The sequence below is a fragment of the Gymnoscopelus microlampas genome (assembly GCF_963454915.1).
Source record: "Gymnoscopelus microlampas genome assembly, chromosome: 19".
Lineage (NCBI taxonomy): Eukaryota > Metazoa > Chordata > Actinopteri > Myctophiformes > Myctophidae > Gymnoscopelus > Gymnoscopelus microlampas.
The window spans coordinates 13,144,952-13,289,130 of record NC_139956.1 but is presented as its reverse complement, the minus strand read 5'-3'; the positions used below and the strand labels follow the sequence as shown (position 1 = coordinate 13,289,130).

At 41.7% G+C, this 144,179-nt stretch overlaps 5 protein-coding genes across 6 annotated transcripts; 4 read left to right on the top strand and 1 right to left on the bottom strand.

The window, feature by feature from the left end:
- Positions 1-4,365: 4,365 nt before the first annotated feature.
- Positions 4,366-44,557, top strand: kcnip4a (potassium voltage-gated channel interacting protein 4a; the record flags this gene model as incomplete). Its single annotated transcript, XM_084043770.1, has 8 exons — positions 4,366-4,477; positions 27,104-27,228; positions 37,079-37,148; positions 40,324-40,394; positions 43,290-43,397; positions 43,562-43,666; positions 44,364-44,426; positions 44,510-44,557. 8 exons carry the CDS (start codon positions 4,366-4,368, stop codon positions 44,555-44,557), a joined length of 702 nt encoding a protein of 233 aa, XP_083899896.1.
- Positions 44,558-49,333: 4,776 nt separating this feature from the next.
- Positions 49,334-84,546, bottom strand: sec24d (SEC24 homolog D, COPII coat complex component). The gene is made up of 23 exons (XM_084042197.1): positions 84,392-84,546; positions 82,688-82,899; positions 81,064-81,169; positions 79,856-79,992; positions 78,936-79,217; positions 78,522-78,643; positions 77,578-77,689; positions 76,728-76,855; positions 73,687-73,825; positions 73,291-73,406; positions 71,297-71,421; positions 68,256-68,447; positions 67,175-67,268; positions 64,863-64,979; positions 63,429-63,599; positions 61,821-61,917; positions 60,834-60,979; positions 59,447-59,585; positions 57,495-57,613; positions 56,960-57,139; positions 55,417-55,608; positions 53,065-53,154; positions 49,334-51,693 (listed from the first exon to the last, which is right to left on the bottom strand). Exons 2-23 carry the CDS (start codon positions 82,839-82,841, stop codon positions 51,553-51,555), a joined length of 3,099 nt encoding a protein of 1,032 aa, XP_083898323.1. The 5' UTR covers positions 82,842-82,899; positions 84,392-84,546; the 3' UTR covers positions 49,334-51,552.
- A 2,890-nt stretch (positions 84,547-87,436) lies between these two features.
- On the top strand, positions 87,437-111,677 carry synpo2a (synaptopodin 2a). The gene is made up of 4 exons (XM_084043673.1): positions 87,437-87,585; positions 101,267-101,418; positions 103,359-104,140; positions 106,158-111,677. The coding sequence occupies exons 1-4, from the start codon at positions 87,475-87,477 to the stop codon at positions 110,279-110,281; spliced, it is 5,169 nt and encodes a 1,722-aa protein (XP_083899799.1). The 5' UTR covers positions 87,437-87,474; the 3' UTR covers positions 110,282-111,677.
- Positions 111,678-115,063: 3,386 nt separating this feature from the next.
- LOC311034378 (uncharacterized protein) lies at positions 115,064-118,464 on the top strand (the record flags this gene model as incomplete). Its single annotated transcript, XM_084042258.1, has 2 exons — positions 115,064-115,123; positions 116,006-118,464. 2 exons carry the CDS (start codon positions 115,064-115,066, stop codon positions 116,627-116,629), a joined length of 684 nt encoding a protein of 227 aa, XP_083898384.1. The 3' UTR covers positions 116,630-118,464.
- Positions 118,465-121,395: 2,931 nt separating this feature from the next.
- myoz2a (myozenin 2a) lies at positions 121,396-132,870 on the top strand. 2 transcript variants are annotated; one of them, XM_084043171.1, is made up of 6 exons: positions 121,396-121,583; positions 122,978-123,067; positions 124,192-124,365; positions 127,545-127,676; positions 130,884-131,061; positions 131,871-132,870. In XM_084043171.1, exons 2-6 carry the CDS (start codon positions 122,986-122,988, stop codon positions 132,094-132,096), a joined length of 792 nt encoding a protein of 263 aa, XP_083899297.1. In that variant the 5' UTR covers positions 121,396-121,583; positions 122,978-122,985; the 3' UTR covers positions 132,097-132,870. The 2 variants fall into 2 exon arrangements, with proteins under 2 accessions (XP_083899297.1, XP_083899296.1); XM_084043170.1 differs by having other exon boundaries at positions 121,397-121,583; positions 124,192-124,361; positions 127,538-127,676.
- Positions 132,871-144,179: the final 11,309 nt, after the last annotated feature.

The window sequence follows — 144,179 nt, the reverse complement described above, 5'->3', positions numbered from 1 at the left end:
GTGGCTTCCGCGTGCGGTTAGGGTTAGGGTTAGGGTTAGGTATAGGGTTCGTCAACGTCGGAAAGGCGACATGTCGGAAATGAGAAATGCACCCGGAGGAAGTGCAGTAGACCAGATATACCAATATCTGCTATTTTGCTACAATGTAGCTACGATCCCTCTCACAGTAACTTGCAGATGTTCTATGGCGTGGTGTAAGGTTATGATTGGCCTGTCATTTTTAGCATGTTTGAATAACTCAACACCTCCCAGGGCCCGCATGTAGAGCCTATCCATCAGGGTAAAAGACTAGAGGGCCACTGCTTCCAGTGTGTTGCTGTGTGATGTGAATGTATGTTCACTGATGTGGTGCCAGTATCCACATGCTGGCACCTCTACTGTGAATTTGATATGGCAGCCCATCAGACGTTCATTGAGCATTTGGGCGTGCACGATAAAGTCTCTGCTGAAGAGGAGAGCCCAGGAGGTCAGTTGACAAGTGGGGTACTTTCTTTCTGTGGACTAAAACCACGCCTCTTCTCATTTATTATTACTCAGCAAACTTTGTGAAAGTTTTTGGTGTGAATGGCCCTGAAGCCTTCAAAATATCCTAACAGCAGTAACCAAAGGTGGCTTTCACGAGTACGCTGAGCAGCTGATCAGATATCTGGCTCGGGAGATAAATTGAATCTTGACTATCAGGTCAAAATTCGAGCCAGATCCCGTGTCTATAGGCGAGACATGACCTTTGACCAGGGGTGTATTGGTGATTGTTCTCCGGCCGAACAGTATTTTAATGACGTCACGCGCACGCACTGCACACGCACACTGCGTGTATTTTATTTTGCCTTAAAGTAGTTAACATGTTTGTATAGGAAATGTTTTTTAGCTTAGTTTTAGTCTTTTTAAACTAATACAAATTCAAGGAATGCCATGAATAATAGAGCTGAAACTAAAAGTTCGCTTTGAACGAGTATCTTTCTTTTACTTCGAGGGTGGCTGAGGCATTGCTGCGTGCAGATAGGATACAGGCAGCAGCGGCTGCTGAAGCCAAGATGCTGCGTTGCTTATAGGACACATTTTCACACGCACTTGTAAACCTGTTATGCAAAGTAGCCATTTGGGCACTTGGCTCGTGAATCTAGTGCAAGTGCGTGCACGCGGGTGCTGTGCTCAGGGTTGCCAGATCTGCTTATCATAATTTCCCCGCAAGATTTTATTTGAAAATAGCCGATCTACAAGCTCACAACGCGTCGCATCGCGGCGCGTTGTGAGCTTGTAGATCTGCTATTTTCAAATGGCTGATGTATACAGTATGTTAAAGTGCTCATGTGGCCCATAGTCGATTCTTTTGGGCTGGTTCTCCTAGACCTGGTTGCTTTTTTCTCTCACAGAATCTGGCAACACTGGCTGTGCTCTGTACCGTGCCGTACCTTGCGCGCGAAAAAATGTACCAGCCACAGGCTGTCCTACTCCGTGTGGCCCCCATGACACCACTGCCTTTGACTCTAATCTAAATGTCTCAATAGAAGAGCAGGGAGATAAAATACACAACCTTATCAGCTCAGGGACAGGTTTATTGGTAGAGCAGACCTTTAGATCAAATAGAATAACCTGCAGTGCACATCTCTTCACTTGCTCAATAGAGAAAACTATTGGGCCATATAACCATATGGTGGGTCATCTTCAGATGCCTTTTATGAAGGCATCTGGAGATGCTTGAGGAAGGTTCATGACTGAAATGCTGCCTTAAACCCATTAAGACCTGAGGCCGATTCTACAAATGCCTTCTAAATCAGTAGTTCTCACACTTTGAAGATCTTTCAAAAATATGATCAATGCAAAAATAGAAAATTATGGGTTAATAAAAGTGTTCTCTATTGAGCAAGTGAAGACAGTGTGCGGGTCTATAATTTCACTTAAGTAAAACATCAGAGTACTTTTCCCTCCACTGCTGATTTCACACAATTACAGCATGAAATATTCACAGTAGTTTTTTTTAAATCTATTTATTTGTTTAGCCTTCTGTTGTATGAGACATCCATACTAATTAGCCCTCACATAGCCAACAGCCATGTAGATTACAATTTACAATTTAGATGAACTGGAATGACTATGGTGTCCTTTTCAAAAACCACATGCTACTAAATTATGCATACAGCAAAGAGGGAAATATTGATGTTGTCCAGATTGGAACAAACACAGACAGATTAAATGTAAATTAATGTTTCTGGGGACAATATTCCTCCTTTTGAACTCGCAACTTTTTCTCCCTTTGATGAAATACAAGCCTCATAGGTATTGAATCATTTATTATTGGAGCATTTGATTAATGGTTCCGTGACCGTCCCATTATAGTAGAGTCAACTGTCCAACTGTTCACATCATGTGCTGGGTATTGCGTTTGCACTCAGTTGGTTATGCCAATTGTTTAGCAATTGATAAATGGATTGATTGGTTTTCCAAAAAATAAACCGCCAGATGCCACACCAAGCTACCCTACATTTCAGATTGTGTTTTTAAATGCCTCTCAACCACCTTTGTTCCAATCTGGGTACCCAGTAGAATCTGTCTAGAGAGAGATTACTTCTGTTTTTGCTTGTTATCTAAAACTATCCCCATACGGCCAGTAGGTGGTGCTATGTTCACTCTTAACTAAGTGTATTTCTTCTTTTCTTTCTTTCACTCACTCATCCACTTATTTACACACAGAACGTTATACAAGAAAGAACCACTATACACCGAGAACACTATAGGTTGGGCTGATGAAGCATATTGAACGCACATGCTCATTAGAGGTCACTGTCATTGATTGGGTTCATGAGACACTTCGTTTAAAGACCACTTAATGTCACTGAAATGTGTTGGATAGAGATTGAGAGGTACAGTACAGTATAGTGGAATTGAGTTAGAGTTGCCTTTAATTTAAGTGTCTGCATAGTGAACCCAATCAGTGGCCTTTAAATTAGCCAGTGTGATCAATATGCTTCATCAGCCAGGTGCTTTTGGTTACACGTGTAAAGAAACATAATTAATGTAATGTTATATCGTTTCTCTCACTCTTCAGTGTCCTATTTTGTATGGCTCTGATTTTGAGGCTCTTTGCTTTAAACAATGTTTTATGAGTGATGTAATGTTTTCCCTTTCTCATTGTTACAGGGGAATTAGTAAACGTTTATTTTGCAAAGTGAGACATGAATACGGTTGGTTATTATCATGAATGAGTTTGTCATTATTTCCTTTTTTACATCTTTGTTGCAACAGTTATTATTGATATGAATAGTAGCAAACCCTTTTTTTTAACGAAAAGGGGGGGAAACAAAATTAGATAACTGGCTGCTCAGTGTACTTGTGAAAGCCACCTTTGATTACGGCTGGTAGGATATTTAGAAGGCTTCAGGGCCATTCACACCAAGTCCACACCACAACTATAATGAAGACAAGGGTGAACAATATAGTTTCAGTTATCGTTATAGTGCTTGATGTGTGAAATGCCCTTCTATTATTTTTTTTATTTTTATTTAACCTTTATTTAACCAGTAAAAACCACACTGAGACTAGAGTCTCTTTTACGAGTGTGAACTGGCCAAGAGGCATACATGTTACACAGCTTTGCCAGTAACAACAAATACCGGACAATAACAATGACAGACATATCTTTGCTGCGTGTTTCTGTAGATTAATTTGTTTGTGCAAACCTATGCATCTTCTTCTAGCGCTTCAACTCTCTCCTCTCCTTGCTGTGTCCCCTCCCTCTCTCACTGCCATGCTCATATCCACTCCCTCTCCTCTGCCCTCCCCTCTCTGTGAGGCAGACTGTGCCTGAAAGAGTGAGTACGAGAGAGAACCAGAGTAGAGTACAGCAGAGTTTGTGCTCGCTGGTTTTTCAAGCTCTCTCGCATGTCATTCGGGGAACAGAGAAAAAAGTGCCAGAAGGGAAGAACGTTGAGGTTTCTGGGACACGGCATTCATTCCACACCGAGCCACCTTCCTTTAAATTCTTGGTGACTTCTGGAGACCAGGCAGATAGAACCTCTATGACTTCAGAATCTTCACAGACCTGAGGCAGGATATCGCTTCTTGACCTACTGGCCTCGCTCCCAGCCCCCCCCCCCCCGTCCCCGTCCCATCCCAACCTTGCCCAGACTGGATTTAGGGAGTGAGGAGCGGGAGGCAGGCGGGTGCCGTGGGGCGCCTGGCCCCTGCGTGTGGGCAGGCGCGGAGGTGGAGTGGACACTGGGGAACTGGAGCGCGGGCGGGGAGGGCGGGGAGGGTGGCACGGCCGGAGTCCGCCCCGAGGGCGAGGAGGCCGGCTCCGGCTCCGGCGGCTCCGGGTACGGGTACGGGTCGGGCAATGGTGGGGCGGACAGGCACGAGAGCGGCAACATGCTGAGCGTCTTATGGGAAACGGAGGGTTTGCAGACGGTGGGAATCGTGTTGTTGGTGTGCGCCTCCATCAAGCTGCTGCACCTGATGGGACTCATCAACTTCTCAGAGGGTAAGGCGAGTAAACGAGGAAGGTGCCTGATGAAGGAGCAGAAAGAGAGAGAGAGAGAGAGACAGGGTGAAATGAAGAGAAGGCGACGTGCCTTGCTGATAGAGGCAGATGCAATGTCTGTCGTGGAAACTGGTGTAATTGAAATGGCATTTCCAGTGTAAATGTAAACTGGGTCACCCTTTTGTGGCCAATGCTCTTTTGAAACAGATATGAGGTTTCTGAAATGGAAATTGCACACGTGAGTAGGTCACGTTACAAGAGAGCGATTGACTTTATTGAATCTTATCTGTACTGTGCTATCTGGACTGGAATGGTCATTGAATTACAAAAACAAACGTGAATGTTTGTTCCAGAGAGTTGGGGAGCTTTGGGGATATAATCGTGTCTTATTCACATTAAAGTCCCCCCTTAGTTTTCCCTTCCAAGGCTTTGACTTTCTAAAACTGGTGTGTATGTGTTTATTAATAAAAGAAAAAGATTAACACTTCAGAATCATAAATAAGGCACCAATGAGATTCTATGAAGAGCTCTCTGTAGCCACAAAGTATTACTAATGATAGCCTGTTAATGATTGCCAAGTCAATTGAGAAACGGAGGGTTGTGTGTGTGTGTGTGTGTGTGTGTGTGTGTGTGTGTGTGTGTGTGTGTGTGTGTGTGTGTGTGTGTGTGTGTGTGTGTGTGTGTGTGTGTGTGTGTGTGCGTGTGCGCGTGCGTGCGTGCAGTACTTACTTACCCATTCGTCTGTGTTGCCATGTAAAATTTTGGTCATAATGAAACTTCAGAAGTACAAATGCAGTCATTGCATAAGTGTTGAAAGTGGAATCCAGTATGTGTTCAAGCATTGTGTCGTGTACAGTATGCATGCTTGTTTGTTTGCACGTAGTATGTCCCTCGACTCTACCCTCTCACTCTGCTCAAAACTCGGTCATACGAGGTGTAAATTACGGGCCGCGAGTAGAGTACTCGGCACACGCATCTCTGTGTGCACTCTAGGGAAAGCGTCCCCCATCATAATATGCTACTAAGTAAGGGCAGAGCCGGGTTCGCCAGGCACAGAACGTGTCAGGCCCTAAATAAACTGTTTAGCTTGGCCCTACCACAGTGGTCTCATTAAATAAAGTAGAGCAGCACAGTAAGCAGTTTGCCATCCGTCACGGCACTGTTTGGTAAACATGTTTTATCTCCTAATTGACATACTACATCAAGCGTCCCTGATGCCGTATTTCTAGTTGCACGACTGCAAGTAAATAGAAAAGTGATATGTGTATTAAGAGAGGGATGCCGTTGGAAAACGCTGACCCGACCTGGCGGGTGGAAGATGTTTCCATAAGGTGCTGAAAGTTTAGCGTCTCCTGGGCTGGTTTTGTCCCCTGTGTGAATCATTAAATGGTGTGCACTTTTAGAAACTGTACAGCATGTCTGGAACTTTGAGAGCACATCGTAAAAAACTGCTGCAGTTTCTGTGCATCTGTAAAAAGCAGCCAGTTGGAAATATAATGCCACCCCTCCCACACTGTCTCCACTTGATGCTTGTCTAACTATCATATTATTGATCTGTCGCCAGGGAGGGGCGATAAAGAGATCAAAGCCAATTCGTTGAGTTGCCATTCATCGGCTGTGAGCCGTATTCCACGCCACACGTCAGTTGAGTGCAGTCAACGTATCTGCTGTCTGTGCATGTGGTTCTCCCGACAGCCACTCAATGAAGGACGCTAGACAATCCCAGTCACATTGATGAAACCATGTAGTCACTATAGCTCACTTCTCTATAACCCTTAGGGCTTAGGGTATACTTGTGTATGTGTGTGTACATGTCCAAATATGAGATATGCATGCTTGTCAATACCTTTCGACGTGTGTGCGCACGATTGATGCTTCGCAACGTTGCCCTGCGCCTCGCAGGTGAGCTCATAGCATTGAATCATCAAAGGAAAGTCGGTATGCTGCTGCAAACTGACTCCATGGAGAGCAAACGCGGAGAGCAAACTCTTGATGTATATTGTATACCTGTTTGACTTTACGCTAGTAAAAACTTGCATCATCCCAGAAGGTGTGCATGTATCCAGTCAGTGAGACCATATAATAATAATGATACAACTCTTTGCTTTAAATAAAACTGAGGAAATAAAATACAACAGGATCAGCAAGAGAATCAATCAAAAACACAATAATAACAGTGGCCATGGCAATTTGCTCAGGAGGTAATGGAGAATTTCTTCCTCTGCCATTGGTGTGTAAATGTGTGTGAATGGGTGAATGTAATGCAAATAGTAAAGCGCTTTGGAGAAGGCTCTATAGAAAAATGGACCATTTACCATTTATGTATGTAATGAGAAGAGAAATAAAATATTAAGAGTATCAAACATCAAACATAATTTCCAAATTTTACATTATGGAAAGGCCTTTCTGTACATAGGGTTAGGGTTAGTAGTTATTAAGAAGGGATTTATCAAGCCTGAGCTCCTCGGGCAGGTCGATCATGAGTTAACAGCAAAGGTACGGTCTTTGCTGTTAGGGTTTGTCTTCAGCCTCGACTCGGCAACAACCGGCAGGTTCCTGCCACAGGACATCAGGCTGCGCATATTCTTGTAAGGAGCTGTTAATTTCGTCGATTAAAACTATGAATTTTTTTTTTCGTCGACTACCTTTTTTCACTGACCAACACTAAATATAAACAAAATAAAAACTAAGCAATGATGACTAAAACTAGAATAAATATATTGACATTTTCGTCAAAATAAAAAAGAGATCCAGAAGAACTAAAAGACAAGTAATTTTATGTTTGGTTGCGCTCGGATGTTGCGCTTTGAAAATAGCAGATCTACAAGCTCACAACGCGTCACGTTGCGCATGCAACCAAGCGTAAAATCAGCCATTGCGACGCCATCAAGGCCTGCCAAAATACATTTTTTGATTTAGTTGACTAAAATCTTATGATATTTAGTCGACTAGACTAAAACTTTTTTTAGATGAATCAAATTTTACTAAAACCGAATGAAATTTTATTCAAAAGACTATGACTAAACTAAATCAAAATTTGCTGTCAAAATTAGAAAATGTATTTAGGGGGCCAGGACATGAAAGTAAACCTTAAAATCAATCCTGAAACAGCCAAGGCGACGAGTATTCCCATTCACAGCAGTACGCCCAATGAGATGAGCACAATGCTGAGGCCTCACAATTCACATAAATATCAATCACTTCTGCTGCACAGAATGAGATTCATCTTCAGAAGTTTATTTTTATTTTTTCCCACCCATTTATGCTTCCACGTTTCAGAAATATTACATGATCATTGCGTCAGACATCGTTTGTCGCCTGCTCTCAGTAGATTAATTATAAATGTATTGGAACCGAATTCTGTATCTACTTTTGCTAACTATCCTATACCGCCTGAGGAAGAGTTTGAAATGTGTACAGTAGCACGCAATATGCATGTGCGTCTTGCTATAGCCTCGAACCTCCTGGCTGTAGCATGTTCTGTAGCAAGCAATCTGCATGCCTCACAACTGCCTTCTCTTGGCTGTAACATGCTCCTGGATCCTGCTTCCTGGTTCCTAGCTTCTGTGCACTTTATAGCTGCAATCCAGAACTTATTTGAACAACTGCTGTAGCACATCTGAAGTGGTTGGAGGTGGTCTGCCTACCTACTCTTCCATTGAGAATTTTAGACCCTGGTGTCGGATAGGACACTACCAGTTGACATGTAATACTGCCTGAAGCTGATAAGTGCCTTGGCCAAGTCGTGATTTCCTCATGAGCAGTAGACATTTGGTCTCTTGTGTGTTAGACCCACAACAACTGGTATGTCCTACCAGGTTTAGTAAGACTGCAGCTTTAATTAGATATTCACAGTTGTTGGATCTAAGGTGCTTCCTGCCTGGTACTATAATTTGTATGTTTTGGGGCCTGCTTGGAAGCCATATACCCAATGTTTTCAGTGACTAACTAGCCAGGCTGTCACAGCCTTAAGATTTGAATAATAGTTAAAGGATATTATGTGTGTGGGTGGCAGAACAGTCTGCTGAATGTTGTTGAATGTTGTTGTTTGGGAGACTCTGTAATAAATTAGATATTTGGCCTTTGTCGAATCTAATTATCCGTGTCAGAGGCAGATTTGGCTGCTCTGCGACATCCTGTAAGCAGCTTGCAAAGACGTATAATGCAAAACAACCAAGTTTGCTCCAAAAGTTAAATGTATCTATAGCCTCCCTCCACAGAAACCCCCCCCCCCCCCCACACACACACACACACACACACACTCACACTTGCGTGATTTCACATGCATTTCTACGTAGACTTGAACACCCCACTGTGTTATTAGTGCACAGTGCTGAGCGAGGTCTCATAGGGGCCACAGACTAATCAGTGTGTCAGAGGATGATAAATATTTCTCTGGTACAATCAGAGAACACGCACACACACACACACACACACACACACACACACACACACACACACACACACACACACACACACACACACACACACACACACACACACACACACACACACACACACACACACACACACAGGGATACAAATGCTGTGTCAATTTAAACTTGCATGTTTGCAAAAAGAACATTTCAGAGTATTGTAGAGCAGATAACGATCCACTGTAACACGGTCTTCTCTGAGGATTTATGGCCATGCTACAGCCTTAACTGCCGCCCCTGACCAAGGTGAGGTTCGGTGGTGTGAAATGTGAGATTAAAAGCCCATTTGTGACGCTTAATGGTCAGTTCTCGCTTATTGGAAAGCGTCGTGGTCTCCATGATAATCCTGCTTGGAACAAGTTGCAGTTGTAGTGCCACTTTTTTACAGAAGAAGAGTGTTGTAGCCAGGGTTTGATTTGCTAAACAAAAACAGGGGGGATTTGTCTTAGCCAAGACTAAATAAACATTTTACAGGCTTAATCACACTGCGAAAAATCCCCTGGAAACATCCCAGTGTGTGTGTGGACTCTAGTTTGATTATCACCGACACCAGAGCAGACGATTCATTGCCTGAAACAGCGGCCAGAGTCATCGCAGGACTTTGAGGATCACTAGAGGGCAAAAGAGCGCCTGACGGATCAAAAACGTATAAGGATGAATGAATAAAACATGATTTCCGATAACAATATTCCTCAACACTCAACACTGGACCTTTGATTTATTTTTTATTACATCATTTTATGAATAATCTTTCAAATGATGATATTCAGCCAGCATATTTTAGACAGATTATTGCATTAGTGATAAAGCAGGCCTGGGAGGTTTTTTTTGTTTGTTTGTTAATAATCTTTCAAATGATGATATTCAGCCATCAGATTTTAGACAGATTATTGCATTAGTGATTAAGCAGGCCTGGGAGTTTTTTGTTTGTTTGTTTGTTAGTTATTTTAGAAAGAATGTTATTATCTCTTCTTCTATATTGTAGAGAGGAAAACAGCTTTTTACGTTTTTCTCCCCTTTACTTCAAATTTTGTCCTTATGCTAAATCCCAATATCCCCCCACACTAGCATGTCACTGCTGACCCGTACAGTTGGTCATGTGGGAGGTTGAAGACTAGCATGTGTCTCCTCTGATAAACAAGATAACTTAAGAAGTCGGCCACTTTTTTCACCTGACAGTGAAGAGTTTCACTGGGAGGATGTACAGTACAGTAATGCGTATGGAGGAATACTCTATATCTTTCTGCTGAGCAGGCAACTTGACCAGCAACTTGACCAACGTCCCCCCGTCCCCGCTTCCCAACAGCCATTTTGGTACAGCAGAAAGGAACAGTAGAAAGAATAATATATACACATATATACATATATACAATATATACATTCATATATCTATCTATCCGTCTGTCTGTCTATCAGTCTATCAGTCTCAGTCTATCAGTCTGTCTGTCATGACTCAATACAAAGTATGCATACTGTATATAATAATTGTCCCTGTAGAGACTTAGGTTGAGAGCCATTGTCGATAGTAAGAGTTATCTTGTTCAGGTTTAGATTAAGCATAAAGGTTATGTTGTATTGCAGCTTAGGCTAGCATGCTTTGCTAGAATAATAAGTAGCCTGTATTTAAGCTGGCATTTGTGTCCTGGGTGTAGTATAAATCACATTGTGACTTTATGGGCTAGTTTTTATGGAGTTAGACGGCTATCAAATTGGAGCCAATGACGTTTATTACCTTTTCATTGTTCATGACACATTTTCAGCCAGGTTGGTCTTTTGAATTGGGGCGATTCATCACCTCTCTTTCTCCCGAAATTGCTTTGGTAATATCCAATGAAACAAGTAATTCACACGATCCTATACCACAAGGCAATTCTAATTTAATAGAAGTAGCTTTGGGTGATGGCTTGTGTCGTACATTTTGTCATGAGAAATGACATGGTCGATGGAAACTCTCTTTGCAATTTTTCTAAGGTTATTAGAGGACAACTTTATCAGCTTCCCCACTTAGGCCTGGGGAGAGCGCCGACATGAGTGACTGCATGGTTTGATGGAGCTTCATAACTTATGGGTCTCTCTGGTGTCTTTGATCGCAATCATAGGAAGGAAGCACATGACGTGAGTTCAATTGAAAGGAGGCAGACTCCCGACTCTCACCATCATCAATTACAACTAAGAAAAGGCAAAGTATCACTTGAGGAATCAATATTGATGAAACCATCACAGATAATCAGTTGCGATGATGGCCGAATGTGAGATAACGATGCGCTTGAATGCAAGAGTGATATTGAGGTTGTTACTGAGACGCGTTCGCGTAGACTATTCTCAGAGATGCGTTTCATTGAATGACCTCTGCTCAACAGCTTTTGAGAAAAGAATGTTTCACATAACAATAATTCATTTCATTATATAATGGGAACATTACTGGGCAAGGTGACCATGAATATGAAAGTACACCTTACCTGTTGAGCTGCTGGGGTTCATTAACTTGAAACCTCAGTGAAGGAAACCATAACGGTATTTTCATTCATAGACGAAGAAAAAATTGCATCATTAAAATGTTATTATAGTGCTTTCAATATGAAAAAAGTTCAATTTTGTGCTCCCATTGAACCTTCTCAATTTTCTGCCTGGACAGCTTTGAAGCTCTGTATGTGCCCTAATGGAACTGATCCGCTATCTATTATTCAATCAAAACATTATACGTGTTGTGCTCATTCAGCACTTTCACCAGTTTAATTAACTATAGCTAAATGAATAGGCATGATGATAGCGCCACAAAATTCCAGCAATATCACTTTACATAATTATGCCACGGTCATAGGTGCTCATGCATAATGCAGGGGATATGGAGACATTATGAAAAAACGAGGGCTTTTAGCAGTTTGTTTGTGTTTGCAAATGTTCAAGGCTGCTAAGAGCCTGTCCATTTACTGAAAAACATTGCCAAAAATCTATTCTTTTTCGAGATCTGGATGAAATGAAAAAAAAGTGTTTATTGCGATAAGAAATGTGGTGATAAATAGCCTGTGTGCTTCCAGCAAACTTTTAAACCAGTGGGGGTTTCTTTGATACAAAGAATATTGCTACCCAGCAATGGAAAGTGCTTACTTGTGCGTACGATGAACCAATTTAATTACCAGTGACTCATATAGCATGATATATAGAAACCATTAGCTATACACTGCTCCATTGTAATTTGCTTTGAGTCTGAAAGGAACTCACCATTGACAAAGGGAAGTTTTATTGAATTGGATATGACAAAGTGCCATGTTTCATCAGCTGCCAAACCAACAATGCCAGGGTGCTCAGTTTGGACTATACTGTAGCCTATATATGACAATAGAAATGCCTACAATTTTGATTCCTGCTATCACACAAATCACTTTACTCCTTTTAGGGAAATTGGCTGGTGCTTTTGAAGTTCACAGCACATCAATCATCATCACAACCGTCAAAAAAATTTACTTGGACCGTTTCATTGGAAAGATGTGAGCAAGCTTTGGCTTCAACCCTCAAGCCAATTGTGTTTGGCTGTAGCTGACTGACTATATTCACCCGGTGGCCATTCTGCTCATACGTCATACTCGGGGGTATATGACAGGCTATGACATACGACTTAAGAACAAAATGGCCACCGTTTGAGTATGGCCAATCGTTGGGTAACTCTCTGCATGTCAATTAGTTTTCACTGTCTCGGATCCCAAACTGTTGAAATTTGGATACTGATGGAAGATTATTATTTTTTTGTTAATCACTTTGTTGTCCAGAGTCCCTCTTATCATCCCATCTTCAAGCCTACACATTATGAGCTTGTAGATCGGCTATATACGCAGAATGTTCGCCCCCCAGCATAGGAACGCTAGGGTTCAAGTGGATAATGACGACAATGTATGTTCCATGACATCTACATGCAAGTTCAATTTGAGCTATGGTCCTGATATGTTCCCTTTGTTTCCTCCATCCTTGTATTGTTTTTATATCATAATCTTTGAATGGATTCTGAGGACAGAGGTCATTAATTTCCACTCAGGGACAGGCTAGGTTTTTTTCTTTTTAGACAGATTAATGTATTGCACTATATATAGGCCTACTTCCAAGTGACAAACTATTGCAATTAAAAGTGTAGATTACTGTTATCATGGCCGGTATGAAAGCAGTCCTCATAAAGAACCTTGGCACAGAGTCCCCTGCTCTCCATCGCAGTCAATCATACTCAGCTCATAACAGCCAAGGACAGCATTTCATTTTGACATCCCACTGAAGAATAGGCAATGGGCATGCATCTGAGACTTAAAGGTGCAGAGGGGGAAGGAGAATAACCAACATCTTCTATAGGTGCTTATTTATTTCGTCTTAATTTGGTCTGTTCTTTACATGTGCTGCAGTCATTTGCACAGATTATATGCCATCATCACAGTGATAGATTAAAATCTGGAGTGTTCATTTATGATATGATAATGGACTGGTACGGACCCACAAGGGTCCATTTCTACATGGACCCTTTTTACATTTTTACAGTTATTAGTAACACTCAAGATGTTGCTGTGTAGATGTCTTTGGCCAAAGCATTATTTGGCCACCAACAGAGCTGGTTTATTTTGACACTATATACTGTACTACTGTAAAGCAGGATTCAGTATAATCATAAGTCATTGTACTGCTCATCCATTCTAATTCTCACTTACTCATAACATGCTTTTTTGGCTGATCCGCAACAGCGGGGCCAGTCCTTTGCGCCAGTGTCTCTGAGTGACTGATGAAGTCACACCATTTGTTAGCCAGCCAGTCCAGGGCCGGCCCCTGGCATACTGTAAACACTCTGTACGCGGTTGTTAGGGCCACAACTGCTAGGGGGGCTAATGTTTTTAACAAGTCCTTCAAAAGGGAAGTGAATTACGCATAAACATTCTATGGCATGAGTCTTCAACAGGGGGTCCGGCAGTCAAGATTACTACAGGGAGGCCATAACATTTTTATGTGATAGAATCGTTTTTTTTTTTTTTACATTTACTTTAACCCAAGCATCCCTATTCCGGGGGGAACATTCGCCGAAAACTTTATATAGGATAAAGTTAAAGTCTGCCGAAGTTTACTTTCTAACAAGCAAAAGTGGACAAAGTAGGGTAGTTTGTACCATCACATTTGCAGTGCTCTACAGTGTGTGTATTTCACTCGTATTTACCCCTAACAAGATCATGTGGCGGGGGGGGATTACACTTACCGATTACACTTATCTTTTACAATCTATATGGAACACATTCATTTCTGACGAAAGAAAGAACATCGTGGTTCAAGAGATGACAGTCATCCTTGTATTCCTGTAGCTTATCAAATCATTTGATGATTTGATAAGTTTGGATGAACTTGCTTAGAGCCCCAGTATGCAGTTTTCGATTCTGCTCTGCTCAGCAGTGAATCAAGTAGAGGCACTGGTGCGACTTGTGCTACCATAGTTCCAGTCCAAGCCTGGTTGGTCTATTAAACTGGCACAACCAAACCTTTACTGGAATAATAAGTAAGCCTGAACATCACTGACTGATGAAGTTATACCATGGAAGTTACACAGGTTAATTATTGCCAATTCCTGTATCCATTATTTCAAATTGAAACCACAGTATTCCATACATGGTCCAGCTATATACTAGGTTCTGACCTACAGTATTTCCTCACTAATAATGACAAGTATCGGCAGTAATTTACCAAAATAATCACCTTTAGTCGAACTCCTCCTCAAGTTTTCAAAGGCAAGGTACTTTCAACGAGGGATGTTGTGTGAAGATTTATGGTCTTGGTGGTGTCAATGATTTTGCCTACATTGATTTGGATCATACTGTAGATGGTCTAGACTCTATGCAGTATGACCCTGTCTTCCTATCCAAGTCAATTTCTTGCATTTTGTTCACGCCAGCCACATGGAATTGGATCCCGCTTTATTGAGTAACACTAACACCGACAGCATTGGTCTCCTAGACTCCAATCTCAGAGCCTATTTGTATTTTCACCCTGCAAAAATAAGGATAAACGACTGATTTTATTTACCGCCTTATCATCTTTTTGAGTTATGTGACACAAACTCAGACTTTTCCATTACAGAGCAGAGTGTTTTGGAATCCCTGTTCTAGATATCGATTTGCATCTCCACAGAACAAAACTCACAAGAGCAGAAAATTAATTGGAGACGTGACTTTCTGTTGACATCATGTAGTGGAACGTCTGCACATTATTTGTCATTGTGAAGGAGCTAAGAGGAATTCATTGCGCAGCAGGAAAGTGAACTCACAACTTTTAGCATGCTCACTGTGCCGTGTTGTGAGCTTGTAGGTCGGCCATCTTCGGTTGACTGGGATTCCCCAGGGGTCTATACTTGGCCTCCCTATTTTTTCCCCTCTACACCAAATTTCTTCGGCGAGAATAGCCACAAGCTTTTTTCCCCAGAATATTCGCCTGTCATGACATGCCCAGAATAGGGAGGCTATGGGGTCCGTATGGTTAAACAATCATATGGCATTATTCCTTACAGCGTGACACTATAACAGGAGTGACATTTTGCTGTCTCCCAGTCGGAATTGTCCAGAAAATTGCTGTGAAGATACAGAAACGTGGCAGGTGTGCAGGAAGTGATTCTGGAACATTTGGCTCGTTTGATAATGACTCCAATTGAGCCAGTAATGGAATGAAGCACATTAGGGATATTTCTCTAGTAATAATAATAGTAATAAGCTAACAAATTCTGTTTGTGTGTCGATGGAGAGACGGGAGCCAGTCGATGGAGAGACGGGAGCCAGGTGTACTCATGAGACAAACAGTTTAAATGCAAAGTAATCATCGCAAAATAAACGCTCCCTGTGTGGAAGTCAGTGGTTCTCAAACGTTTTCATGCCAAGGACCCCCAAATTGATATATATATTCGACGGTGGACCCCCATCTGGGTTTTGTGCCAGGGACACCCCCACAAGAGAAGACTTATGTTAAAAAATATTAAAAAATAAAAATATTTAAAAATGCCAAACATTTTCAATATTTTTCCTACAATTTTAGAAAATAGCAGATGTACAAACTCGCAGCGCAGCACAAAGTGATGCGCTGTGAGCTTGTACATCTGCTATTTTTGAATAACCAACGTATAAATGGATAAAGTGGTTAAAATGATTGTGATGCTATGTTAACTGCTTTTGCTGGGGACGCCCTGGAACCCCCCCAAGGTCCCCTGGGGGTCCCCGGACCCCACTTTGAGAACCAATGGTGTACAGAACTTAAAACTTATTTATGCATGTCTGTTACCTCCGTCTATCTGTGCGTGTCTGACAGCAGGATATCTTGAGCCATTTGGATATTTATACTGAAATTAATCAAATTAATGATGAATCTATTGGTTACTAAACAAAATGAATCAAATTAATCAAGGCCCACTTATTTTGTTCCTTTGAAAATGCCTCTCATCCCCATAGTTAGAAACGTCTGTAAACGTTTACCGTCACATTTTCTTGATAAGCTGTTGTCGTCCTACAGGGTTTTTTAATACATTTCATTTTTGTTATTTAGATTAGATTATTTGATTAGAATGCATTCTCCCAGAGGGAGATTTGTTTTCAGTCCATTCAAACACAGTAGCATACGACACAGCAAGATACAGATAAAGACAATAGAATCTCCTTAAATACATCTGTACCTCCTAAAAAAAAGTATATCTACTATATCTACCTACAGTATATCTCCATCCAAATGGCAGTAAGTGAGTATGTGCCTATATAGGTAGTTGTTGCATTATGATCCAAGGAATCCAGGGGGGAAAAAACACAAAAAATGTGCGGTCTTTCTTGGCATGTTGGCAGTGTGCATGAAAAGTTTGACGTTGAACGGTTCAGTGGTTTAGATCTACAGTACATAGACAAACGCACGCACACACACACACACACACACAACACACCCACACACGGACATGGGCTAAAACATAATTTCCGCCTCCAGCCTTCCGGCCTGCCAGAGATAATTAGCTGTTTTTAGGACTGAAACGTCCACACATAAACACACCTTCTCTCTTTCAAAACCTCAATCTTTATTGCTGACGTTTTACTCAACAGACCTTCATCAGAGCGTGCAATAAACACTTTCCACAACTATTAAATAATCATATCAGGAAGTTTGAGATTATCTGAAATGCCTACTGTTGTCGAACACACCTGACCTTGTAGCATGATCAATTCCAATATTTATAAATGCAACAGCTTGCACAGCGATTTGCACTATACGATGGATCCCCTGTGCATCATGTCTGGCTTAACTCCCAGACCTGAAAACAAGTAGGCCTACATGGCTCAATGTTTGTAATTTAGAAAAGGATAGGCAAAGAACTCCCTTCTAATGTTGTGAAGTGGGTCAAAACAGTTGCATATCCTGTCAATTGCCTGTTTAGAAATCTGCCAGCAGAGCATGCTTGCCAAAAACATTGGTAGAACAGGTCAGTTTAATGTCAGACTAGCCACTTTCTTACAAGAAACATGCCAAATTGGATACAATCCAATACTGGCCTAAATTCACCCATATTACATTGTTCTTTCACTAAATATGTTTTCTTTCACCATTTCATTTTTGTACACATTTTTGTAATTTCAGCTTGTTAAGCCCAGTCAAATGATTGTCCTCGTTGCAATCAGTATTTAGGCCTAAACACACAGGGATTAACACTCCCTTTCCAGCCAAGCCTTGTTATACCACCATGATGATGAATATTGGATTTACATTACAAATTTGTAATTACCGTTTTTACAACCACTGTCCACCACCCTTCTGGTTTGCAATGATTAGGTTTAGATTTATCTTTGCCTGAGGGGGTTTGCTTAACTGCAGTTTATGTATTGATCAAATGCATATTTTTATAACTATGCCATACGTCTATCCCCATGGGTAGATCAATGCTGTGACTTTCAGTAATGAGTTTTGACTTGGAAGTCATAATCGAAAGGTTATTGAGCAGTTGGAACCATCGCCATAGCATGTTCAAAATCATCATTTCCCACTTACATGTCTTGTGGTAAAAACAACATTTTTTCATACTATTTTTCTTTATTCAAAACTCTAACAACGATCAACATCAGGGATAACATCCCTCCTTTAATCATTCCGGTAATTGTTGTTTAATAGGGCATACTGTAGTGTTATAAGGGCTTAGCAAATACAGATCACAGACCAATGATTATTGAATGCCTCTTTCAAACTGACACTCACAGGAAGCTCAGGCTTAAAGCCATGCCTGCAATTACACGTTCCTCTGCCAGCCTCCTCCAGGGTACGTGGAGATGAGAAACCCAGCAGTTATGTACATGTTTCTCCTGGTTAATTTATAATGCAAACAGGTACTAAAATAATAATGTAGTGGGCTGATTAGGATCATTGTGCTGAGAATCATACTCAAATCAAATTGGGAGCCATTTTCATTACAAGAACCATTTCTGCTTATATTCAGCTGACACTCTGGCAATATCAATCTGACGGGCTCGAGGCCCGCAGCACTCTTTCACACTTGCGTTATTGGCTATGTAGCAATATGGTGCTATTATATAGTCTGCCTTAGTGCCTGCAGCCGTACAGGTATTGTGACCTATCCTGTATACTCTGCCCTTAGATGGACGGTCACAGACACAGGGCAGATTTGTGTTGGAACATGATACCATGAAGTTGGTGGTTCTTAGTTCTCTGTTGTCCGGCCAAGGCTCAGAGCACACTGTATTAGGAGTGGAGTGAGACCACGATAAGATCAGTGTTGTCTAAAGTGTGTGTGTGTGTGTGTGTGTGTGTGTGTGTGTGTGTGTGTGTGTGTGTGTGTGTGTGTGTGTGTGTGTGTGTGTGTGTGTGTGTGTGTGTGTGTGTGTGTGTGTGTGTGTGTGTGTTTAGTGTGTTAGTGTGTCAATGAGAGCAAGCTGTGAGAACAGCCTGCACTGTTGGGGATGCTAAATTTAGGGAATTTAATTGAGGTCAGTTTAATTGAGGAAATGTAAGTCTTTCTACAAGAAAAACAACTTTGTAAGCTTCAGTACATGTGATTTCATTTTTGATTCATTGCTGTAATAGGATTATTATCCATGTAGGGAATAATTTGTTATAGTAGTATATTTGTTATAGTTATGTAATAGTTAATCATAATAATAAACTCACTTTTGATTTGACAGTGTAGTGCTACAGTATGTTTCCTATCCACAGTTCAAGGTGCTTGAATGAGTAGCTACAAACTACAGTGAACCAAATACCAAGTCATTACTCAAACACTATATATGTGCATTTAAGCCTGATCTCTTCCGAGGAGGGCAGAGGGTTTAAATGTTTAATGTAGGTAATAATCTCTTATTGAATACATTATCAAAATGTCCCCCCTGGCTCTTTCACAGAGGGGAATGTTCTAATCATGGTCAGCCAGAATATTTGTCACATGCCTCAGTTTGTGTTGTTTGAGGCAATTTCTTTGGGAATAAGGATAAAGCCATCTTACTATATTAACCGATTGATTGTTCTCATGTCACCTCAATCACTGACAACTGAACTAGGTCTTGACTTATCACCTAAATTGTGTTGTTTCAATCATAACCTTTGTAATGGAAACATAAAAATAAAAATACATAAGGGCATGTGGTAGAGGTGTGGCATCCAATGGGTCTTTTTTATTATTTAAAGGGGTTTTCAGATTTCACATCACCTACGGAAACAGGGTTTCCCTTTCCCCAACAAGACAAGGCCACCGGCCTGGCAAGGTAACCCTAAAGCGGTCACAGAGATTTCAGGCAATTAGGCTAAATCTCCCATTAACTGAAAAAATGGCACCGGTGTCCACTCATGGTCAGACATTCCTCACTCCACTGTTTGTAAGCCAGCCGTCAGGCTAACCTGTAACGCTGTCATCATGGGCAGGTGCAAGTTGAATTGTGGCCCATTGGAGTAGACGAGTAGTGGCCTACTTTTGTGCCTTTAATGGCCCACCTCGACGGTGCCATGGTGCTAACATACCATCTAGCTGAAGTTTATTTGCACTCTAGTATGCAGGTGAGATCCTGTCGGGCTCTTAAGAATGAGCCTCTTAGAATGAGGCCCAAGGGGCCCAGTACCCTGATTCTCAATTTCAATTAGTCTTAATGAAAAAGTTGATAAATAAGTATGGGGATGGTGGTTGGGGGCTTTGGGGACAGATGAGAGTGCGATTCAATAAATGCAATATGGAAGAGCTCGGAGCTAGTGTAGTAGATCAATGGGGAATATCAACCGTGTTCCATCTTACCATAACTTGTGAAAGAGAATCGATGACACTTGATCGTGTGTTACATCTACAGTATAGTTGAGTCCTGCCCTTGAATTTAATCACTTCAACAAGGAGTGCCAGTTCATATTAAGTCGGGGGGTGCCTTGTGGCTCAGCCAGTTGGTGCAGCAGAAGTCTCTGAGGGTTTTCTGACAGAAAAGGCTTCAAGGGCTTTCTGACTGAAAGGGGGGCGCTTAATTGTTTTATTGAATACTTTATTAGTCAAAAATGTAAACAGCATGTGGTACATTAAGGCTAAAAGGATAACACAAAAAAGTCCTGGGGATGTTTCCATTGTGGTCCTATGTATTCAATTCATCAACATAGCATAAAAATAACACAATAATAATGTCATCAACAATTTAGTTGCAAAACCACAAGGAAGAAGTTGGACCAATAGACTTTTGCACAAGGAAGAACATGGGCATGGTCAAGTTTTTCTGGCAGAAAGCCTTGAGGGAAAACTTCTTTCTCCCTGTCGTTAGTGCACACATCATTATGGATCTTGTGAGCGCGAGGACCCAGGTTAGAATCCGGCCGTATCCGTCTTGTCCCGGATCTCTCTCTGCCCTTGGTTTCCTGTGTGTCTATACACGGACCTATCTGAAATAAAGCAGGACATGCCACAAATAAATCTAAAAATAAAAAGTTAAGTCTAGAACTATAGAGTGTAGGACAGCTGAGTACTTTGCACTTTACTGAGGCTAAGTCAGCAACTTTGTGAAATCCCCAAGGGCAAAAGCTACCTTGTATGTTGCCTACCACCTCATTTCTGAACAAAGACCCTGCTAGCATATCAGCAAACTCATGTTTCATGATGTTTCATGATGTTTCAGCACAAACTTGGACTTACAGGTGCAGGTTTCATTGATTGTGATCAGCCATGCATGGCTAACGAAATATGGTACTGCACATACAGGTACAGTAGTATAGATTTATCAGAAGAATTATTAATCATTTTGTTTTGCCCCATAGACCATATTGATTGAGAATGAGTAGGGTTGGCTTTTCCTTTGAGAAAGGAAAAGCCAACCCTACTACATTGCTATGATTGATCACTCCAATCAAAATTTCTGATGATATTACAGCATTCATTATCTGTGTCAAGCAGGCGGTCAGAGTGTGTGTGTGTGTGTGTGTGTGTGTGTGTGTGTGTGTGTGTGTGTGTGTGTGTGTGTGTGTGTGTGTGTGTGTGTGTGTGTGTGTGTGTGTGTGTGTGTGTGTGTGTGTGTGTGTGTGTGTGTGTGTGCCAACTGCCAAGTCTACAGACAGAACAGCTGAAACGGCTTGCTTTTCACTGTGAAACAGTTTAATGCGAGCCACGGCGGTATACAAACACTGAGCTTCGTGCAGACATGGGTCATATGCAGTCATAGGTGCATATATAGGTCCCAGGCAGACCTATGCTACGGTCTGCTATTGCATCATTTTAGACCCCAGCAGAGTGTTCTGTATATGGTACACCTGGACTATGAATTGCCCTTTAGGTTATATTATTGTAATTTGTAACTTCATGATTGTCCTAGTGATGACAGCATGCCACACTGCTTGTTGATATTCACTGTTCAAAATATTTGTCTCTGTATAGCTTGTCACTCTGGTTGCACCATAATGATGTAATGAGTCCTTTATTATATCCCTTCCCCACATTGCCCTGTGCCTTTTCATACACGTACACAACCCCAAAACATTGTCATCACTTGCCCCAGACAGACAGAAAGATGGCATGCCCCCCGAAGGAGATTTGGGCTCTAATGAGTGGATATTTCTAGCTAGTGTTTTATTTAATTGCGCCACTGTGTATTTTTGGTGGTTTCGTCAATGCTTTGGTGAAGACGGCACCAGGTAGCAAATGGCTTTTCGCACTTCAAGGCTAGTTGCAGTGCGTCCCCCTTGGTAATTTGTTTTTTGCTGAGGTGTAATTTTTACTCCACACTCTCTTCTAACCCTTGCAGGGCATTCAATCTCAATCCCTTGTAATGCCTATAGGGCAAACTGTGTGAGGCAGTCTCTTTGTTACTGACATGTGAGTGTATTAAATACATCAAAGTGAAATGCCTGTGAATTTTCAATGAGCTAGCCCATACAGTGAGTTACCATCTGCAATTATGCTAGGAATCAATATTCTGATAAACCATCTGTTGCCACCTGCTACAGTACACGTTGTTCTCTCAAAGAAGGCAAAAGTGGGACATGACTTTATATTTGCATGCAATTTCATCAGCCCTTGCTCGATGTTCTCTTCAGGACAACAATAAAGAGGTTAAAACAGGCAACAATGTCATAATGATGCCTTTAAGCTATGACACAAAATTCAACAAATGAATTAACTTTGACCATGGTGAGTATGTGGCACTGGCGTGTCTGCTAACTCACAGGGTTAGCTGCTGTCTTTCATCCTGACATCATATCAATTTAGACAATACAGAAAGAAAGGGCAAACGTTTTTTTTCCTGACACCGCTGGCTGTGTGCCCTTTTCCTCCTCTATTAAGAGCTGTGTCACTCTGGCTCCACGTTACACGTCGCTTTGGAGAACACATTTTATTAGCTTTTTGTTTGTTTAGTTCCTCGCAAACAATGGTAATGGATTCATACCCAGGCTGTACATTATATCCAGACACTGATGTTATTTGCCTGTATTTACCCAAATTGTTATGGCTCTACTATTAACACCGGCATAAATCTGGAGATACTGCAGTCCATAATCTTGAGATTGGTGTACGTAATATAAAAAAAAAGAGCTATTAGAGCCTCTTCTCATCACTATTTGTGACTTGTGCTGAAATTCGAATAGTCGCGTGGGATCCTAACATCCTGCGTTTTTCAGATCCAACAAAATATTGTCTCTTTGTAGAGCACTAAAGATTCCAAGTCATGTCTGCAGCCTGCTTGCCATCACGACCAGTATGCTGCCTAGAGTGATCCATTTCTACAGTTCAGACACCCAGCTCAGTCTTAATGAGGACACCCAGACCCCTCCTTTCCCCTCAGAGAGCTTGTGCGTGTGTGTGTCTATTATCTTTAACACGGAGATATTGTAGGGCATCCAGGTGGCACAGGGCTAAAGTTCCTGCTTACCACTGTGGACGCTGACGTTTGATTCCCCTGCGGTGCCCCAGCATGACCGACCGCTCCAATGAACACAGTTGGCCATGTTTGTGGTTGGTAAGTTGGCAGGAGACTGAGGGAGATATTGTTTTAAAGGACGGTGTGAACTGGCAATGAACAGTGTAATTTCCTGGGGAATCCTTGAAGTCCATAATACTGGCAATGAAGAATGTAATTTCCTGGGGAGTCCTTGAAGTCCATAACCTTTGACTTTGACCGTGATGGGAGATAGGATAACAGTTTATTACAGTACGTTGTTTTGGTGCAGCCATTGGCTTCTGTATCTGTGTTTATTTTGTGGTTGAGATCAAAGTGTATTTTTACTTTGTAACTTCTTCATATGTCAGTGCAGTTTTACTTAAATATGATGCAAGTGTTGCAGCCACATCCTTAAAAGTCCAGGTTTAGTGAAGTACTGTATATGTAGGTCTTACTATCTTTCTAGCTCAGAGCCTCCATTCGTAATAATAATATTATTTTTTGCTAGACAGGGCAGCCTTGGAATTAATTATGCTAAGAGTTTGCCCATGATTGACAAATGGCTTTCACCCAAGAGTTTAATGCTCTCCTACAGTCAAACCCATCACAAAATATTTCACAACAGCCTTGAGCAGGAGAGGGAATTAACTTGTTTTGAACTTAATGACATGCATATCCTTGGTGCGACACTTAAAGTGGCATTAGACAGTTGATATGTGGTGCTTTTAATGCTCAGCATGCAGGTGAGGTGATGGATTCACACCCTGAATGGGACACTTTACTTTGGCAGCTACAGTATATGCATTACCGTGGTGAAAGCGCTAGACTTTAGCTCTTGTCAAATGATACACTTGGCTGTGCGTGAAAAGAGTTGACTGCTGTGCGTGAAAAGAGTTGACAGATGATAAGCTATCGAATTTCATCCTGACCCAACATCTTCCACTCCATATCATATTTAAACTCATTCACTAATTTACACTGGTGACCTACAGCATGCTGTGCTGGGACACATTTATTAGTAATGTGGACCAGTGACTAGTTGGGGCTGAGCTGCTGTAATGGTGTCTTTAAGTACTGTACCTCTGACCTGCTGTTGGTCTGTTGCTGCAAATTAGAACTGTCTATATACTATACTGTATGTATTTGTCCAAGTCAGCAAAACATTTCGAACAAACAAGCCAACCGAAAAAGAGAAAACTCAACCACTGGTGTATGCATTAATTCATAGGCTGCTTGTGGACAGTCAATCTGTCTCTGCTAAAAGATTAGCAATGCAACCCTAGATCTGACTCACACAGATCTAGGGTTGTCCACTGTTAACAGTCAGTCAGTATCATGATAGCCTATAAGTGAGTTAGTATGATTTTCAAGATGACAGATATTAAGGAGAGACTGAAACCAAATACTCAGCATATGCAAATGGCCCGACTTGCGTATGGATTTGCATAGGCCTATTAGCAACAATCAACATTTTCATATTGTCTTCGGTATACCACATTATACAGCACCACATGTTTATGCAAGTGATAATGTATGAGGAGGTGGTCATTATTGAAATTTAAAGCCCGACAAGGTGATTATGCACCAAGGTGCATAATTGTCTATTGTCTATTTCTTATCTATTTCTCACTTCAAATGTTTTCAAAAACATTATTGAGAGCAACGTTTAGTTGTAAATGACATTGTTTGTTTGTTTACATGGCTGTCATGTTGGATTACAGCATAAAACTAAGCAGCGCAGGTTGATATGAGCAGGTGCTCTGAGTCTCTGATTAGACAGCGGTCCGTTATAGAGCTCAAGAAATAATCAAGAAATAATGACCGATGATTGACCAATCAGAATCAAGCATTCAACCAAGCCGTGTAATAAAGAATGGTAAATGTACTTCTGCATGAGTTGTTGTCCTGAAGAACCGTCTGCTGCCCACGACGACCCAAAACTCACATCAACTTGACCACACCCCTTACCACTTTCACTGAGTTCTCCCTGCATGTACTGCACAGTTTATCTTAGGGCTAGTTGGCTTCGTAACTGTAAGACTCAATGCTGTATTTCCTAGGCTATGTCAACCCACAGAACGGACACAAACACGGGGTGAGAGCCCGACTACGAAGCCTTTTTCCATGCTCAACTGCCAAAAAGACATCCTCCAGTATTCAAAGCAAGTGGCTTTCTTCCAAGGCTCTCTCTCTCTCTCTCTCTCTCTCTCTCTCTCTCTCTCTCTCTCTCTCTCTCTCTCTCTGAATGCGTCTTACCATAAAAACAAACACTTGTTGTGTGTCATGGTTGTTCGGCAAAGTATATATTACCCTGAAGATTATGTTGCTTGTCTTGTCTCATATTCTGTTTTGTCCAATATACTGTAGTATACTATACTAAGCCATGATTACATAGATCTGCTTTAGCCTTAGTTTGGACACACAATCACAAGGTACTCATCAAGTCCTCTTAGTCTTCTCAGAATGTCAACTGACCAGATGTTTTTGCTTTGATTAATGCACTGGACAATCCAAACCTGTCTTCTTAGGGATAATTTCATATTTGAGATGATATGAAATGAGGGAGGGCGTTGTTAAGGCCCTGGGGAGTGGGGGTTGTTGGAGAGAAGGGGAAAAAAGTGAATGACTTGAAAGTCTTGAATTGCCACACTAAAGATTATTCAAACTATAAAATGTGCACACACTTTACGGAGAATATTGTGTTATAATCTGTATTATAACTTGTTGCTAAATGAGTGAATTGGACGAGAATTGGGTGAAAAGTGGGGGTGTTAAAGTCAACCTGTAAACAAGGCTGTTATAAAAAATAAATTGATATTATTTTAAAATGCTGATCAAGGGGAACGTATTTGATCAAACAATCATAAAACAATTCTTGTTATGTGTGTTATGCAAAACAAGTGCACTCCTTAATCCACTCTAACACATGCACATAAACACACACTGTTTACCCACTGTACACTAGCTGTGTATTGCAGCCAGTTAATTTAATAGGCAGATAGGAGACATGGCCTATTGGCAGAGGGCTACACAGTGTGACTGTTCTAGCTAATGAGACATTTAGATGTTTTTGCACTTCAGGTACAGTAGGGGGTCTGCGGCAGCGAGACAAGTGAAACACTCCACTCTAAGGACACTGCCGCCAGTTACAGGGCCCAGACGGTGGCTGTCATCGTTACAGGCCCATTAAAAAGTTTCCATAGAGTCCAGTGGCCGCTGTCTTAAAGAGGCTTTCTGCCAGAGGATCTCTGCACTTGGGTATTCGATGGCACTAATTACCTCTGAAGTCAGAACCAGTCGAGGTGGAAATGCTTGTTTGAGTGAAATAACATTTGCCAAAGAACAGAGAGCTGGCACACTGTTTCTTAATGGCATCACTTTTCAATGTTTTTTTTGCTTTGAAGGAGAGAATCTGTGGTAAATGACTCATTTAAAATGGGTCAGGTTAGTCTACACACGATACAGGTGAACAGTATTTGGAACAGCATTTGCTTAATTATTACCTATGTTTGGAAATTCCTTTGGAGAATGAAATGCTGGCTCTCTGCCACCTAAAAATAACAGTTATTTTATTTGAATGTTTTTAGCCCATTAAAACCGGGAAAGCATCTATGTCATTTTAGATGTTAGTGTTGGCTATTTAAAAATACCAGATGTACAAGCTCACAACGCTTGAAAATCTTTGAAAAATCTTGAAAGAACAACTGGTTTAGAAGGCATTTTGTAGAATCTGCTTCAGGTCTTAATGGGCTAAGACAGATAATAATAATAGCATCCGTGTTCATCCGACATTAACCCTCTTTCTTACTCGTCCACAGACAGTGTCGAGGATGAGCTGGAGCTATCTGCAGTCCGCCATCGCCCTGAGTGCCTGGAGCAACTGGAGTCTCAGACACGTTTTTCCCGCAAGGAGCTACAGATTCTGTACCGGGGCTTCAAGAACGTAAGTGACCTGACTGGTGTGGAGCCAGTACCCCTCGCCAAATACATTCAGTACATGTTGCATGAAGTCTTTGATCCCTGATCTTTGGTCTCCTACAGACATCAAAAACAACCCCCTCGGATTGAAATGTTTTATTTATTGATCTTCCCGCTTTTGAAGAGTTGAAGTTTCAATATTGAATCGGTGGAGAAACTCCAGTAGTTCAGTTTCGTTGAGTTTTGTTTTCAAGGTTAACCCATATGGTTGACCGGAGTCCCTCAGGGCTCTATACTAGTGTATTTTCTGTTTTCTGTTATTGTGTGGAAAGCTTTCGCCTAATATAAACGATCTGCGACGCACTGTGAGCTTGTTGATCTGCTATTTTCTGTGAAAGCTTTCTCCACAATACGTATGCTGGGGTTTAAGTGGTTAACTAAACTATTTTCCCATCTTGATGGTGGAATCTAGTGCTGGCAATTTAGTGATATAATTTAGCCGAATCATGTTCATATTGTGGTAAACGTCTGTCATCACCATTTCCTAAGGAAAATTGAAATTGTAGCCTATATTCATTCCGGTGCATTCGCTTTGCATACTGTAATTAGCTCATGCCTCGAAGCACGTTCTGGAAGATCACTGATGATGATGAGCAATCCAGGTCACAAACGGTTCCTAAGCGTGGCCCATATAAAATAAATCTATTGGTACACTGTCACCTTTGCAGTAATGCCGTAATGAGATGACCCAGAATTATCTCAGCCCAAATTGTCTGGTGACAGAAGGGAGAGGGTTGGTGAGTTGGAGCACGTGTCCCGATGACACAGGAATCCCCTAGCAGCTTCAGCTTCCTATTGCACCTAACACAAGGATTCAGACCCTGCACAGCCTGCCCATTAGCCAACTGCCCCTGGAGACCCCGACTAAGAAGAGACAAAGGTTTTTAATTTGTGACCCACAGTCTGCCTGATCTCCACAAGTCCTGCAGGCCCTGTCATGTTATGCTAAGGGTGGATTTTAATTGTTTGAGGTTGAATCGAGCCCCTGTTTTATGGTTATAGTCACTTGTCACTGCTGTGCAATTACTGTAGGCAGATAAGTTGGAGGGGGCTTGGCTTGGCACTGACAGTTACACCTTGTACTGTACTGAGCTGAGTTCATCGTTTGTCTATTGCTCATCTGTGTCTGCCCAGTGGAAGATTAAAGGCAGGGATTTAAGACCTGACAGACAGATATAGGCTGGCACAGGCCCAATTATGAGCAGTTTGGCCCTTCGTCCTTGGTGTCTGGGGTTTGGAAGCAAATCAAACGGCTCCAGGGTTATCAGCTGCGGGCGGCTGGAGGAGGTCATCCGTCTCTACAATGATCTTTATGAGGCATCCATTTATAACCAACATGTGGTCGAGGTCAGGTCAAGGCCTAGGTTCAGAATAAGCAGCAGGGTTTAGAATAAGACCTTTGAACTTCAAGAACGTACGCAGAATGTGACCTTCGGGTATGGCATTAAAACTGTAGCGGTATGACTGCTCACTCAGTCGTACAAATCCCTTCACCCCATCCTAGAAATGATTGTAAAGTATGACCACAATGTCGTCACATCCGAGGACATTGTGGGTCTGGACCTGGACGTCAAGTCCAGTGGGCTTCCGCAGTTCATGCTGTATAGTCCAGAATGTCAGCAGGGGCATTGCATTCTCTGATTAGCGGACACCCGCTGTTTAGACATTCGCACAATAGATTCATTTCCACATACAGCCTGCAAGCTTTCCTCGATTAGTGCTGGGAAGACATTTCACGCCTGGCTGAGTTTTTTGCTTTTCACAAATTGCATCTGTGAGTTCTGTGGTCATGGGTGAGCATTTTCACAAGCATATCAAATGAATGCAAATGCAGTTTGTCACCTCTCACTCTTTGCAATAATACTGGCAATGAATAAAAAACTAATTGGGATGGACATGGACAACTGGAAAGCTTGCGCCCCCATTCGTTATCAACCTACACATTATATTCCAGTTAACCCAAAGTGTCAGAATGCTGATATTGCAGTTCTAGCTCCCCAGACGCATTCACCTCAATAGAGTTCCACAGTGAGGTGCTTGAAGTGAAAATCCCAATTCATTTTCTGCATAGAGGATTTTATTATCTCCTATAATGCTGTAATAATACCATAGACTTACCACAAGCTACTGCACGTGGTTGTAAACAATGCTATATGCTCCTGTAGAGGACATGTCTGTATGCAATCAGTCTAGTTTTAAGAAAAACTTGTTTATTTTGCGATGTCATGGAGAGATACTTCTCCAAGAAGAAGCAAGCTAAACTTTTGGTTTGAAGCATTGGAAAGGCATGCACAATGGTTTATGGCAGGGGTCTTCAACATGTAGTCGGTACCCTTAGGGGGTCCTCAGAGTTGCTACAGGGGGCCGTAAAATCTTTGTGTGATAGGAACTTATTTTTTTCTCAATTGTTTTACATTAACAAGTATTACATAAAATAGCAGAAAATAGCAGATCTACAAGCTCAACGCCTCATGCTGCGAGCCGCTGTCGGCTTGTAGATTGGCTATTTTCAGCAAAGAGGTGTGTAGTGGGGAAAAAGAAAGGACTAAGAAGCCTACAAGATTTCTGAGTATTGACGTTTTAAGTGTAATTTTTTTGTGAAAATACACATAACATGAATACAACACTACACATTGATAGTGCTGTCAAACAAGTCTATGAAGCTATCTATGAAATCTATGAAAAAGTTGAATCTGCAACACAATTTCATACAATATGTAGTGGGGGTCACTGCTTCATCTCAGCTAGGGGGTCCTTGGCCTGAAAAACGTTGAAGACCCCTGGTTTATGGGATGAGTAGTTCCTTCACTCTTAAAATATCCACACAGTCTTGTACCTTAATCTTTTTGTGTTTTACAATTCTTTGTTTTGACCCGTTTTATAGTCAGTATTAATCATGTAGCAGGCTGGCTTGATTCCAGGCTTAAAACTCTTTATAGGATTAAGGATTTTCTAAAATGTCTATGGAGTAAATTAATGGGAAATTCACTTTGGGCACTTACTTATTTATAGATGACCATCACTCAGGGTGACAATGCATTTTAGCGGCATTACATCTCAAATATCAATACATGTTCTACACAAACTCTTGTGAGTGAACAAAAGTGCCACTTTTATTGAGCTGTGTTATAATCATTTGGAACTCAGTTGTACTGACATTGGGCAATGAGATTCTACATAATCACATTGTTACTCTACATGATTCTTAATGGAAAAGCCATTTCCCCCTTTGCATCGCTGTGTCTTTGAAAGGGCATGATACAAAAGATCATTGGGAGGAAAGTGCAATGTTGCTGTGCTCTTTGCTTTAATGATCACTACTAGACTTGTCCATACCCAGGGACTTGGGACTGCAACTACAGATCCCATAGCTTGTAGCAAAAATGCTAATAAACAGCTTACATCCGGGAAGAGAGAAAAATCAGTCAATCTTTGTCAGTCCCTGCATAATTATGCCAATGGTCAATGCAATTTCTGATCGATTGGCCAACCCACTGAGGAGAAAACATGCCATTGCATGTGCCCTTTCAGATGGATTGGTCAGCCCACTATAATGAGAAAAATGCATGTGAATGGGTAAGAATGGACAGAGACTTAATTGAGTGTCAGAGAATCTGCTCCCTCACCCCCTGCACATGCCAATGGTCCATGCCCATGTGCAATTTCAGATGGCTAACCCACTGGGGAGAAAACTGGATGAGGACAGAATGTGTTTTCTCCATTTTAGAGTAGGATATATTTTTGTCCTATCATTAATCAGTGTTTTATTTAGAGTTGACAGCTGTTATTTTCTAAGTATCCTGTTATTTGCTACGTATCCTCTCTCTCCCTCTCTCTCTCTCTCTCTCTCTCACTCACGCACGCACGCACGCACGCACGCACGCACGCACGCACGCACGCACGCACACACACACACACACACACACACACACACACACACACGCACTCACTCACTCACTTGCTCTGATGTATTGTAAACACTCTCTGGCACAAGCATACACAACACGGCTCGAAGCACAAGGCAGGAGGTGAAATTAGATCGTACAGCATTTAAATTGGTTTTACGTTTGCACTTTTATGTGCACAAGTATTTGACACTGCACTTGCTCTGCTCCACATTAAGAATTAGTTGGAGGGCAAGAACACACAACAGCCCCTCTAATTAACTGAGACTGAGAACAAAGCAAGCCAGCCAGCAAAGAAATAGTTATATGTCAAATCTGCATTCAATGCAGAAACCATGGTTTATTTTCTTTTACTTTATTTTTGTAATGGAGAGGATGTTTGATGTCCAAGGTCTGTTCTCCCCCTCTGTCCAATTACTCCACATCCTTTGATATAACTTAAACGTTTTGTCTGCTTTTGGGGATAGAGGTAAACATATATACCCAGCTTCTGTTGTTGTTTAAAAAATCTTTAAAATGTCACCCACATTGTCCCATCTTCATCCCTGCATTCCGCTCCTGACTGATATAGAAGTTGTCATTGTTAACGTCCGGATGATCAATATTATGAAGCTATACAGTGAAAAGTAATAGAGGCTCGGCTTAGGAGGATCTTATAAAGATGCAATGAAATGTAATTCAATTACACTTTAATCTCCTATACTATAGAATCAGATCAAGATCAGAAAAAGTTATACTCCGGTCCCCAGGATAGACTTGAGCTCATTTAGTTTCCTTCATCTTCACTTACCCCAAACTTCAAAGCAAAGTGAGAGACATTCTTGGCCTTGCCTAGCAAGACGTGAAACTGGGTTTTTGAAAAAACTAAAAGACTAGTCTCAAGGGACCTTTGCAACAATTCTGGAGGCATCCTCTTCAAGTGGAAACACAAACAGCCTGTTTGACACAAGACAAAAGAGGCTCTAGCTACTTTCCTCCAGTGGCCTGCCCTCACACAGCCTACAATTTTTCACTGATGGAGTGGTTGGTCAAAATGGAAATGCGGTCACAAATTCCTCACTGGAGGAGTGGTTGGGCAAAATGGAAACTCGGTCACAATAATAAAGAAACCCCACAGGGTCCCATGATACCTCCTAGTGTTCTCACACTGGGATATCCTGCTACCACCCGTGCAGGTCCTCCTCATCAACATCACAGTGAATATCACTGCACACTTCATTACATGTCATTTAGATCATGCAGCACCATTCAACATACATGAAAGGTAATCATATCAACAGCCAGTGACACCCAGGGCCGAACTTAGGGGGGTGGGGGCCCCTGGGCTTGAGTCGTGATTGGTGGGCCCCCCTTACAGTACAAAATAATAACCTATAACTACTACAACCTGAACATATAACCAAGAAACACATTCATCCCAATGGAGTATATTGGCATAATCTGAAGCACATGAAGAACAAAATAAGGCCATTCTGTGAGGACGACAGAAAAGCTAGTTTGCAACACAAGAACAGCAAGTGGTACCGGAGTTATAAAATACCATAGCATGCATTGCATCATGTGCACAAATTCTAAACAGATTCATCTTATTTGATCCCCTGCGTCAATTCTGTTTTCTTCATCAGTCAAAAGTGTTCAAATGTAGATGTTGGGTTTAGCTGCCTGCACTACACTCACTTTGTGAGTCCATTCAAGAGAGAGAGAGAGAGAGAGAAAGAGAGACCGAGAGATGAGAGTCGCTCTCCATGGTGCTTATATTTCACTTAGGGATCCAGGACAGGTCTGGCCGCGATGACACCGCAACAGCAGTGTTTACTGCCATTCATTTGACAGCGGTTCCCAAACTTTAATCAAATAAGAGCTCACAATGAACCATACATAGGCTATCAATCATAACAGCAGTTATTAAAGAAGACCTAACACCAGTATTTTTTCTAATGAAATTGCAACTCTCCTTTCATGACTGATAACTTTAGATATCCCTCTGCCGGACAGCTTCCCTGATTTTAATCAGTTCTGCATATTTCCATGATTGACCTACAGTGTACGTGCTATGCTGACACAAGCTACGTGCCTGGTATTCCTGCTGGCATGCTTTTATATGTGAAAAATCTATTTTGAATGAATGTATTAGTTATTTATTCTTAGTAATTATCACACCAGCACCACCGTTAATGTCACACTATTAATGTCACGCAACCCGGGGGGCTTTGACTCTGAGGAAGATGAAAGTCGAAACGTCAGTCACCCCTGCAAAACAATAAAACACGTGCAGACTACCCAAATAAAATATACTGGAGCACTCGCTCCAGTATATTTTATTTGGGTAGTCTCTCCTGAAGTGCCCAGGTATTATTTTCTCTGATGCAAGTTGTGGAGTACTATACTACTATACTAGCCCATCTACCCTCTACTGGCCGAAGCACGCTGGACTTCTCTTAACCCCTAGGGGGAGCTTGCGCACCCCAGGAGGTGCACACACACCACAGTTTGCTATACTATAGCACATTTCATACTCAAAGGCAGATAAAGTTGCTTTACATTAATGACAACAATAAGGCTTGCAAGGGCAATTAATAAAGAATAAACAAACAATAGAACAGAAATAAAAGGAATAAAGGTCAAAGTTATTTCTGCAATAACCTTTTTAACTGTTAAATTGATCTTAAATCCGTATTGTACTGTATACTAAAAAAAAATACTTAAATTACGGTGGGGTTCCACTCTCTTGTTGGATAAGAGCATATTACAAAATTGTGATTTCGTAATCACTTGACTTCCCATGTATAACGCACTGACTTTTTGTCTTTTTTATTGTGCTCTTTTTTTCTCTAAGCACCTTAACGTCCATAAGTATATCATGCACAGTATACATACATTGCTGCTATGCTCAGGCACCTTAGTTTGTTTCTTATCTCAGGTACTTTTGTAAATATGTAGATAACTTGTTTGGCCTTTCTGCTGTTCTCTTGTTTGATCTCCTTCCCACTTACCCCCCACCCCTCTTCTTCTTCTCCCTCCCCCCTCTTCTTTCTATGGAAATTAACGTTGCGATGGGAATGATGTAAAAAAAAACGAATTGACAATAAACCTGATTCTGATTCTGATTCTGATTCCTGTATGTAGTTATGAAACATTTTAGAATCTCATTCCACCCTTTCAGTTCTTATAAAAAACAAATGTATCTCAAGTCAGTTCTAGTGTGAACAGTGAATTACAATTAATAGTATTCATTTTCTTCGGCATAGATCAAATAATTAAACACACTGAATTGCGCATTACATGAACTGTGTGCCGCCTGAATGAACAACCTTTGTGAACGAGTCACTTTTATAGATGTGAGTAAGCCGTGGATGTATTACCCATGCCATGCTTTAACCTTTATTGGAAAGAGCACCAGGGGGAGGGCTGTCTAGAATTTGTATCTAAATTACCTTGATTATTTTACCAATGGCTTTACCTCATCACTCCTCCCATGCATTACTTTGTAATGCCACAGTTCATATAGTTCAAGAAGATCCTGTCTGTACCTTGAAATTCACTACAAACTGTTCTTTCATTCTGAACGCGACTCCCAAGTCTATTTTGAAAGATAATGGCTCGTGCATTTTCACTTGGGCCTATCTATTTGCTCATTCAGGCTTGATAATGGGACCTAATGGTTCTGAGATGAGCCTCTGCTACACCCACAAATAAGCCCACAAAGAACCTGTCACAATGAGGAATATGGATAATAATAATATAAATAAGATGCCACTTGACAGCCCCTGCCATACCTTCAAAAACACCCTAACAAAACTTAAAGCAATACGATGTAACTTTTTTTTTTAATAAAATGAAATTGTGTCCAATCTGTATGATAGAGTATGTTAATGCAATAACTAATTGGGGTGGTTGCATTTTGTCTTCCTGCTCTTCTATTGAGACATTTAGAGTGTGTCAAAGGTCATGTCTCACCTAGACACAGGATCTGACACAAATTCTGACCTGATGGTCAATATTAGATTTATCCCCTGAGCAAGCAGGTGGGCTGTATTAGCCCAATGGTAAACATTTCAGCACTTGCGCAGGAAACCGGGTTCAAATCCGGGGTAGAAGAGGAAAGTTACATAGTGCAGCTTTAATCAACATTTTACAAGATAAAAAGTATTTTTGTGAGAATGTTTTCTGACACATTACAATAATAAGTCGTGAAGACGAGAAATGTTCCGTCTTGTTCTTGAACCTACATATTCCACAATTGAACGCTCATAATAACTAGTGCTTCACCCTGACAGACAAACCAGCTTCACTATGTGTTCATATTATTGCCCACTGCCATGGCAAAGTTTTCATGAACATTCAATACACCCACTCAGAGATAGTGTAGCTTGTCTGTTCAACCCTGGTTCAGATCATGTCTAATACAGCAAATGGAGGTGTGCGGGTGAGCAGGGACTAGACAGCTTGAGGTTTAACTTGTTGGGGGAATGAATAGGCCAGTCAAATATTGACTGACCCTAGTCGTAGATTACTTTCTTACAGGAAAAAGACCTGGCCACGAAGGAGCATGCTAAACTATAAAGATATATTGGTTGGCTCACATTTTTCATTTTCTTTTAACCCAAAGGTTCTGGGTACTGCCGTTTTAATCCACAAAGAGATTCAATTCCCCCCAAAGGTTATTATCTCTGACCCCCAACGGTCATTTTTATTACAGTGTCAGGGTGCTTCTTTAACACTCCTGTGCACCTAATAAACATTTACGCTCCCAAGTGAGATGACAAAGCGTTTATCAGTGAGGTTATTTCTCTCCTGTCTGATATGATATCATCAGATTTTTGGAGGTCATCTAAACTGCCACATTTTGCTTCGTGTCGCTTTTCACTTCTTGTACCTGTATGAGTAGAGACAAATAAACCTTCTTGATTCTTGAGATAGATACATAGATACAGACAGACAGACAGACAGACAGACAGACATAGATATATACATAGATACAAGATACATTTAAGACTATTGTAGGATGTGTACTGTTAGATCTCTTAGAATGATTAATTACTTTTAAACAACGAATACATTCTTTATCCCCATCCTTACTTTGGAAAACCCTGAAGGTGGTAATAAGAGGCAAAATATATACTATTCTAAGCTTAACAAATCAAAGAAACGACAGCAGGATGAGTTCATTGATTGTAGAGCAAAATTGTGTAATGATTACTCAACATCACCTTCTCCTTGAACTTAATGAATACAGTAGCCTATAGGCTACAAATGCAAATATGATATTTTACAAATGCATTTATAATCTACTTACAACAGAGAAAACTGAGACTGTTACCACGCTCAAGAGTTCTTGAAGTCAGTCTGTCCATTCATGACATATCACAAGCTGCAGGGCTAATAGTGTATTTACATAATTGTGTATTTGTCCTCTAAAAGGAGACAGGACAGCGTGTTTTGTTTTCTAGTGATGCATTACACTTTCTGAAACATTAACAATAAATAAAACATTTCATGTCTGTGCTTGCCACTGTAATTAGCCTAATTTGCAGGGTCAGGCAAATGATGGCATATATTAATTACATTATAGACTGGGTTCCTCATGTCTAATAGGAAAGTTTGCAAGAGTTGTTTTTTTCCTCTCTTCTAGCTTATATTCTACAGCATTGCTTGGCTGAGCATAAATTCTCTCTTCACATACTGTGTGCTATGGTGCAAGACTCAGCAATACTGTTTGTGCACTGTGGCTCTGGGCCTTTCTACTCTGCACTGTGTTGTGTCCATAGAATGTTGGGATGGATGTTTTAACTCACTCAGGATAAGAACATCAGCTATACTTTTTTTTAACATATAAAATGTGATTTAATACAGTGTACGTGATGAGAAGAGTGTGTATATTGATCTGTTGAATTGTATTTCTCTTTCCAGGAGTGCCCCAGTGGTGTGGTCGATGAAGAAACCTTTAAACATATCTACTCGCAGTTCTTTCCTCAAGGAGGTACAGTAAACTTCAGTTGTCTTGTCTATGAGGGGGGGGAAGGGAGAAAAAGAACACAAACAAAGATTTCATTTTCTGTTTTGCTCCACCAAGCAAATAAACAGTACTTTGAAGCTCTAACAAGCCTTGCTTTTTCATGTGGCATTGTGTGTGTGCAGCTTGAAATGAATATTCATGCATTATACTTGGCCTTTTATTGAAAGTAGCGTCCCGGTGTGTTCCCAGCATGCCTCGGGACGGGGTGTACACACAGTTATTGATTTATTGTTGTGCTATTTAGTTGTTATTTGGATTTGGGAATATTTGTCATGTTTATTGAGATTAATGTTATTGTTTAATGCTGGTTATTTAGTTTATTTCTTTGTTTTCATAATATGTTAGTTATGAAACCATAGGCGATGGGGGTGGTCTCCCTTTCTGTTGCATTAGGCTGAGCTTTGATGGATCCAATTTTATTGTGAGAGCTACAATAAAAATAGTTTGCCATATTACCGCTGAAGATACCAACCTCCCGCTGGTCTGAGGGCGAGAGCAGCCGCCACGCTGCCAACCCCAGGGTTCTCCAGCAGCCATCAGCCATCAGGCAGCGAGCTACATGCTCAACTCAACGGCTGGTCAGACGGTGAGATGTGACGTCACTCTGGCATTGGAAGGACAGGTATTAGAGTCAGACCACTGCCAAGCAGAGATTTGGCTAGCTCCAATCGGAACCTCTCCCTCTGCTGTATAGCTCCAAGGTGAGGTTCTACAGCCTCGGGTGCCGGCAGGTGACGACACCGGCGAATATTGGCCACTATGCATGATTCTTACCTTTCCGCACATCATGTACAAAAAGTAAAGATCAGCCCTCCTTCTCTCAGATGTTTTACATTTTAGCAGCCAAGAACATTTTACGGACGGGTTGAAACCGTTTAAATCGCTTTTTTTGTCAGCCTGTGGCCGGTCAACCCCCGTCCGCATGCCTTGTACTGCTCCTGTAAGATTGCATTGGGAAAACATGGCACAGGCTGACTAAATAAGCCATTTGAACGCTTGTTTCAACCCGTCGGTTACATTTTCTTGGCCGCCAAAAGAGAGAAGGTGGGCCGACCTTTAGGTTTTGGATACGATGTGTGGAAAAGGGTAAGAATCATGCATAGTGGCCAATTTTCACCGGTGTCGTCACCTGCCGGCATCCGACGCTGTGGAACCTCATCTCGGAGCTATACAGCGGAGGGAGAGGTTCCAAATGGGGCGAAGATTAAGTGGATGCCAAGAATAAACTGACGTCCAGAACAATGGGAGAAAAGGAGAGCTTTGGAACCAGTCCAATAAGAATTGGCATTGACACCACACTGACTATCTTCGGAAGAACATGCACCTGTCTGGCCCACGGATGCCCTGCGATGCCCTATGAGAAGCAGAACCGGCTGAATTAATTCTACATGCTGCCAGCCGGGCTCGGCATGCCCATGCCCGCGTAAGACAAGCTGGGTGGAAGGTGACATGATTGTCAAGGAGATGCAGTAGGCATCTCCGGTTTTCGACCACCAGTCGCGAGGGAGAGCAATGAGGCATAGGAGGGGCTACCGCCCTCAGTGTGGCTGCTAGCAATTCATAGAACCGGGACACTGCACAACCCCCGGCTGGTTCCCCAGCCATTGCCGCTGTTAAAGTACAGAGGGCTGGCACAGTGAGGCAACTGCCTTCCAATCCTTCAGCCCCTCCCAGTGAGCACAGACTCAGTTGCATAGGCAAACCTGGAGAGCTATATCTTAATAGCGATCTAAATGGCGTTTTGGGGGCTCAGTGACACGGGGGTGACCTGTCCACTATTTTGTTGCAGACTATGAAACGGATTAGAATGGGAATGGGCCCCGATGAGAGGAAAAGGGTCCCTCCGGATACTGTAGCTGTGGCCAGTAAGAAGCTGCACCATGAGCTCTGACATCCAAGACGAGTGCATCATCAGCGTGGACCTGCTCGACCGCTGGGGAGCCATTGTGTATGTACTGTAACCAGGGGCCGGTCTCTATCTGGGCTCAGAAACCATAACGTGGCCGCCGAGTAAGAACTAACCATGGCGGCATTCAGCCTTGGGCGCAGCCTGCACTCTCTTCCGTGCCAGCAGCCAGAAAGGGCACCACGACAGTATATCAGCCCAGCCAGTCCCCCAGGGCGCTACGGCAGCTGATGAGGGGACAACGACGCCAGCCCATCCAGATGTGGGGGTCCATGAAGCCTGGCTCTACTTCACTGACGACCGTCCACGTCCAGCCCCCACTAACACCAGTACCAACACCACCAACCTAGGGCCCATCAGAGCAGTCTCGCAAAGCTGTACAGGAACTCTCCCCCATATAGAGACAACAGCTGCGGGGGCTACTGGGACACTTCCTAGACATCTTTGCTGCCTGTGCTGTGATGAGGACTGCATGCACCCACACTACGCTGGACCTGACTATGATAACTGCCGTTAGCCAAAAGGGCAGTTGCCAAACAAAAGGGAAGCACTGCAAATGGACTGGGCCATGCACTGTGCTGGCAAAACTCTCTGACGTGGCCCCTCGCCAGCACAGAAAAGAACCGGGTGCATATAGACACCTCCCACACCGGTCGAGTCTCATACAGCCTGCTTCCAATATTCTCTAACACCATTTTCTGACTTCAGACAAACCAGATCTCAGAGAGAGATAGATGTATGTAGCCTGGAGTGATGTTCTCTCAGCTCTCAACTATGTAAAGATTGCTTTCTCAATTCAATGAACAAGAAAGGCTGCTTTGATAAGCCAATAATACTGAGAGACAGATGATACAGTAGCAAACTGTTGCTAACGGCATACTATTCTGGAAGCAATACAGCATATCAGAAAGCATAAACAAGTGTTATCTCTTAGCGGTTGTTGTTTTCCTTCAAAGAACAACTTCTGAGAAAGACTTTTAAGTTGAACAAAGAAGCTTAAGTCTCCCCCTTGGCTTTCTGAATGTGCTTCTAGTGGGAACAGTTGGTTTGTTACGCCTAATTTAGCCTTCGTCATGTGGCTGTTTCGCTTGATGAAAATAAACATAATTTATTTTCATTAAGCAACACAGTTTCCGTTGCTAATCAGTTTTTAACCATTTGTTTCCCGTATGCAGCTGTTAAAATATTAGGGATTGTGTCACTATATGTGAATGTATGCGTTTGTCTTTCCAGATGCATCGACGTATGCACATTTCCTCTTTAATGCATTTGATACCGACCACAACGGATCTGTCAGTTTTGAGGTAAGTGGTAGAGATGCCGTTTCACACTGTAGTCTCTGAAACTAATTACAGCTTTACAGCATCATTGCTTATGTCTGCTACATTACTCATGGGGGACACTGATGTCTTCCCCCAGCTCACCCCGTCATATGAACTAGTCTGGGGATTCTATCAGTGTTGCCAAGGTTCACGAGAGAAACAAGCAACCAGGTCTATGAAAACAGGCCCAAAAAAAGGCCAAAGTGAAAGGCTACGGATGCAATATCTATGTGCTTTTGTCAATCATGAGGACATATTGGACATCTTCAAAATCACTCTGGAGTTATTTGGTGCGTGTGTGTGCGCGTGTGTGCGCGTGTGTGTGTGCGTGTGTGTGTGCGTGTGTGTGTGTGTGTGTGTGTGTGTGTGTGTGTGTGTGTATAACAATGTTCTGCCTCATAGGCTCTTTGTAACTGGCTGTTTTCCTATTGTCTGACAGACTGCACTGGCAGTGTCTATGTCCATTGTACAAGGCATTCTTGTACCTCTGTTTATGTGGACATGAATAAATATTTCAAGCGTGTGTTGCTGAGATAAGCCATGGTGATGTAAGGTTAGGTTGTGGATGGATCCTGCGACATGACTATGGAGCACAGGCAAACTTTATTGTCTAGCATTGTTTTAAACCACATTATGAAGCAAGCCCAAATAAGCAACCACACTTTGGAAACGACAACAAGCCCCAAAAACTGTAACCCAATATTTACAAGCTACTTTACAGAGAAACAAGCCCAAAGTCGCTTATGATAAGTGGACTTGGCAACAAATACAATACAAGGTCATATGTGTTCCAATTGGGTGGCCCCAATAACCCTAACCATGCGGTGGCTCAGTGGTTAGCGCTGTTGCCTCACAGAAAGGATGTCCCGCGTTCACCATTCAGGTGGCGCAGCCTGGAATAAAGTATGTGGCGTGCACAGACATTTTGAGGGGCAGGTGCTCAAGTAAATTATACTTTTTTTTTGTTGACTTGGTCTGCTCTTTTTTCCCACTACACCTTTACCTCTTTGCCCACAAGGCCTCGCAGCACAAGGCGTTGTGGGCTTGTAGATCTGCTATTTTTGGCTAAAGTTCTCCTCAGAAAAGGGATACTAGGTTTCGAATTGTTATGGTAAAAAGAAAAATCCTATCACATAAAGATTTGGCGGACCCCCTGTAGTAACTCTGAGGACCCCCTGTTGAAGACCCCTGCTGTAAACTGGAGGGAAAAAAAACTTTTTTTCCCTTTTTTTCAAAAGGGCACTTCTGGTCAAGAGGGCAAAGGGCAGGTGCTCTAGCACCACCTAGAGTCTATCTGTGCACGTCCCTGAATAAAGTCCCTTGCCTACCACCACGGAGACGGCATTTGGCTTAGGGATTAGAACCCTCTGCGGTGCCTCCGGCTTAGCCAGGTGTCCATAAGAGCACAACTGGTCGTGTTTGTACAGCCGGGGCGGGGAGTTAGATGAAACACGCACATCTAATACTAAATAAGGCAGGTACCTAAGCCAAAGAACTGTAGAAATAAATAAAACTGCTTGGCTCCAGTTAAAACAATATTTATTGCACCCTGAGTGCCCGGCGTTTCAAGCTACATGCTCTTCATCAGAAGCCATGCGGGGGGAGGGGGGGGGGGGATCTCTGTCGTTGCACCAGCGACTCCTACAGGTTGGTCAAGGGTGCCTGTCAGTTGAAGTGTGAGAAATACGGTGTTTCTCCGCATGCACTACATCGGGGTGGGCAACTTTGATGATGGAGAGGGCCACTATATTTCCACACTCACTCCGGAGGGCCACATTGCATATACGGTCGGGCCATTCTATGTCACACAAAAGTAGCAAAAATAGCCGATCTACAAGCTCAAAACGGGTCGTTAGTAGCATTAAGCTACTAATATAGATTGAAGTCATTAAAGCGGGTCATGTTTGCAATTGTAACAGCTGAAATCGATAATATATCAGTATTCTGATATTACCGTAACCTGCGGGCCGCCTTAAGTGAAGGTGGGGGCCGCCAGTTGCCCATACATCCTCCTGGTGAGGCTCCTCTGCAGGCGATTCCATGTGTATTGGAGGATGTTACGTGGTTTCATTACCATCCCTATAAAAGGACCAACCAGTCTGAAGACCAACTGGTGGGGCATGTGTGGGGAATTCGGGAATTGGCACAATGACTAAATTTTTTTACATTTTTATTCTAATGCATATTATCTTCTGTTTCCTTTACAGTAGGTGCTAATGTTGCTTATTGGGATGTAATGTTCAATAAAGTAGATACTTTGATTAATGAAGTAATGCTCACACGTTTCTTCATTTGGCCCCATTTAATGGTTGAGAACAATTTGATATGATTCAACTGGGTGATTTTACAAGATTCTTATGCATTTATAAGGCATAATAATTCAGTTGCAATTAATGTGCAGATGGTTCTTCATCCATATTCATGTATGCGCTCTTTTGCAGCCTAGATGTTGTTTCTATCTATATAGTTTTAGCCGGTATATTTCTTTTATGAATACAATGTAATGTTGTATCCAATCTGTATTGAGCAATATTGAGTTAATACAATATAACTTATACAATTTGTGTGGTTGTATTTTGAAACATTTAGATCGCGTCAAAGGTCATGTCTCACCTAGACACAGCATCTGACATGAATTTTGACCTGATGGTCAACATTCAATGTATCCCCTTAGCAAGCAGGCAGGCTCTATTAGCTCAACGGTAGAAAATGTCAGCACTTGCGCAGGAAACCGGGTTCAAATCCGGGGTAGAAGAGGAAAGTTACATAGTGCAGCTTTAATGTGTAAACATCTAATATACGCAAATATGCTTTGTGATTGTGATGAGTGACGCTCGTGCAAACATAAAAGCTCAGTGAATGCTCTTTCGGTTGCAGGATTTTGTCATGGGTCTCTCCATCCTGCTTCGAGGCACTGTGCAGGAGAAGCTCAACTGGGCGTTTAACCTCTATGATATCAACAAGGACGGATATATTACTAAAGAGGTACTTAAGAGTCAAACCGTATCATCAATCATACTGTACCATGTTGTGGATGGATGATTGCTGACTCCATCATGTGTCACTCTCCACACGCTGGATTGCCAAGAGTTATTGGATTCATGTCTGGAGTATGTTTTTAATTAACAGTATAATGCTGCGTCTCCTAGGAAATGCTGGACATCATGAAGGCCATCTATGACATGATGGGGAAATGCACATACCCAGTCCTCAAAGAGGAAACACCTCGCCAGCACGTGGAGATATTCTTCCAGGCAAGTCTGTCTTTTGACAGGCCAGCCCCTACGCTACCTCCATCATGGGTTCCTTCCTACAACAGATTTACAGTGGAGTTTTACTGTAGCATCGGGGCTTGAATAAATCAGGAAAAGAAGATCTGTAGCAAACAGAGGCTAATGACATTAACCAATTAAGTCATATTCATGATCTATTCTGAATGTTTTAAATAGTTTTTTAATCTTATTTACAGCTATAATGATATGCCCAAAATAGGGACACCTGGGTTAAACATTGACATGTTTTGTTAAACAAGATAATCTCCGCAAATAACACTGGTTAAAAAAATCACAGTCACAATATGAAGAGCTACAATTTATGTCACATAACAAATCATGAAACTATCCTAAGCTGTGTGTTAAGCACAGATTTAACCACATGAACTCTCGTGTTCCTATTCTGGGGTGAACGCGTTTCAATGATGATGAGATTTGGTGTAGACTAGAGGGGAAAATGAAGGGCCTAATATACACCCCTAGGGAACTCTAGTTAATGTTGGAAGCATTGGAAATCTGTTGAGGGAATCCATTGCAAACTCACTTCCTGGTTTTAGGACTACAACCTGTCGCACTATTATTTGAACTGCATGTGTGTTCCTGTTGACACCAATGCATTCACCGTACCTGTTCATTGTTTACACTTGTTTTCTTCTAATCTGCCCTTTCTCTCCCACAGAAAATGGATAAGAATAAGGATGGCGTGGTAACCATAGATGAGTTTATAGACTGCTGCCAAAATGTAAGTTCTGCCTGTTTTGGCATCACAGTTCTCCCAATGTTCATATAAGTAGGTTCTAAATAGTTCATTTGTTTTGACCGCAGGATGAAAATATCATGAGATCAATGCACCTCTTTGAAAACGTCATTTAACTCTCAGCTGACTGCGGAAGCTCTGGAAAAGACCATCACCTTTAGCCCGGCCCAATAGCTGACTTGGACTCATACTGTGTATAGTGTGCTATGCAGACTTAAGGACTTTTGAAAATAAGATAATATATTGTCAATTGCAGTTGGCCACAGATGTGAATAGGTATCAGTTATGGTATCAACACTCTGGAATGGCTTGCCACCTCAGAATTAGATTGAATAGATGTAATCAGTTGTAAAAAATTGTGTAACATAAAACAAGCAAGAAACTGTGGAAAAAACAGGGTTTACTCGCAGTAGCTTGGTTTAATAATTCTTCTCTGGAAAAACACACTCTGTTTGAAGACTGAGTTTCTCCATTTGTCTCTGGAGTGTCTTTCTGTTTGAACAACTGTTCTGCAGACTGCCTCAGCCCCTGATATTATCAACAGAGTATAATAATGGTTTTACACAGAAGTCAGTGTTTTCTCAGTAGATTTGGTGTTCCACCGGCTGATGAGCACAGCCTGTTTCTACCGCATACAGTCGACAACACTGGCAGGTTATTTTGAAAGTAAGTGAAATCACTGTGAATTTGTACACACTGCATTAAACAACTTAGTCAAGAATGATTGCAAATATTCGCATTATACCAGTCACTTTTGACATACAAGTAAACTTTTTAGCCACAGCTTGACACTATTCCAGAATGTTCTTATTATAAGCTCAGTTAACCGATGTGGTCTATCCTGTGCTCTCTGAAGGACGTGTTTAGAAGAAGAAAGAAAGAAATATTTACATTGTTCCATTTTTAAAACTGTATATATTATATAGATAATGCTATAGATGAGACCTCTATGAGAAACCTTTCAACTTTGTTCATGTTTACTTGCCAACTATAATGAGTCAATGCAAGGATTGTGTTATGTCTGAACAGACAGAGTTTTATCAACACAAGCACACAGGTAGCTATATTTATCATGGGTACAGTATATGAGATTAGAAGAGGGTATCTTTGACACAAGATAAATGCTGCTTTTGATGTATTTCATTTTATTCCTGTACATGTATATTCTTCCCTGTAAAGATGATGTACTGTGTACTATGTCTATCGATATGTTGCATTTATGTTTTCAAGCACTATTTTGGAGTTTACACGATGAGCAATGTTTGAGTTTATTTATATTGTATTATGGTCATCATTGTACAAAAAGCAGATTGTCAGTTGTACAGTATTACACAAAACCTCATTCTATGGTGAATTTGATTCTGCTTATTTGTTTATATTATGTTTCTTGTTTTTTGGCAAAAGGTTGATGGGTGAAGCTGTCACGTTTTATTCTCATCCCTTTGGTTGTTGGTAATATGTTTAATGCTGTTCTCTCCTTCCTCTTATTTTGGACATCTGCCTACATCTATCACACTTGATTGGCTCCTGCTGTCTGTGATTAAAGCTTTGATTGCTTTGCCCTGAATGTGAGCCAGCACGCAAGGCATGCTAGATGGACCTCTCATTTAACCTGACTTTTACTTGTGGACTGCTGGATGGATCCATTGACATAATGTGTGGACATACTGTATTGTAAGTAATTGCTATTTGTTCTGCTTTCTTCTTCTTTTTACTCATCACAATCAATATGTCCATGGACAAATGTGTTGTGGCAAGACTTGTACTTGTCCATGGCAAATTTTAGATTTTCTGTTCTTTTACATAACATTATAATGTTCTGATTTTGATCACAAGACCTAATTACTGAATATTAGTCTTCAGGTTTTCTTCAAAATATGATTTACTACGATTATGGTACAAAGGAGTCCATTAGTACTAGTGGTTCTCAAATGTTTTATTTGTAAGGACCTCCTTTACTCTGAGAGTGTTAAAATGGAACCATATGGGTCCATTTGGTTCCATTTGAACACTCTCAGAGTTACAGACCTGTTATGGTCATTCAGGGCTAGTGTGTTTCTGGTAATATTTTTGTCCACTCATTTTGTATGTCTGTGGCAAAAATCGAATTTTGACAAAAATGTCCACCACAAGCCAGCATGGTGGTGACCCCTGATCACAATGCCTTGGATATTATATGTTTTCAATTGAACCAGCTCAGCAGTAACACCAACGTCAATAAAGGCTAATTTATACTTTTGCATGCCCTTTTTGGTTTTGATGGGGCGAAGAGTTATAGATTAACCTCAAGACCAGTGTTTGGGAAGTTGTATCCAAAAAGGAAAACATCAAGGTATATTACGAAATTATATTTTAATAATGAGAAACATAAGTGATATTACCAGCTATGTTACCTTGGTGTTAGTCTTGCAAATGTATAAATTACTCTTGCTCATAATGTATATTTAACCATCTTTAGACATTCATTTAACGACACAACCTATGCCATTTGACTTGTTTTTCTTTCCCTCTGAAAGTAATTTGTATGTTTCCAGACAAAAGAAAAGAAAACCAAAGTTTAACCAAAGTCCCACAAGACTACTGTACTGTATCATCTTTCATTCATTTGAAATTATGAGGTGCAACTTAGTCAGCAACCAAAAAAAAAGAATACTCAAGACATATTGTTGCATAAAAGTAGCTGCAATTATACATTCTGAGTAATCTTTTAATTTCTTGACCAAGTTACACATTTCTACATTTCCTGGATTTAGAAATGCTTCTACCTTTTTCCGTGGACAGTTTTTCATTGCTACTCTGGTAGGTTCATCAGCATCATGCAGATCAGACAGAGGTTGTTTCATCAGCCCCATGCTGATCAGTGTTACAAATGTACAAATGTAATCAAATGAACCCATAAGGGGTCCATTTGATTACATTTGTACACTGTTAGTTACAGACCCATTAGGGGTCCATTTATGTTTCAAGGACTTTACTGTGTGTGTACCATAGTATGGTGGTGATCAGCACATTTGTCTTTCAATACAAGATGTCCCCAACAAATTGCATAACATTATGTCTGTACTACACTTGAACCAGTAAATGGACATAAAAGTAATTTAGACTGAGGCTCAGCATTATGGTTCCTCCTTTGATAACTGCCAATGGTCTTTTCTTTCTCCGAGGTCAACAGTGAAGCCATGATATTGTAACATAAGATTAGGGCCAAAACCCTTTATCAGTTGCCTAGGCCTACTCATCTCAATAAGTTATTAATTGTGACATGAAAAAAATGGCAATGACAGCAAAATTGGTACTTCATTTATACATTTTGGAGGCTTTTTTTAATGTCAATGTTACTACTTTAACTTAAACTTAGATTTACAGCTTTGCTTTAGACCACATCTAAGAAGAATACTTGAATACTTAACACTTAAGACATAACATAGCAGCATGAAGTGCATGTGGTAAAATGTTATATTTTCATTGGAGCAAAAATCCTTAACCTATGGGGTTGTTAGACTAATGCTATGTTGAGTCAGCCCATTGCATTCTGTTAATATCCTTTTTGTAATGTTGAGCTTGCAATGATTTAATTTTGTTCAACACCACCACTTGACTCTAGCTAGTTATTTGGCGCCACCTTATGGTACCAAGTTAAATAAACCAAAAATTGGTACAATCCATCAGATCAAGCAGCAGCTTTCTCAAAGTGTGTGTACACTTGAAAGAAGTGGTTGATCTCAAACCCACTATTATCCCATATTTATTTGTTCATTTAACCCATTAAGACCTGAGGCCGATTCTTAGCTAATGTCTTCCAAATCCCAACAGTTTTCTGAAAAACGTATGTTTCTATATCAGTCGTTCTCAAACGTTTTCATGTCAAGGACCCCCAAAATGATTTGTATTTGGCCGCGGACCCCCATCTCAAATTTTGCTGTTCCAGGGACCCCCAGAAGCAAAGATTTGAGTAAAAAATGTTGGCTTTAAAAGAATATAAATATTTTAATTTGCACACATTTTCTCGATTTTTCCAAAATAGCAGATCTACAAGCTCATAGCGCGGCACTCGGTGCCGCGCTATGAGCTTGTATATCTGCTATTTTTGAATAGCCAAAGTGTAAAATAATGCTTTTTAGCTCAAATCAAAAAATGACACTGATGCGTTCCAGGTCTGGTTCCAGGTTTAATGGGTTAAAAATGTCTCAGATTTTTTTTACTCGACACATTTATGAATCAAAGGCCTCTTTCATCACTGACTTGTTGAAATAGAATCAGAATTTCTGGATACTGTGCAGTTGATTATGTGCAAATGAGAGGTCGACCAGCAAGCAGCATGTTAAATGTGTAAATTCTGGATAGTGCTACCTTAGATAAAAGTACTGTACGTTTTGTTTGTGAGGACCTGTGGGAATTCGACAGGACAGAGCCATGCATCTAAAGATAAAACATCTCTGATGTACAGTTCTGTCTGTGTGCAATTTTATCAGGTGCATTTTTTAAGAGAGCTACTGTACAATAAAAGATTCAGAATGTTGTTTGTGTTGAATTGTTTCACATTCAAGTTAATATTTAAATTCAGGTATATCATTTATTTTAAAGATGTACCCCAAACGTTATATTTCGTCTGTCGGGTGGAGACCTCATACAGTATGTCAAACTGTTACTTTTCAGGATTAAAATATCAAAAGTAGCAGATCTACAAGCTCAAAACGAGCTTGGATCTGCTACTGTTGACGCTTTTGTGTGACGCCGCAGTATGATCAAGTGGGGCATTAATTTATGGAAAAAACAAAGTTAGAATATGGAGAGAGTTTTTGGCCGACAGCGATGATTTATACATGATTGAAATCAGATTTCTCTGCAGTGCTGTTGCAAAGGTAATGTTGGTTGAACAAAGACAAAATGGCGCGGATATGATACCATTTAATTAAAAACAACTTTCATAATAATTTCAAAAAATTGGGTTTGGATTATAATGTACATGGCACACCAATCCCCAAACTCTCAACCAGGCCACTCAAAACACCAGCCATTCCATCGCACAAGTCCTTCCAGTTCATCTTCCATCACGTAGATCAACTTGGCCAATAATAGGTACTCAAATTACCTGAGATAATGTTTGCATACAAACGCAATGTATTGAAATTTGGTTCATACAACTCTAGGACAATAACATCTAACCAATATATTATACCGTCTTGAGGGAGATGGTAAAACAATAAGGATACACAGAAGTGTGCCATTTTATGAACAAACAGAGACTGTTTTGTAGCACACACACATGAGGAACAGCAAATATTTATCCTATATATATAATATCAATATCGGTAAATAAAACAAAAGCAATAACTTGTTTAAAAAACATTGAAATCAAAAGCAAGGCATACAGTATAAAGCTTTTACTGTATTCAAATGTAAGATTGAAATGTTGAATCTCTTTGTTACAGATAAAGTGGCCAATTGTCATTGTAGTAAAAAGGCAGTAAAACTGTTTAACCACTTTCACCCTGGCGTGCCCATTTTGGGTATGTTATAGGCAAAAATGTGCCCTTAAAATGAGCCGATCTACAAGTTCACGGCATGCCATGAAGCGATGCATTGTGAGCTTGTAGATCGGTTATTTTGATTATGAAAAGGGGCTTACGTGGTTAGATAGGCTGAATTTGGTACTGTACACGCATTAACACTGCAGGGCACATGGGGTACAAAACCTCGTAGAAAATCAGTGTCCAGATAAAAGCGTGATGAAACGTTTCCCACCCGTGTCGGCTGGGATCTCATTCATAAAACCTGGTACATTTAGGGACAACATTTAGGATGAACGAAATGCTTAGAACAAACATTCCAAGGACTGAAATGTGAATTACTGTATTTCAAAAAAGAAAATGACTAAACGAGCACAAGGCTGTTGATGGTGTTAATGTTAATGCCCTGTGTCCTATGACATCTCTCATGTAGTTTTATTTCAGCATTTATAGTCAACAATTCTGAACATTAATTTACAATTACTTAAAGTTTCTAATATATATATTTTATATATAGTTTGAGTGAACACCATTGACCTATTCACACAGCGGCCATTTTGCGCCTTAACTTGGCTACCGTTAAGTTACATTCTGCTCTTTTGTCACGCAACCAAATGGGCGTGCCATTTGGTAGTGTGGCATAAGAGCAGAATGGCCGCCATCTGACTTATGGTCACAGATAACCCCTTGACGTTTCACCTCTTCTCTTCTCTTCACCCATCTCAGAGGATGGGTGAAGACCGATGGCAAACAGAAATTACAAAAAAGAAAGTGCACAAGGCGTTATTCCAAGATAAGCCACAGTCCATATAACTGTGTAATAAGGGGTTGCTTAAGGATTATTGAAAAGGTCTCCCTCGAAAAAGACATTTTAATCTCAAGGTACTTCCTGGTCAAACAAAAGTTAAATACAATAAAAAATAAAGGCAGCTTCGGATGTTTTGAGTCTCAACAGGCTCCGGCCCCCCATGTTCCTCCTTCCCTTGACAGTGGTTCTCAAAGTGGGGTCCTTGACGTGGTTCCAGGGGGTCCCTAGCTAAATGATTGATAGTTAGGAACCAAAACAACCCTTACTGGTCTGCAACTCTGAGAGTGCACGAATGGAACCAAAAGGACCCTTCCTTAGTGGTCCATTTGGTTCCATTCGTACACTCTCTGAGTTATGGGGGTCCGTGGTCCTAATGCATACCAATCTGGGGGTCCGTGGAAATTAAAAGGTTTGAGAACCACTGCTTTATGTAATCGATAATCTCAAGACAGATTCAGAGCTTCGCAGCTGAATCTGTGGGCAACTCCCATTACAGCGTGTAGAGTTATTATTAGGAATGAAAAGAAAGGAGCACCACCGGAAGAGGAGGGCTGAAGGAGAGTAAACGGGTCGTCATCCGGTCTCTACACGGGGCATTGGGCGGTGCCCCCAGAGGCAAATTCAAAGGATTTTTTCCCCCCTTGTTTTTGCCCATGGGTTCCCAGATTGTGTAATCGAAGATCAAGACAAGGAATTGCCAGGAAGCGAGGGAGACTGACCCTGCGAGCCGTGTGTGTGTGTGTGTGTGTGTTTGGTCAGTCAGGTTGGGGGGGAACACGGTCACCAGTGGGAGTTAAGTGAGGAGCTGCCTGATCTCCCGGTGCACGTAGCAGAGGAAGTCCATGTAGGAGGCTCCACCATGCAGACCCTTGTCCTCCACCAGGTACTGACGGAACAGCATCTCGGGCTTGTCCTTCTGCCTCACTATCTGGAGCTGTGGTAGAAGAAGTAATCACATTGTTTACTTGAGTAAAAGTAGCAATACCACAATGTAGAAAATACTCTGCTACAGGTAAAAGTCCTATATTAAAAATTTGACTTAATAGTATTGGCATTAAAATATACTTCAAGCACCAAAAAGTTAAAGTATCCGTTATGCAGAAGGTCCGATTTCACATGTTTTTTTCAAAGGTTTTCCAAATTTGTTGTGAGCTTGTAGAGTATAAAATGGGGCGAGCAATGTGTTCATATGTTTTGTAATAATCTATAGCTGCAGAGTTTCTTGTAATTATGTTTTCAAATAATTGTAATGTGAAAAAGTACAATATTTGCCTCCGAGATGTAGTGGCGTATTGAAAAGTTAAAACACACACAGTTAAAAGTACCTGAAAATTTTACTCAAGTACAGTACTTAAGGAAATGTACTTAGTTACTTTGCACCTCTGGTGCATCCACCTCAGGGGGTGGATGCAATATGGGAGGAAAGAGTGCCTTAACAGCTTGAGCTCACTTCACCCTTCCTTGCTTTCAATGCTGTTGCCTGGCCTTTATGCTCTGAAGTAATTGAATCGGCAGGGTGCCGACATTTTGTTGTAATGGGAATAATTATGAGTCACAGTCAAACACCTAACAGGCTAATGGAGATGCACCAGAAAGCATGCGGTCAGTCTCTGTTCAAGGACAATGTGTTGCCATGGTTACATGAGCAACAAGCATAACCTGTAAGCTAACGGTACGATTCTATTTCTGCTGAGGGAGTTTAGAGTGGCAGAAATGACACTGCATTATTGAGGCTGTCAGAGCCCTGAACAAGGATAATAACTAGAAACAGAGCAAATGTGGATGGTTTGCACATTTTGTACTTTGCATGATAGGCTAGGGTTGCTGGGCAATTAACAAACTAATAATAGAAGATCAAAATAATTATAATCGAAGCAGTTTTTTAAATGTATATTTTTTTGATATCTTGCATATCAAATCAACTAGTCTGATTAACCACTTAACCCTGTATTATACGTTGTCGTACAATGGTGGCATATGAAAATAGTGAAAATGGCAGATCTGCTTTTTTCCCTATATATTTATAATTGTTTTGAAGTCATATCGCCCAGCCCTAATGTAGGCTATATGCATATCTTTTGTTGCAAATTCTATGTATCCGGCTACTAAATGATTCTCCCCCTCCCTGTTGCTGCTACACGTCTCTCTTAACCTGTACAATTCTCATCTTTTATTTTGATTAAATCCAGCACTAGAAAGAAAACTCCCACACTCTGCTTCCAATGCAATCATTCTTTTAAGGGAATCGCAACGTTTTAGTCCTAAATAACCTGAATAAGGATAATGAACATGGTAGATATCTTACCTTCATGGAGTTCGGCCTCTTTTGAAGCAGACTGCTGATAATGGAGCGGAGCTTCCTAGACTGGGGGTTATCCAGCTCTGGCAGAGCACTCTGGAAAACAAAATACACAATCTATCTATGATATGGGTCTGAGAAAGGCAGCCCCCGAACGATAGTTACAAAATAATATATCTATCATTTTATAAAAAGGCATTTTAATAAACGGTTGCCGGTCTCTTATTAAGGAAATTCCAACTGTTGAATACACTGGAAATGATGTATCGAAACAACTTAATTCATAATGATGTTATTATCAAGGATGGAAAATGCTTAAAATATTGAAAAATGAGGAGATGGTGTAGAATGTTGCAATGCCTTCAAATGATGCATCATCGTGTAGGCAGGAGTTGATTTTACAAAATTTGAGTCACAGTTCCTGCCCGCAGCAGGCCTGACTTCCCTTCCCTTCCTTCTACCATCATATCGATCTCCATATTCTTTAACTTTTTGTGTGTTTTACTTTTCCTGAAAAGTAACAGTTTTGGACGTATGAGGTTTCCACCCGACAGACGATATCCTGTCTGCAGATTACACCAATCACAAGTATCACAATTGATAGATAATTTCTCCACATCTGTTTGTCATTAACTCTTTGACTGAAAAAAGTACTCCCCCATTGCCAGCGATTTGCGTGTTTTTTAATTTTTATATTTTGTAATTTTCCATTCAAATAAATTCTCTCACTGCAAGTTTAAACTAATAGCACAATTCTACCAGTAGAGAGCAGTAGATGACAGCTTGATCACCCCGATGACTCCCCCCCCCCCCCCCCCCCCCTATGACACAAACAGTCATTACGTCATCAACCGGATGTGACGTCTTCGACGATCCGTGATCGCCGTTAAAACGATGTGATACACTAATATGATGACTGATCGTCACCCGGACCAAAGAAAATAGAAGGGGAAGGCTCCGTTAGTCTGTTACACCGCGTGAAAAAACGTGTTTTCCCCTATTCTGGCCGAAAATGACCGAGGAAAAAAAAATTGTCCCGGAAGTGAAATCTCCGTTATGCATCCGGTTCCGGGTGAGTCTCAAGGAATCAGGAAGCCAAAATGATGTGGAAAAATAAACATTATAGCGCGATCAGAGATTAAACAATAAACGCGCGTCCAACACGTCTAACACGTCTAACACGTCGATGGCGTGGGTGGATTAAGCCGCAACTGACCCGTTATCGAGTCAATGGCGTGAAAAGAGTTAACTGCACAAACTGTTAGTGAACCCTGGTATGGAGTGTGTAACCTAAAGGTTTCATCCTAATATACAATTGAGAGTCCCGTGCATGCGCAACGGTCGGTCGTGTACTTTCAGCGTACGGTGTACGGTCTCATACAGGTCCTTTAGCACACGTTGGCCAATCAGGGACCGAGCCGAGTGCAGCCGACTAGAGCCAAGCGAAAACGAACGCTGGCCATTTAAATGGCTCCGTCTCCACCTCAACCGGACATCACTGCCCTTTCGCACGCGCACAAAAAGGTAATCATAGCTGCCTTTTCCTTTCAACGTTGTGTGCGTGTGTATACGTCCTGTGTGTGTGCGCGTGTGTGTTTGTTACTGTGCCTTTGTACTTTCGCGGTTTGTCCGTGTGGTCTTCTACACCGACGTTCGGGATCAGTGTTGCCAGATTGTGCGCGAGAAACAAGCAACCAGGTTTATGAAAACAAGCCCAAAAGAAGCGAGCCCTTCAACCCGCGGTGTCGAACTCTAGAGGTGGTTCATGGAGATATTTAACTACATATAAGCTGGATGAAGGGCAATTGTATCATTTCTCATTAGTCTCCTGTCTTTATTTTTCCTCCTCGAAGGCGGGCCGTCCAGAAGAGTGCTGTCGGTCTGGCTAATCTTGCAAAGCACTGGACCCAACAGTGGCGAAACCAAGGACGAACTGTAACCCAGAATATTTTTCACAAGTTTTAAACTTTTTGAATATTAGACCCCATCTTGTATTGTTTTAGTTTTGTTTGGTTAACAATGACTTGTGCTAGTGTCTATTATTATAACAAAGTTGATGATGCAGAAACAGGGAGGAATTAGGACGATAAAAAAATATTTTAAATGCAGTGAATTGTTCTGACTCTTATCTAGACCCTCCAGAAAAATGCGATTATGGGATCGCATAATTTATGACATAATCAGCCAAACGGTGCAGATAATATTTCACATATTTCGCAACTTCCCACAATTTCACCGCGTAAAATCACAAAATATTTCATAGCAAAAATCAAGGATTTTAGCCCGCATAATCAAGGATGTTTGTTTGCCCGCGTTTGTCTACTTATTATCAGTAGAAGTGCTGTGATGAAGACTGACCATGTGCTCTTGCAGGTGGGCGAGTGAGGGCAGGTTGAAGATGCCCTGGATGAGGTCTGGCGAGCACCCCTGGCCCAGCCAGAGGAACATGGAGTGGCCGTTCTCCAGCAGGAACATGCCCGTTTCAGCCAGCCTCTCCTCCGAGCAGCGCAGGGGAGCAGGCACCGCCTCACTGTCGACGTCCATGGTGTGCTAGAAAGAAGAGTTTGGGGAGAAGGACAGTGTCAGTGTATTAACCCATTAAGACCTGAGGCCGCGTCTAAAAAAATCTAAATCCTAACAATTTTTCGGAAAAAAATATAAAAAAATATTTTTGACGATTTTTCAAAAATAGCAGATCTACAAGCTCGTAGCGCGGCACTCGGTGCCGCGCTATGAGCTTGTATATCTGCTATTTTTGAATAGCCAAAGAAATCTAAAGTGACACAGATGCGTTCCAGGTATTAATGGGTTAACCCGAGGCTCTATGCTTGTGGTCCACTACTTTTTTTCCCCTCTACACCAGCGTTTCTTTTTTGGGTGCTTTTTACCCCTTTTTCTCCCCAATGTAGTTGTTATGCCAATTGATTCCTCCCCACACACATTTTGTGTGTTGTCCCTGCTGTCATGCAGGCAAATCTTTAATAGCAGAAAGCGTTGCTTCATGCCTGAGCTTTAGAAGAAATAGAGTACAGTAAAAATCAAAGCCTTGTCCATGAAAAAAGGAGAGGAAAAATAGCCCATGTGCGCAGGGCTGTAGCCAGGACTTTAGAAACACCCAGGTCATGAGTCTCAGCACTAACCCCAACTCCCACCGCGGGAATATTTTGACTGCAGTATAAATCTATGCATTTTTAATGTATTACAGCAGTGGTCCTCAAACCTTTTTAATTTCAAGGAACCCTATAACTCTGAGACCTGACACGGTTAATTTGGAACCCTGTCAAGGAACGGTGAGGGTCCCTGGACCCCTCTTTGAGAACCGCTGTAATGAGGTAGGTACAAGTACACGGCAGGGACAAGGAGACGACTCCAGCTTGACTCCCAACACAGACAGGACCAGTGACGCGTGCAATCAGTTTTTCTTTTCACGGACAAGGCTTTAATTTTACAGACTGCAGTTTTTTTTTTCCTTTTCCCAAAGCTCAGGCATGAAGCTGTACTTTCCACTGTTAAACATTGTGTGACTGTTTCACTTTTAAACTCAAAGAAACAAAGTATGTACTATACACACACAAATTCATCAGCCTCAGTATTCATTGCTGTCGAGCAGAAACCTTGTATCTCTATATTTTTCGTAAATTAGTGCCCTACTTCGTCCTACAAGAGTCTTGCGCAAAGATAGTGAAAATAGCCAATCAACAAGCTTACAACGTGTTACGAGCTTGTAGATTGGCAATTTTCATTTTTTTTAATACATTGTGAAAGTGGTTAAGTCTACCTGTGAGACTATTTAACCAATTCAACTATTAACAAGAACATGTGACTAAATGACTACGTTTACATTGGTTTCTGACATGCAAGGTTTCTGCCTGACGGTGACTATTTGCGAGCAGTGCCTCACCAGTGGGATGAGGCGAGGATAGAGCAGCAGCTGTGTGTCTTCTACTCCCATGCCCATGACAGCCAGCCTCTGCAGGGCTCTGTCGTCCGTAGACAGCTCTGTGCTGCCCACTAGTGGAGATGTCTTCATCAGACTGTTCATGTAGACCGGGAACACCTTCATTGCATCAGGCAGGATCAACTGCACACACACACACACACACACACACACACACACACACACACACACACACACACACACACACACACACACACACACACACACACACACACAGGGATAGTCAGTATTACTTTTGAATTAATTTATAATAGCATATTTAGTGGATATATCACTCCATCTGTACACACACGACCATGTCACATTACCACATTTTTGTTGTTCGATGCAGTCATGTAATGCCAGTGCAATATGAGTTTAGGGCTGCAATTATTGATTATCTTCTTAGAGATTATTCTACTGACTACTTTTTCGTTTTAATTGTATAATCAAACAATCATTCATGATCTGTTAACACTTTAAAAGACAATTCTGATACCTGGCTGGCAGCGGAGGGGCTGGCACACGTCTTCCTGTAACAGGCCAGCATGTGGGCCGTCTGGTTGACCAGGATCTCTCTCACGTTCTTTATTGGCTGGTTTAGGATGGCGCGGTAGGCTGAATGGACAACAAGAAGAAAAAAAAAATACCTTTGTTGAAAAGCACAAGGAGAGAGGGAACCGAGAAATACAATAAAGGGGCTTAATCAACCCATTAAGACCTGGAAAGCCTATATGTTGTTATACCTTTCAAACCGGGAAAGCATCCGTGTCATTTTAGTTGTTACTATATACAGTATCGTCATTGTCCAGCAGAAACCTTGTATCTCCAAGTTAAACATGTGTTTTTTTTCATAAATTAAAGCCTTTCTTCATCATACAAGCGTGTCACACAAAAGTAGTGAAAATAGCAGATCTACAAGCACACAACGCCTCGCGATGCGAGGCGTTGTGTGCTTGTAGATCGGCTATTTTCACTATTTTAAATCGTTTTTTTAAATAATAAGAGCGCGCTTTCGGACAAGGTTCCCACCCGTTTTTCAGAAAACTTAGGTTAGGATTTTAGAAGGCGTTTCGAACATGGGCCTCAGGTCAGGTGGATAATGATTGGAGTAATAAAAACAACAACAACAAAGAGAGCGATCAGTAAAGAGGGAGCTGTGGAGACTTGGCAGCAGTCAGAGAGTGGTAGTACCATTAGATAGGGAAAAAAATGGAGGACAACAGGAGGTCAGCGAGTGCAGGTCTGTCACGTTCGCATTATAGAACGAGGCTTATAAGGTCTTGTATACTTTATGGGCAACATATGGTTCTCATTTCCAACAATCATTCCTCTTTTACTCATCAGCTGATGACAGTAGATTATTCAGTGATTTACGACGCACACTCAGCAGAGGTCAGAATCATACCACAGTATATCAGCCAGGTGTGTCTAAGCTCCACTTCACACCTCTTGGAATACTAGTCTATCTTAGCTATTATCTTAGGAAAGAAGGGTCTATATTTTAGAACATTTTCGTGTTGTATTTTGGTTCAGTGGTTGAAAGGGTAAAGGTCTTACCGTTAGTCACACTTTTTCTTTATCTGCAAAAGTGTTTCATCGTTTTTTTCTCTCTATGAAGCGGTCTGAAAGATTGCGGTCGATCACCATGTCTTTTTTTCAGACGTGCTGAACGGGTGCTCCCATGTGAGCAGTGGTGTAAAGTAACAAGTACATTTACTCAAGTACTGTACTTAAGTACAATTTTGAGGTATTTTTTACTTTACTGGAATATTTCCAATTTTCTGTACTTTTACTTACTCCACTACAATTATCTGAAAACTTAGTTACTTTGTAGATTTTGATTATTATTACAAAACATACATTACCCACTTCAGCCCTACATGTATATACATTTCGGCCATTTGAAAATAGCCGATCTACAAGCTCACAATGCGTCACAATGCGACGCATTGTGAGCTTGTAGATCGGCTATTTTCATGCTATTTTAGATCTGTCAATTTGAAAACTTGTGAAATGGAACGTTCTGCATAATGAGTACTTTCTACTCTTGGTACTTTAAGTACAGTTTGATACCAATACTTTTGTACTTTTACTCAAGTACATTTTGAATTCCAGACTTTTACTTGTAACAGAGTACTTCTTCATCGCAGTATTGATACTTTTACTTAAGTAAAAAAAATCACGCCCAGTGTGAAGTGAGTGGTGCCTTTGATGAGTTCATTATGCGCATGTGTTGCACTCCTGTTTGTGTTTAATTAGTGCAACTGGTTGCATCTTTGTGTTGCAATCAGCTGCAGCTGTTGAGGCCAGACACAAACATGTTGAGGCCGTCCGCAAACATACGGACGTACAGACAGACACACACACACGGTCAAATGTAGGAGTGGTTGGCACCACTCAAAAATGTGAGTACTTTTCCCACCAGAGTGTGTAAGAGGAGTGACTCACCTGATTTGGCAAAGAAGTTGATGAGGGAGTCCGTCTCACAGCTCTTGTAGAGCTCCATCAGCTGGGAGCTGCAGTTCAGACTGAGGTTGTGGATTCGGAGACGCCTCTGCCCGCCGGTGGAAGTGTACAGCAAGGCACACTGGGGAACGAGGGCAAGAGGTAAAAAGGCATTAGAAACACCCTGTGGGCTAAACTCTTTAACCCGATTTCACTTGGCCTTAACTCACTAAGGCCTGCAGGTTCCGATTCTACAAATGTCTTCTAAATCCTAACAGTTTTCTGAAAAACTTATGTTGCTATATCAGTGGTTCTCAAACGTTTTCATGTCAAGAACCTCCAAAATTATATGTATTTGGCTTCGGACCCCCATCTGAAAATATTTTAGTTCCAGGGACCCCCAGAAGCAAAGATTTGAGTTACAAATGTTTGCTTAAAAAAATATGTATATTCAAAGATTTGCATACATTTTCAGGATTTTTCAAAAATAGCAGATCTGCAAGCTCATAGCGCGGCACTCGGTGCCGCGCTATGAGCTTGTAGATCTGCTATTTTTGAATAGCCAAAGTATAAAATAATGGTTTACGTGCGACACATGCGTTCCCGGTTTTAATGGGTTAAATGCTGGCAATTTAGTGGTTGTAGATCGGCCAATGTCACCCCAATGTTCACCCCACAGAAGAGGGACACTATAGGGTTCCAGGGCTTTTAAACTAATTTCGGGAGAGTGGAAATAACACGTCCAATAGACGGGTTTCATGTTTGTAAACATTGAGAGGATATGACCGCGCAGAGGAGGGGGTAAGCCTATGGGTGCGTTTGGAAATTACGCACCGGAGCACACTCGCCTATTAGTTTGTATTGGCCAGTGCGCTCACTGCCGCTCAGGGCTGTATTTTCGAACGCGCCTTTCCCCCAGGCATGCGCAGATTGCGCATTCTGCTCTGTGATGACGTCGCTCGGAAACCCGTCTATACACAACTACAAGTCCATTTATGGACTGTGTGTGGTGTGTGAAGGTCAGTGGTGGACAGTAACGAAGTACATTCACTTGAGTATAGTACTGCATTTTATTAAAACATTTCGCGCACACATTTTTTTCACTCCACCACATTTCTAATGGAAATATGGTACTTTTGACTCCACTTCATTTCTAGGAGGGGACTCTTTGTGAATTAGCCACAATAGTGAAAATAGCCGATTTACGACCTCTACAAGCGTTGTGAGCTTGTAGATCTGCTATTTTCAGTATCGAAAATGTTAGATTTTTTTTTTTTTACATTTCAAAACGGCAATGGATTGATATCACAAACAAAATGTACTTTGTCATTTGTTGTACTGTTGAGTACTTGAGTATATACTTTGTCCACCCCTGGTGAAGGGTCCTCACCTGTATGATCGCTCCGGCCTCCTCGCTGAGAGTGTCGTCGTGCTTGAACTCCACGGTCAGGGCCTTGTCGCAGTCCACGGCCGCCATCTCCACATCTGTGGTGTTGTTCATATGGATGGCTCCAAAGAAGTCCGTGGCCCTGAAGCCTGAAAGAGGGAACACAGTGAAAATCAGTCAAAATGTATTCACTAATTCATTGGTTCTCAAAGTGGGGTCCGGGGACCCCCAGGGGTACTTGAGGGGGTTCCAGGGGGTCCCCAGCAAAATGATGGATAGGAACCAAATGGACCCTTGTGGGTCTGTAACTCTGAGAGTGTACAAATGGAACGGGTCCATTTGGTTCCATTTGTACACTCTCAGAGTTAAGTTAACATTGATTTTACAATATAAATTGAGGTCCCAGAGATAGAAATGCCATTAAATGGGGGTCCGTAGCCCTAATGCATGTCAAACTGGGGGGTCCTTGATATTAAAATGGTTGAGAATCACTGCTAGAGCCGTAAACCTCTTCTCTTATGGGGGTCCCTGGCTTATATTTTCAAATGGGGGTTAATGGGCTAATAGGTGTCCATTTGGGGGTCCTTGACATGAAAAAGTTTGAGAACCACTGCACTAATTCATTAAACTCATCACCTCTGGCTTTCTATTTTTAACCTGTGTAACGTGGTACTGAATAAACAAAGAGACATGGAACATGGAGGTTCATTGTTGGTTTGTGTATTTATGGAAATATAGATACGTTTAACTTTCAAATTTAAACAAATCATCCCATGATGACGGTGGTGTATGGAGAGGGAATTCTCCATGAAAGACAACTGCTTTCTTTTGATATTTTTTCCTCTTATGGATATGCAAAAGTTAACCTTCGGTGTGCTGAACATGCTGTGCTGAGCTGTACCTGTGTTGTATCTTTGCTGTGTTTTCTTTACCTTGGCTGTGCTTTACCTGTGCTGAGCTATATTGTACTTATGCTGCACTGTGCTATACCTGTGCTGGTGCGAACACGCATGATGGCGTCGAATCCGATGTCCTTCTCCACATCTTTCCTCAGGTCTCTTAGGAAATGCTCCCCATCCGTCTCCATCTGGATCACATCAAGTACAAGTCAGTAGCAGATAGTATGCGTGATTCCTCCACCAGGGGGCAGTGTAGTCACTATTCCACAACTCAGGAACAGTTGATACCATGCCAGGCAGAATGGGATTTTCACCATGTGATGCATTTAATTTGGATATGAGTAATTTAACCAAACAACCTCAATGCCAACAAAGCGGATAGTCTTACATAACAGTATGGGCAAAAATACTGCAATGTTTAGACAGCTGAATTGGGTTTTGTGGAACTGCTAATGTTCAGAACAGAATGAGAAAACACTTATTACCCACAACAGGTTAGATACAAGGAATGTCTGGCTCGTGGTGCAGTGACAAATTCTTTAATTTATCATCAACTGATTTGATTGTAGGCCTATTGCTCATATGATGTATGAGTTTAATATTCTCTGAGGCTGTTTGCAGTACTTTACCACTGCTTGTTGGAACATTCCTTTGGGACAGCGGTTATCAGGGCTCAAAATGATGTCGGGTATGGTAGAAAGAAATCATGAATCAGTGAATTACAGTTGCTCTCTGCCTTAACTAATTAATCCATATGTACTTTGTTGACCGAGGTCCCCCAGGGGTCTATCCGTGGCACCCTCCGTTTTCCCATCCACGAAAATTAATACAAGAACACTCGCCCCAAAACATACTCGCCCCGGGTCAATTCCGGCGACTTCGGAACAACGGTCGCCACGGGTATTCCTAAATGTAACCTCAGTAAAGCTATGCCTAAACCTAACCTTATTCCTAAACTTAACCTCAGTAAACCTATGCCTAAACCTAACCTTATTCCTAAACTTAACCTCAGTAAAACTATGCCTAAACCTAACCTTATTCCTAAACTTAACCTCAGTAAAACTATGCCTAACCCTAAAATTTTACCTAACCTTAACCTCAGTAAAACAAATACAAGAACCACGCGAGCGGTCAGTGAAGAAAATGGGGGCGAGCGTGTTTTGGGGCGAGTGTTCTGGTTACCACAAAAATAGCCGATCTATAAGTCACAGCATGTCATGCTGCCATGCAATGTGAGCTTGTAGCTCTCTCCCCCGAAAGTTCGCCTGCTATGACTAAGAAGAATAGAAACGCAAGGGTTCATGTGGTTACCCCGGTTTCTAATATCACGTCAACTTTTCGGGACAGTCAATGTATAATCACAACGGTTAACGTTTTGGGATAGTGGTAAAAAAAAAGTTATTTTCTAGCCCTGAGTGGTGTGGCAGCATCACTCATAGATAGAATAACTTGATATTGGCTTATAAATGGCCCTGGCCATGTCTATGAAGTTATGGCAGCTCAATGTAATGTGATAACTGCTGTTAACCTAGACTGTGCTTGTAGAGACGGATTGATCTTTTCCCTTACGAATGGTATTTAGTGCGTTTCCATATGACACTGTCACAATTCTGTGCATCCATTGTGATTACTCTGTGTGTGTGTGTGTGTGTGTGTGTGTGTGTGTGTGTGTGTGTGTGTGTGTGTCTCACGGCCGTACCTGGAAGTTATTGTACTGGTAGACAGAGCCTCCAGTGTGTGAGGACACGTCAGCCATGGTGGCCAGGTCTGTGTACTGGCTAGGGAAGATAAAGAGGTCCACACAGCAGCCTTGGGCCACACAGTCCTTGGACAGCTGTTCATACACACCTTTCAGAGGCTGGAACAGAGTCTGAGGAAAACACACACAAACAAAGTCATGTGCAACTTTAAGCTTTGGTGCTGTGAGCCTGGAAAGAAACAGTCATCTGTGCACTCGCATGCAAACAACTACTCGGCTGAACTTCAGAGATTATTTCACTGCCCGATTCAAGAGACTTGAGTAATTTTTGTAATATTAAACAATTCACTCACACAATTTAAAAAATGATAATAATTTTAGCTCACAACACATCTTGAAAATCCAGTTGATTTTATTATGCCTGGAGCTCTGCAGTCACGCTCAATCTACACCAAATCTGAAAGTTAGCTATTGGCTAACACTGCCACAGTTACAGTAATCCATTTGACACAGTACTGTAAAACAATTAAGACCCCAGAAGCTCCACTAGGGGGCCCTAGAGTCCGTGCTGCTCTCAAGACCAAGCTGGAAATGTTGGTGCGAGAGTAAAGGCATGGGGTCAGCAACATCAGATGGGTTCATCCTGCAATCTGAGATGATTCTGGTTAGATTATGAGATAGCGTGTGTGTGGGAAGCTGACATTTTGGGTCTGAGGGTAGCCCTAGCGGATAAGGATTATAGTTGGGGTTCTTCGTCCAGGGAGAATGAATGTGCTCAGCAAATTTGATGACAATCTGCCCATTAGATTGTGATATAACTGGGGCGCAGTTGGAAGTTTTGGCCTAAGGGTCCATTGGTTCACGAAAATCAGTAGGCTTCATCCTCTTGGTATCATGAAGGTGCGCAACAAATTCCACAGCAATGCAGCCAGTAGTACTCAAGATATGTTGTAATGCAGTGGTTCTCAAACTTTTTCATGTCAAGGACCCCCAAATTGACACTTATTAGCCCGCGGACCCCCATTTGAAAAGATATGCCACGGACCCCCCATAAGAGATGATTTTTACAGTTCTAGCAGTCAATTCTCAACCATTTTAATTGAGGGACCCCCAGTTTGACATGCATTAGGGCTACGGGCCCCATTTAATGGCATTAATACCTCTGGGACCCCAATTCACATTGTAAAACCAATGTTAATTTAACTTAAAGAGTTACAGACCGATAAGGGTCCATTTGGTTCCTGTCCATCATTTAGCTGGGGACCCCCTGGAACCCCCTTAAGTACCCCTGGGGGTCCCCGGACCCCACTTTGAGAACCAATGTTGTAATGGAAGGACAGACAGACCGACCGGCATCGATAACCTTAGAGTCCCACCACTAGTGGATCTAAGAATAAACAACATCGGTTCGTTCTGTCGAGCAGAGCCACTCACCTTCTCTTTCTCAGTGTTGACCAGCTTTTTGTCATCCCTGTTCTTCAGCTTCCCAGGAGCCTCGGCCGTAGGGATAGAGGAGTGGAAGACGAAGAGCTTGCCGCTACATTCTGCTGCCTGGAGAACGGAGGAGGAGGAGAAACAAACAACAGTAAGTGGGTTGAAAAGGAAGAGAAAAGTAATGAGGTGTGGAGAATGTTTTTCTTTCTCTCTCTTTGATGCGTCTCTGGTGTCTTTTTTTTTAAGGGGTTCTTCTAAATAATAGGCATAATTGTCTGCTGTCAGTGTTTGAGGAATGGTAGCTCTTCTCAGAGGTGAGACGGTCTGTTAGGGTTAACAGAGTGAAAAAGTAGAAATGTCTGCAGATGAGATGATCCATTTACCCGAGTCAACAACAAAACACTTTGCTCTTGTACAGTATATTTTCACAATACTCCTTCCATTTCAGAGCTGCGTGCAAAAACACTGCAGTTAGTTTGTGCTAAAACGCTGACCTCTCAGTGCTGGGAAAAGTTTCGGTTGGATTTCAAAATAAACACCATCATATCAGCAAGAGAAAAAGGGAAACTGCGCTGAGTCATCAGATTTGACGGGCTGAGCGAGCGTCTGTTTACGAGTAATTGCCAAAGTTGGGACCGACAATATATCTGTGCTGTGTCGACAAATGAAAACAATCCCTTTTTTGGGGGTAAGGCTGTGTGACTGCGACTGGTAGGAGTTAGCGTTGGCCTTTCTGCAAAACAGGCTGTTGTTTGTTTGGGCTGTGCACCGCATCTTGTTGTTATGGCTCATAAAGCATTTGATTCTCCTCTCGGTTATAATTTAATGGGCTATGAAATGACGTTGGATGGTGCATTGAGTGCATTGATCAAATAGCTGCTGGTAAGAAGGGGTAAGCACTTCTCAGAATTAAAGCTGACTGCCATACAGTATATAGTCCATTTTGGTACTAGGACACAACCACCTTAAGAACAGAGTGGGAACTACAGTATTTATTAGTCGATGTGGCAGGTCTTTATTTGACTCTATGGAAACCAATGGCAGTGTTTCCCACAGATTTATTGGGGGGAGGGGGTGCTATAAGAGGTGTTGCTTGGCCAATACAGAGTGTCACTAGTCAATCTAGAATCATTGAGACAAATTCAAGGCAAGCTAAGATATCTTGCCAGCAATCAGGCCAGTAGTTTCATGTTTTCATTTCCTGTTCCTTTTCATGTCCTGTGACTATGTTGTTGCACAGGCCTGTTCTTTTGATGCCTTCTATGTACAGCACTTTCGATTGTTGTAAATGTGCTATATAAATAAAGCTTGGTTTTAGATTTTTTTTATAAGATAAATACTCATTTCATTACGTGCATCAAGATCTACCACATTTCTTAACCAACGGTTTGTCATAGTTTTAAGTGTTTATCTTTCTATTACACCAGACACCAGGTCAGCGGTTGGTTGCCTAAACCAACTAGTTAATTACGACATTACCATCCCTCTGGGTTATGGGGTCTAAAGTCCAAGTGAGGTACAACACGAACGGTAGTGGATTGCAGAGCAGATAGCCTTCTAGGGCCGTGTATCATGGATTATACAGGATTTGATATAGAGCCCACCACTTGTTTATAGATAGACACTGCATTAATTTAAAAGGTTGACTTCTGGCACTTAAAATATATATGATATATGACAATAATTCACAGGGTTAGGGTTAACAAGTTACACTCTTGGATTCTGCTCAAGGTGCTTTGCTGAAGTGACGGTGGTGAAAACCATGCAGTGATCATTGTTATTTTGACAATTGAATTATTAAGGCATGGCACCAAAGGGGTCGGTTTCCCCATGTACTATGTATGTTCCCAAAGGTTGTCTGTATGTCCTCTGTACATACTGTATGTATGTACCACCAAATTGTTGCCCAAAATGTAGTTTTTGCCCAAATATGCAGTTCCACACGCCTCCAGACCGGACTTGTAGTACTGAATGCACAGTGAAGTCATGCCGTTATTATACACTGTCTTGTTTAATTTGTGTTCCTTCTGAAAGTGGCGAGATAAAGTTAATTAATGTTTAGTTAATTCATGGGAAAGATGTAATGGGTAGTACTGCATATTCCAACTAATTGAGAGGAGGAGCAACCACAGAGAAGAATTGTCCTTTGTCAACAGCAATTAAAATATGACCTAATGGTGAGCTTTGTGAATCATTTGCAGTTCACAAAGAGGGGCTATAGCTACAGTACAACATGTCTGTTTCGAGCAGGGCTCGAGTGTGGACAGGCCCCTTGGCTCACTGTATGTCACAGCTGTCACCCGGTGCCTCACCTTAAGCGCCTCCACGCCAGCCTGGATAACGGGGGCAAAGACCGTCTCGCTCTCGTTGGTATCTGCAAACATGTCAGGGATCTGGTCCAGAAGGCTAGAGAGAGGGGAAAACGTGACAGGGTTATTATGGCTAACACACACACGTTCACCGGAACTCGTCAGACTCAAAAGGATGACAAATGAGTTTCCCCCACAGGGTCTAACTATGACAGGATAACCTGCACATTAGAGGGGGATTGCCTTTTCTCGCTCTACTGTGTCTACGGGGACTCATAGTGCGTTCACACGGGCCAGATACAAAGATACAAAGATAATAGAAAATACACAGCATCTTTGTCGCTGTGTCGCTTTGTATCTGTGTTGCTTAACACAGTCGTTGACGTCATCAAACGTGCGGACATCGGAGCTACAGCTGTAGCTTTGTATCCTTGTATCTGGAAGTTGAACCCTGCTCAACTTGAATTTGTAGCTTTGTGTCTTTGTCGCTATAGCTACAGCTACAAACGTCGGTTGTATCTTTGTATCTTCATGTCGCTGTACGAATGAATGATAGCGTGTATCTTTTTATCTGCCCGTGTGAACGCACCGTCACACGTTGTCACATCCTTCTAGATGAACGATAGACAGTGACGGAAGTAAGTACGCACATGTTTTACTTACAGTAAGTAAAAGTATCAATACTGCAATGTAGATATACTCTGTTACAAGTAGAAGTCACATACTCAAAATGTATTTGAGTAAAAGTACAAAAGTATTGGTATCAAAATATAGTTAAAAGTACCAAAAGTAAAAGTACTCATTTTGCAGAATGTCCCATTTCACAAGTTCAAAATGTATATATAAAGGGCTCAAGTGGTTAGTGTGTTTTGTAATAATAATCCAAGATATACAAAGTAACTAGTGACTAAAGTTTTCATATAATTGTAGTGGAGTAAAAGTATAATATTTTCCTCTGAGATGGTAGTGGGGTAGAAGTAAAAGTATTGACAATTGTAAATACCTCAGCATTGTTAAGTGCAGTACTTGAGTAAATGTACTTAACTAAGTTACTTTATACCACTGACGATAGACCAGGTCTTACTTGTAGATGACGGCCTTCGAGTCCTGGTAGTTGACTAGGAAGCCGTCGAGTAGCGGGACAAACATGTCGGCTGTGTCTGAGACCACCAGCATCTGGGGTTGGGCCAGGGTGCTCTTCACGTTGTAGAAGTGCAGGATCTTGTTGTAGGTGACGAAGCCCACCTTGACCGCCGAGCTCTCTGCGCCCTCCTCCCTGTGAGGCAGGAGAGAAATGCTGTCATCTACTGAATGGCATCCAAACAAAGACCTTTTTGATTCTATATGTGCCAGTTGTTGCATTTACAACACTCTGGGTGAACCTCCTCGTTTTCAAAGTGGGTTCTGCAGACACCCACGGTGACTATTATAACGTTTCCATATCATCATCGTACCTAAATCTAGTTCTATTGTACAATTATGACATTTAGATAATTTAACCCATTAAGACCTGAGGCCCGATTCTACAAAATGTCTTCTAAATCCTTAACAGTTTTCTGAAAAACTGTACGTTGCTTTATCAGTGGTGTTCCAACTTTTGCATGTCACCCCCAAAATGATATGTATTTGGCCGCGGACCCCCATCTCAAAATATTTTGTTCCAGGGATGTCAAGGACCCCCCAGAAGCAAAGATTTGAGTTAAAATGTTCGCTTTAAAATAATATATATTCAAAGATTTGCACATGTTTAAAAATAGCAGATCTACAAGCTTGTGCTATTTTTGAATAGCCAAAGTGTAAAATAATGCTTTTTAGCCCAAATTTAAAAATGACACAGATGCGTTCCCGGTCTTAATGGGTTAATTTAAACCCCAAAACAGTTTTCATATGAGGGTCCCTTGGACAGAATTATTTTAAATGGGGGTCCATGGCGGTCATGCAAGTACATTTGGGGGTCTTTCACAAAACCAAGTTTGTGAACCCCTGATGAGTTAAACGTGAAGATCCACATGTCAAAAGGCATTTTTTTGCCCCCTCTCTATTGCTGCATAATTTATGAACAGTGGTATAACGCTTTCATATTGATGCAATAAATGAATAAACACTTTGTTATGACTGCGTGACTAGTGCAATAAATTATCATGTGTACGGGTATCAACATCTGGCCTGGTAGATTTCAGGAAATAATACGTCCCTGACTACCGTCATCCATCAAATTTTATGACTTATTTAGTCATAAGCCCTTGTTAATGCTTTTCATTGGCTCAATATTTATAAAACCAACAGACACACACAACCTCTTTCACTTTCACATTTTTAATAGCAAAATTGCCGATCTACAAGCTCAAACATCCTCACAAGTGAGCTTGTAGATCTGCTATTTTTGCTACTTTTGTGTGACACTGTAATGTGATAAAGTAGGGCATTCATTTATGAAAAAAAAAGAAAATGGAGATACAAGGTTTCTGCCCGACGGCGATGATATTTAGCAGCGCAGTCTGACCTGGCCCGTGACACTTTTAGTCATGTTGAACCAGGTGCCAACATCGAAACCTCTCAACACTATGACAATAATGTGAAACGCAAATTCCTCCCTGACACGGCGCGCTGGAGTTTGTCCATCTCTCTTCTTAAATCATGCAGACACAGTAACGAGCGCAGCTTAATCGGACGGTCTCTGAAAAATAAATCTACCAAAGGTCAATCACATGCCGAGCGGAGGGCTCTTTAGTGAAAAATCACTCACAACAACCGCTATAAATAGTAGATGGGGAATGTAGGAGGTTATGTTGCTCTTTCTCCTGCCAGGCGAAAGTGCTGAAATATATGTATATGCCATTTTCGTGGAGGCAGCCCACACCTGCTTTTTACTCTCTGGGACTCTGCTTTCTCACAGGGGACCTCAACTTGCATTTGATCAATGTTGCAACATTTCTCCAAACGTGAAATAGTGCCGGGTATCCAAGATGTTTTCAATTTAGTTCTCCCAAAAAATGCACGGAACATGGAGGAAAACAACAATTTTAAACTCTAGTAGGGGGATTTCTCTGGAGTCCACCACTACTAACTGTTTGCGGAATGATGTAATGGCTTCAGACAAATATGGACATATTGCTGCAGGCCCTGGAGGAAGTTGGAAAATGCCACAAAAAAAAAAGAGTGAACGTTTCCAAGTTATTTTAGGAGTGGCCAGGTGTTGGATATCATCCTCTCCCTTCATGATAAATGAATAGATCTCTCTTCAGGTTGTGGATCCTCTAAAAACCAGAGCCACCTGTGCACGGAACTCTGGTTTTTTTGGATGTCATTCAGGGACGGGGCTCTGCACCATAATATTTTCCGTTTTCGGTAGCCTCTGCACCCCCTGTGCCTGATATCCACCCCCTGCAAACCTTCAAGCAAGAATTTCCAACCGATGAGGTACTTGAATACTTGGCTTAATGTCCTCCCCTCCCCCCTCTTTGCCTTAAGACTTTGCAGGACTTCCATATTTGGCAAGGCATAGCATATTGCAGCTTTTTAACAGTATCCTGTAACATTCCAAGGAGATTCTGACGCTCTGTGAGGTGGGGGGGGGGGGCATAATCTACCTGGAAAGGTGATGACGCTAAGTTGGAAGGAGAGGAGGACATGTATAGAGCGATATGGAGGTCTGAAACCTATTCTGAGTGGATAGTGTGCAGCGTCAGCTCGACCTAGAATCACCGGTAATAGGAATGCCAGCAAACACTCGAAGTGTCCCTGAGCAAGACACTTAACCCCTAACTGCTCCCCCCTCGAGCGCGCATCATAACCATCTGAGCAGCCATCAGCTGGGTGAAGTTTTTGGGGGTGGGGGGGGATCTGCAGTATTAATGGACTGTAGCTGCTCTTCATTTCACTGTAGCTCATTCTGTGTTGATGGAGAGGATAGTTAAATAGTAGAGACGAGCAAGTAGACTCTAATAGACTTTTGTGTGTGTGTGTGTGTGTGTGTGTGTGTGTGTGTGTGTGTGTGTGTGTGTGTGTGTGTGTGTGTGTGTGTGTGTGTGTGTGTGTGTGTGTGTGTGTGTGTGTGTGTGTGTGTGTGTGTGTGTGTGTGTGTGTGTGTGTGTGTGTGTGTGTGTGTGGGGGGCAAGTGTGCACCTGGGCAGGTTGTCGAGCAGTTCCTTCAGCTCGTCACACAGAAGTCTGACCAGACCACTCTTTATGTTGCTGTAAGACACGTCGATCATGAAGACGTACGCAGGAGGATTGGGAGGCTTGTTGTTCTGTTGGGAAAGGTAGCAGGTACTGTATTAAGACGTTGATTCTCATTAATAGAACTATCTTTATACCTGTCCAAACTAAGTACAGTAACAGTACAGTACAGTATAATATGTTAAATTAAAGTTCTGTTTTGGGGGATTTTGTTATTGTTCCTACTTTCCCAGTCATGGACAGACATGGATGCATTTTTTATCAGTGAGTTCAGCCTAGTTTAACTCAGATCCTCTAAAGCTGAGGGTTTAATACTTGGTGCTTGTAAGGTTTTCGTAATGACATTCAAGATCCTAAAAAATATAGTTTGAAACAGCTATTTCTGAAATAGACATATTCGTATTCATTTCGCTAATGGCAAGATTATCGACCATCGATTCATACTGAAGTGGGGAAGTTTAAAGTTCCCTGTTTTGAGAGGATCTTATTGAAAACTAAAGCCGCTCACCATAAAACAAATTTATATTTCACGGTTGGGTCATGAAGATGCAATTATTTTTACAATGTTTTTACAACTGTAGACCATAGGATAAAGCTTGGAACAGGAGGAATCGGGCAACTTATACTTAAGATCTCTACCTGCTAAATCAGGCCAGCTAACCACAGTCACGCCAACCTCTGTATAAATAAATCCCATTGTCTTTCAATGTGAATAGCATTTTTCACAAGTCTAGTTTTAGTTTTTTCATTTGTGGACTGACGGAACGGCATAAACGTATATGTGTAAATGTATTTGTACTGTATGCCTCAGATATGTGTTAATTATTATTTGAACAATGTACATTACTGTATTATTTGATTAATCAAGTTAAATGCTGTCTAATTATTTCATAACACGTTACACAAAATGCGACCAGATCCAAATCTAAATAAATCTGTAATTCACGTGAAGTATAATAATAATTATTGTGAATCTTCAAAATTGAGTTCTTAGCTCCTAATCTTACTCATGTCATAACTATCCCGGGCCCCGACTTGGGGTCCCACCATGCACCTCTTTCCTGAGGTACATTACTCTGTTCAAATGCCCGTGGTGATCCAGTTCTGACCTGCTGAAAACTTTAAGTGGCAGGGATTGATAGATAATTTTGTTACGCAACAGTTGTATTTCTGGTGCATTGAAGGGCAACGGGATGGAACTGGGGTGAAGGGGAGCGAGGCTATGGAAGTGAAAACATTGTTATGTTTCCACAGTTACAGGCCATGACAAGGAACTCTTGAGGGCTTTTTGTTTTAAGAGCTGGCCAGCGGAGCTGGTTTCCGAATATTAATAAATAGAGCACACAGACACAAGCCAGCCAAGAGGAGTGAATCGTGGCATCGGCACTTCAGCAGCTTGTCTTTCCTTACCCTAGTCAATGTTCCCCTTCAGAAACCTCAGTGGGAATACACGAGACACCGCTGTCCTGACATCTTTGTCAGTACAGCGGTGTCTCGTAAGTCAATCATGAATAACTGTTTATTGTATGTTGTAAATTAAATAGTAGTTTCCATGATTAATATTCATGAAATGTTATGTGGCAATATTGAAATATATTTCATTCAGTTTACCTGCAGTAATTTAGAATGGCAAATATGCCCATAGAAGACTAATAATTATCACTTATAGTGAACAAGATATTTTTGTAACCCCCCCAGTTCAAAAGCTACCAAATGGGAGGTGAACCCTGTGTGTTTCTTCAAGCCTAGCACATTGATGATACTGGTCTTCAGACTCAGATGAGGCAGACAAACTGGAATCTCTCTGGACCAGATTGCTCCATCATGCAGAGGATCTGCTTTGTGTCAGTGAGAGCTAAATGAATGTCAATGTAGTAAAAGCATGTGTATCCATTGACCTCCGTGGAGAGGTTGTTAAACCAGGCAGAGATGTCTTTTACCTTGCAGTAGTCCATGGTAGCTGTAAACTCGTAGGAACCCAGAGAGAGCTCGGGCCTCTCGTACAAGTCCACCCTGCGGCCCATGTGGTCCAGATGTTGTAAATAGGTTGGTGGCACTTTGGTGGGTCAAAGATGCATTTTGGTAAGAAAACAGAAAAGCAAGTTTTAGAAATGCATCACGTTTTGCTAATTATCTAGAATCAGAATATTTTTTAGTACGTTTGCAAATGCAAGGTATTTGTCCAGGTGATGTTGGTGCATTATATATATGGTATTTTGTCAAAAATATTTTCCATATGACTGTCTCTACTACAGGACTATTAGCTGTGTCAAGTATCTCAGTTTATAAGAATGAAATAATTCATCTGTTTGACAGTTTGCTGACTGAATGCATACCTTCGTTGACGCAGTTACAGAAGCCACACTGGTAGCGACGGCCGCCATCGATGAACTGCATGTAGGGGCACATGTAGGCCTTGCAGCGGTTGCAGCGTATGGGGCCTGTTTCACCATGGTTCACCACATATAGAGGAGTCTGCGGACACACACACACACAGAAGGACACATTGGTACGTGTTCACGAGCGGCACCCCTGATCATGTGTTTTCAAAGTTGTGGCATTTCTGTTGTAGCATGGCAACTACTTGTTTAGATCTACTGTACATTCTACTGGATTATTTTCAGCCTGAGTTGATGTGAAAAGAAAGTTAGCCTTGCTCTTGACACCTTGAGTTCAGACAAACATGACTCAAGTAAGTGATGACTTTAGAGTTGTAGAAAGAGACCATTGTCTTGTGATAATATTCATCATTTGCACTTTACAATATTTACTTTCGCACTCACGCAGCTCTGTTCTGTCTTCTGTATCAATAATCTCACAACACGTGTAAATATGGGCATGGCACATACTTATACAGAGCATACATCCATGGTGGAATGTAAACAGTGGGTCTTTGCTTTGTTTAATATCCCAAGTAACTGTTTCTCACTCTTGAGTGGTGAGTTTGTAGGCTCACAGATGGTGGAGATAGATTTTTTTTAAACATTGCTTGTGAACTGGACTTGATTTTTGTAACAATAACATCTCTTTACCCACTTAAGCCCTGTATTTTATACTTTGGCTGTTTTTGTAAACAATTGTACTCTGTTGAAAATCTTGGGAAATTTTCAAAGGCTTTTAAATATTTTGGCCTATAATGACATGCCCAGGGACACCAGGATGAAAGTTGTTAAGGATATGCAGACGCTCCTTATCCTGCTAATTCAGTGCACCTGTTGATAAACATACTTCCCAGCAATACTAAGGGGTTTAATTATTTGCCCTGAGGACGACAGAGGTTGAAACGTTGGCAGTACCCCAAATTCTTATATTTGCCTCAAGTCTGGAATGTGTGACTGTTTAATTTTTCCTCTACAGTTAGTCTTAAACCCAGCTAGAGTAGACTTAACAAAACAAAAACACAGGAACACAACAAAGAACAATAGTTAAGCTATAGGAAATGTAAAGGAAGATCAGGAAACGATGAGGTTGCTAACATGCATAATATTTTGTCTAATGTAAAAATCAAATCTATCATCTAAACTCTGTTTATTCCCTATTGTGGAGACGGACATTCACACCACATAAATAAGCTTTGTTTGGTTCACATGAACTCATTTGCAGGTTTATTATTAGACCGGGTCATTCAAAAGACACCCTCAAGATGAAGATTACGAAACGTTTACAAAATCCAAGTGCAAAGGAGAACTCAATCTGTCAAATAAAACAATACTAACGTCCTAACACAACAACATGCCCCAAAGAGCCACAGCGATGTGCAGGATATTTTGGCATAGACACGAGTTTTACTATTATGGTATCATATTTGTGGGGGAAATCGCACCGTGTTTGCGGGCCCTGGAACGGAGCAAACCTGAGAAGGCAATGCACTTAAGTTTGAGACATTTTGTGTAAACCTCCTTTCATCTTCACGGGTCCCTGTGGATCTGACATTAGTTAATTAGGAGCGGGGTTGTACAGAAAGCTAACATTACCTAAAAAGGCCTATTGGCGCCTGGGACAAAGAGAGAGTGGAGGGGGGGGGGGGGATATCTTAACATGATGTTCTTGGACCACAGAGGATCCACACTGGAGGTCATCCACGGCACAATGGAACTTTTAGTGTAGCTGGACGCACTATCATGTCAAGCAGCGATTCTCAACCTTTTTCATTTCAAGGAGGACCCCCGGTTTGATATGTGTTAGGTCACTGTGACCCCACACTGTAAAATCCTCAGTGCTCATTTAACTCTGATGGTGTACAAATGGAACCAAACTGTTCCATTTGTACGCACTCAGAGTTAGAGACCCATACATGTCCATTTGGTTCCTAACTATCCATAATTTAGCTGGGCCCCCCTGGAACCCGCTCAAATACCCCTGGGAGTCCCTGGACCCCATGTTGAGAACCAGTATTATGATCTAAGACATTGTTTTTGTTCCAATAATAACACATAGTAATTTGCTATTAGGTCCACTCAGTCTATCGGTGGATAACATTGTATGCCTAAGAAATATTGATCAATGCTTGTTTTAAGTGTCGTTCTGACACTAGTCTGGCATTTACTGTGGGTGCGTGAAATATAACACCACGTGTGATGATGAATAGCAGTGAAAGTAAGAAAAAATAATTAAGGTCACTTGTTTGCGAGGGATCCATAGATCACTTACCAAAAAAAAAGGAAGGAGCACACGCAACCAGTATTGCAGAGGTGCCGACCACAGTGAAAAGATCAAAGATTAAAAAGAACAGAGCAGTTGCACAACTCATAGCCATCATGCAAAGTGAGTTTAAATCAACAAATACCAACATTTCTACCACACGTGTTCTTTAGTTCAGGATCTATCATGGATCCATGGATCACTACAACTATGCAGACAAATAACAATCTAAAATTAAACCAAAAAACAAAGCCTTTGACAAAGCAAAGGAGCGTTGTGTACAGCATGTTCTGTTCATAAGTTTGATTCGATGATACTGAGAGACTCACTTATTGGACCTTTAAATGAAGTTGAACATGACGTGCCAGAGATGCTTGCCTCTTAAAAAGAGGCTGAACGGCCAATCAGAATTACATATTCATTCTTAGAGGAATATATTTTATTCATTTTTATTATGCCTGATTTATACTTTCTTCTGCATCGAGTCGTGCATCAACGCTTTGCAGCGCAACATGGTGTGAACTTGTAGATCTGCAACTGTATTTTCGGTGCACAACACCAGCACGCAACTACGTGACATACAGTATGGAGTATTCCTTTCTCTGGGATTCCTTTGTTTTAGCAAGTGCTTGTTATGTTTTGCAGAGTAATTTATTTAGCATTTTCCCTTGCATTATTTTGTTTTGACCTGGCCAGTGCTTAGATGGAAAATGAATGTATAATTAGCCTGCCTTACCTCATTCTTTGGCACAGTGGCAAAAGGTTTGATGATGGCGGCCAAGGGCACTTGGCACTGTTTAGCCAGGTCAGCGGTACAGGGGAAGGAGTAGGTGGTGCAGCGCATAAACCTGGGACTGGCATTACCTGTGATGAGGACCGGGGGAAAAGTATTGTTATAGTACAAACCTTCAACACAAACTTGAGTCAAATCCCATATCAACCACTTAAAGTTTAAACCCTATACACTTTGTTGACTGGGGTCCCCCAGGGGCTAAAATTGGTCCCCTCCTTTTCCCCCCAAATACATGTATATCCGCCAAAAATAGCTGATCTATAAGCTCACTACTGTGCTATTTTTGCCAAATGCTCACCTATTATGACCCAGATATGCCCAGAATAGAGACTCCAAGGTTCATATGGTTAACAACACTGAAATAATTGAACTTATAAATGTTTGAATCTCCTTTTTAACTCATTTTCTGCCAAAAACGTTTATAAACATTTTTGAGAATTTAGCAAAGGAATCACGTGACTTTGATCCCCTTCCCCTATTCGCTCATGACGTATGTGTAAGCAGAAGAATATACTATGACTTCGCAGTACTGATGTTTTAGCGTCATGTAATATTAACTTTCTGTGTTGATGTAGTCATGACACAAACACCACCAGTTCAGTAGAAAAAAGAAAAAGAAATGTTCTGGGCGAATTAATCGCAGAAAAAGCACCCCTGTTGCGTAAGGACCTTGAATGGCCTGAGATTAAATAAAATCCATTGTCCATCAAATGACAAATGTACCAGTCTATACATGTGACGTTGCAGTTAGGTTGTGGACAATAAGAGGACATGATAATGTTGTCGGGTTTACCTTGGTCCTGTACTGTGTAGTCGGTGGTGACCAGAGGGGGAACCTGGCCTCTGAGGTTTGTGGTATAAAGCTGTCCGCCTCGCTTAGCTTGGTCGTCCTCAATGACTTGTGTCTGAAACAGGGGTTAGTCATATAACTTACATCAGAGACACGACACAAGTTTTCACATGTGATCCAACAATGCCTGAGACATGGTGGCTACTCACTACACGTCAAATTTATTTGAGGTTCAGGTTCGCGGCCCTCACATCTAGAGTTCCCTTAAGCCAATTTTAATATACTAGAGATCCTGGTTGGATCGGCGGTTCTGGACAACTGGATATCCAAACTACTCGACGAAAGGCACCGCACTCAGTCAAGTCCTCGACCCCATACTGTATATGCACATGGCCATATGGGCATAGCAGTCGGATCTGTGGCTCCGCACAATCGGATCTCTGTATCTGTCAATCCTTGTGTCTTTTATGCCCATATATAGCGATCGCTTAGGTCATCAGTATATGGGCATGCCCCCATTTGTGCCCATATATGGAGCTGACTGATTTGTTTGCGGCTGATGCCATGACGACACATTGAGGTTAGACTGGTTATGGCTGAGTCAGAGTGACGTCAGAGGTCCGCCAGCCCTCCCATTAGCAAATTTGAATATAGGAAGAGGAGTATATCCATCTATATATACATTTCACTTGCTCATGAATTCAAAGCAATGACAAAATTAAACTCTTATTATTTGGGATCCAAGAATACTGTGATTGTTTTGTAAGGAAATATTTCTCTCCCAATGCATTAACATTACATTACTACTTTACCACCAATGATATACACGAAGTGCAACTTGGGTGAATAAAGCTCTGTTGTCATGATGGAGAAGATAGACTGGCATGCGTGGTATGCTGGTTCAGTAAGTGAAGGTATGTGATCCCATGAAAGTATTGTCTACTCACAGTGCTGGGGATAGAGTCGGGGTCCAGTTTCTTTTGAGGAGGGCCAGCCATTTGGGCTCCTGCTCCAGGGAAGGCCCCAGGGAAGCCAGGTTGAGGCCCCGCCATCTGGCCCCCAAACTGACCTGGACAGGGAAGCAAGGAAAATTTGGCTCATTCTTATCTGCAGTGGAAAATGACACAGCATTTTTGCGGTTTATTATTTTGTTTAATAAAACCTACTCTGTAGAATAGAACATTTGGAACTTGTTTATCAGTGGAAATTAGATGAATGATTTGTGTTGTGTAAGAGTTTACCACATTGGTTTATTAGGGCTGGTTGAGAACAGCACAGTAATCCAGATTATTTCACTAGATATTGTGGAGTTGATTTGTTTTATTTCATTATTGTTGTTGTTGTTGTTGTTTTCCAGTTACCTGGTTGTTGAGGGTACCCAGGCGGAGAGGCAGGTCCGGGCTGCTGGAAGCCCCCGGCGCCTGGTGGAGGTGGTCCGGGGAAGGGTCTGTTCATGCCTGCCATTGGGGGGCCCGCCATGCCCATGCCTGGCATCTGTGGTGGGGCCATCTGGGGTGACATCTGCGGCGACTGAGGGCCTGGAGGCATTGGTGGCTGGCCCATGGCTGGACCAGGGGGTGTCTGGAGAGGTGGTTGGCCCATAGAGCCGACAGGAGGAGGAGGGCTTTGCATGGGCCGTGGTGCTACATGTAGAAGAATGTCTTAGTTATCACTCTGTGGTCGGGTAAGTTTTCACTGTCATTCTGGGATCATTCAGGGACCATTTTGGGCCTCGATAATCCATCTGACAAACCAGTGTAACCAATTAATGATTCATAATTATCATCAATGCAGAGCAGCCACTAGTACTTCAGAAAACAGCATACAAGTCTATTAGTTGTGACTCATCTACCAGAATCAGAATCCTTATAATCGCACATCAAGGAAATTTGCCTCTGTGTGGTTGGTGCATTTTAAAAGACAGATAAGATAACAAAGTGTTACAAAACATACACACACTAGCTTATAATTAAAATAAAATGTAAAATGAAAATACATAATTTTATGGAAGGGCTTTGCATGCAAAGACACTGACCAGCATATTCTGTACAATAGAAGGATATGGTAAAATTTGAATATTATTTAAGTGTTATAGAATACATATACGTGTATGTGTGTACACTATATTACTGCACATTAATTTAAATTGCCTAGTATAAGCAGGGTTGGAAGTACATTTCATTACCTGGGCTTTTCTATGTTTACTGTTATGGAAAGTGCACCCTATACTGGGAAGCTCAATTGCATGTTTAGTTCTACAAACAGTGGTTAGCCAATTTACCGTAGCTGCCCAAGTTCATGGCACCCATCTGATTGGTGAGCTGCTGTGCAGGAGGCGGGGCCTGTGAAGCCATATTGTTATATTGGGAAGGAGGAGGTTGTCCATAGGCAGCAGGACCAGCTGGAGGGGCAGGGTACCTGAAAGGGTTAAAGAACAATCAGAAAAATACTCTGAAGTTAAAAGAGATAAAGCGACAGGAAAAACACACAGTATAGAAGCAATGCTTATCGGAAACATCAACTCTCAGTCTGGATTAGAAGTCAAGGAGTACAAGCAAGTTTTCAAACGTGATTTAAACACAGGCAAGGTTTGAGCCGCTCTAACAGCGGAGAATGACCAAATGACCAAAACAAACACCTTGTGGTTTTGTTTTGTTAATTAACCGTCAAATGTGCAACCATTTTCAAATGCTCTTGTATCTTCAACACTGACCCACCCCATTCGTGTCTTAGAATCCAAAGTTCCAAAGTCATTTAGCAATCAGTTGCCAACACGACGAGTCTGCCTGTCAGTGAAGAGGAACAAATGTGCTCTGGCTTCCCACGGTACTAAGCTGTTTCTACTAGAGTTTGACTTTTTTGAAGTGATTAAATAACATAGTTTATTTAAGTTTATATGTTAATTTTTCATCTATGAACAAGTTAGTTAGTTCGTTTTTTATTTCTTTACTTATAAGTTAAATGTTCTCAAATATAAACTTTAAATCTAATCTACGTTTTTCAAATTCATTAGAAGATGGACTCTCCAAAATAGCCACTGGACCCAAAAATATTATAAAAAAATATTATCAGTCGCGCACTATTTTACTGTATACCATATACATTTTTATGCACTAAGACTGACTAGTAGACCTTAGGGGTGTGCCGATATATCGTCCCGCGCTATATTGCGATACGTTTTCGTGACAATATGTATCGTTTTGGCGTATCGTTTTTTTTCAATAATAATAATGCAAAAACAGAAGTATTCTGTAACAGAAGTTTGCATTTGCTTTTTCCCCCCCCCATATATTTTCATAATAAAAAAGTGCCATATATCGTATCATATCGATATCGTGAGCCCAATATCGTGTATCCTATCGTGAAATTAGTCAGCACACCCCTAAAGACCTTAGTACATTTCATGTTTGTGAAATTGCATGACTTAAATCATGTAATTTCACAAACATGATTATATTGCGTTCAAAGGCTGCTGCTATTGAATGTTACCTTTGTGGGTGAGCGCCATTCTGCTGGGCATTTGGGCTGTAAGGACTAGACACGGCTGGTGGAGGCATCATGCCAGGAGCAGAGGACGCAGGGGGTTTCATCATACCTGAGGGAGGTAAGTTAGCAGTCAGAGGACAGCGGGTGAGTGAAAATACAGATGTATACTGTAAGAATGTATTATGTATTTATTATTAGGTTACTATTTTTATGCATTTGATGTATTATGTATTATGTGTATTATGATGTATTATCTTGTGTCCTTGCTTACTGTAAGTCACTCTGGATTAAGAGCGTCTGCTAAATCCCTAAACTGTAAACTGTAAGAATGGGTGTAAATTGGGTGCAGCAGTATGTGACTGTTGCAACACATTGGCTTTGTAGAAGAATGGTTGTGACCACATGAACCCTAGCATCCCTATTCTGGGCATGTCATTACAGGCTAACATTTGGCAAAATTAGGTGAAAATTGCCCTCACTTGCGACACATTGTGAGCTTATATGGGCTACTTTCAGCATAGAGATTTGGTGTAGAGGGGGAAAAGGAGGGCGTATAGACCCCTGGGTGTGTCACGGACCCGCGGTCACTGAAGTACGTATATAGGGTTTAAGTGGTTAAAAACAAAACGCTTTGATCACCATCTATCTATCCATCCATCAATTCATACATTTCTTTCCCCCTGTTCACAGTATACACAGTTCCTTTGGAACAATGCAGCTATGTTACAATTCACATTTCAACTAGTTGTTTAAGTTAAGCCTAGACATTAGACAACAAGATGCTCGGTGAACCGTCAAGTCTTCAAAGCTAACTTAACTTATACATTTGGAAGCAAAGAGACTTTTCAAAACAGTCGCCAGAGACTCAAAGGAGACTCATTGAGTCTCCTACCGGAGAGACCGCCGGTCATCAAATTATTGTCTTAGGAATGCGACAAAAGCTAAGAAATCTCCATGAATTCAATGCTTCATGGGGTGTGTAATTGATAGACAATAAGTCATTTTTTGGGTGAATGCCTTTAAAAAAGTTAAAAGAAAAAGCTAAACAGTGCCTTAATAATAGGGGCCCGGCCTACTGTAACATGTATGTGGTCACTCTGGTGACCCCACATACAATTTGAGAATATGAACAGACCATGACAATAACTAAATAATAAATGACAAAATAAGACTAATATATTCCTGCCATGCTCAGTCTTTGCAGAAACAGAATATTGTATAATTCATACTGCTGTATGTCTAAAATAATGACATGATGATGTCAGAGACACAATTTCAAGACTGGAAGAGCCTGCTAGTAACATTATCCTTTATTGGTGCATCAGGTGAATTTACGCTAATACTAGGTCAACTGCATTTTTCAGTCTATGACGCCATACTTCAGGCATGTTTTCAAATCTATTTGAATGGACCCCCCCAGGAGGTTCAAGATTACTGGTGGTGATGTAACCCGATTCATCCACTACACTAATACTGACAATAGTCTCCACTGGGAAAATGAATGTGATGCAATGTACACCTTCCAGACTAGGTAACAAGACCAAACGTGCCTAGAGGGAACCCTTTTTTAAGAATGTCTCCATGTGTTTGTGGGGAAATTCAAAGCGCAATACTGAACACACTTCACCTGTTGGCGGCGGAACAGAGAATGCCTGCGGTGGTCCCCCGTAGTGGCTGTACATCGGCTGAGCGGGACCCGATCCAAAGTTGGCAGGATAGCCCCCCATCCCAGGCTGGGCCTGGGAGTAAGGGGGTGTCGCAACATAACCCGGTTGACTCATTCTGGTGGGATGAATGTCAGGGTCTTCTCATACCAGGACGAATGGGTTCTGACACAACCTGTGAATTGTCAAAATATTCCGTATTAGATTTGTTTTGTACCCTTCCATCCTGATAGGTTTAATCTTGTATCATTCATGATGACATTTATCTGTAGATGAATTCACTCAGTTACGTTATCGTGTCTCAGTCTTGCTTAGTTTTGGTCTTTCTTACATCATTGTGGCCTTTATACCATTGTTCGATGTTGTATATCAATCCAAGGCACAGCACTAACAGCTGATATATAAACACCAACATCCATGTGTAACATGAACCTTTGACACTGTACTTTGGAGAGATAAGCCAGCCTTATCTTTGATAGCACACTCCTCCAGTGATAATGTTTTCTATAACATAGGCTTAGAGTAACTAATCTAGGCCCTGTGTCTTTTCAGTACTTAATAGTATATTATTTCATGGATGATTACAGATTTGGACAATCTTCCTTTTTTGATGCCTGGAATTATATTTGTGTACAGTATAACTTGCGGTAGATATGATGGTAATTTAAAGGTTTTGGCCTTGGCCTAATAGGGTGTATACAAGCCTTATGGATTCTGCTGTAGGTAAGCTTGCAAACAAAAAGTAATAACGTTAAAATAAATCAACTGCCCTGTCCTGTAGACCAGTGATTCTCAGAGTGGGGCCCGGGGACCCCCAGCGGTCCTTCTAGGGGTTCCCCAGCAGATTTGTTACCGTGGATATTTAAAAATGGCAGATATACAAGCGAACTTGTACATCTGCTATTTTTGAACATTTTTAAGTGTGTGTGTTTGACAAATTTGGAATCATTTTGAACTTTTCAACACAAATCTCTCCTGGGGGTCCCTGGCACAAAACATTTTCATATGGGGGGTCCACAGCCAAATATATATCAATCAATCTGAGGAGGATCCTTGACACGAAAAGGTTTGAGAACCACTGCTGTAGACAAAGGAAGGGTCAATAGACAAGCAAGTAACTTGCACAGCTGTTTCAAGAAACTTATACACACATAGGCCAACACAACAAATCCTTTATCAGCCGCTCCTTTTATCTAAACACAGTGCCCTTCTGTGACTCGTTGCAAAACGTATTATTGAATGAATGTAAAAATAAGATCACGTCATTATTGTGTAATTGATCAACAAAGTTATAGCCCTGCTGCCCAGATCACTACCCCAGAGGATCTGCCACGTCAAAGACCGTTATGACTGACCACTAAAATCTGAGAGCATCCATGCCTTGATCCTTCACTACAACATCAGCCATACGGACACACACACAATGCATAATAAAAACTAATAATGTCAGCTGGCATGTTTCTTATTATTTTACAGTGCAACACTATGATCGCACAGCAGCGGACGTATTTACAAACACACAAGACATCTTATGAACACGGAAATCGCTTCAAAGTTTCCCCTGCTTTGCGGCAGCGGCGTTATCATCTTAAAGGGTGACATTCCACATCATCAAACGCAGGTACGGCATCGCAAAGCTTTTGCACGATCACGTTATTATTACTAACCTGATGATTTGAAGAGGCAGAACGTGTAGAATCCCGTGTGTTCCTATGGGTTGTAGATAGATGGTGATGATGTGTTGCAGTCAGATAGTGAAAGCAGACGGAGCCTATACAGTCAGACCAGAGTGCCACGTCAAACTCCACCACGGCACCGGGTCGCTATGTTACGTTTATTACGCACTGACTGAAGCTCGCGTCGTCACCAGTCTTTCCAGCACTGTACTGTAGGCTACATGTGGAAAACCTGGTGTCTATTTACTGCTCGGTGCTCACATCCGGTCTAGAGTCCGCTGCCCGTCTACTGTATCCGGTCATTTCCCACGCCCACATAGATGGACATTGATGCAATTTCTATTCCAGTGGTCTTCAACAGGGGGTCCGGGACCCCCTAGGGGGTCCTCAGAGTTAGTACAGGGGGTCGGCCAACATCTTTGTGTGATATATTATTTTTTTCCTTAACCACTTGAACCCTAGCATCCCTATTCAGAAGAGAACTTTAGCCAAAAATAGTAGATCGGCTATTTTTGGCAAAGAGGTATAGGTGTAGAGGGGGAAAAGACCAGTGCCAAGTAAACAAAAAAAGTTTCATCTGAAACTCAATTTTATACAATATAGAGGGGGTCCTTGCTTCATCTCTCTCTCAGCTAGGGGGTCCTTGGGCTGAAAACGTTGAAGACCCCTGCTCTATTCAATTCAATTCAAATGGCTTTATTGGCATGAGAAAGACATACGTTAATATTGCCAAAGCAAAAGTGGAATAATAGAATCCAAATAACGTATGTACAATTAAAAGGGAATAGAAACTATGTGTACATAGAGCTGTTACATTGCAAGTTGCAACTGAGGCGATTTTAACTCACAAAACCTTAGGAATTGTGCATTTGCTGTCAAAAGTGTTTAAAGGTAATTGCTCTGTTTGTATGTACAGATTTTCTACAATTTACAATGTTTTTTTAGCGTCTAAATGTACAGTGTATGTACAGTGTTTCTACAAAATGCACACACACTGACTGTTTCCGTATCCGCTCTCTAGACCGAGCAACGCAAACTACTAAATGCAAGCTCACACGGTGCGGCCCGTGCGCATGCGCCAACCTGACCCGTGTGAGAGTGTACTACTACGTCGTCCGTAGGGCGGTGTCGCGCTGGCTAAAATAGCCGATCTACAAGCTCACAGCGCGTGGCGTCCGCTCCGCGCTGTGAGCTTGTGGATCGGCTATTTTGGAGCGATCACACGTCAGCAAATAGGCATGAGGCAATCCGTCGGTGACTCGATTCTCACTGCGTAGCGTAGGTGATAGTAATTTAGCTCTGGTGTAAAGTACATTTACTCAAGTATTGTACTTAAGTACAATTTAGAGGTATTATTACTTTACTGGAGTATTTACAATTTTCAGTTATTTTACTTCTACTCCACTACATCTCAGAGGCAAATATTGTACTTTTACTCTCCACTAATTATTTGACAACTTAGTTATTAGTTACTTTGTAGATTTTGATTATTATTACTGTTACAAAACATAAATTAACCACTTCAGCCCTACAGCCTACTTAACTGGCTATTTGAAAATAGCTGATCTACAAGCTCAAAGCAAGGCATTGTGAGCTTGTAGATCTGCTCATTTTAAACAATTTTTATACATCTGGAAATTTCTGAAATGGGACATTCTGCATAGTACTTTTACTTTCAGTATTTATTTTAATGCGAATACTTTTACTCAAGTACATTTTTAATAGGCTACCAGACTTTTATTTGTAACTGTATTTCTACATTGTGTTTTGGTACCTACTTTTAATTAAGTAGCTACAAAATGTGAGTAGGCTACTTCTTCCACCACTGATGCCCTTCCATAATTAACATGCATCATGCATGATGCATTTATTGGACATTGGAGTTTCATATATCATATTATCAACCTTTATTTCATTCTCGGAAAAGACACTGAGACCCTCTATTCCAGTGGTGCCGAGATTACAAGTTTGGAGAGAAAACACAAGAAAATAACATATTAATATATTAATTAGAATGACTACAAGAAACAGACCGTTTAGGGTTATAGGGTTAGTGTAACCTTTAAAGCCCGAGCTTGTATAGATCGACAGCGATGCATCATATCGCCCACGCCTTGGGGTGATATGACTTTTTTCTAGTTTGGACCTGTTGCGCTCGTCGTGGCCAACGAGCGCAACAGGTCCAAACTAGAGAAAGTGCTCCTCGGAGGCGGAGCACAGGTCTCCGCCAGGTCAGGTAGGTCAGGGGTCTTCAACAGGGGGTCCGTGAGTCCGGGACCCCTAGGGGATCCTCAGAGCTACTATGGGGGTCTGCCAAATCTTTGTGTGATAGGATTTAGTTTTTTTTACATTAACCACTTGAACCCTAGAATTCCTTTTCTGAGGGGAACATTAGCCAAAAATAGCAGATCTACGAGCTCTCAACGCTGTGAGGCGTTGAGAGCTTGTAGATCGGCTATTTTTGGCTAATGTTCCCCTCAGAAAAGGGGAACAAAGAGGGGGCCAAATAGGCTATTGTAGAGGGAAAAAATAGCAGACTAAGTAAAAAAAAAACTTTAATCTGTTATACAATATAGAGGGGGTCCTGCTTCATCTCTCTCTCTCAGCTAGGGGGTCCTTGACCTGAAAACGTTGAAGACCCCTGCTTTAACATATACATCAGCTATTTGAAAATAGCAGACCTACAAGCTCACAAGTCGCGATGCTACGCGTTGTGAGCTTGTAGATTGGCTATTTTCAAATAAAATCTTGCGGGAAATTATAATAAGCAGATCTGGCAACCCTGGTCCCTGACGGACGGACAGGGTACAAAAAATAGTCTCGGCCACGCCTTTCGGCCCGGCGGAGACAACAACCGCACGCAGGCAGGCTGAGGAGGGACCGTTCGCTGTGACGTTTCAGAGCGGGTTGGACAGAGATGATGGGAATGACACAACAACACACTGAACACAGAGACCCTGTGCTGCTGCTGCTGGACTTAGTTTTCTGGAGTTCTGTACTGTTGGTCTGCCTGACAACTTGATGGTGGTAGTCTAGACGCTCAGGACGCGCTTGGCGGAGCTGCGCGCACCATCATGGGTGCCGGGGACTACATCTGTATAACGGTGCAGGGAGGCGCGCCCTGGGGATTCCTCATACACGAGGGAGATGGGGATAGTGTCTACAGACCTTTTCTGATTTCACAGGTATTATTTTTATTTTTTATTTTTTTTACAGTTGATTATTGTTTATCAGCAGAAAAAAAGTATTCAAATGTTTTACTTAAGTAAAAGTATCAATACCGCAATGTAGAAATACTCTGTGAAGTAAAAGTCCGGAATTCAAAATTTAGGCTACTTGAAAAGTACAAAGGTTTTGGTATCAAAATGTACTCAAAGTACCAAAAGTAGAAAGTACTCATTATGCAGAATGTCTGTTTTCAAATGTATAAAAAATCTTTTGAAAATAGCAGATCTACAAGTTCACAAGGCATCGCATGTTGTGAGCTTGTAGATGGGCTATTTTCAAGTAGCCAAAGTGTATACAGGGCTGAAATGGTTAATGTATGTTTTGTTATAATAATCAAAATCGACAAAGTAACTAGTAAGTTGTCAAATAATTGTGGAATAGAAGTAAAAGTACTGATAATTGGAAATACTCGAGTAAAGTAAAAAATCCTCAAATTTGTACTTGAGTGCATGTACTTAGTTACTTTAAACCACTGTTTATCGGATAACATTTCTTTAGATAACATAGTTAGGTTTATATTGTTATCAGTGGGGGCCTTAAAATGATTTGTTCACATCATTATATAGTCTTTTCTCTTTTAAAGCATCACTAAAGATCTGATAGTATAGTAGACATGTCACTGGCAAATTGTAGTTGCTTATTGAACAGGCATCCAATAGCTTATTCTTGGACTGGTAATATTGATAAAGTGTTGCCAATCAACAGTTTTGTTTTTTGTTTTGTTTTCTTCCTCACAACTGTCTCTCATTGGTGAATAATGTCTTTCTAAGTCAGTAGTTCTCAAAAGTAAAATCAGACCGGGGGTCCCTAAGGGGGTTCCAGGGGGTTCCCAGCCAAATGAATTAATATAGCATCAGAATCAGTTTCACCACTTTAACCCTATAAACATCAGCTATTTGAAAATAGGCGATCTACAAGCTCAGAGCTTGTAGATGTGTTATTTTCAAAACACCTTGAAAAGAAATATGAGAAAAGTTGAAATAATTTGGAAACATTTTAGCAACGCAATTCTTGTACGCTGTCCCTGGCCTGGGCACAAAATATTTCCAGAATGGGGTCCGCAGCCAAATACATGTTATTTTGGGGGTCCTTGACATGACAAAGTTTGAGAACCACTGCTTTTAGTAATGTCCTCTGGTACACTTGGCAGTCTTGAATGAAAGCTGCTGGGAGAACATTTATTTGGAACAGCGCGTGTCCCCCCATTCTCCTGCGCGTCGGCTGTGTTTTTGTGCAGAATTCCTAGGGACCCTTATATGGTCACGGCCAGGACCTAGTCAGTGTGTGTGTGAGGCTTTGGGCAGTGCACTCTGTTATCATACACACATGACTCTATACCACACACATGTAGCCGTGTCGATGAGTGAGAGGTAGTCCATATATACTGTAGATCCTGCAGAGATCAGTAACCCAAACAAATAGAAGGTCATGGGAAATTATGTTAACATAAAACCACTAAAACTCACCCTCAACCTTCACAACAAAGTAGCAATCGATCAACACTGTTAAGTAAAAGTAGTAGTACATATTATTTTGAAGTCTGGTTGTTTGAAACATAAGTTATCATTTACATTAAAAATTCATTTCTTTAGAAGGGATTTCTAGCTTAGTCAATAGAAATTTTAAGCCGAAAAACTAAGGATGTTTGTGCAACCAGCCACATCCTTGAACATTGTGTGTTCATGCATGACAGCATTACAGGAATAATCCCTTGGATGGCAGGAGACGTTGCCTATATGCTGATGACAAGTGATCACATACAGCAGTGGTTCTCAACCTGTGGGTCGGGACGCCCAGGGGGTTCCCCACATGATTTTGAGGGGGGTCCCCAGGTGGCAATTTAAGGACGTTTAATACCAAAAAAAAAAGGAAAGAAATGAAATGAAAAAAGACTACTGCATCAAAAGTAATCAACAAACTAAACTATAAAAACTGGTCAAACATTGGCCAAATTGTCAAATAATATAAGAAAGAGGCAAACATTTGGAAAATAGCTGATCTTGCGAGGCGTTGTGAGCTTGTAGATCGGCTATTTTCACAATCTGTGGAATGAGTCAAACTAAATGTTATGCCTCAACTCCTACAATTCCAAGTGCTTGTCAGCGTGGGGGGTCCCCAGTTCAAATACGATCATTTTGGGGGATCACGGCCTGAAAAGGTTGAGAACCACTGACATACAGTACTGAAAAGAGGGCATACAGAAAAGGCAGTTCATGTCCAACAGGTCTTTCACTGTGTATACAGTATTTATTTGCATACATATTTGTATGTTGCCACCATAACTGTTATCGCATTTCTCAGGCCTCTCCATTAAATATAGCAGATTTGCATAGGTTCCTTACCATGCATCTTATGGGACCCAATTTGTTAACGAGTGCTAATTTTAAACCCTACTAATTTGTCTGTCGCCTGCTTGCATTTGTAAACCAACTGAAGAGAACCTAGCTAAACATTTATACATGAGGTTGACAGTGTAGTTTCATGTTTGTGGTCATTTTGTGTGTTATGTTTTTTTGCAGTTGTAAGCAAAGGACACACACGCACGCACGCACGCACACTCCTATGGTATACACGTAGCCTATGCTGTTTTGTTTGTTCAAAAGTAATGTAAGGTCCTGCAGAAGCCATGGTATTGCATACTGTTTGGACACAGTTATGTTGTTGCATTCACTGAGACTGTTCATCTGAAGATCAGTCCTGAAAATTATATAGGTTGGTAGTTATTAACTGAAACTCATACTCTATGGAAAATGTAAATCCAACTATATATAGCATGGCATAAAAATGACATGGGAACATTGTTGCACAGATAATGTTACAGATTAAATTTAAATACTTTGGAAATACAATACCTCATACAAGTCTAATTAAAGTGGAGCTGACGGCTATGTCTTTAAAAAGATACAGCTTACCTTTAAACACAGCAAGGACTGTAAACATCCTCTTATGTCAGATGATCACAAGTTTCCAGGCTGCACTAAATCTCTCATCAACTCGTCATCCACACAGAGAACAAGTAAATGTTTTTTTTTCTTTTGCATTCCACTGACATCAAAGCTCAGCCAGAAGAGTGCTATCAAGACACTTTAATCTTGAACTTCGTACATTTGTCCACTTTGTTTTCCTGTGGTATGAATAGAAGTATTTGTTTTCTCCCCCCCCAACTTTTTTGCACAATGTTGGTGTTTTTGAATATGAATAATTAGTTACACACAACTGCTAAGACAGTGGTTTAAAAAAAGAATGTTGTGCCCATTCACACCAATGGGCAAGCCACAAATCTCAAGGCCAACCTGTATTCATAGTGAAAATAGCAGATCTAGCTCACGTGTGGTATTGTGACAAGCTTGTAAATATGTGAGCTTGTAGATCTGCTATTTTCACTATTTGTGAAGATTTGAGAAAAAATACATCATCTAGTGGTTCCTAACCTTTTCAGGCCGCGACCCCCCCAAAATAATCATATTTGAACTGGGGACCCCCCCACCCTGACAAGCACTTGGAGTTGAGCCATTTAATTTTGTTGTCTCGCATTCCACAGATAAATATTGTGAAAATAGCTGATCTAGATGCTCACAACGCCTCGCAATGTAGATTGGCTTCACAATATATGCCTCTTTCTAAGATAGTATTTGACAATGTTTGAATTTTTTATACATAGTTTGTTGGTTACCTTTGACGCAGTAATGGTCTTAATTGTCATCTTAGAGGTATTAAAAAGGTCTTAAAAGTCCTTAAATTGTCCATTTAGAAATGTGCATCTACCCTGCATACACTTATACTTTATGTTGGTTTGTTTACTGTTAAGTGAGAAAACAATGTTACACATTAAGCAAATCATCTGGGGACCCCAGTAACTAACATTACATCAGAAGCCGTTGTTTAACAACGCTGATTTGCACTGACGCCGGGGATATCCAATGGTGTGTGTTGTTGTTTTTTCGGTGGATGAAATGGTTAGTAGAGGGCTACGCTTGGCTAGGGAATTTTTCTGCAGGTCACACTAGCTCTGGTCTGACATCATCGCGTGGGTGAAATAGGCTCTACCCACTTTCTCTTTCTCCCTCACTCTCTCTGTCGGTCTGTTACTCTCTCGCCGTGGGCATGTGATGTCAAACAACAGAAACGGTGGCCTAACAATGCAGCATGTTTGATGATATTTTGACAAACTGTCATAGACAGTGGTTGGCACATGTTTGAAACTGATACCACCCCTCTGTTGGGTGATTGCAAAATAATTGTTCGCAGTGTTCAACAGTGTTATAAATCATATCCTGTGGGTTTTGTTATGCCACATCCATGTTTGCATTTGTAGCACTCCCTAGAGTTAGATTTGAATGAAACTTTCAGGTATGTTTCAGGTACTTCCTATCCCGCACGTTTTGTGATGACTGGCTCATTGGTTGTTGACTTTTGTGCTGACCTATTCTCTTATGAAATACATTGGTCAATATCTTCGAAATTAAATAAGAAATATCAACAAACTGTGTGCCAATTTAGAAAATCTGGTTTTCTGGTTTCAGATATTGGGTTGAAGTTGAACTCCTTATAATAAACCCGGTGTTAAGAATTTAGAGCTTGGCTCAAGATAACCAACATATCCCCCTCCTGTTTAACCTACACAAGAGTCTTGTAAATGTAATTTAAAGCAAAGCTCTCAAATATTGACCTCTTCACAGAGAAGTACCTACAGCTGACATCTCATACACATGGCTCTGTTTCTGACATCTGAGGGCTTGACCCCTGCGGCATCTCATCTGGAAGGCATCACTCTATGCATGCCTCATCACTTTTCCTCTGAATGAGATGGAAAGAGCAATGACCTAATATATATATAGGACTGTCAGTTGAAGCCTAATTTATACTTTGCTGTACAACGGTACCACTTGCTGGAAAACAACTGTATAAATTAGACTTAATAGTTGTAAAAGCCAACATATCAAGATCACGAGGAATTCCACTTGGCTGCAGTGCTCCCCTCTCTGATCTGATTTTGTCTTTTGAAGCTCCTGAATTTAATGAAAAGAAATTGCTCCAGTTGATTGGAACATGATTGGTCAGTGTACTGACAAGGCATTCGCAAGGTTGTCTCCATATAAGGCAAGCTGTTTTTGTTTTTTTCTACTTCTTATTGAGAGTGCTGGCTTGAGAACAAAGTCTGTGAAGTCATGACTCACTTCATTTTTAAAGGCCCAGAAAATCAATTGCACAAACACTATTTAACCAGATTTAATCCTAATTAGGGTTCCATTTTGCACAAACCCAGGAGACTTGCATGAATATTTAATTTCATAGGTATTCTGAGAAACTTTCCATGGCATGTCCCAATCTTGAAGATTAAGTCTGGGTGGGTGGCAAGGTTGGTGTTAGTTGGATCAAGGCATTTTGTGGTGCTCATTATCTTCTCTTGGTGATGTTTTAAGCTCAGGGTGAACTACATTACAACACAAGTGTAAACTTTGGTACTTGCAAGCTACTGTATACAAGTCTACTGCAGCATATCTTAAAATAAAACAATGTTACAGGGATTAGACTCTGGTTGACTGCCATTTAGGGCTTTGATGGTGACAAAGGAGTTCTTAAAGTGGTTAACCATGCACTGGGGAACTCTAGAAGTGTCTGCTTGAGGGAAGAAACAGGTACTCACTACTAGAGCTAAGAGGACAAACTGCAGGTGTGGTCTGAAATAATCCTCTGGGTCTGTCTGATGATAGTTGTGTGTGATAGATTTGACAGCCTGGAGTGTGGGATGCTGCCTGCACTCCCACCATCGCTCTTTGTGTTATTCGGGTAATCTGGGCGTTCAGCTGTTCACTGAGGTTGCCAAACCAGGCCGAGATGCAGAACACTCTGCAGGAGCAACACTTTAAAGTTGACCCCAAGGACCATTAGCCTATACGAAGGAAGCAGTGGTGGAAAAAGTAATGAGAAATACTCTGTTACAAGTAAAAGTCTGGAATTAAAAATGTACTTTAGTAAAAGTACAAAGGTATTGGTATCAACATGTACTTATGGTACCAAAAGTAGAAAGCAGTCATTATGCAGAATGTCCCATTTCACAAGTTTTCAAATGTATACAAATCTTTTGAAAGGGATCTACAAGCTCACAATGCGTTGTGAGCTTGTAGATTTTGGCTATTTTCAAATGGCCAAAGTTTAAATAGGGCTGAAGTGGTTAATGTATGTTGTAATGTAATCTACAAAGTAACTAGTGACTAAAGTTTTCAAATAATTGTAGTGGAGTAAAAAGTACAATATTTGCCTCTGAGATGTAGTGTAGTAGAAATTGGAAATACTGCAGTAAAAGTACCTCAAACTTGTACTTAAGTACAGTACTTGAGTAAATGTACTTAGTTACTTTCCACACTGACACTGAGGTTGCCAAACCAGGCTGAGATGCAGAATACTCTGCAGGAGCAACACTTTATAGTTGACCCCAAGGACCATCAGTCTACGAAGGAAGTGTAGCCGCTCTTTTGGACCCAAGTGCAGCCATTTCCTACCTGAGAACTCCATGTCAATTTGTTGTCACTGTGCATGTCCAGATATCTGGGTACATGTGGGCATGGATATAGCCTGTGAATGGTCTCCAGCGGATTTGCGGTTGAATACCATCTTCTTTGTCTTCTTGACATATGTGATTTATTCTCTTTTGCTTTGTTATCAGGGTTTTGTGGCAGAAGATTTACTTCTAATAGTGCACCACACAGGCCAGGCTACCAGTAAATGGCATCTTTCTCATTTATTATAACCAGAGGCTTCCTGGAGTGGACAATCTGCTTCATCATTCCAGTACAGCTCTGCAATTCAGTATTTCAGCAAACCCAAACTGGAAAGTGTTTTTCAGTTCATGGTCAATTGAATTTGTATCAAAAATTCAGAGTATTTTTGATCAGTCCAAGAACATGTTCTCACAGCTTTTTTATGTTTTCGTATTATTGAAAAGCTGTCCTCCTTTCTTTGAGTGGATTCGGCTGAAAGCACAAGAGACACACAGTAGTTATCCATCTCTCACATTGTGTGATTTCCTACCTGTGAACCAGCTGGAAAATGTTTGCTTGAGATTTAAAAACATAATTGCTTAAAGCTGTGGAACTGCTTGGGGCTAAATGAGAGCGCCTCACGCAGTATGCGAATTTCCTGTGGTTTTGTGTTGTGTTTAACACTAATAAAAGTCACATATTGAAATAGGTAGCTTTGCATAACAAGAGCAGAAGATATTGTCTCATTGTAGACATTGTCTCATTTTATGTAGTAATACTCTAATAGTGAAAGATTATTGGTGGATATTACACGTATTTAGAAAGACTAACCTGTAAAGTTAATAATTTGTATTTCTACATACAGTAGGACACATCTCTGGTATTTATTTACTCATATTGAAAATGTAGTGCCTTCTGTATATTCTGTACAGGGCTTGTAATGAGCTTGTATTGCATTGTGTGCCTCGCTGCAAACTACATTTTCCATTTGAGACAAAAAGGGGCTGGTTGAGTTTCTCAAAAGTTCCTTTACTTCTACAGCTGCTAGCAGCTATATATATTAAAAACAATACTCTGTTTTTTTGCTTTTTAGAATACTTAAGTAATTAAAAGTAGAAATTACAAAGTATAGTAACAATTTGACATAATCTAAACAAATTCAAAGATTTTCCAAAAATGGCAATAGCAGTGAAAATAGCAGATCTGCAAGCTCAATGAGCATTGTGAGCTTGTAGAACGTCTATTTTCACTATTTTTGACATAGGGCTTAAGTGGTTAAATCATAATAGTAGCCTAACATTTTCCCTTCCTAGAAATACTGTCAAGTCAAAAGTATATAATTTGTCTTTGAAATGTAGTGGAGTGAAAGTATCCAAAAAATACAATACTCAAGTAAAGATACTTGATACTACAGGTGCTCAACAAATTTAAGCCTATTGTTTAGGCCTACTGCAGTACTCTACAGTACTAAATGTACTGTCCACCACTGAACCCCATAAGCAGCGTATGATGACTTGCAGTTGCATGAAACACCAATGCAAGTCTCTCCTGCACATGGCACGACTATAATCTGTGTATCTTTGTGTCCCGAGGATGTGCAAGCCGGTTTGGTTTCCCCTCCTTTTTTGGAGGATGAGCAAGGGGCTGGTGCTCCATCCAGACAAACCGTTCCTCCCAGCACACAGAGGTGTGCGTCCAAATACACAGGCACACAGGTTGCCTTATACGGCCTGTTTGCACAGACTCCTCTCCTAAAAAACCCAGGGATGTAGGCGCAGAACCTTTTATCTGAACATTAGCAGGTCTGAAAAGTCACCCATAAAGTTTTTCTTTTGTATATGGTACACTCCCGTAGTGCCATTTTATTGCACAGCGTGTTGCTAACGTAGTCCACCTCTTACAGCAAAGCCCATAATTAGTCAAAAGGCTTATTCGCTCACTGGGAAGTACTTTTCCCCAGTAATGTAGCACTTGATGTAATGTGTTTATAGAAATACTTTGGTAACACATTGAAAACTGAGTGGAATTTATAACACGTGTACACCGTGTCCAAAAGAGTGTTAAAAATAATTTCTCTCATGATGTCAGTTGAAATGACAGCCAAGCAATATCATTTTCGTTCTTCACTGGCAGTGGTGTAAAGTAAGTACATTTACTAAGTAATGTACTTTTACTCCACTAGGCCTACATCGCAGAGGCAAATAGTATACCTTTACTCCACCACAATTATTTGAAAACTTTAGTTCCTAGTTAATTTGTAAATAATTAATTTGTTGATTATTATTACAAAACATACATTAACCACTTTCAGCCCTATATACATTTCGGCCATTTGAAAATAGCCGATCCACAAGTTCACAATGCGTCGCGTTGTGACGCATTGTGAGTTTGTAGATCTACTATTTTCAAAATATTTTTATACATTTGAAAACTTGAAATGGGAAATTTGGCATAATGAGTACTTTTACTTTTGGTACTTTAAGTACATTTTGATGCCAATACTTTTGTACTTTCAAGTACATTTTAAATTCCGGACTATTACTTGTAACAGAGTATTTTTCTATATTGCAGTATTGATACTTTTACTTAAGTAAAACATGTGAGTATACTTTTTCCACAACTGTTCACTGGTGTCTTCAGTTGCTGTATGCTGCCAGAGTCCTTTTACAATAGATAATAGATATAGAATAGATAAACATTGCCATCTTGTGGAGTAGCTTCTTCACTGCATGTCCTTGGGGATTGTTTGTGAATAGTGATAGAATAGACCGTGGGACATTCTATTTGGACCAGTGACACACATAGTCATTAGTCATAGATAGAATGTAAAGATTTGGACATATTTTGTAGTAGGTGTAGGTGTGTTGTTTTTTCCCCCCAGTGAAATCACACAATCTGCCTTTCTTACATTACAACAGGAATGTTGCAGAATCTTTAGAGCACTTGATCATGCTACCACAAGCCAGTATGCTGTAGTTGTAACACTGACCTAGCCTTAGGATAAAGACTCGTAGATGTATTTTATCCATTTTGAATGTTTTACCCGCGTGCCCCAAATGTTAACTTGGTGTCCGGCGTGTTTATGCAATGTATTAGTCCATATTTTTCAATAAAGAAGTGTTTTATCCCGTCTGTGGCCGATTCTATCCGCAGTTCCCAATGCGTGGTAGCGACGTGGCGCATCTGGTGAAAGCCAGAATTACACTCAATGCAAACAGGAAGTAAAGGAGGGGGGGGGGGGGGGGGGGGGGGGCTCGTTCGGCTACAGACGGGATTAATACACTTCTTTATTGAAAAATATGGACTAATATATTGCACAAACATACCGGATACCGAGTTAACATTTGGAGCACGCGGGTAAGCACCTTGTATTTTGCATTTGTACATGTTTAGAGAAGTACGGGTTTTGGAGCTGACATTTCAGGCCAATCTGGCAGCTAAGACTCTCGTAGAGAAAAAAGTCTAAATGGATAAAATACATCTACGAGAGTCTTTATCTAAGGCTAACACTGACCCACTAGTGAAAAATTAGTTCAGCAAGGCTACTGTATGCGTATACATTGTGGTGTATTAATAATAATCATACCATAATTCCCAATTGTATCCTTTGCTACCTCCCCGTCCCATTAGTATTTACGTGACGGCCTCTTGTCAGAACCATACGGGGGCGAGAAGAACCCATGGGAACGGAACGGGTTCTCTACAGAGACAGCTGTAGATGAATTGAAGGGCCGGGGTGTGTGGGGTTCGAGTGGGAGTGATTGGAAAGATAGATTTACGAGATTTGTGTGGTTTCCACAGCAGGGGGTATTTTGGTTAACAGTAACTCAATAAAATATTGCTAGTCTAGTATCTGGGTAGACCGTTTTTATTTTGGTTTAGATAAATTGACTTTATGGCGTGATCATGCCGCTAGAGGGCGTGATTAGCACGATGGATATCACAGTCTCTCAACTCCAACGTTATGTTGCAAATTAGCATCCGCCACAAAAGTTTATGTTTACTGTTTATGGCATAAACAGTACTGTAACTATGAATCATAGTGTTTATAGCGGATGACAGGCTGAGAACAGCTATCCAGTGAAAGTATCATAGTCTCGATACTCGCATTGGATAGCAGTTTAAATTCTAGCCTATAGGCCTAGGCCACTGATCTCTCCTTATCAGATAACATAACAATTCAACAAATCTTAAGCCTATTTCCATTTTCTCTCTCTTTCTAAATCTCTCAATTTTAAGCATTTACAAGATTAATGAATATATTTAATGTGTATTCTATGTGCAAAACAAACAGAAAACACATTTTCAGGTTGGGATACCAATTTCTAGCCTGGTAAACCCTCCCTCAGATTTCTGGAGGGAGGGTTTACCAGGCTAACCAATTTCATCCAGTCAGGAGACAGAACTCATATTAAGTGATATTGGAAGTATTGTAACAAATAAATGAGCTAACATGTTGGATCTTTTTCGGGTTCTCTCTCTTGATTGGATTAAATTTGTAACCCACTTGAAAATGTATTTTCTGTTTACAAAAGAGGTGGACAAATAGGGAGACCCCTGTTACTGAACAAGCACTCTATAGCAACGGCTACTGTCAGAATATAAAGCTTCAGCATGAAAAATACATTGTGTGAAATGTACAACATGTTTCTTCCTGTTACATCCGGTTATTAATGAACCGTTTTATAGGTCTGTGAAACCAATTACAAGAGAGGGGATGCATCAGCCATTAGTTTAGCTGTGTAAAGACTGCCCTTTACGTCTGTGTTGAGTGAGCCCCAGTGGTATTAAATAACTACTGTAAGTACATTCACTCAAGTAGCCTACTATAGGCTACAAGTGCAAGGTACTTTTACTTTATTGAGTATGTCCATTTTATACAGTCCAATACTTTATACTTCTACTTCACTACATATCAGAGGCAAATATTGTATATTTTTTACTCCACTACTGTTATTGAGTTGCTTTAGTTAAAAAATAGTTATTAACTTATTATCCAGTTATACGTTTTATACGTCTACAAGCAATGCGTTGTGAGCTTGTAGATCTGCTATATTTGAAAGATTTTTAAACTTATGAAATGGGACATTATGCCAAATGAGTACTTTTACTTTTGGTACTTATTTTGAGCCCCATACTTTTGTATTTTTACTCAAGCAAGGCCTTTTACTTGTAACTGAGAATTTATTCTCTATCCCAAATGCGTGTGTGTGTGTGTGTGTGTGTGTGTGTGTGTGTGTGTGTGTGTGTGTGTGTGTGTGTGTGTGTGTGTGTGTGTGTGTGTGTGTGGATATGCGCGCGCATCGTGATGTTGACAACCATCCTAAAATGTGTATCTGGAAGGCATGTGATTAAAAATATGTTTTCTTTATTGATCTGCAAAATCATGATGTTTCGACCCATTTGGCAGTCATCAAGCCCAAAACAACATGATTAAGATTAATAAAGATTGTTTTTCTCACTTATAGGCTTATGTGAAGGCACTAGACTCTGGCTTTTCAACGCAAACCCTGGTGACCTCCGTACTACTTATATTTTGTCTGCCAAGTTGTTGGTGTCGCATTATTATCTCATACAGAGTCACTGTCAGAGCTGAGCTGTGCAAATGCTGAGGGTAATCCCCAAATTTGGGGCACCCCCTGCAGTTCTGATATTCTAATGCTTTTCACGCAGGAATACCATAACATTGCATAACATTCTGTATTATGGGACTTAAGGCACAGTTAAAGGGATAGTTCACCCCCAAAATGACTTTTTTGGGTCATTTTTGGGGTGAACTATCCCTTTAAGGGCTTGATATATTACAGTAAATAGTAGATCTAAAAGTTCACACTGCATTGCGCTGCGACGCGCTGTGAGCTTGTATATCGTCTATTTTCGGTTGCACGACACCGGCACCGGTTACATGAAAACAGCAAACACCTGTTGTGAAAACTGAACTGATGACACTGCGCTGACCTCAGGGGGCAAGAGTTAATGAACAGTAGTGTTGACGGAGGCTGACTATGTGCTGTGGCTGTTAAGCTCCTAGGAGTGCATCAAAACATGAGCATTGTGTGTGATAAATACCACTATCATGCAGTATGGAAATCACCATCTCAAAAGCAACCTCAACTTGTGTGGTCAGAAGGAAGGGAACCCCTATCGAAAAAGGAATGCAGTTTTATTTATTGAAAGTATGAGCTGTCGACACTTCAATTCACAGTATTGACAGGTTTAGAACTGTAGGAAAAGGAATGACAGAAACTTTATCTGTGAGCCTTGTACTTAATCTCAGAGCTAATGCCTCTGGCTTAGCATGGCCATGGCTCTAACAGCATGGGGTCTTGCCAGCAACCACAGGTTGATAGCTACTTGGCTAGTAATATTATATCTTGGAAAAGAAGCTACAAATCAAGCTGCTATTGACAGTGTCGGGTCACTCACGACTGACCTAGTTAGGATGTTTGGTCGGGGCACCATTAAGGTGTACTCACCCCTAAATTCTATTCTATTCAGTGGCGCCGGCGCCTGTTTAATTAAAAGACACTGTGATTCCTATGATTCAGTCCAGTCGATAAAAAAAAAAGATTCAGTCCAGTCCCCCGCAGTCCATTTGGTTACAGCGGACTTTTGGGATGAAGAAAAAACAAAAAATACAGGTCCATTTGGTTCCATTTGTACACACTCAGAGCTACATTAACATTGATTTTACAATATAAATTGGGGTCCAGAGATATAAATGCCATTAAATGGGGGTCTGTAGCCCTAATGCATGTCAAACTGGGGGTCCTTGAAATTAAAATGGTTGAGAATCACTGCTAGAGCCGTAAAAAATCTTCTCTTATGGGGGTCCCTGGCATATCTTTTGAAGTGGGCTAATAAGTGTCAATTTGGGGGTCCTTGACATGAAAAAGTTTGAGAACCACTGATCTAAACTTCATGGAGTACATTTTTTGTACTGAATTAACAGAATTAACCGAAATAAAGTAATAAAAAAAAAAAGAAGTAACAAACCCGGGGGAAAAAAGACCATTTTCGCGTGCATTTGTCCCCTTCAGTGTCCCCCTATGTCATTTTCCATGCCAGCGCCCCTGATTCTATTCTATTTTTGTCTGGTACCTTGTTATTCCCACCTCATCTGCGGTATTTCTCAATATAATGTTGTGTTCCACAGGTAGAGGAGGGTGGCCATGCCTTTGTGGCGGGGGTGCAGGATGGCGATGAGTTGGTGTCACTCAACGGCGAGCCCTGCATCAGCATCACTCTCTCAGAAGCCTTCGCCCTCATCGACGCCTCCACCGACTGCCTGCAGCTACTTGTCAAAAGGTAGCGTCATGCATCAGTCATTAGTAAAGATCAACCAGTGGTGGAAAAAGTACTCAAATGTTTTACTTTGGGGCACGCGGGTAAAGTATCAATACTGCAAGTTAAAGTCCGGAATTAAAAATGTACTTAAGTAAAAGTACAAAAGTATTGATATCAAAATGTACTAGCTAGCTAATATGTGTCAATTTGGGGGTCCTTGACGTGAAAAAGGTTGAAAACCACTGTGTTAGTGTAGTCACATTGACCTTTGAGTGTCTTGGTCAGTGTAAAACACACATTCTGATTTATGTCTCGCATCTGATCGACAAGCAGCTGTTCCACTCCTCAGGTGGTAGGAGGGCTGTTTGTCAGGGTCTCTAACAGAGTGGCAGCATGTCCTCAAATGTTATTTGTTGCTAGCCTATAGTAAAAGCTATATATATACTGTAGGGCAGTAGAGCATGTGGCTATTTTGGTGTGATTGCTGTGAGTATGCCAGGTGGATTTAGTTCCTGTCATATCTACTCTGTAGGACACACTTTTCAGTTATTCATGAATTTATTGTGAATAATATCAAGCACTGATGCCAGGACCCGTTGAAAACGGTTACAATTAAAAGGCACACATGTAATAATACATAAATAAATAAATCTATCCCCTGCCCTGTAGCCATATTGATCTTATTGATTTGCACCAGTGGTGTGTTCTAGGTTTTTTCGGAGGGCATACGATAATCAATCATTCCCTGCACGACATGCGTGTGGACAATGGAGGAAATGGTTAGCAGTGGTGGTAAAAGCACTCACTAGTTTTATTTAAGTAAAAGTATCAATATACTGTCTGCAATGTAGAAATACTCTGTTACAAGTAAAAGTCAGAAATCCAAAATGTACTTGAGTAAACGTACAAAAGTATTGGTATCAAAATGTACTTAAAGTACCAAAAGCAAAAGTACTCATTGTGAAGAATGTATACAAAATCTTTTGAAAATAGCTGATCTACAAGCTCACATTGCGACGAATGGTGAGCTTGTAGACAGGTAGACAGGTAGAACACACCATTGATTTTCAACTACCTGGAATTTATCCATTTAAATCATCTAACTATTATTGTAGGAGTAGTGATAAACCCAGGGAGCAGTTGGAATTCAGTGTCTTGCTCAAGGACACATCACTGACCCAGGGGGGAGTTGGGGATCGAACCAGGAACCGTCCGTCTAACAAAGCTCTGCTCTACCTCCTGAGCCACTGCCATCATGGCTGACAGGGAGGGCAGCATCTCTCCTGACTAGTCTTACAGAACTTGCTCAGCTTATGGCTATCAATATGTTTAAAGACGCTGGCGCCCCTTTCCCTTTGGAGGAATGGGCTTGTCACTGCAGGTCTAATTGACAAAATTGAACAATTGAGTTCATAGATAAAGCATTCTGTCTCTCTGTCCCCCTCTATCCCTTGGTAACCTTGGGAGGGGAAATGAGGCGGCACCTCATTGAAATGTGATTGCTTTCCACTTCACTGCTTCATAGTCCAGTCTTTTAATAAGAGGGACCAAGATTGAATTTGTTTGACTACATTGACCACTTGAGGCCTGGAAATGAGATGGAACCACTGACTACACTGTCCAGTGGCCTCATCCCTCATTGATACATTATACCATACTGCCCTTTAAATACAAATCTAATTATCAAAAAAAGTAAAACAAAATGTGATGACATTTTTGTGAGAAATGAAATACGCTCACAAAATGTATTAGTGATGGATGGCACAAAATGGAATTTAGCACTGTTTGATGACTGCTTGTAATTGTAACTATATTGCAATGAACAGTAGTACTATTTGTCCATGTGTATCTCCTGTGTTTAAGGTTTGAATAGCTTAAATCATCTAGTTTGTTCAATAAATAAATAGGTTACCCTGCTCATTCATTCATTCATTCTTCCTTTCTTTCCTCTCGTCTCATAGATGCTCCATCACCCCGGGAGACTTTGAATCAGAGGAGACGTACTGTGAACAGAGAGCTTCCTCTAGCGAGGCTTTGCAGACCACCACCCTTCACATTCTGTCCCCTAAGGGCAGATCCCAAGCCCCCAGGGATTTGTACATAGCCGAGTCCCGGGACGACGAATATTATGGGGAGACGGAGGACGGTGACACCGAGCTCTCCGGGGGACCCCGGCTAGCTCGGGTCCAGGTGCAAGTCCCTGGGGATTCCCAGGGCCGCCTGGACGAAGCTGACCGCGCACAGCGGAGCTTCTCCCCTGGGGCTGTGGTGGAGCTCCAGGTGTCGCTCCCTGAGCCAGCCCCGGAGGACACAGGCTTCGCGTCCCTCGGGAGCGCTCATGGGGTCGAGGGGACCCCCTCAGACAGAGAGAGGCTCACGGAGACCCTCCACACAGCCACCCGCTCGCTCTACATTCCGCGGCCAGACAGAGAACCCCTCAGCCAGCACGGGGTGGTGCTCGGCTCCCCGTCAGAGGGGCGGGTGGCGGTCACTCTGCAGCATCCAGCGGGGTTGTCAGCACAGGCTGGGAGGAGCATTGTGATTGTGGGAGAAGGGGCGGGTGGCCCCTGGAGCAGTGGACGTGCTGACACCCAAGGGGAAGGAGAGGAAGAAAGAGGAGGGCACAGCGAGGGATCTCCTGCCTCCTTCACAGTCACTTTTGAAGTTCCCGCAGAGGAGCAGCTGTCCTCAGGGTCTGAGGGGGATCAAGGCAAGCCCAGCAAACACCGGGCAAAGCACTCTAGTAAGTATCTACCGACCTCCATTTGAACTAAACTGCAGCTTTTTGTGTGCGTGTGTGTGTGTGTGTGTGTGTGTGTGTGTGTGTGTGTGTGTGTGTGTGTGTGTGTGTGTGTGTGTGTGTGTGTGTGTGTGTGTGTGTGTGTGTGTGTGTGTGTGCTCACGCTTGCTTGCTTGAGTGTGTGTGTGTGTGTGTGCATGCGTGCGACTGTGTGTATCTGTATGTGTGCGTGCTGATGCATGCGCGCAATAAAGGCCTATTCTCGCAGGAGGTTACTGTGACCTAATAGTGTTGTGTTAGAGTCCACAACGTATGTGGATTGATTCCGAAGCCTGCTGTGCAGCGTGTGCACTCAAATGGATTCTCTGAATAGTATAAAATATCTGTTACTGGAAGTGAGTGTGTGTTAAGTTTCATTGCTTTGGATACAGGCAGATAGATCCTATTCTATCAGTAGTAGGTAAGCTCAAAACAAGCTTGAGGCAGTTGACATAGGCCAGATAACAAGTACACGATAGGATACAAGAGGAGGTGTAACAAAGCATTATTGACCACTAAACGCTACACCATTTTCATACGATCCAACACTGTCCAGTCTCTAGAGAGCTCAAGGCCCTCCACAATGGCAGAGGCGTTCCTCTGAGCCATGTGGGGGACATAAATAAAACGCCAGCACGCTGATGATGCCCGCAGAAGTGGCCCTTTGATAGACACCAGCATGTGTTTCCCCCGGTCCGTTACCTGATCCTTTAAAACTGTCTGTCTTAGCTGAGCTAAAAAAGTGAGCCCCCTGCTCACTCCTGCTGTCTCTTCCACCATTCAGGTCAGTGGTAAAGGAATCTACGGGAATATAAAAATGTATGGGGAGTTTGTTATTTTACAGCCTGTATTGTTGGGGGTGGAGGTCAGGGGGGCTCAAGACAGTGTGTGACTTTCTGTGTGGTGTGATGTCTGTCACTGGATAGGCATTAGGTGTTAGGAAACGCGACACAGTCAAGAGGACCATAAAGATTTTAAAGTGGGCAACTTGTCGACTTACAGATAAGGAGTGGGAAAGATGCTCTGGGTGCTGGTGAGCGTGTTGCCTGCAGGCTATTTTTAATCTTCCGTGTTTTACTGCTGGCTACAATATGCTGAACAGACCACCGCAAGTGTGTTAATAATGTAGCGTGTCTTGTCTGTTTACAAATGAGGATTGTTAGAAGTGGGTCGCAGAATAAGGTGACCTTTTCTATGTTTCTTTGTTTGATTGTATGAGCAAAAAGATGATTCAATCTGGGATGTGGCCAAGCAGTCTTAAGAACAATTACGTTGTGGGCATGGAAAGCGAAATGGCTGGAATATAATCCTGATGAATGAATGACAGAAAGATGAATGAATCAGTGAATTTATTTACAACTTACTACTACGTTTGTTGCATTAGTGTCTCCTTTGATTCCTCGCAATATGTGTTTGAGTTTAATTGTTTCAGGTTTGGTTGTCCGAAAGCAGCTTTGTCTACTGAATTGATAAAATATGAATAATATAAATACAAATATAGGTTTCTTACAGCAGCATTGTCACTTTTAAGTGATGTATTCCTTTCTTGTCTTACTGATAATTACAATTGGCTGATATTTTAAGCAAAATCCTCTACATTCACAAATTGGGTTCTAAAATATAGAATACATTTATAATATTTATTTGAATGAATGTTATTATGGAGGCTGACTTAAGCAAACTGACAAAAGCAAAGACTTAAAAAAAAAGAAAGAGATATTAATAGTGGCAAATTTCTGTTATACGAGCTGTTAGTAAGAATCTATGTAATTTTTTCTGGCACATACTCCAAAGAGATTGAATGATTCCTAGTGGTCTCAACTTGTCTCTCGTCTATTAATACCCCTGCCTTCACGTGTACTTTTAAATGAAGTAGGCCACTTGAGGCAATTATTTGACCCCCAAACAGTTTGTCTCTCACTTTTTCGTGTCTCTACAGCTCTGAACACAGTTGGTCTCTCTCTCTTTCGTGTCTCTACAGGGCTCAGGCGCAGCGAGAGTCTGTCCGAGAAGCAGGTGAAGGAGGCCAAGTCCAAATGTAAACGCATTGCACTCCTTCTCACGGCTGCTCCTCCCAACCCCAACAACAAGGGGGTGTTGATGTTCAAGAAACATCGGCAGAGAGCCAAGAAATACACACTTGTGAGCTACGGCACAGGAGAGAGCGAGCCCGAATCGGACCCAGACGAGGACGAAGACGACGATCAAGACACCCACGCCGTTGAATTCACCCTTGTTGCCGCCAGTGACTCGGAACTTGACGAGCATTTCTTCTCTAATGTTTCGGGTGGTAAAGGAGTGCTGACCTTGAACTGGGACAAGGGACTCCTCGAAATCGAGCGCCAGCTTAACGACCCGGCAGAGATGGAGTGTTTGCCTGACACCAAGGGCAAGGGTGCCCTAATGTTCGCCCAGCGGCGCCTGCGGATGGACGAAATTGCTGCTGAGCACGAGGAACTACGGCGACAGGGGATTCCTGTTGAAGGGGTGCAGGAGTTTGAGAAGAAAGCCGCTTATCAGCAGGTGGAGGAGAAAGCCGCTTATCAGCAGGTGGAGGAGCGCTCGTACATGCAGGCCACCACAGAGGGCCGGGCCTATATGGACGTGAATGTCCACCAGCAAAGCCAGCAAACCCAACAAACCCAGCAGCAGTACCAGCAGTACCAAGAGCAGCAGTACTATGAGCAGCAGCAGCATCAGCAGCAACAACTACAACAACAACAGCAGCAGCAGCAGCATCAGCAGCAACAACAACTACAACAACAACAATACCAGCAGCAGGAACAATACCAGCAGCAGCAGCAACAATACCAGCAATATCAGCAGCAAGAGTACGAACAGCAGCAACAGCAGTATGAGCAGCAGCAGCATTATCAGCAACAGGAAATATATCAGCAGCAACAGCAAGAGTATCAACAGCAGCAGCAGCAGCACCATCAGCACATTCAGCAATACTCTGCACATGTGAATGGCATAGTCCACCAGGAAACCAACGAAATGCAGAGCTCAATCAGCAACCGCACCGCTAAGCCCTTCTCAGTTCAAAACACGGCACCCACCCCCTATTCTCCCACAATGAGTGGGACCAATCAAGACCAAGGCGAGCAGATAGCTTCTCGCGATGAGCGCATTTCTACACCTGCAATAAAGAGTGGTGTTTTGCAAGACACAAGGAAGAGATACATGGGCAAGCCCATGTTCACATTCAAACCAGACAAACCCAAAATTCCCCCGAATCCTGAGCTGCTGAACCTTCTCAACAGGAGTGACAAGAAAATGGGCTTTGAGTCAGGACCTGAAGAAGACTATCTTAGCTTGGGAGCCGAGGCGTGCAATTTTCTTCAACCTTCAAGAGTTAAAAACAAAATTCCCCCACCAGTGGCTTCAAAGCCTATTTTCGACCCGAACGCTCCACCTTGGTCCCCGCAAATTGAAGGTGCCAACCAGGAAATGCTTCAGCAGGCTGAAAATACTGTGCCCGCACCTGCTGTAGCCCCTGAAGCGGAAAGTACCCAAGCCCCAGAACTGGAGCAAATGCCTACGCCTGTCGCCGAGCCTTCACCCCCTACTGCCCCCCAGGATGCTCCTACCAGCGCCCCATCTGAGGAACAGCCCACATGGAGTGCACCGGAGCCTCAGCAGCCACAACAGGTTCAGCAAGGGCCAGCATGGGAGGAGAACGGCCACAGCCATTCTCCTCCACAGCCCGAGCCTGCTCCTGTGACCACATGGGCTCCAGCACAAACGCAGGCTCCACAGCAGCCAGCTACTCCCTGGGTTCCTGCTCAAGTGCAGTCGCAAGAACCACCTCCAAATCCCTCCCCACAACAGCTTCCTTGGGTGACCCCTCAACCGACTCAACCCCAAGCTCAGCCTCAACCTTGGGCTACTACACCTGCTCAACCTCAAGCCCAGCCACCATGGTCCCAACCTCAAGAGCAAGAGCAACCCCAATCCCATGTTCAGCCGCATTGGCAACAGCCTCAAGAGAATCCGCAGGCCCAGCAACAAATCCAAGCACCTTGGGCCCAGCCTCAGGCACAACAGCAGTCACAGCCACAAATGCAGCCACCTTGGGCTCAGCCACACGAGCAGGCACAGCCTCAGCAAGTTCAGCCAGCTTGGGCTCAGCCCCAAGAACCAGTGCAACAACACCCCCAGGCCCCTTGGACTCCTCAGTCTCAAACAGATGCTCAGCCTCAACCACCATGGATTCAACAGCCCCATCAAAAACCCCAAACACAACCGCCATGGGTTCAACAGCCTCAACCAGAATCCCAGCCACAACCACCATGGGCTCAGCAACCTCAGCCTGCACAAACTGCTTGGCCTCAGCCTCAAGCTCAGCCTCAACAACCATGGGCCCCAGCACCTCATCCTCAGCAGCAGCCCTCAATGGATGCATGGCCTCCATCACAGTCCCAAGCCCAACCACAGCCTCCTTGGGTAACACAAACTCAACCCCAGGCTCAAGCCCCTATGAATCCATGGACTCCAGTGTCTGCCCCGGCTCAGCCCCAACCAACATGGGGCCAACAGCAGGCTCAAGAACATCCTCAACCACCCATGAATTCCTGGAACCAGGAGCAGAATCAAGTGCAGCCTCAGCAATCTTGGGCTCAGCCTGCTCCAACTCAATCTCCGCCACAACCAGGCTGGCAACAGGCCCCTACACAGCAACAGACTCAACCGCAACCACCGATTAATGCATGGTCCCCAGCCCAAATGCAGTCTCAAACGCCTGTGAATGCCTGGGCTCCACCATCACAGCAAGCACCCGTCAACACATCAGTGCCAATCGCGAACCCCAGAGTGACTCAAGACTCGCCCAAACCATGGGGTCCTTCACAGAATGCCCCACAAAACCACATCCCACCACCTCCCCCACAACGGATGAGCTCTTACACCATCGGTCAAAGATCTCCTTCGCCTAGTCAAAGATCTTCTTCACCCATCAACCCAATGGCCAGCGTCTTAAAAACCTCTACATCCGGGGGGTCATCATTTGAGATGCCAGCCGTCAGAGGGAAAGGAGCCGACCTGTTTGCCAAGAGGCAGTCTCGCATGGAGAAGTTTGTTGTGGACTCTCAGACTGTGCAAGCAAATAAGGCAAGCCAATCTGCATCGCCAGCCGCGCCCGTACCGAACGAGTTCAAACCCTCCCCAAATGTACGAGCTCCCCCTCCTAATAGTTACAATCCTATGCAGTCACCCTCCTATCCAATTGCAGCGATGAAGCAGCTCCCCCCAGATAGCCCCTCAGTCAAAAATAAGAAAAAAGAGAAAGCCAAGCCCGCGCCCAAACCTCTCAATGTTATAGATGTCATGAGGTTTAAACATTATCAGCTCGATTCCTCACTCTTCATCTATGGCCCTGCAGCAGAGGCTTTAGAAGCGGCAAAACCAAAGCCTGCACCTGAAGCCCCTGCACCTCCTGCCCCCCCTGTCCCTAACCCCCCTGTCCAAAACCAACCAATCAGTTATGAGCAAATGGCTCCTGTCCAGCCGGCTGGACCAATGAATGCCCCATATCCCCAGCAGGGCTATGGAATGCCCCCTCAGCCACTCGTACATGACGGCCACTACCAGCAAGTCCCAGCAAATGCTTATCCTCCTGCTGTTAACAATCCCTATCAGCAAGCTCCTGGTGGTCCATACCAGCAAGCTCCTGGTGGTCCATACCAGCAAGCTCCTAGTGGTCCATACCAGCAAGCTCCTGGCGGTCCATACCAGCAGGCCTATAACCCACAGTATCAACAAGCTCCTCCGCCCGCTTATCAACCCCAATCTCCTCAATCAGCAAACCCCCATTATCAACAGGTTCCCCAGTCCCCATACCAACCAACTAATAGTCCTCCTTACATGGCAGCCCCCACTGCACCCTATCAGCCCCAACCTCCTCCCAGTAATTACGTTGTGCCCAGTTTCCCCCTGGCTGCAAGGCCTGATTCTGCTTCTGGAAGCAACCCTCCTGTCGCTTGTTTCCCCCTGGCTGCAAGGCCCGATTCTGCTTCTGGCAACCCCGCCGCTGCTCCCAAGCCCAAGTTTACTGCTAAAAAGAGTTCAGCACAAGTGTGGAAGCCCTCGGCGGTTGAGAAAGAGTGATTTGTTTTAGGTGTTATCACTAATCAACAGGCCCAAGGCTTGAAAACACTGGTAGATACACTTGCAACACAGTTGAGCTGCAAATGTTGTGCATTTAAGTTGGCATTCTTAGTGTCTTCACCAGTTTTTTCTGTTTCTCATATTCATAGGAGTAACTTAGGGTGGGGAGGGGGGGGGACAAAAACATCCTCAGTCAGAGTAAATGCTCATGACACATCAATCAAAGATTAAAATAACATAGGATGTAAGTATATTATAATACCAGACACAGCTGAGTCAAAAATCAACTATATATTTTTTATAAAGCATGTACATTTTAACACATTGATATTAAATTATGGACACAGAGATGTACTTAGTGAATGAGTCTTATGACTGATGGCAATATCTGAATGTAGGGGAGCAGAGCTGAAAGAAATGAGAGAGGAAAAAAAGTAGATTTTGTACAAAGATAACAGGAAGTTGATATTGTAAGAGATTTAAAGGGAAGGAATGCTAATTAAATAGTGAAATGAAATGCTAATTGATAGTGTTTCATTATGTATGATAAGCAATATCTTACTATGTGCAATATTTTACACATAAGAGAAGAGAAACAGGCTGGCCATGGTAGGAGGCTAGGGCTGGGGCGGAGTGGACTCGAGCCTAATTTATGCTCCGTCACACGACGGTGTCGCGCGCTGAAAATAGCTGACCTCCAAGCTCACAACGCGTCACAACTGCAACGAAGCATGATTCGGGCTTTAAGCAGTGATGTCATAAGCCATGGGACTTATTTAAGGGTCTAGTGTAGTTGACATGCTGTGTTTTATTTTGATAACCACAACTACAATAATATTCAATGGACTTAAATTCTCAAACCTCTTCAAATATTGACATAACAAAATGTTACATTCTGCTAAAGCCCCTACTTGAGTGGTTTGGTTTTATTTTCAACCTTTCACCAGCTGTTGCGTCATGTTAGGTGCTATATTTATACCATCTCATGGCATATGCGTGTGAGGAAGCGCTGAGGATAGCATAGCCGGTTCGAATTTCAGTTTCACCTAATGCTATAGTCACCACTTCTCTGGCTTTTAGTGAGTTATAATGTGAGTTTGTATGTACAAGAAATACAAACAACTATTACTCACCCTGCAGGTTTCTCTATTGCCTCTTTTCAAAGCCTGTTCCTCTATTCTTGTATTTATATGGATATCTATCAAATCTATGCTGGCAAGACTTGCTTTAAGTGAGTTAGGTGAACAGGCTCTGTATGTTCTTCATGTTCTGTATGCTTTTGTTAAGGGTTTCTTTCTTCCTTCATGTTCTGTTTTTCATTTTCTTTTTGTGTTTCTCATAGTGCACTTTCTGTATGATTCTCCACACTGCCATTAAAATGTGTCTTTTATCCTCATTTGGCTGTCCTTGCTTGGTCACATTGTAAGCATGCACACTGGGTTCTCTTTATTTCCATTCCTTCTTTCTTTGCAGTTTGCACAATTCCATCACTTCTTCACTTTTCCTATACTGTACATGTTGTTACATTTGACTGGAAGATTATTTTGTGTTTATTCGGGGGAAGAAAACAAAAAACTATTGCACGTTGGGCTCCATTAATAGACAATACTTTACTTTATTATACTGTGGCTACTTAATAATAATAATTACACTGTATGAAGTCTATCCAAATGTTTGTAAAACAAGGTGGCTTGCTAACCTAATATTTTTGTTTCCCCAAGAATAGACTAACAATCATAAAACATATAGCCGAATGAATTAGTATTTATAGACTGGTCAATTATTCTGTAAATAAACAACCTCATTAGATAGGTCTGGGGGATTAAATCAATTACTCTGGATTTACCAAGGGTAAATCCCCACATAACCCAATGCATCAGTTTACAGTTTCAGAATGGACAGTTGTTTGTTAAGTGGGTGTTTTAATATCAATTGGTGCCCTCAGTAGCAAATTCCTCAAGCTATATCTGGGGGAATATGATACCCTCTCAAATGACTTCCCTTGAACACTGTTGCCTACGGTTGCTAATGGTTTGGCTACACCTGCTTCTATGACAGATTTATGCACCAAAACTCATGTTGAACCCAAAACTTAAACGATTATATTTCTTGCATTACAAATAATTTTTTGTACATATATTTTACAGTAATTAAATGGTTAATTATAGGCTTAATTACTTAATTATAGACCCAAGAAATGACTGCACGCTCACAAAAGCATTAGTGGTATAAAAAATAATCCTTCCTATTCAGATGAATGTGACAAAACATAATATCATGGACATTTTGTCAAAAGCTGTACTTATTGCATTAATTTCCATCACAGGCAAACATCATACACGCACATTACATTACATAATCCTGCAGTGTCATGACATATAATGCCACTGCTTAAACAAACATACATAAATTGTCAGACATTATAATCCCTATTTATATCAGATGTCCCTCCCTCTTCATCATCATCATCATCGCTGTTGGGCAGAAACCTTGGATCTCCATATTTCACCTAAAGCTCACAACGTGTCGTGCTGCAATGCGTTGTGAGCTTGTATATCCTCTATTTTTGAATTGTTTTGCCTGTAAGTGTACTTAGTGTACAAGTCCTGTGTTATAAAAACAACAAAACATACAATTTAAAGAATTGTATTCACAATTAAAAGTGGCACGTCTAAAACATTTGAAGATTCAATCAAAAGTATCCTTGATTTTAGCTTGTTTTTAGTTTTGTAACCACACAATACTGTAGTTTTTTTCCTCCTTCTTCTTTGTTTTGGAAAGACAATAATAACCTTGGTGTAGGATAGTACTCATACCCCTATGCCCTCTCCTACAATCCCAAACGGGGTCTATTTTAAGAAGCCTCAAGGACTGAAGCTTAAATCTCAATAATCTGACCCATAACACTGATGCAGCGTATGTAGAACAAGTCAAACATCTGTCTCTAAACAAAGACCTCTGACCAGCGTGCCATCTGTTCTGTCCACGGAGGCCCGGCCATGTGCCTGACCTGAGATGCCACAGACAGCACTTTTCAATTCCATTTCCTATCCACATGATCACACCTTCATCCCAAACTTTATCTGGTACAAGAAAATGAGGTCATTGTTTACATGTGCCTCCAAATGTTACTAATCATTTAGAAATACAGGCAAAAATGTTTGGTTCAAAAAAACAACATAGGCTATAGGCTTTATGCACAGCAGCCATATTGGAAAGAAGTTGGGCCTCTTCTTACTTCCTTCACAGGTGTTACCAATGATACTAATGAAGGCTCTGTTCCATTCCTTGCCAGGGTGCTGATATTGTGCATGTTGGCTCACTGGAGAAACACTCCATTTTGGTTCCAAAATGGCCCCTTGTGGTGGGTGTGTGTGTAACTCTGAGAGTGTACAAATGGAACCAAATGGACCCGTGAGGGTCCATTTGGTTCCATTTGTACACTCTCAGAGTTATAGGGGTCCTTGAAAATAAGACGACCACTGTGCCACACTAAATGGAACAGAGCCTTAATTAGTATTATTGGTAACACCTGTGAAGGAAGTAAGGAAGGGCCCCAATTCATTCCCAATATGGCTGCTGTGCATAGAGCCTATTACTAAGATATTGCTGATTAACCGGCTTGGAGATAGAACGGCTATCCAGGATGTGAATAATGACGCAGATAAAAAATTAAAGAAAACGAAAAACTGAGAAACAACACAACCAGGTAGCTACTCACTGGAGAAACAAGTATAGGTAAAAGTGTCAGAGGTGCTCCTGGATCAAGTGGGATAAAACATGAAAACACAGAGGATCAGGGCACTCAATAATAAAAGGAGAAAAAGCCTTTATTGAAATAAGGAAAACGCCAACATGTTTTGACCACAACAGGTCTTCATCAGGTTGAAATAACCTCTCGGATTGACCTTTAAATAAATGAATGAATGAATAAATAAATAAATAAATAAAAGCAATTTATTTAACATTTCCCCAATTAACAAACAAATGAAGCAAGATAGCCTATACTCTATTCTATATAGTCTACTAGGCCCTATGCTTACTATGTTTGCCCACTGGCAGTGGTGGAAAAAGTACTAAAATGTTTTACTTAAGTAAAAGTATCAATTACAAGTAAAAGTCCGGAATTCAAAATTTACTTGAGTATAAGTACAAAAGTATTGGTATCAAAATGTACTTAAAGTACCAAAAGTAGGCTACAAAGTACACTATGCAGAATGTCCCATTTCACAAGTTTTCAATTTCAAATTAATGAAAAACTTTTGAAAATAGCTGATCTACAAGCTCACAATGTGTCGCATGGCGACGCATTGTGAGCTTGTAGATCGGCTATTTTCAAATGCCCAAAATGTATATAGGGCTGAAGTGGTTAATGTATGTTTTGTAATAATACAAATCTGCAAAGTACCACTAAAGTTTTCATATAATTGTAGTGGAGTAAAAGTATAATATTTGCCTCTGAGATGTAGTGGAGTAAAAGTATTTACTTGTAAATACTGAAGAAAGTAAAAATGCCTCAAAATTGTACTTAAGTACAGTAGCCTACTTGAGAACATGTACTTAGTTACTTTACACCACTGCCCGCTGGTCCAGGGTAGGGAGATCTCTAAAGAGTTTTAAATAAGATGTCTCAGGCTGATCCCACATTCTACCAGATAATTCACTACAAAATGTAATCTTCACATGCACTTTCCCCCTCATGATCAAACTTCCCCTCTCCTCTTTTGATACACTCCCTTCCTGTCTTTTCTTATGGCTGCTCTTCTATTTTCATACCAGGTGATGGCAGCACTTGTCTTTCCTGCACCGTTGTGTACCACATCCAGCATAGAGTTCAGTACAGTAAGGGAGCAATGTACAGTAAAGTGGTGCTTTGTCCAACCCTGTCGCCCACACGTATCCACAGCCTGTCTTGGCATCCTAATGGGGACTTAAAAGCCTTGTCCGCTCTTTGATACACAGAGAGGGGCTAGATAACGGCCACCGAGTACATTTGCCGTCTCATTGAGATACCTCAGAAGTGTTGCTGGCTAATCCGCCAAGCAGAGAGCAGATCCGTTTTAAACGAGCTAAAAGTGGCTTACTCTGGAAAGCCACTTTTAGCCATAAGTCACTTGTTCTGAGAAATCAGAAGGCAGCCTTTAAGTGTTTAGTGCTGTGTCAGGACAAACAGTGAAGTGGCTGATCTGAGTAGGCTTACTGTGGAGTGGACTACCAAACTTTGAACTTAAGCTCGATTGCGAAATAGTTTCCACCAGTTGGCACACTAAAACAAGGTTTATGTGTGCTCCAATGTTATTCCTGGTCCAAAAACAAATATTGCCCTTACAAATAATGATGTTACTCTGTAGGCCTATATAGGGGAATGTGGGTTAAAGAAAGTTATTCTTGTGTTTCTTGTTCAGTCTGATAAATGTTTGTTTATGTTCATTCAAGATTAATGCATTGGTTTGATTCAGTGTACACCTGGTAGGCTATTAGACAAACCCTTTGACTGCAATATACAGTACTGGCATAAATATGACTCAAGCCACACAATTTGTCACGAGGAACTTAAAACATCTCACATAAATTATGACTATGTGACAGAGAAGAAGTATTCCATCCCTCCCACGTCTCTCAAGTTTGCACCCCTGTGATTTGTTTTTGCTGGAGCAAGAGTCAGACATATAAACAAGAATGAATCCTTTGGTAACATTAACATGTCTGCATCTTTATTTGCAGGCTCTCCTTGGCAGGAGCTACTCCCTCTCCCCGCCCGCCAGCCGAGTGCCCCGTCTCGGCCAGAAGTCGGTTTCCACCACCTCCTCTCCCAAACCTCCGTCCCGGGCCTCCCATTCAGCTCCTCCGGGCAGGCAGACACACTGGCTGGAGAGGGGCAGCAGCAAAGCCCCTACACCCTGGGAGGCGGCCTCCCGCCACCCCCTGGGCCTCGTGGATGAGGCGTTTGCCTTCCAGGACCTCCAGCAGGCCATCGCGTCCAACGTCCGCTCGGCGGCAGAGCGCAAATTACTCCCTGAGCCTCCGGCAGAGTGGAAGGCCAGGGTGTCCTACCAGCCGCCCCCGCTGAGGACGGGCAGCCAGACCTGGAGCCACAGAGGTCAGACTCGCGGTCTGAGCCGAGCGCCGCTGCCGTCATTCACCTCCCCGACCAAGAGCACCGCGTCGGCCCCTGCAGGTCCTGCTGGTTTCAGGTCCATGTCCAGACAGTGGCAGGCACAGCGGTCCATGACGGAGGCCAACCTTGGGCCCTCAAGGGCCCCGCCCTTTGAGTATAAGAGGCCCCTGGGGCATCCAACCTACAAGTCTGTATACAACAGTAACACCACTTGGTGTTGGCAGAAATAGAGTGTGTTTCGGTGTGAGCTGTGTCAAAGAGGTGAATCTAATTATTGTCATTAATTCGTTTTCAGATTAAGCCTTTTCGGTACATGAAATATCATGCAATGAATCAGTGTCATAATGGCTGAAGGAAGTAAGTTAATAAGGACAGATGAAATGTGTGATAGATTTAAACTACACTGTAAAATCCTGTGTGTACAAATGTATGGTCCATTCTCTGAAAGTATATTAGCTCATTGAAATTAATTTACTCCATCCATGCCATATAAACATAGACAAGTTAATTATTTCCTCAATACAATAGATGAATACATAAAAGCTAAACCTTGCAGGCACGCCAGGCAGTCGGGGCCTACTTTCTTGTAGAAATCAAATTATTATTCTAGTGAAATCGCCGTTAAAAACTATTTTAACTTGGATATGTCTATGATTTCATATGGCCATATCAGTTTTATAAAAGCTATAAGCCAACGGAGGCTGTTGTTTCAGTGATTGTCGAATAGCTAAGGGGATTTTAGGCACTTCACTTACAGTAGTGCTTAACAACACCCCATAGCTGTTCTAAAATTGCTGAAAACCACAGCCGTTTGGTGCTTAGAAAATGAATGAAACATTTTGTAATGCAGACATTCATTTTCATCTGGCTAATAAGTACATTATTTTCAATTTGGCTAGATATGTTCAGCGGGTGCAAAGAGAATGTGGTTGAGAGTGTAAAATAATATATTTTTATGTAGCTACATGTGCAAAAATAAGCAAAATATGTAGGCCTAATTTACGACATCAAAGCATACAAAATAGAGGGTTACACGCATGATTAATGATAAGCAAGAACTTTATTGGAAGTCATTTGAATGGGTATTCTAAGAGGAGGCTGTGTAATGCACATTGTAGTTACAATAGCACTAAATTGTTTTTGAGTTTGATATCAAAGGGTCACCGTTTGTGGTTTTACTGTTCATCTAGGCTTGGTATTCTGATATGGGTGTATTTAAGCATGCTAGTTTTTGTTATGATTGTACACTTTCTTCTTTCAATTCATGAAACTTGAGGCTGGCTAGGTTCCCCATAATAATATACTGCATTGTCAGATTAAAAAAAATGTATTTTTTGGGGGTTTGTTGATCAGGATCATTCCACAGCCCAAAGCTGTGTTATGGATATAAGGCTTAAAAATTGGGGAAAAGATAAATCCACAATTCTGCACATTGGGGGCGGACATTTTGTTACATAAGCTCCACTCAGAAAGATTAATTCATTCTTTCGCTGATTGCCTTTTCATTTAGCATGTGACAGATAAGCAGTGATAGATTGAGAGGGAGGAATTTTGAAGGCTCAGACGGCACATGATTTTTTCCCCGGTAGACATTTTCTCCAGATTATACCTGGACACCTGGACAAATGATCCTGGTATTACATAACTCTGTTGACTGTATATCAACAAAGTGCTACATGTAGGTTATGGATTTAGAAAAGTATTGAGGCATGTTGTTTGTTGGGTGTCTTCCGCAAATAGATGGTACATGGATGATGATGATTTATACATATTTAGAAATAAGGTCTGATGATTGTTCAAGCCCCGGTCATTATGCTGACACAAAAAACAACATCAAAACAAAGCATATATGTAATACATTATGTTTGAATTGCATACTATTTGTATGGGGTTATGGATTAGAGCTGATGTTGAGATTTTCATAAAGTATACAGTCCATAATATGAGGCATGATCTCACAGATGCATACAACATTTTCTTGTGTCTTGAAGTGTACTGCAGGACACCAATTGATTTATCATGTATCTCTTATTGCTAAAGTTGGCTGGAACTCCATCTATGCCATGATGACAGAGAACAATTTATGTTCCACATTGAAGTAATGATTTTGAATTGATATCATTTTACAAAATAAAAATAATTCTATAGCCTAATTTGTAGCTCAGAGTGCTTGTTTGGTGTCTTGAGGCATCCCATTCAAGGCATGGATTTTTTGCAGTACCATAGCTCTGCTTGAGTGCATGCATGCGTACACGTGTGTGTGTGTGTGTGTGTGTGCGTGCGCGCACACACACACACACACACACACACACACACACACACACACACACACACACACACACACACACACACACACACACACACACACACACACACACACACACACACACTGTCAGTCAGTATGTCTGGCTGGCTGGCTGGGTCTGTATGATGGGTTGTCCTGAGGAGTAACACGCTTCATAATATCCAACAGGGGTGGATCGTGGGGGGGGGGGGGCTGATGAGGGATGGTGGGGGCTTGTCACTGCTGGGCAAGGGGGTGGTGAGAGACTGTGGAGGCTTGTCACAACCTGTTACATAACAGTGGGCCTAGTAGCTGCCATGAAAAATGTTAATGTTGGATACAATGCATTGCCCCACCAATATACAACAGGTGAATAGTCTGTATTACAAATGTAATTTAAATACATGAACTAAAATAACACATTGATTGATTGCTTTTATTAATAAATATAGGCTACCCATTAAATACAACACACATAAACCAGAAATGCCATTATCTTCGTCCATCGTTGTGTCTACTCTGTGCATGTGGTGGTTTTGTTTTGGCGTTGTGCGTGTGTATGAAAGGCACAGGGCAATGAGGGAAAGGCTATCATAAAGGATGCTGATTGTTAATGTTTTTTTGTTAATTTTGGATACAATTCATTCAGGGCGGGAATGCAAATGACAGCAGCCCCCATGTCTGCCCAACTTGACATAAATATAAAGTGTTTAGAGCAAGTAGGTACGTCAACCTAACCAGCTGATCTAGTCAGTCTACAGAATGTAAGTAATACAATCGAAACAATTTGCAATGTTGTGGGTTGCAGCTGAGGAAAATGTATATTTCTATGACATATGGTTCAACTTTTTCACATTCGAACCATAGGAGACGCCCCACATGTGAAAACTTTCACCAGAAGTGGTCAGAGGTAAAAGTGCTTTTGGAGGTGCTGGTGCGCGCTATAAAACATCGATTTGGGGCTGATTGGACATTGATATATGCTGATATATTCTGTTTGTAGGTCATTGTCACGAGTCCCGACATCATGTGTACCTAATTTGGTGAATATTTTGCAACAAATGGTGAATGTTTTCACATTGGGGGCAAAGCAAAATCACTTCCGGCTCTCCATTATTTAGAGGGCCGTCAATATCATTCAAATTGGGGTAGATTGGATGATGCATTCATGATTTCTGGCATTTCTTGTAAGATGGAAGCCAATTATAGCCGTCAATATGCAATATCAACTATATTATATTTATATGCTACATTTATATTATATATGATGCATATAATATATGGCTACATATGCATGTGCATGTGTAGCCATTTTAGTGAGGTTTGAACAAAAAGTGTGTTTAGAAGAACATTCGAAATGGCAGAAAGTCTAGTTAGGTGGATGGGTGTGGCCAATATGGAGAGTTGTGTCAATCAATATAATTTGAGTCCACGACCGCAATTAGGTTGTTATAGCGCCACCATGAGGCCGATTTGAAAAACATTCAGTGATTGAGTTCCTTGGTCTACTGGCAGCGTGCACAAGAAATCTGCCACTGATCGGTATAGTAGTTTCTGAGATTAGCCACAGATACACAAACACGCACACAGGACAGGAGGGTAATTTTACCGGTACATATGTGTGTGCATTTTTACAGTGTCAGAAGACTTAAAGGAGTAGTTCACCCAAAACAATACCTTTTGAGGGTTTTTTTCTTCTTTTCTTTTTGCATTCCTATGCCAATAAATTATGACCGGCAGACTCTCCATGAATTCAAGGCTTCATGGGGGATACACTAAGTAGCTTTTTTTGGGTGAACTACTCCTTTAAAAGGATCCCTGGCTAATAAGGATCCCTAGCCTAAAGAAAACTTTCTTTTTTTTTTGCTCAAGGGGGCCACGCCCGTCGCAAGTTGATGATGTAATTTGTCAGGAGAAAGTACCCATTTTTAAGCTTAATTTGTATAGTGTTCCAGTTCCAATTGTGCCTGCTCATGTCTTAGTGTCATCACTTCCAATTTCACTTGTTTAATCTATATCCTGATTGAGTTCTCTGTCCTGGTTGGATAAAATTGGAAATGAAACTGAAACTGAAACGAAAATGCATTTTCTGTTTAATAAAGAGGTGGAGAGACAAGGAGACTCCTGATACTGAACAAACACTCTATAGCAATGAGTATACTATCAGAATATAGAGCGATTTAACACTTATTTTAACCAAAGCAAATCACTTACCCTACCTTTAACCTACGTAACTAAAAAACAACTTAATAGTTCCTAAGGTTAATATGAACATAAAAACAACATTTTAAATACGTTTTTATTAGCACATACATTCCATACATTCCATTGGGCTGGACCACACATGGACAATTGACATCATCAACTTGCGACTGGCATTGTCCCCCTTGAGTAAAATCCCTTTGGTGCATATTATACACTAGCCATACAGTAGGTAAAGGGAGACACCATGAGCTAAGCTGGTATCATGTAGCCCAAGTCCAACATTAGTTACTGTAAAAACACAAGGAGAGAGAGAGAGAGAGGGGGGGAGAGAGAGAAATGGGGGGCAAAGGGAGCAGTAGGCACCCTAGACTCGAGCTCTAAATTTAGCCCCCCCTCCACTTGTGAACCAAATACCAGTGACAGTGACTCATTCAGTCGGTCAGTCAGTCAGATCAGTTTGGCCACTGACAACCCCCTGCACCCCATCCCCCTGTTCTTCCTGCCCCCTCCCCACGACAGCCAGTCTGTCGGGGCGCACGAGCACCCACGCAGGTCGCAGAACACAGTCTGACCCCCTCGCCTCTCGTCTTCCTGACGTCCGCTTCCAAGGAAACAAGCACAACTTCAGACACAGACACCCCCTCCGTCCCCCCACCCCACCCTCTCTTCCTCCATAGGGCCCTACAGCAGGACAGGTAAGTCTTTCACTCTGAGGTCACTTCACAGGTGTGCAACATGTTTGCCGTGGAATAACAAAATGTGCTCATTTGAGATGCGACTTTTTGCCTGCTCCTGCGGTGTGTTTTCCTCTGGCTCTTTCTTACTAACAGCTCGTCTTCGCACAGGGCATAAATCACTTGTATTCTGTATGACCCTGTATGTTTACTGTGTAATTTCAACTTTGACTCGGGGCTTGATCTTCAGGTTTATGGACATACATTATGGTCTGTCTGAATGGCATACATGACGCGCTGATAAACCCCAGTGTGCTTTTGATTAGCACTACATTCTTCTTATGTTTACGTTGTTTTCATTTGGAGTGACAATCGAGTAACGTGATAACTTAAGGATGATTCAACAGCTGCTTTTTTATCTATGCTGATGACACAGTGCTAAGAATATACAGTGCGAACATAACATTGACGTCAGCAGGAACAATGGCTTCCCAAGATGAGTGGAATTCAGTATGAGAATCGTATTTCTACAGAGAAAGACTGTAGTTTCTATACTAGCTTGGAATCGATGATGTGATTGCTAGGCATGTTTCAGAACTGTCTATTAATAGCCCACCAATGAGACGTAGAGCGAGTAGATGGAATTTGTGTAATCTTATAATTAGTATTAGTGAGGACCAATTATATGATGATAAGGTTGAACTTTTGAAACTCCACTTTTATAGATGGGATTTCACTATACCTGATTTTATATTCCACTTATTGTCTCAGTATTTCTTAAAATATTGTATTTATCTACTTTGTTACTATTTAACAGCCTTCATTTCTTTGTTCATTTCACTATTTGCTGTTGTACTGTTTTATTCCGTTGTTTATGTAAAACACTATAAACCGTATAACAGCATTATGCAAATAATGATTGTTAATATATCTATAGTTTCTCTCTGAATTATAGTATTTATTAAATATATGTCTGGAAGAAAGAAATGTCTGTTTAGCTCATTGACACCCATGAAATAACAATTACTTTAGCGTGAACTTTCCCCTGCAACACCTGCTTGTGACACTGTCACCTTGTTCTCTGCCCGTACGTGTCCTTTCAGCCCACTCGGGTCATTTCAAGCGTATGGATTTCCCCATTATCTTGACGGTGCTGGTTGCCCACACGGTTATTTAAAGGGTTGTGCAAAGTTTGCCCTTTTCGTCTGCCCCAATAAATTCTATGTGCTGCAGCATGCGTGCTGGCGTGTGTTGTGTGCATTGCGTTGTGCGTAGGCGTCATGTCGGTCAATCGATAGTCGACATGCTGCATCATGTGCTGTCTCCCTGTTGCATGTTGTTGTTGTTGTTGTAAGTTTGAACAGGGTTGCGCCGATGTGAACTGTGTGTGTTCTGTGTTCTTCCTGCCTCCCCAGGGGCAGCCATGTCACAGTTCTGTACCATGACTACCAGGGAGAGGCAAATACAGGCGGCAGCAATCTGCAGGGAGATCCAAGGCCCGGAAGGTAGACGCATCCCTTCCTCCTTCACTTCCTCGTTTTGTGTCCCCTCTGACCCCTCTCTTCTTTGTCTTCCTGTGTCCCCCACTGTCTCACTTTGCCCTCAAAGGACGACATTCCTGCGGTGTCCATACGAGTGTGTGCATTCAATATAATGGCATATACTGTAATATATCACTACCGCATTTACTGAGCTGAAAGGATACACTATAGAGTACATCCCAGGTGGCTTGCGATACACTCATTAAAATGTTGCACATGGAGGCATGGAACACAATACGCACACACACACACACACACACACACACACACACACACACACACACACACACACACACACACACACACACACACACACACACACACACACACACACACACACACACACGCAGACGGACTTTCACCATTCGGCAGTGTTCCATTCGCCAGGCTGCAGCGCTCCCTTCTATGACCCTGTCTATAAATAAGCAAATGAGAAGTTTTATTGGCCAAACGTAACTAATCCCTTTGTCATCGTCCTTTGAACACACTATTTCAGGGTGAGGACTTCTGTGTAACTCACTGGGATGGGGGAGGGCTGAAGGCTACTGACAGCTGAAGGATATTCTGGCAAATCTGGCATGTGCCCCTTTGGTATAGGCCTATGACATCGCCATGATTAGCATGCATTTCGCTAGCATGAGAGGCTGACAGGAAATAATTATTCCTCGTTTATCATATTGGCAGGAGTACCAAGTCAGCGATTCATGTATACTAAGGTGTTTACTTTTTTTTTTTTTTTGCACAATGTGAATACTGTAGCTGTTAGTGTAAAGAAACACACCAACAAAGTCACGATGGTCCAATTTGTTTGCAAGATGATACAAAATATCTGCAAACTAATTAATGTAAAAGTTCAAGTAGTCCTTCTTTACACACACACACATACATGCAGACGCACACACACGAACACACGCACGCGCACGCGCACACACACACACACACACACACACACACACACACACACACACACACACACACACACACACACACACACACACACACACTCTTACAGCGTACAAGACAGACACGTGTGAAATATGATGGCAGAATAAACAGCCCATCTCTTCCGTCTCTCTGTGTGTTGCCAGGTATTGAAATGGACCTCGGGAAGAAGCTGAGTGTGCCCCAGGACATCATGCTGGAGGAGCTGTCTCTGACCTCCAACCGGGGCTCCGTTCTCTTCGAGAAGCGACGGATACGTTCTGAAAAGTACACGTTTGAAAGCATACAGAATCAAACCAATGCTGCTGCGACCCATGTAAGTTCAAACCGCACTGTGTGGTTCACGGCCAACACAATGGGTGTTAACACATAATGACAAGTGACGCATAAGGTCACAACACTGGGAGACTGAAAGCCCTGTTAGCAGCCCCTAGAGGCCGTGTTGCTCCTTGCGCCGAACCAGAAATCGTAGGCTCAAGGGTGCTGCTGCTGCTGCTGCTAGATCAGAATAAGTATAAGTGCCATGCGTCACCAACATTTGTAGGGGTCATCCTCCAGGGAGGATGACACCTAACCCCCTACCCCTTCTGTGTCCACAGAATTTGTTTTTCTTCACGAGTGCTTTGGATATTAAATACAGTATTAATTTCCTTAGCACTTCGAAAGTGCACAGAGTGCTTATTGTTGTTAGATTCGAACCTTGTGTTTATCTGCGTTATTAATTTGCACAAATAGCCTAACAGATCGTAACACATAAGATAACGGTGAACACGGATGCAGAAACAGTCCTTTCCATTGCTCTAGCAGCGGATCTTGATTCCACTTTCAGGAGAAGGGGTAGGAGTGTGTAGTAGGTGCCCTTGTTTGCTCATTGTTTTAGTCCCACATCTTCCTTGATTTTGTTTGGTGGTCGAAAAAACTGACATGTAGGCCTATGAGTGGCACTGCGCTCTACATTTTGAACAGTTTTCTACTTGAGGCGCTTAAGAGCACTTAGAAATGCATGCCAGAAAGGTGCTGCTCTGAAAACACTTTCTGTGGCCCCTGAAGATAAATGTCAAATTCCATGGAAACCAGTAGATTTCAAGATATGTTGCATGTTACCAAAGTGGTGAATGGATGACTGACCACTATCCTATAATGAATTGAAATATATGCATATATTTCATTTTCAATAAATATACATACAATAAAAACACATGAAAAAAAAAGAAAAAAGAAAATAGCAGATACAAGCTGCAATGCTTTGTGATAGGCTATTTTCACTATTTTTCTAAATAGGGCTTATAACAATTCAACAACTGTTTCAGGAGAGTGTCTCTCCCCCACTTCTTTTAAGTTAGAAAGTCTGCACATTTTGGGGGGATTTGTTTATTTTGTTGGGGGAAAGAGGGATTTAGTTTTAAGTTGTCAACATTTCCTCAGGAAGTTCTGGAGTAAATCATCACAAATATCTTCAATGGAATGAAAGCTGTTGGCCAGGACTGCAACACATTACACTGAAGTCTTACAAAACATAATTTCCTGTGTTGAAGGCATATATGCAGCTGGGCCTTGTTCTGCTTGATGTTGTTGGAAATCGGGTTCAAATACTGTTGAAATGCTGGCTCACCTTGATAACATTCCAGCTACTAGTAGGTCCCTGAGTGATGTAGCTGAGGTTATTGCCCCCTATATTACACACGTTAACATCAAACCCACACCATTCAAAATCCCACGGCCTCATTTTGTATTACTTTTTTTTTTCGAACACAGTTCTTATATGACGTGATTTAAAAAGAGTCTATGGGATTTTGAATGGGGGGAAAAGATCTTCATGATGCAGGGGCCGTGTTTATTTTACTCATAAACGTGGGTACTCTATGGCAGTGGTTCTCAACATTTTCAGGCCACAACCTCCCAAAATAATCCTATTTGAACTGGGGACCCCCCACCCTGACAAGCACTTGGAATTGTAGGAGTTAAGGCATTACATTTAGTTTGACTCGGTTCCACAGATAAATATTGTGAAAATAGACGATCTACAAGTTCACAACGCCTCACGTTGCGAGCTTGTAGATCGGCTATTTTCACACTTTTTGACTCTTTCTTATATTATTTGACAATTTGGCTAATGTTTGACCAGTTTTTATAGTATGGTTTGTTGATTCTTTTTTGAGGTATTAAAATGGTCCTAAAAGTCCTAACATTTTCACTGCACTGTCCTCTGAGGACCCCCCAAAATCATGTGGGGATCCCCCTGGCGATCCCGACCCACAGGTTGAGAACCACTGCCCTATGGGGCTGGGATAGGGCTGAAACCTTGCCCAAACCTGTAGTCATACGTCATAGATACAGTAGGTCTATGACGTCATAGACGACTGACGTCACATGCTGGCCACATGAAGCCACACCGTCCCCATGTGGATCCCGAGATTCTCATGAGATCTTTGTGGACTTTTTACTTTATTGTGTTATCCTCAACATTTTTAACACACTCACATTGAATGTATTTGTCGTATTTTATGTATTATTTATATTATTATATTTTTGGTTACTTCAAAAGACCCAAACTAAAACAAGACCGGGTTTGAAATGCTGGAGGGCTTTTAATCATAACAATGAAGAGACAGAAGGCATGCTGCCGACCTGTGTCTATTTTAAGGTTTTAAACATCATAGAGTCGTGACCAAATTTATAATATCTTAACCAGTGCAAGAATAAGACCCATTGAGTCTTATTCAATAGAGAATGGTTTACCTTATTAGACTGATTTCATTCAAAAGGCAATAGATGAGTGTATAAGTATTACTGTGGAATGGTTGAAATATACACTTTTCAAAGCTTGAAAAATGTATAGAAACATTACTTGGCAAGGAGCTTCCATGTAAGTGGTTGGTTATGTGACAATGTTATCTTTGCACTTAGGTAAGTCAGGATGTATTTTATTTGCATCAAGGTAGAGCCTCAGCTGGCTGTTCTGTGGAGGGCCATGTGATACACTTCAAAGAAAAACATTCTGTTACTTATCTTGGGATGTGAGCTTGACCAATGTATGACAGGTGAATATATGGCCCTTTCTGTTATTGGAAGGTTAATAATAAAACAAAACAACTACACATCTCTAGCCAGAAAGTTTCTGGATAAAGACCATATTTATGAGGTCTAGTGTGTACACTTGAAACTGTCCAATTTAATGGAGAAGTAGCCTACATTGCTTTGCTCAGGTGGGTAACAATGGGAAAAAAATCCAAATGACATAATAATCTGTTCATACTGTGATAGTTTTAAGAAACATTTGAAAAAGTGTCTCCTGAGTAAAATACCAGAGAATGCGTTACATCATATTCCTGCCTTCCAGCCAAGTCTACAGGACCACAATGGAAATATGTCATGGGACTTTATTGTGATATCCTGATAGATACCTTGACACAGCATTACGCATATCTGTGAATTGTATTTTAATTTATACAAATCAATCAATCAATCTGATCTAACTCATCTCTCTTTCAGAATGTAGAGCTTCTTCTTCAAACTGAGAATGGTGATGCTGGCAGTAGCGAGAACAACCTGGGTGCTGTTGACCCACCCCCCAACACGCCACTGACGCCAGAGACAACAACAGAATCACACCCAGATTGTATTGCTCCAGGTAGGTAATATAGGCACTGAACTTTGCTAATAATCTGTTACACTTATTAAGTGAAAATAAATAATAAGCAAGAATGACAATGTTGATATCAAGCTGACCTCTGTTCTACACCAGTGGTTCTCAGAGTGGGGTACGGGTACTTCCAGGGGGTCCCCACCAAAATGAGTTCAAATTGCGTCGCAATCAGTTTAACCACTATTTGTACTTTGGCTATTGAATTATTATTAAAAAGAAATTGTTGTTGGGAAAAAAAAGTCAATAAATCAATCTTCTCTTCGGGCCCCTGGTAAAAACTCTTTCTTGGCCTTTGGCCAAATACTACAAAAACTCTTTCTTTGGTCCTTGGCCAAATACTACATATTCATTTGGGGGTCCTTGACATGAAAATGTTTGAGAACCACTGCCCTATAGAGAGAGAACATGTTGTCATGAATAATTAGAAACTGCTCGCTGTTTATCACTGCAATACAGAATATTTAAGAATATCTAATGGTTGTTAAAAAAAGCAGAGGGTGGTGTGGGCAATATAAGTGGTGCTTGGATGAAATTTGATTTGACACTTTACGAAATGTCTACAATTATATTATCTATTATGATTTGAAGCACATGCTATCTTGCTATCATGATTGTCTTTTTTTTTAATACAGATCCAAGTGTTTTCCTTTCTTTGACTTGCAAATGCTTTGATGAAGTGAGAACATTTTATCTTGGTCTGGAATCTCTTGGCCCACGGCAGAATACGATGATGAGTTTTTCTCATCATTCGCTCTCTCGCTCTGTCTTCTCGTTCTCTTCACCCCTTCTTTAAAATTTCTAGTGACATTCTCACTTATCCTATTTTTTTGCCCTCTTTTTACGATCCGCTGTGACTGTCTTTTTATAATTGGCCAGTTTTATACACAGGAAATGAGGAGTGTTTCCTGTTTGCCCCTTCCTGCAGATACTGATACCGTTGAGATAACACAGGCAGGCACCCCTCCAATACCTCTCAATTTAGCCAAGTAGACACAAAACCAACACTGATTCAAGGATGAGCACATGGACAGAGAATGTAGTGCTATTTCGGGAGCTTACGTTCATTACCATCTCCCCTATACTCGGAGGTGTTGGGTGGACCAGTTCCAGGGGCGGAAGGAATTAGGTCAGAGGGTATTGGGTATCGATTGAGTAATAGATCTTGAAATAGCTCACCCGTGCCCAGGTGTTGAACAGTAGGCGTGTGTCTAAGTTAAGTCGTAAAGCCGCCAGGCACAGCTCATTAGATTTACCTAATTCAGCTGTCGTGATGTGCAATGATGGAAGCTCAACACGAAATATGTACTCGGCAGTTACTAAGATTTCCGTGCTAAGCTGTACACTCTTATGCAAAAATTTGATGAGTCAGAAGTTCAGAACTGGTGGATGTCCTTATCTATAGGCTACTCAGGCTATTAATTTATCTGAGCCATGTCCTACTACAGTATAGAGCCAAGTTAACTGGTGGAATGGCTGGAAATAGAATCTGCGCTTGCGCTCTGTGTCATTTCACATCCGAGTAAGAATATTAAAGCTATAACTTTAAGCACTTTTTTACTGCCCATATACTGATGGGCCTCATTTCTATAGTGCAGTGAGAACTCTGTCTCTTTATTTTATTATCCCAGTCAGTTTGACCCGAGGTGGTCACATTAATGTTACACAATCCTGTTTGTTCATTTAAATGGTATATTGAAGGAAAAAACTGCATCGGGTGTGTTCTGTTACAACCAGTGACCACAGAAGAAATATTTCACTAGCCAAAGAAAGTCTTGTAAAAATGTTCTGCAATGGATTTCTCGAACATCGTAAACTTCCCCAGGGTCTCTGCTTGGTCTCTCCTGCATCCTCCTCAGGGCAAAGGGTAAACTCAGGAAGGGGGATTGTTCATTGTGAGTGAGGGTTGGACATGACATGTCATGACACTCTCTATTATGTAATACTTGAGCTTGCATGCACCCCCCATGGGTGAAGGGCTGTTTTTGAAGGATACGCATGTAGGCCTCCCCCATCAGGCCTACGTGTGCATGGACACACACTACTGAGACAGAGATAAACACTGTTGTGACACACACTGTTGTGATTTAATAATCTACTGATCGCTCTCGGAGGTGGTGGCCGGTCATTGATTTGGATTACCCTTCTGCAAGCAAGCGCGAGCTCCGAGAACACGATGACAGCGCAGCAGTGACACACAACACGTACTAAAGTGTATTAATCACACACAGAGAATACATTATGTTGCCGGAAGATATATGAGTCACCATGACTGATACAGAAATAGGCCAGTTAGGAATCTTGGAACATATAGATGTGGTACAAACTCTATACTGGCCATACAGGTTTGTGATAAGGAGAGAAGCATTATACGCAAACACATTATCTATGATTACAAAGCTTAAGAGTGATTAAGTAGTTATGAGAGTATGTGCAGATACTGGGATGTGGGTCAAGCTTCATGCATTTTACAACACACACACAAGAAGATGCCCTTCCTTTTTCGCTGTGAACCATTAACAGTTTTTTATTGCCAGAGGGGGGAAAGGGAAACCTGTGGAATTATAGCGCTAATGTGATGAACAGAAAGGGGCGGGGTGGGTTACCTATATTTTTCTCAGTACAGTTTAAGTGCAGTGTTCTTTATGAGATGTTATGTGCTGCTTTTGACTTTATTTATTGTTGCCTATATTTCTTTAGATCGCTTTGTCTGTTTGGTTTAATGTACGGTATATTCAGACCATTCTCTATCTCATTCGTTCTCAAAGTGGGGTCCGGGGACCCCTAGGGGTCCTTGGGGGGTACCAGGGGGTCCCCAGCAAAATGTTAATAAAGCGTCACATTCATTTTAACCACTTTATCCATATTTTATACTTTGGCTATAAAACAAATAGCAGATATACAAGCTCATAGCGCGGCACCGAGTGCCACGCTATGAGCTTGTAGATCTGCTATTTTTGAAAATCTTTAAATATTTGTTTTAAAAACATTTTGAACTCAAATCTTTGCTTCTGGGGGTCCCTGGCACAAAAAACTTTGAGAACCACTGCTCTCACCTATGATTCTTGAAATTAAATTATGTTCCTTTGAATTCCGTTCAATGTTCCTCATTGGCATGAGGGTGAAATAGCACTATTGCTCAATCAATGTTCTGACATGAACAAAATGAAAAACAATCAGTGTGTTATCTCTCAGGGTATGGAGGTTTCTTGAAAGAGGTCCCTCAAGAGAAGTTCAACACTGCAGCAAAGGCCTACCGCTCACCCTGGGAACAAGCCATCATCAGTGACCCTGCCCTGGCAGAAACTCTCGACAGCCACATGCCGGAGCCCTGCACCCAACCAGAGCTCCCAGGGTACAAGTGCTTCAACAGGTAAGAACTGCACTGTTAGAAACACAATCCAAATGTTTATGCTCTTCTGCACATGCAATGAGTTAATCAGATGCACTTTACTTTACATATAAAGTAAGAAATAAAGAAAGATTAAAGTAAAGCATAGACAAAAATTAAGTGGAATCTCATTGAAGACCTGTTTAATTGCACCGATACCAAAGCGCGGTTGCACTTGCCAGTGATCGATAATGTTTGTGGGATAAAGTACAGGGTGTGCTTGGTGTTCATTGAGTATTCCAGATGATATACAGAACATACATTATACATTATACTAATGAAAATACTTTTGAATAATGATGGTGTAAGCATCAATCTTTTCTCCAACCCATTTCATGCAGGCCGCCATGCAAAACTTTTCATAGCGCCATACACACACACACACACACACACACACACACACACACACACACACACACACACACACACACACACACACACACACACACACACACACACACACACACACACACACACACACACACACACACACACACACACACAGGTATTATGCACCTATTCTTTATTTAACTCATTATGCATACATGTACTGTATTCGTATAAACGCTGACAGAGCAAAACTAGTGCTGCCCTTCATCTAAGTCGGTATTATAAATATGGCTATAAGCCTACTGCTAACTGCAGCCATCTCTCAGAATAATGTCCTCTGGCCAAATCCTTAGTACAGTAGCTTCTCTTTAATTGCATGAATCATTTCATCTGTCACTTCGCTCCTTCTCATTAGTACACGACAGCTACTGTTAACACTGTCAATCCGTTAAAACCTCCAGGGTGGCCATCCCATTTGGCGGCTACAGCAACTCCTCAACACCTCCTGTCTCAGTCAAGAGGCTCCCGCTTGACCTCCCTTCTCCCCCTGAGGTCCTTGACGACACAGTGGCAAAGCGACCCACCTTCAACAGAGCACCTCAGGGCTGGATTTCGGCCGGCGGCCCCGTCCGCCTCCCCACGGTTTCCCTTGACCCTGTGTTCATCCCAGAGTCAGACGACCTTTGAACCTCTTAAGTCGGTGGTTCTCAAACTTGTTCATGTCAAGGACCCACAAATTAATATGTATTTGGCCGCAGACTCCCATCAGAAAATATTTGGTGCCAGGAACTCCCATACAAGATTTGTGTTCTTAAAATGTTTAAAAAAAAACATTTTTTTAAATAGCCGATCTACAAGCTCACAACGCTTTGCTGAGCGACGGCATTGTGAGCTTGTAGGTTGGCTATTTTCAAATAGCCGATGTATCTATAGGTTTAAAGTGGTTAGACAAATGTTGATGCTTCATTAACTCATTTTGCTGGGGACACCCTGGAAACCCTTCAAAGACACCTGGGGGTCCCTGGACCCCACTTTGAGAACCTCTATCTTAAGTAGTCATCTTGAGACGTGCCGTCTCCCGCATTTGTTGTGGCTGTGGTGGGCGGGGTAGGCGTAGGCTCAGAGCAGGGTCAGGCTGTCAGAGAAAAAGTATCCCAATCCCACTGTCTCTGCTGAGGTGAGCTAGCCACACGTGTACAGGAGTAGAAAGTGTGATTTATTACTTTTCCAGGCATATAAAGTGTTCCACTGCACAGTGCAGCTCAAGTAAATTAATCAGCTGGTAGCCAGAGTTGCTACCACAATATAGAGAATGTGCTGTATATTAATGTGTTTGAGAATTGTATCTTACCTCTGTGCTCATTCATTTATGAGACAGATCCAATGCTATCGTTTTGGGCTTTTATGGGTGTCGAGCTGATTCTCTGCTGTTAGCCAATTAAAGATACACCTTACTTAATACTCGAGGTTCAAGATTTCTTCATTGTTACATCTTTTGTACAGGTAAATATGAATCAAAAACTTTTTTTTACTAATCAAAGTTTTACTACTCTTGTTCTTGACGGATAGAGACACAAGTCATTGTACTGTGAACCTGGCAGTTGGAATGTGTAAATTCTTTCACAAGGACATGTCACAAGGAAAACTTGAGAGAATATCCCTTTAGGTTACAACTGATTAAAAACAACTTTGTATTTGTTGACACTAAAACTGATATGATATAATGGTATATGTAATATTAGTATATTTCAAATATTATCAAAATATGCCGCGCCACCCTTGGACTGGTGTCAAGGTCCTGGGGTGCCGCGGCACCCACTTTGAGAAACCCTGACCTAAGCAATGTATGAATAACCTCTCCCCAGTGAGTGTTTTGACTTCAACAACTTGACTGAATGATGCCACAGCTGTGTACATAGTAGCCTAAGTACAACATCACCTATCACATGTAGAGAGCAGCCAGAGATACATGTGAGCCAGTATACTGTAACATATAGGCTACCACAAGGTTACACTGCCCAGCCTGACAAATGGAATCTGCTTCACTGATGCGAGTGGTTGACTGATGCGTCGTCTCTCACCTTTCGGCTATGCTTATGTCGCCTGATACCATATGATGAAATACTTGTGATAGATGGGTGGTAGAGTTGCCTGATGCGCTATAGTGGTAAAAGCAAAGCAAAGTTTGTTGTTTACCCAGGGTGTCGGACTAAGCACAAAGCTTGTTTCCAGCCGGACCCTGCATGGAAGCCTTGCTCAAGGGCTATTCAGCGGTGATTCATGATTGATGTGATGAATTGGGGAATCGAACTAGGGACCTTCCGGTATCAAGGCCGCCCCTCTAACCACTAGGCCACCGCTGCCACAAAATGGTCACATCTATCTGTCTCTCTATTCATCACAACAGTATTTAGACACCTAAGGACGAATTCATCCATTTTCAACCTTTCTCCATAATTGGTCCTCACTAATGTTCATTATAATATGGTATAATTTTTTGTCTACTCGGTCTGTGTCTCAGAGGAGAGCTGTGGACAGTTCAGAAACCTGCCTACCAGTGACATCATTGGTACGCAGGTTTGGACATTTCAAACAAGATTTCAAATGTTTTATTGTCTCCGCCAGGCCGAAGGCATGTCGAGAGAGTATGTTTTGCACCCTGTCTGTCCGTCCGTCCGTCCGTCCGTGTGTGTGTGTGTGTGTGTGTGTGTGTGTGTGTGTGTGTGTGTGTGTGTGTGTGTGTGTGTGTGTGTGTGTGTGTGTGTGTGTGTGTGTGTGTGTGTGTGTGTGTGTGTGTGTGTGTGTGTGTGTGTGTGTGTGTGTGTGTGTATCCAAATTTCACGCACATCGGTGCACATGATATCCATAGTCATGTGATCAATGGATCTGTTTGATTTTTCATATTCCATCCTGATTGGCTAACATTGACATCTAAAGTTTGCAGGTGTGGCCCGTTTTGAACAAAATGCCGCAAATCATGAATGCAGCGTCCGATTGCGGTGAAACTTTGCACGCAAATTCGCACTACGTTGAGGAAAAAATGCCACCCTTTTAACATTGCCCTATTATAACGCCACCAGGAGGCCGAACTTTTCGAAACAGGAGGCCGAACTTTTATATAACTTTATATACAGTAACTCTTTTATATAACACGTGATCCTAACATCACGCAAATCGGTAGACATTATCTCTATAGTCAAGTGATCAAGATGGTTCTGTCCGATTTTTCATATTCCATCCTGATTGGCGACTTCCGAACATTGCTGGCCCACAATAACCTACCTGACCTGACGTAGACCTGTGTTCCGAGGAGCACTTTTTCTAGTTTGATTTGATTTTAAAGCGAGAACAATAGCTTCTATTATAGCGAGCTAACTTTCCAGTAATAGAAAGCCTGCCGTTTCTATTAGCTTGGATTCCTCAGCGATTATTTCACTGGTGGGCGGGTTTCTGAACTGTCCACAGCCCTCCTCTGAGACACAGAATGAGTTGACAAAATGGTACCATATTATAATGAGCATTATTAGAGGACCAGTTATATGAAGAAAGGTAGAAAATGGCTGAAGTCGTCCATTAACTCAGCAGTTCAGACAGACATCTCATGGATTGAAATACAAAAGAATAACGGCAGCACAAAATAGCAACAATCGTACATCAGCAAAGTAACAGAGCAGCAGCAAGCACAATGAGCAGGTAAGCAGGAAGGTTTAAATAGCCCATTCCAAATAGGTGTAACATGCATACGATTGATCACCTGATGTTGATTTGGCACTACTTTAAGTTGTCTGCCTCCAGCATTCAAATCAGTAATGGTTTAAGACAGTAGTGGCTTAGCAATGGATTTATGCTTTTATTATTTTATTAACTACATATACATGCGTTTCTAAATCACTGTCTCAAGAAAGACTAATACCATATTTGTCCTACGACCGTGCTGCTTGTATTAGGCTTTACTTATTAGGAAACTAAGAAATGTTTAGAAAATGAAAGCCTTTAAGAAAAATGCAAAGTGGTATTCTTGCTAAATGGTTCTCATAGAGCCAAAACCACCTTAGCCTACCATGTGAAAGTAGTAATCGTATTCTGGGGGATTCTAGATTTAAATTCTAGTCCAAATTTTATAAATAAATCATGTAACAGAGAGGGGTCCTCTGTTACCTATGTTTGCACTTTATTAATTCGCACAGCTACATTTTGCACAGTCATGATTTTATTGTTGAATAAACAGTAATAATAGTATGGGAAGTGTGATTGGTAGGTTTGTTTGAATACTGAAACACACACACCTGTTGTGTTTCCAGTATAATTGGGCCCGTTCTGAATACCTATAGACCCCGTTCTGAATACCTATAGACCTCTTTACTATCGCGTCAAATAAGAACTGTGTTCCAAAAAGAAACAAATGATCCCGGCGGTTTGACTCTTATGGATATATGAATCATCAACTGACGGTGAGAAAACAATAATGTTACTTCGGCCGAATTAGTTACATTTTCGCCAGAAACGGACTGTATCAAATATAAGTGACCGACTATCATAAACGATACAGAACCACCTCCCTGACAATTTTGTTTATTTTTGGACCGCAATTCTTATATGAGACGATTCTAAGATGACCCCATGTTATTCTACATAGAGAAATTACTTTACGAACCAGGGGCTGAACGAGTGACGTCAGGACTTCTGTACTCTATAAAATGCTGCTGCCAGTGAATATGTAGAGGTCTGTTAGTGAGGGAACTGAGTGAAGAGCTGCATGTGTGTTCATATGCTGAATAAGTACACCTTCGGGTTAAACCCTACTCAAGGCCTCTGTACTGTTTCCAGCCGCAAGTCGGGCATTCTCACAAATCAGTTTCAGGAATACTTATGATCTTATTCTGTCATTTGACTGCAGACACACATATTTGACATGTAAGCCTTTGTACTCTCTCTTTTGTGCACTCATTAACAAAGCAGTAACCACTAGCTGCATGCTACAGTAACTAACAAGTGAGCAATCATTTTCTATTGCTTTCAACAGGAAATGCTGAGGAAGCAGAAGGACAATTAAAGGCCACTATTCAGAAAGGCATGTGAACAAATTGCTGTATGGTGGAGCACAATATAATACAAGGTAGGATTGACACACTGACCTGTCAATTACATTTTAACACAAGGTTAAAGTCATACAGGAGCAGCCATTTCACCTGTGACCGCAAATTAAAGAGATTTTAAGAGCACTGATCAACCCCACACTGCCGAAGGTTTGCAGTTTTAGTCCAATAGTGTAGCCAAAGTCTATAAATTCACATTAAAAGTAAAGGTCATATGGAGGAGAGAAAAGAGACACACAGCTACATACAGAAATACATTAATGACAGACTGTAGACAAAAGATGTCAGCTTTTGCTATATGTAGAACTGGTGATCATTATCACTGTGTGGTACGTTTCAAACCATGGCGTAGGCCTAATACATGACATGTACTTTGAGGTCAACTTAATGTAAAAGGATCCCTAGCTAATACGACTTATATGCCTCAAGAAATGTAAAACACCTTAAATATTTCATTTATTTTAGAAATAGTTAATCTTTTACAGGGACAAAGCCTGTCACAAGTTGATGTCATCTGTCCATGTGTGGTCCAGCCACATGGAATGTATGGAATGCATGTCCTAATTAAAAAACAACTTAATACTTCCTACAGTATATAGTATAATATGAGCATCAAAACAATATATATATATATATATTGAAACTTATTAGCACAGGCATTACATAGGGCTGGACCATATGACAAAACCATGTCATGGACCATGGACAAATTACATCATCAACTTGTGACAGGTGTTGTCCCATTTGAGTAAGATATGAACCATTTCTAAACTAAATCAAATATTTAAGGTGTTTTAAATTTTAATTTTGAGTTATGGTTGGCAATTATGTATGAAGGCATATAAGGCTTATTATCCAGGGATCCTTTTAAGAGTGCTGATGAATACTGGGGGTGATGCAGAATATGGTTCAGGTGGTGTGTGATTATATCAGCTTCTTGCCTTTTTTTAAACAAATTAAAAAAGTGTAAGTGAATGCGATGAAAAGAATAAAAGACAGCTGAACAGCCCGTAGGTGATCACAGGCCTTGCAGAATGAATGAACATGCCTCCTGATTCAAATTGGTACGTTTCAAGAAAATGTTGAATAGGGCCAGTGGTGGGCTAAAGGTTAGAGGAGCGCCCTCGTTGCCGGAAGGTTGCCGGTTCGAATCCCCGGACCGGTAGGAAAAATCTGGGTGGGGAAGTGAATGTTCACCACTTCCCCAACACCACTGAAGTGCCCTTGAGCAAGGCACTGAACCCCAACTGCTCCAGTGGAGTTGCGTAGTGGCCAACAGTATAAGACTGTGGTTGTACTAGTCAGCTCCCAGGTTTTAATGTGTCTGTCTGTCTGTGTGTTTCTATGTGCAGGGCGTTGCTGAAAATGAGCACTTGTGCTCAGCTACTACCCTGGGTAAAAAAAAAAAAAAAAAAAGGGCCCATTTTTGTGGGGGGGTTCTCTTTTTTTCAGTTTTGACCAGACAATATTGCAGCAAATCTTTACTTGTTGTCTTGAGATGAGAAAGGGATGTTTTTGTTTTCGCGGGTGCAACGCGGTGTGAGCTTGCAGATCAGCTATTTTCGGCGTGAGAGACCCTCGTACGACAAAGTATAAATCAGGCTTCAGCTGTGCGGCCCAAGTGAAACAGGAAATGCCTCTCGTGTTTCCTATGGTCATTGGTCATACATTATGACTCAGTTCAGTGGCGGGCAGCATTCCTCGCCTCCGCCGGGCGTTCTTTGGAATGCACTGCATTCAGTGGCCCTAGCATTTGCAGACGCGTATTATTGAATTCCTCTTTCCATCAGTCTCGGTGGGAGAATGAGGTGCTTGCTGCACACTGCCCAGCATCCGACAGCGCCAGCTCTGGCAAGCACCGGGGCTAATATTGAGCGCTGTTTATCAAGGGCGGGCATGAACTCTCTTTGAACTATGATTGTAGCCATTATCAGAATGCTGCAAAGGAAATATTATTGGCAGTGGCAGCAGTGAGGGCTCGGGGCGAAGGAAGGCAGACATTACAAGCGATTGGGTCGCTTGTCTTTTATCTCCACCTGTTTCCCCTGGGAGTGTGCGCACTGGGCAGTGAGACTTGGCATGGGATGGGGACCGGTGGGGATTGGGCAGACTGGACCGGAGGTGTTGAAGCAGGACATCACAATAGCGCTGCTATAGGGGTCACTGAGTTCCATGTACAGTGCAAAATCCAATGTCTGTACAACAATGCCTTTGGAAAAGGAGATTTGGCATGCGTATACCCGATAGACATCTACAACAAGACTGTGCTAGTCAGCACTTGTTATGCAATGCATTTTATTCAAGGACACCGATAAGATGGGGACGTTTCTGATTTGAGAGGGGCTGGAAGGAAGTGACATAGACATTACCGGTTTAAAAAAATAAGTTAAAACATTTTCTTGTCAGGGGTACTGCAACTGTGAGTCAAATATTTCTATGAGTAACTGCCCTTCAGGGTCTTGAGCAGCTAATAATGGACTCTGCAGCTCTTGTTTTTAGTGTCATGGCAAAGAGCCTCAGTCCCTCGGGTTTCCATCTGCAAACACAGCATCATGCAGCCAGTATACGCACTGCTGCTGCTGACACACACAATTGCTAAAAGGTTGAGGTATGCAACTGGCCAATAACCCCCAAAGGCTTTAGTTGAGCTTCTGCAAGGAACCAGTATAAAAAAATAAAAAATAAAAATATACTGTCAAAGGAAAACTGCCGGGACTTAGGATATATGACCATGACAAATAGCTCATGCAACACATTGTGAGCTTATTATGAGCTATTTTCGGCGTGTGACATTGTCGTATGACATAGCATAAATTAAGCATGAAGTGTAGCTGGAGGGAGTAGTTCTGAAAGCTAAATGTGCAGATGGTTTTGCCGTTGAGCTATTAGGGCATACATCTGAGTGATGGAGTAAAGTAGTTACAGCTTTTATGGGCATCACCTATATTCTTCTCATTGTAAATGTAGGCTACAGCATGCAGACACATAGGTTTAACATCGTGGTCTTGTGTTACTCGGCTTCTCTACACAAACGCATGAATAATCCGGTTTCAAGTAAAGCGACACCGGTGTACAGCGTGTCATTTCTAAGTTTATATCTTTTTCACCTGGTGACATTATACTATTTAGACTGCATGGGTCAGCCTAATGAATGCTCACAGCAGGTGGTCATACGCACAAGGAGCCGAGTGCGAAGCCCTGTGGGACGCCTAAAAATATGTGTGAAAATAAAGTAACCAAGTGGTCATTGGGGCAGTATAGGGTTACTGGTGAGGTCGGCTGAAAGGTGAAAGGGTGCATGTTCCACTGGTGACCTGAGGTGAAATGATGTAACAGGCTGAACTGAACGGAAAAACGCTGTAGAGCTGCATAAGTACGTGCTGGTGTGTGTGTGTGTGTGTGTGTGTGTGTGTGTGTGTGTGTGTGTGTGTGCGTGCATGTGTGCATGTGTGTGCATGTACGCATACATGTGTTTGTGTGTGCGTGCAATCTGTGCATGCATGTGTCTGGGACAGTGGGACACTATTGTTCTATACAGGATATTTTACTGGGTGGTCGCTGTAGATTACATCGCAATATAGCATAAATGTTCCCTCACATACTAACAAAAAAACCTATTTATTTTATTCACAAAAGCGAGAGAATATAACACACAGAAATCCACAACTCTGCAGAACTTCATGAGGCTCTGCATTGAGAGGTCATAATTACCATGGCGACATCTGAACACACAAGATCGTGTTCCTGTTTACACGCAAATCCCCCGAGACTAATTAAATCTGTGTACTCTCACAGTAATCCAGCCTGTGACCTTTATCCCAGGGGGGTGTCGGGGCCTCATCTTTATTCTCCCCCTGCTTAGTGGTCAATATATATAACACATATACATTAACCTCCTATTTTTCAGTTAATGGTCAAGGTAGAATAATTAGGAGACAATATAATCAGTGAATAAACTATGTTGTGATGCTCTGGGTTTAAGATGGTAGCACAAACATTTGTAGACAGCTATGAAAAATGTGCCATTGGCTTGAGAGTCAGACTAAAGTAGGCTATGCTATGTTCATAGAAAGTAATAAAGAGGGTAAAGTGAGGAATACCCTTGTTTTTGATGATGTTGGCATGGACGGATGTATAATAAATGAATGTACAGTATCTTATCCCAGTTTTTGCAGGCCATTACTTTCTCTAGCAGACAGCACTGAGGCGATACCCACAGCGCCTCAGCTACCATGGGATACGGCAAACACAGCAACAGAATATATCACAGTCACCGCTTGGCGATGAGCCAAAATTAATGTAACTGGTCAAGTGCCAATAGGTGATGCTTATGTCATCCGTTTCCCCCGTTTCCTGCAGTATAGCAAATAGTGCAAACATTGTAGTCAGTAAAGCAGGGAGATAATACTGCATTCAATGTACAGTACAGCGATACACGACATCATGCAGGAATAACACTGAATTATGACTTAATTATGATTTACTGGTTTTGCTCACGATCATCTTCTCTCTTGATCTATTATGAAATAAATGTCTAATAAAATGTCCATGCTGATATTATAATAATATTAAGTCACATAGAAAACACATGTTTTCATTTAAATGAGAAATACTGATTTAAATGTGCTTCAGAAACCTAAGGAAAGGTTAAATTTAAACAAGACTAGACCAAAACCTAGAATGAAACACGACAGACAGGCCCAAATTAAATTCTCTCTCTCTCTCTCTCGCCTTGCACCAGGCTTTCCATATGCCTCTGTGGTGCTGAAACGTATACTACAACATTCAGCAGTATAGGTACTGAATGACGCACAACACGCCTTATCTTTACAAAGAACAACTTCTTTCGTGACTGCGTGCATGCAAAGTCGCTAATTATATCCATAATCTCAGAAAATTACCTGTAATGACTGGGAGAGTTCTCGCTTCCTCATTGACCTGAGAGACAAGTGATGACGTTTCCCAGCATTTTATTCTGGTGTTAGCGAGCAATGCGTTTGAAATGAGCTTAGTGGAACTAAATGGCTTCTGAGATCGCTGAGGACATACAGTAATACTGTAATTGAAGACCCCTGTAGGCATGGCCCCTGCTCACATAATACAGCAGGAATCTGTCTGTGCTGAATCATTCTGAAAGCGCAACAGCCAAAACACCAACACTCAGCCAGCCAACCAATGGTGTAACTCAGTCAGTGTCTCAGTCACAGTCAGTCAGAGAGTTTTGCGTGTAGGGCTGGAACTGCCGTTGTGGTCCAGCAAAAAACAAAAATAATCCTCTATGTATTTGGCTGCAGACCCCATCTGACAATATTTTGTGCCAGGGATCCCCATAAGAGGAGATCTATGTAACTCATTTTTGAATATCCGAATATCCGTATAAGATAGTGGTTAAAGTGGTTAAACTGATTTTGATGCTATATTAACTCATTTTGGGGGGTCCCCAGAGTCCCGGACCCCACTTTGAGAACCAATGCAGTATAGCACGAATACAAGGACACTCGGCCCAAAACACGCTCCTCGCACGCCCTGGGTCAAATCCGGCGACCTCGGAACGGTCGCCACCAGGTATTCCTAAACGTAACCTCAGTAAAACTATACCTAAAGATAAACTTATTCCTAACCTTAACCTCAGTAAAACAAATACAAGAATACAAGAACTGCTGGGGGCGAGCAGTCCGCGAAAGAAATTGGGGCGAGTGTGTTTTGGGACGAGCTTTCCGGTTACCTATAGCATGAGTTGCTTCAGAGCAGAGGCGTTGCCTCCTGTGGTCCCCGTTGTGTTGCTCATGCGTGTCTAATGTCTTACATAACAGCAGGGATTCACTTTCTATGTAGCTCCTCATTAGTCGTAATTCAATAGGGACATTATGCACGGTGCTGACAGAAAACATTTTGTCCAGGTGTTCTGCTTAGGACATTTCTTGCTGGTATACTATGTCATGTAGAACAAGTTCTCTGTAATCATGATTGACAGTCATGTAGTCATACAATCACACACACATGTGTAATGTTGTGTGATGCTGCACGCACAAATACAAATATTAAAAATAAGTACCCTTACAAATCTGACTTAAACCACCTACAGTTGGTCTGATTGGGTTAGCATATATAGGCTAGTTTCCGAGTACCAAATCTGTCCCCATCACCAGTTGTATCTCATTACTACCAACAATAGTATAAGTATGGATTGAAAAGCCAAATAGCACAGCTAAAAATATCCCACACTGTCCTTCAAAGGGAACACATCATTTAGGGTGAAACGTTGTAGCTGCCTGCTGACCCAATCAGAGTAATCAATGAATCATGCCAACAGTCAAAAACAATTGGAATTCTGGCAATCATTGGTTTTGTCAAAATGTTCTATTTAGTAACGATTGGCTATTATCATCATTATTATTATCATTAATTATTATTATTATTAGTAGGAGTAGTAGTAGTAGTAGTAGTATCAAGGTTCAGTTCAACATTGCTTTGTTGTTTCATGTTGTGTACAGGTACATAAGAGTACAATTATTTTGTTTTTGGTTCCTCAGAGCAGACCAGAGAATGCTTGATACACTGCACTACTCGTCGATGGTCGATACAAATTGAAACAAATGCAGTAAAAGAGATTTAACAGCTAAAACACGGTCTTAAGCAGAAAATGCCTTTAAAATAAATTAAAACTGGCTTAGAGTATAGAGGCTACTTTATGTCATACACTCTGTATGATATACAAGTACTCTATGCCAGGCAGGGACGCAGGGAGAAACAATGGGTGTTTGTTGGAAAGACAGAGGACACAGGTTTGTCATTTGAGCTATGTTCATCTGTGTTCAGCAAATCTCTTGCTGTTCATCAGGGCTTTCTCAAGGTGAGAAGCCAGGGCAGTGGCAGCAACTCTCAGGGGTGCATTTTCAGTGCTCAGTTTCTCCTTGCAGAGAAGGCAAACTGGAGCTAATTTGCTGGTCTCTCAGATTTGCAAAGAACATTTAGACTGTCATTCAGCATAGTATAGTTTTAAATAATAAGATTGCGAAGTTGCAGATCCTACACAGCGAAATCCTCAGTGTTGATTTAACTCAGAGAGTTTTTTTTTTTAAATGTATATACACAGTAAAATATTACTTTGTAAAAAACAACCTCAACTAGACATAATACTGAAATCAAATAATAGGAACTCAATGAGCCATTCTTCTGCAGAAAGCATTCACTGTGCATCCCAGCCAAGTAATGGACACAATACAGAGACAGATATTTTGTCACATTTGGCTGTGTGTGAGCATTCTGAGCAATTGTGCTGAGATGGCACTCGTTGATGTATTTAATAGCTGCAGTAGCACTGAAGGTAACAAGCATCATAAATAAATATAGATAGATAGATAGACTGGATAGATAGATAGATACTAGATACTCACATCATGCATGATTGCAGGACATTTTGAAGGACAAGATTTGCCTGAACTTGCTATTCTAAAGGTTAGCGTGACACTGTTACTGGTGCCTCACAGCATGAAGGTCTTCGGTTTGAATCCAACTGGGGCTTTTCAGGGTGAAGCTTGCATGTTCTCCTTGTGTACATGCGGGTTTCCTCACACACCAAAAGCCATGCCTGTTAATAGGGACATACAGTGCACTCACTGGCCTAGATGCAGGGGATGCATTCCGGGTAGACCGACTGTATGTGCAAATGTG

Bases quoted from the DNA above. Each gene is read 5' to 3' on its own strand.
- sec24d (XM_084042197.1), bottom strand. From the start codon at position 82,841: ATGAGTCAACCGGGTTATGTTGCGACACCCCCTTACTCCCAGGCCCAG. The intron at 79,218-79,855 runs GTAAATTGGCTA...TTCTACATGTAG, and splicing joins CATGAACTTGGGCAGCTACG to CACCACGGCCCATGCAAAGC. The intron at 64,980-67,174 runs GTGAGGCACCGG...TCCGTTCTCCAG, and splicing joins CTGGCGTGGAGGCGCTTAAG to GCAGCAGAATGTAGCGGCAA.
- synpo2a (XM_084043673.1), top strand. From the start codon at position 87,475: ATGGGTGCCGGGGACTACATCTGTATAACGGTGCAGGGAGGCGCGCCC. The intron at 87,586-101,266 runs GTATTATTTTTA...TGTGTTCCACAG, and splicing joins GACCTTTTCTGATTTCACAG to GTAGAGGAGGGTGGCCATGC. The intron at 101,419-103,358 runs GTAGCGTCATGC...CTCGTCTCATAG, and splicing joins CTGCAGCTACTTGTCAAAAG to ATGCTCCATCACCCCGGGAG.
- myoz2a (XM_084043170.1), top strand. From the start codon at position 122,986: ATGTCACAGTTCTGTACCATGACTACCAGGGAGAGGCAAATACAGGCG. The intron at 123,068-124,191 runs GTAGACGCATCC...GTGTGTTGCCAG, and splicing joins GGAGATCCAAGGCCCGGAAG to GTATTGAAATGGACCTCGGG. The intron at 127,677-130,883 runs GTAGGTAATATA...GTTATCTCTCAG, and splicing joins CCCAGATTGTATTGCTCCAG to GGTATGGAGGTTTCTTGAAA.